This window comes from Miscanthus floridulus, chromosome 16 (genome assembly GCF_019320115.1).
Source record: "Miscanthus floridulus cultivar M001 chromosome 16, ASM1932011v1, whole genome shotgun sequence".
In the NCBI taxonomy this organism is placed as follows: Eukaryota; Viridiplantae; Streptophyta; class Magnoliopsida; order Poales; family Poaceae; genus Miscanthus; species Miscanthus floridulus.
In genome coordinates, this window is record NC_089595.1 from 95,902,650 (window position 1) to 96,046,828 (window position 144,179).

At 46.1% G+C, this 144,179-nt stretch overlaps 4 protein-coding genes, 1 non-coding gene and 6 pseudogenes across 12 annotated transcripts; 4 read left to right on the forward strand and 7 right to left on the reverse strand.

The window, feature by feature from the left end:
* Positions 1-4,508: 4,508 nt before the first annotated feature.
* On the reverse strand, positions 4,509-4,580 carry TRNAD-GUC (transfer RNA aspartic acid (anticodon GUC)). Its single transcript has one exon. It is a non-coding gene; the product is annotated as a tRNA-Asp (tRNA).
* Positions 4,581-5,768: 1,188 nt separating this feature from the next.
* Positions 5,769-9,341, reverse strand: LOC136511976 (tubulin beta-1 chain-like). Its single transcript, XM_066505979.1, has 3 exons — positions 8,814-9,341; positions 7,328-7,597; positions 5,769-6,782 (listed from the first exon to the last, which is right to left on the reverse strand). Exons 1-3 carry the CDS (start codon positions 9,205-9,207, stop codon positions 6,103-6,105), a joined length of 1,344 nt encoding a protein of 447 aa, XP_066362076.1. The 5' UTR covers positions 9,208-9,341; the 3' UTR covers positions 5,769-6,102.
* Positions 9,342-23,775: 14,434 nt separating this feature from the next.
* Positions 23,776-32,065, forward strand: LOC136511063 (putative germin-like protein 2-1). The gene is given in 5 exon segments (XM_066505291.1): positions 23,776-24,007; positions 27,531-27,538; positions 30,858-31,017; positions 31,020-31,284; positions 31,954-32,065. Coding segments are annotated over 5 exon segments (777 nt in total).
* Positions 32,066-51,679: 19,614 nt separating this feature from the next.
* Positions 51,680-55,387, forward strand: LOC136513546 (protein PYRICULARIA ORYZAE RESISTANCE 21-like). Of its 8 annotated transcripts, none has more exons than XM_066507522.1 (4): positions 51,680-53,297; positions 53,473-53,574; positions 53,687-54,758; positions 54,863-55,387. In XM_066507522.1, the coding sequence occupies exons 3-4, from the start codon at positions 54,587-54,589 to the stop codon at positions 55,264-55,266; spliced, it is 576 nt and encodes a 191-aa protein (XP_066363619.1). In that variant the 5' UTR covers positions 51,680-53,297; positions 53,473-53,574; positions 53,687-54,586; the 3' UTR covers positions 55,267-55,387. The 8 variants fall into 8 exon arrangements, with proteins under 8 accessions (XP_066363619.1, XP_066363621.1, XP_066363623.1 ...); XM_066507524.1 differs by having other exon boundaries at positions 53,690-54,758; XM_066507526.1 differs by having other exon boundaries at positions 51,680-54,506; positions 54,667-54,758.
* Positions 55,388-59,741: 4,354 nt separating this feature from the next.
* LOC136509938 (thiosulfate/3-mercaptopyruvate sulfurtransferase 1, mitochondrial-like) lies at positions 59,742-63,072 on the reverse strand (annotated as a pseudogene).
* A 479-nt stretch (positions 63,073-63,551) lies between these two features.
* LOC136509936 (biotin--protein ligase 2-like) lies at positions 63,552-67,038 on the reverse strand (annotated as a pseudogene).
* Positions 67,039-82,905: 15,867 nt separating this feature from the next.
* LOC136510002 (putative germin-like protein 2-3) lies at positions 82,906-83,617 on the reverse strand. The gene has a single exon (XM_066504577.1). It carries the CDS (start codon positions 83,615-83,617, stop codon positions 82,949-82,951), a length of 669 nt encoding a protein of 222 aa, XP_066360674.1. The 3' UTR covers positions 82,906-82,948.
* A 520-nt stretch (positions 83,618-84,137) lies between these two features.
* Positions 84,138-87,308, forward strand: LOC136511064 (putative germin-like protein 2-1; annotated as a pseudogene).
* A 21,577-nt stretch (positions 87,309-108,885) lies between these two features.
* On the forward strand, positions 108,886-111,309 carry LOC136511770 (pentatricopeptide repeat-containing protein At4g20770-like; annotated as a pseudogene).
* Positions 111,310-111,861: 552 nt separating this feature from the next.
* On the reverse strand, positions 111,862-114,597 carry LOC136509937 (thiosulfate/3-mercaptopyruvate sulfurtransferase 1, mitochondrial-like; annotated as a pseudogene).
* Positions 114,598-115,954: 1,357 nt separating this feature from the next.
* On the reverse strand, positions 115,955-118,903 carry LOC136509935 (biotin--protein ligase 2-like; annotated as a pseudogene).
* Positions 118,904-144,179: the final 25,276 nt, after the last annotated feature.

A 144,179-nucleotide genomic window follows, 5' to 3' on the forward strand; every position in this document is an offset into this window, starting at 1 on the left:
AACTAATAAAACAAGAAGACACTATAAACTTTATCTCCACAATTAAAACACCAACTATAGTCTCATCATAATCATTTGTGTTTAGCGCCTGAACCACCATCTTTGCGTCTGTCTCCACGATTAGCCGGCCAATACCCAAATCAACTACAGCTTGTATTCCTTGGAGGCAGGCAATGAGTTCAGCTTGGAATGCATTTAAGAGACACTCTATCTTCCCTCTTTTGACAGTATCACATCCCCATCACAGTCTCAGATCTAATAGCCCCAACTCCCTTCCAGTGAATTCGGCAAAAAAGATCCATCACAATTAAGCTTTAAAAAGCCCTGTGGGGGTTTCCTCCAATACTCCTTTTTTCGGTGCACACTGTTGCCTGTCAAACTGTTATCGGTCACAATTGCAGTGTTCTCTTCTGCATATGATCGGATACATCGAGCAAGGAAATCTGCTCCTCTTCTCTGACTTTTTTCTCTAATTATATTTCTCTCCTGCCAAATATACCACATGGTGATAATCATCATCAGCTTTTGTTCTTCCTTAGCCTTCAGAATTAGTTCGACTGTGTCCTTGACCAACACAGTAGTCGCCAACTCTAGCCTGAAACTCTCCTGGTTTAGATTCCTCTAGACCTCTTTGGCAATGTAGCACTAAAAAAATAAATGTCCACCATCTTCATATGCTGAATCACAAACTGTGCATCTTGTTTCAATTCTCATCCCACGCTGCACCAGATTTCTCCTCAAAGGGTGACTATTATGAGCCAAGCGCCAGAAAAAATGTTTTACCTTGCCTGGGATTTTCAGCTTCTAGATTGCTTTCCAAATAAAATCAGATGCATTACCACTGCCACCTTGTGCCCCCCCTCGGCTCCTTTCACACAACAGATGAGCTCTACAAACTTTGTAAGCATTCTTGACACTAAATCGCCCATGATTATCATATGGCCATGCAATTAAATTGTCCCTGCCTTCATGGACTGGAAGAGCCAAAATTACCTCGACGTCTTCTTCCCAAAAAATTCTCTTCACCAATTCCACATCCCAGTTCCAAGAGCTCGGATTTATCAGCTCCGAAACATAAGTTAGAAGACATGCCCCTCTAGGAGTAATTGGCCTTCTGAATACACCTCTCGGCAACCAAGGATCTTGCCAAATATGCAGGTTATTAGATATTACCATCACCGACACGCCAAATCATGCCCTTCTTTATTACCTCCAACCCTCGGAGAATCTACGCCAAGTGTAAGACATATTTGACTTTGGCATAGCATCTAACACCGAAGAATTTGCAAAGTATTTGGCTTTCAAAACTCGAGCACACAAAGAGTCTAGGTTTTTCAGCAGCCGCCAACTTTGCTTTGCAAGCATAGCAAGATTAAAGGCATGTATGTCTCGAAATCCCAAACCACCATCCTCCTTGGGTAACATAAGCTGATCCCCACTTAACCAATGAATCTTGTTCTTATCAACCTGCTGGTTCCACCAAAAGCAACAAATCATAGCACTTATCTGATCACGCAAAGATTTAGAGAGATCAAAACATCCCATAGCAAAGGTCAGTATCGCCTGGGCCACTGCCTTGACTAAAATCTCCTTGCCTGCCCATGAAAAAAATTCTCATTCCACCCTTGCATCCTTTTCCAAATCCTCTCTTTCAGGTATGCAAAAATACCCGTCTTGGAGTGTCCCACATGTACCAGCAACCCCAAATATCTCTCACTCATTGTTTCTTTTGTGACCTGCAAAATGTTAGACACCACTTGTTTCTGTTGAAGCTTTGTATTCTTACTGAAAAGCACTGCTGATTTCACCTTGTTTATCATTTGCCCTGAACATTGTTCATACAATTGTAGTATTGTCTACGGCTGCCTACTATCCCCTTTGGTCGCACGAATCAAAATGAGTCATCAGCGAACAAGAGGTGAGATATACTTGGCGCACTGTGACAGATTTTAACCCCCCCCCCCCCCCCCCCCCCCCCCCGCCAGAGAACCATCACACTCTCCCTCTTTCAATAGGGCGGAAAAAGCTTCAGCACACAATAAAATAGGTAGGGTGATAACGGGTCCCCTTGTCTCAAACCTCGTTGCGGGACAAAAACATCAGACAAATCTCCATTCACCTTTACGCTATACTTCACTGTCGACACACATTCCATGATAAGACCTATCCAAGAATCATGAAAACCCAACCTTTTCATCATTTTCTCCAGGAAACACCACTCTACTCGGTCATACGCTTTACTCATATAAGTTTTAGAGCTGCATACGTACCCCAATTCACCTTCTCTTTTATTTAGCGGATAATGAGTGACTTCATATGCGATAAGGATATTCGTCCTGTTCGCTTGGCTTATAAGCCGTACTTTTTCAGCCAACGAACAGTATTTTTCTCTCACAACAAATCAGCCAACAGTACTTTCAGCCATGGCTTATCGCCAAGCGAACAGGGCAATTATCTAAAATCAAACGCCCCGGCCCAAAAGCACTCTGATTTGGAGTAATAATTGCAGGCAACACCTCTCTCAATCTATTTGATAAAACTTTGTAAACTACCTTGTAGACGACGTTGTATAGACTGATCGGTCTCAAATCTGTGACCCGCTCCGGCTTCTCAGTCTTTGGGATCAAAGCTATGGTCGTCTCATTCCAACTTGCAGGGATCCGGCCACCTTTCAACACCTCCATGACCTCCCTAGTCAGCCAAACACCGACCACATCCCAAAAGGTTTTGTAGAAAACGGTCAGAAGACCATCTGGACCAGGCGGCTTCAAATCCCCGATGGCAAAAAGATGCTGCTTTATTTCCTCCTCGATAAACTCCGACATGAGTTGGGCATTCATGGCCGGTGTGACACGAGGCTGAACAGCACTGATTAGGCGCTGCAATTGCCCCTCGTCCGCCGACACCGAGGTACTGAAAAGCTGCAGAAAATAGTTAGAAATAAAATCTTTATTTTCACCTTCCTCCACCCAACTTCCATCCTCCCTCAACATTATCCCAATTCTATTTCTTCTCTTCCTAACAGAGCAAGTCGTTATGGAAATACTTCGTATTTCGATCACCAAAACGAAACCAATTAACATGTGCTCGCTGCTTTCAATATGTATCTATCTGCTCTTCTAACCTATCCACTTTAAAACTACAAACAGCTTCCCTCCCCACAGCTAGATCACTAATCGGCTCTCTTCTCAATCTCTCCAACTCCTTTGCTTTTCTCAATCTTTTTTCTAGATCTCCAAGAACATTTGTACTCCAATCTTCCAGACTCGTAGCAGGTCATGGTTTGGAAACCTAAGTGCCCAATATTTATTTTTGGCCGGTTAGCTAAGGTTTAGCCAGTTTAATGAACCGGCCTATTAGTTAAATAAAGGGAATCAACTGATTAGGTCATTAGGTTCCCATGCTCCATGTAAAATAGACTTTATGCCATTTTTATAAGGATGCCAGGTAAGCGAAAAAAAATATGAACCAAGCATGACAGTTGATTAGGTCATCAGGTTCCTTGTGGTCAAAATCATCCATCTAGGTTCAACTTATACGGATAATTGTAATTTTTATAAATTTATTTTAAGATTTAACGATATTAATTTTTAGTGACGGACAATGTCTATCGACAAATAACGAGTATGATGACTTCGTCGAAAACACATGTATCTACATCTTACTCCCTCCTTCCCAAACTAGAAGTCATTATGGGATACGTGCAAGTCAAACTTTCTTAACTTTGACTAGATTTATATAAAATGTGTGCAACATTTATATCTCAAAATAAGTTTATTATGAAGGCATATTCAACAATCTACCTAATGAAACTAATTATGTATTATACATATTAATAATTTTATATATAATTGATCAAAGTTAAAAGTATTTGTCTTCTCAAAAAACGAGAATGATATTTATTTTGAGACAGAAGGAGTATTATACAGCTCGAGGTCGAGGCCTCTGCTGCTTTTTCTAGTTTTCTTGTTCAGCTTTTCACTCTGAGCACGCATGTGCTGCCATGCCAGAGTGTTGGATGAGCTGAGTTGCATGTGACAGTCGTGGAGCTTCCAAATGAAAACATCTGATGGTTTCACAAATTGTAAATCTTCTCCCAGGCCGGAGCTAGTGTTCTGTACTTCTGTCTGTTTTGCGAGAACTGTTCTCCAATAATTTGGACTGGTGCCTCTTTCATTCAGTTTTTTTTCTTTTCTTTTGGGGTCTATGTATAGTTTGGATTGGATGCACATGGACTGAGTAAGCCGCTAGTACAAGAACTTCTGTTGTGTTTTGCAACCTGACTAAAGTGGGTACCTCTATAATAACAAGTAATTTATGTGCAATCGCGTACATCCTAATCACATACCCACATACGTACAAAACTAACACAATCACAGTTGCACATCCGTGGGTACTGACGATTTGAGTCCCAAAAAAGGGGGAGGGGGAAACAAGAGATAACATCTCGCCATTGGAGCACGATTAAAAGAAAAAGAAAAAAATATTTAAAAGAACAAAACTAAAGACGCCGTTGCCGGGGATCAAACCCGGGTCGTCTGCATGACAGGCGGAAATACTCACCACTATACTACAACGACTTTGATGCAAGGCGTTTCCGTGCCAATCTAAAGGCGGTTTAAATCGAGAGAGGTAATCAAAGGAGGAAGCCGAATCGTATTCGAACCCGGACGCTTTTACATCCCACGCCTACAAATACGAACAACGACACGATCGAGAACATGGCGACCGACATGGAGCGCGCGTGCGATGACGAGCTGGTAGATCGGTGCGACGGATGCGGCGGCGTCCTGGAAGCCTGGGACGACGAGTCCTTCGTCATATACGACTGCTTCCACGCGCTGCACGCCGGCTGCGCCCACGGGCGCGACGCCTGCCCGCGCTGCCACACGCCGCGGGTACACGACGACGACGACAACGATGACCAGCCGGAACAGATCGAAGCGGCCCCCGCCTCGACGCCGGACAACAAAGATGAGGACTCGGCGTTGGCGAGCGATGGCGTCGTGGGCATGGGCAACGACGACGACCGCCCCGGCGGCGGCGAGACGGGAGAGCCACGGCCGAGCCGATGCGGCGGCGGCGGCGAGAGCCCCGCCTCCATGTCGGTGTCGGGGTGCAACCACGCCTCGCGCCTCGGCTGCTGCGCCTGTTGCTCCCGCAGAGTTGCCGAGCTGGAGAGCCGTCTCCAGGAGAAGAGCGCTGCTCTGACCGAGACCACCAACGTCTTGGAGTTGGAGCTGGAGAGAGCCCAGAGTCGCCTCTGTAGACTCGAGGAGATGTACGACAAGTTGGAGGAGGAGTTCATCCGTCTGCGTGATGGAAAGAGGGCGAGAGAAATCGAGGACGCCCAAGAAAGGAAGAAGCCGCGGAACGGCGGAAGGAGCGCTTCAAGTTTCCCACAGGACCAGACTGACTGAACCTCGCCGCTTGTTCCATGCAGGAGTTTTCAGTTTTCACCGATGAAAAGTGCACCCCTGACATAGTTCAGGCAGCCCAATTCGTCTCGCTCGGCCTCTCGAGTATCTTCGCCGATCCTAGTAATCATGTCATAGTTCTCATAGAAACGGCACATAGAATCGAGTCATGTGTGATATGAATCGTCACGAGTCTTGAGTCATGTCAGAAAGCAGTTGAACCGTAATAATCAGTCAGTATCTTTCTGATGAGCTGATTATCAGAGGTGTGCATGAGTTGGAGCACCATGAGCATGCCATGACAAGCCAGAAGTTTGAGGTGTACATTTAGGTTTACTTAGGCTAGGTCAATTGAACTATGAACATTTTAAGACAGATTAAGAGAGAATACAAAAGATGCATATAGCCTTACCGATACCTATGAATGTTGTATATAGCTGCATTATCTAACAAATTCAACACAAGACAAGCTGAGCCAAGTAGCACAGCGAAAGATACCAAAACATAAAAAACATCTAATATCGGATTGACAATTCCATGATCTAGAAGTAATCAAGTCCACAGTTAAAACTAATCTCACAGTTTCGCAGCAGCATCACACCATCAACACAAATAACCTAAGGGCACCGCAAGCATCAGATTAAGAGCAACAGTAATAACACCACAACCCACATGGGCCGGTGGCTTAGGCGGCCACCTCTTCCTCCTCATCCTCGTACTCGTACTCCTCTTCGTCGTCCGCCGTGGCGTCCTGGTACTGCTGGTACTCAGCCACCAGGTCGTTCATGTTGCTTTCAGCCTCGGTGAACTCCATCTCGTCCATGCCCTCCCCGGTGTACCAGTGCAAGAAAGCCTTGCGCCGGAACATGGCCGTGAACTGCTCGCTCACACGCCTGAACATCTCCTGGATCGAGGTGGAGTTGCCGATGAATGTGGACGCCATCTTCAGGCCATTGGGAGGGATGTCACACACGCTCGACTTCACGTTGTTCGGGATCCACTCCACGAAGTAGGACGAGTTCTTGTTCTGCACATTCAGCATCTGCTCGTCCACCTCCTTGGTGCTCATCTTCCCACGGAACAAGGCTGATGCTGTCAGGTAGCGCCCGTGTCGTGGGTCAGCTGCGCACATCATGTTCTTGGCATCCCACATCTGCTGGGTCAGCTCGGGGACGGTGAGGGCACGGTACTGCTGGGACCCCCTTGATGTCAGTGGTGCAAAGCCAACCATGAAGAAATGGAGGCGAGGGAAGGGTATCAAGTTGACTGCAAGCTTCCGGAGGTCAGAGTTCAGCTGGCCTGGGAACCGCAGGCAGCAGGTAACACCACTCATGGTTGCAGAGATGAGATGGTTCAGGTCACCGACTGGAAAAACATAAAAAAGGCAAGATTCAGATTTATATCGAAATGGCAGAAACAAATGCAAGAAACAAGGCACAAGGCAGAGAATCATGAAATGGTCATCTCAGGGCATCATTGTATTCTGTAATGCAAAGCAAACTTAAGAACAGATAGTACAGTGTCAAAATGCTAGTGAGATGCATGTGCCCGACATACACATTAATTCAATCAAGTGCATGATTGCAATAAATATGCAGCAATGGCAGACAAGGACCAATGTGCCCTGTTCGCTTGGCTGATAAGACATGACTGAAAGTACTGTTGGCTGATTTGTTGTGAGAGAAAAATATTGTTCGTTGGCTGAAAAAGTACGGCTTATAAGCCAAGCGAACAGGGCGCATGTAATTCATTGCAGCATCACAAGACACATCCAAGAGATAGATTTGTGTCACAGGATTTCACACGAAGATGACTACAATCCACTCTTTGCACCAAGATATGAAATCAATGATCAATAAATACTAAAGCTGTGGGTGCAGTGACTGAGCAAAGTAGCAATACAAACTTACAAGTTGGTGTAGCAAGCTTCAGAGTGCGGAAGCAGATGTCGTAAAGAGCTTCATTGTCAAGGACCATACACTCATCAGCATTCTCAACAAGTTGATGAACTGAGAGTGTAGCATTGTAAGGTTCTACCACGGTATCAGACACCTTAGGTGATGGGAAAACTGAGAATGTCAGCATCATCCTATCTGGGTACTCTTCCCTGATTTTTGAGATGAGCAGGGTGCCCATCCCAGAGCCAGTACCTCCACCCAATGAATGGCAAACCTGAAATCCTGCAGAATAGAAGATAAAAATTATTTCACATACAATTTCACAAGTGAAGCATAATTCAAACGGACAAAAGCATTTTTTACACAAAATATCCAATAACCGAGATTCTAGTTGCTATGTAGATAATAAGATGACATCAAGATGGACAAACCTAGCAAAATGCAACACCCTAACAAGAACCACAAGCAAATATCCTCCAGTAACCACTAGCCAAGATAAGTTGTAAGCTACGTTACTAGCCTGACAGATGAATTTTCTCACAGCCATTTGCAACGATTTTCATACACAACAGAACACAAATAACATAGAAGTCCAGCACAGCCAAAGTAAAGAAAATTGGTTAATAACATCTCTAAAGTTAAATCATCAGTTATATAAGCTCATCTCTCACAAGTTAAATGACTCAATAAATACTTCACAGTTACTAGTAGTACGAAAGGGCCAAAGACCAAAACAGGCACTGGCCAAATTTGTGGCGAAGGACCATAACAATAAAGTCTAACCATGCCTTCCTCCCCCTAACGTTTATGTTTGGACACATGCATGGAGTATTAAATATAGACTAAAAAATAACTAATTACACAGATTGCGACTACTTTGCGAGACGAATTTTTTAAGCCTAATTAGTCCATGATTTGACAATGTGGTGCTACAGTAAACGTATGCTAATAACGGATTACTTAGGCTTAATAAATTCGTCTCGCGGATTACTAATGACTTGTGTAATTTGTTTTATTATTACTATCCGAACACTCCCAACACTCCCATGTGACACCCCACGTGACACCTGATGTGACACCTCTAAACTTTATCTCCTGGATTTAAACACCACCTGAAGGCGGCAATTGAACAAATTTGCTGCTACTACCAGAACCACTCGGGCAATTAAGGAGTCACTGGATCTCCGTACTTTGAACCGCATAAACAATGATTAGGGGAAACCGAACCAAGCATTTCATCCAACTAACCGCATAAATAGAATGCATACTCGAAAATGTCGAGGAAAACGCTCAGATCTACATAGGTTTCAATGCAAGCCAACAAATCGGCTAGATCTACGAGCCGCGAACCACAACATCGTAACATGTCATTCTAACTATAGAAACCTAACTATAGAAACTACACTAGATCCGCAGGCTGACGACCCCCAGACCGCGACCAAATTACCAGCATTTCTAACAGAAGGGTCAGATCTACGAGGACGACGACAGACAGTACCTTGGAGGCAGTCGCAGTTCTCGGCCTCCTTGCGGACGACGTCGAGCACGGAGTCGATGAGCTCGGCGCCCTCGGTGTAGTGGCCCTTGGCCCAGTTGTTGCCGGCGCCGGACTGGCCGAAGACGAAGTTGTCGGGGCGGAAGATCTGGCCGTAGGGCCCGGAGCGCACGGAGTCCATGGTGCCGGGCTCGAGGTCCATGAGCACGGCGCGCGGGACGTACCGGCCCCCGCTGGCCTCGTTGTAGTAGACGTTGATGCGCTCGAGCTGGAGGTCGGAGTCGCCGGCGTACTTGCCCGTGTGGTCGATGCCGTGCTCGTCGCAGATCACCTCCCAGAACTTGGCCCCGATCTGGTTCCCGCACTGCCCGCCCTGGATGTGCAGGATCTCCCTCATGGCGGCGGCGGAGGAGGAGAAAGACGCGGCGAGGCGAGGCGAGGCGAGGCTTGGGGAGCGGTGGGAGACGGAGGTACGGAGGCGAGGGTGGAGCAGGCTCCGCGCGCGGCTGGGGACGAACGGAGGGAGCGGGTGGGTGTTTGTGTTTTACTGGGAGGAGAAGGCGTGACTTGTGAGCGTGTGCGGGTGAGGATACCGGCTGGGGAATTTGAAATTGCTTGTAGGAGGGGGCATTTATGCGGGCGGTGAGAGCCGACTGCATTACCGGGTGCGGGGCTGTGGCTGGAGACTGGAGAGCGTGCGGGGGGCACCACCGCACTCGCGAATGTTCGTTAGTACTACCTCCGTAATTATAAATTTGATCAAATTTTTAGATAATAATATTCATATTTATAGATTTAAATTGATTTATTATAAAAATATATTTCGTAATTAATCTAATGATATTTATTTGTTATCATAAAAATATATACTTTTCATCTATAATTGGTCAAACTTAATGTATTAAAATGTGAGACACCGTGTTAGAATTGTATTTTTTTGGATGGAGGTAGTATGTTTTTCTTTTTAAAAAACTATATCACCCTCTTTTTTTAGTAATAAAGACCAAAGAGTGATCTTCGTTAACAGGATGTAAATCTCATTTTTCCAAGGAACTAATCAATCATAAATTGGACAATGTTTATACAAATACACAATTATGGCCTGTTCGCGTGCCCTTAAATCCGGCTTGATCCGCTTCTTTTTTTCATCCGGAACAGTATTTTTCTCTCACAAATTCCTCCAGAATTCCTCCAAGCAAACGGGGCCTATATATCCAAATAGATTTATTAAATATATTTTATGATTAAGCTATTGATACTTATGACGCATTATAAATATCAATAATTTTATATGTTTGGTCATTGATTATAACTTATTGAAAAGTGAAATCCACTTATTTTAGAGGGGGAGCGGATCATAATGTTTGGAAAAAAATATTATTGTAATACTATGCTTTTTTTACTAAATCACTAAAAGCCAAGGATCCATTTGTTCCAAATTTATAGTTATTTTAGTTTCGCCTTAAGTCAAACTTATCTAATGTTTTTATCAAATTTATAAAAAATATATTAACATTCAAATTATCAAATAAATGCACTATCAAGTATATTTCATGGTGTATCTAATAAAAAATATTTGATGTTGTAGATGTGTGCATTTTTCTATAAAAAAAGTAGTTAAAATTAGAGAAGTTTTCCTTAAAACACTGCGAAAACGACTTGTAATTTAGAATGTGGAGTAAGGATTTTGGGATTTTTAGATCATTGCCATAGGTACACTAAAGTGGGTTTTTTTAATGCAATATGATTTTGATCGGTGCAATTCTAAGTTGGACCTTTTGGCCTAAGTGGACTTTAAAGGGCATATATTATGTATTATCCATAGACATGCAGTATGCTGGTATTAGGATTTAAGAGGGCCATTGATATCTACTTCTCTAAGTTTTTGTTTGCTTGACATTTCAGACTAAATTTTTATTACAATAATTCTGAGAGCAACTCTAAGAATCTTTTTATATCCTTTCGTGTTGATAGGAATATATATTTTGGTGAAAAAAATCTCCTTCAATGGTGTCTTTAACTAGATGTTCAAATATCGTCATCCTATATTCCTCGTTTCTTGCTCGCTAAAGATAGAGAGCGAAACTGGCTCTTCAAAGTACAAACAAGATATAGAGAAATTATTAGAGAGTTGTGCGATGTAGATATTATTTTAATTAGAATCTAACTCTAAATAAAGATTTAGAGAGTGAATTTAAGAAAGACAGATGAAAATGCCCTGATAAGGTTTTTCCCCTAAGAAAGATTTTAGATACTTTAGTTTTTCATGACATTTTGTAGGAAAAATTGGATAGCCATAGTCGCTACAATAAAAGGTTAGTGGCAAGTAATAAAAATGGAAGGAATTAATTTTATTATTTTCAAAATCCTACAAGTAAGCGTCACTTAATCCGAGCAAGTTGATTCACCATGTTCACTTATGCTGAAATTTAGCTTATGTTGATGCTTATGCTGAAATGTTGTGAGAGTAAAACATTGTTTCATGGCTGAAAAATAGTGCTGAATAAGCTCAAGTCCCACGTATAGTTGGCCTTGCAAAGGATATAACAAAACTATTATGGGGTATGACCCCCGATACCCATAGGGTTGTACATGGGCCGAGCCGCTAGGGGAGGCCCAGCCCACAAGACTATGCAAGGCGGACCATGGCATAGGTCAGCGTGCCTCGTAGGGCTACGTGAAGATCCTTGACGATCAAGGATGATCTGATCGGATATGTTCAAGATGTTGTATTCCTTATAAACAGATATCTTGTAATCGATCAGGACTAGATTCAACCAACCTGTAACCCTACCCTCCGAGCTATACAAGGCGGGTAGGGACCCCCTCGTTTTTACCTCATATCAATATACAATCCACCAAAGACACAGGACATAGAGTATTACGTCAAGCAGACGGCCCGAACCTGCCTAATTGTTGTTCCACACGTTCTGTGTCACCGTCTGGCTCCTATCACGCGCACCTCCACCAATTCATCTACTATTGTGGGCATACCCCTCGGTAGACTGTCGACTGGATTTCATCGACAGTGGTGCACAAGGTAGGGGGTGTGCATGCTGATTCCATGGCGAGCCAGATGGTCCGCTTCTCGAGCTCCATGATCCTCCCCGAGCCAGGTCAGACATTCACGGTCGGATCTATGACCTAGGTCATCGACGCCAACAGCGTCGAGGAAATCATGGAAGCGGTGCAGAATCACCCTACGCCGATCGTGCCAACATCTGTGACAACATCTCCGATCTCGGTGTCTCATCGCTGGGTTAGAAGATCCATCGACAACGATGACCTGATCGCATCTATCGATCTGGTCACAAATCGCTTAGTGGAATGTCAGCTCCTCGTGGACTCGGTCTTAGATCGGTCTACTGCGAGCAATGAAGTCCCAGCGCCCCAAGATCGCTGAGCCAATACGATCGAGCGATCTGCTTGGCCATGACGTCTGGGGTGGCAAGATTCAGATCTGGTGATCACAGCTACTCCAGAAGGGCGTATGGTGCAATGTCGACCACTCCCAGCTACCGGTCTACGCTTGGCCGACTACGAGGCCCCGATGGAGAACATGCTGAGGCCCTATCCCTTTGGGCTGGTGGGCATGGGATCCACGTATCAAAATGCCATACACCCCCTCTTCATCAACCACATCAAGCGCGACCACATAGATGACCTCCACATGATCGATCTGCCTAAGGCAGGTCGACCCGCTCCCGTGGTCAACATGGTGTCAATTCGCCAGCTTCTAGACGACTCCCTCCACAGCATCCTAGAGGAGAGCCCTGATGAGTATTCCTAGGGCTCGACTGAAACCATCTTAACCTACCCTACTTTTCTGCCAGGATTTAGGGGCAGGATCTACCACATCAGCCACGATAGCATCACCAGAGACGGCGAAGCCACCGTTGATCACGATGCCTGCTTGGAAAGGAACACCGATCACCAGCGGCATCGAGATGAAGAACCTACCTATAGGGCTAACGAGGACCCTAATGCCCCACACCACGCGCGCCGCAACTTAGAGGATGAATTCAACATGGTGGGCAACCAACCGGTGCTGAAGACGCCAAGCACCAATCTCGTCATCGTTTTCAATGAGCTAGAGAAGCACCCATAGACTCTAGAAAATCGAGAAGATTTAGGCGCACGTCATGGCGGCTCAAGTTCAAGTCAACGAGATCCGCCATCCCGATCCATCTTACTTGACAGAGGAAGTCAACATCAGGGCTCCGAGCACCCTCGACACCAAGCCGACGGCCCCTACCTTTATCAAGGTCCCAGGGGCAACTACGAAGGATATGTCGATCAGGTCGGACGCCCACCTCGTCCACCGGGCAACCGAGGTATCAATCACCATGCCAACCAGGAGGTGAATCAACCCCTGACGCATGACGTTCGTGAACACATCAACGCCAATATCAACGCCCACGATCGCATAAAAAACAGCAGGGCCGTGTGCTATGAAGCGGAGATGGAACGCCGATGCCAGTTCGATGTTGAGCATGGAGCACCTAGCGTCGTTCGAGCACCTCCTGCCCTCGACGCCCTCGGACTTCGTCCCTTCATGGCAAGACTCTAAGTTGTATGTCCGGTGGCCCGTGGGCTTCAAGATTTTTGGGGTGGACACCTACACGGCAAGGCCAACCCCATGCAGTGGTTAACGCTCTATGAGATCACCGTAAGAGCCATAGGCAGAAGCGAAGATGTGATGGCAAATTATCTACCTATCATGCTCAACCAATCTGTGAACAGCTGGCCCCTCAACCTACGAGATGACTCCATCCGATCTTGGGATGACCTCAAGAAGGTCTTCACTGAGAAATACATGGCCACCTGTGAGCATCTAGGCACCAAGTACGACTAGAGAAGCTTCATCAGACCTCCGGGGAGTCACTACATGGCTTTATCAGGTGCTTCTCAGAGACTAGGAACTTCATCCCCAACATCAATGACAGCGAGGCTATCGCCGCATTCACCAAGGGGCTCTAACATGAGCAGCTCCACAGAAAGCTCTACCACAAGAGGCCTACGACCATCGGCGAGCTGATACAGATAGCAAACGGCTACGCCGATGCCAAGGAAACCAAGCGGGCTGCTCGCTCCGATCGCCCCCAACACCACCATGACGACCATCGCAAGGAAAGACGCAATGACGACCATGACCGCTGCCACGACGATCATGACCACCGCCACGACGAGCGCGACCACCGATGTGATGATGGCCAGGAGTGCTCTAGAGGCAGACAGAACCACCACCACAGGCCTGATACTTCAGTCAACGCCATCAACGCTCCTCGCGCTAAGCGCACCTACGACGCCGACTACGCCAAGCTCATGGACGGTCCATGTCCTATTCATAAAGGCACCAAGCATACCATGGGAGAGTGCAAGGGCCTGACCAGGGCTTTTCGAGCGAAAGATGCAAAGAGGCCACGGTGGAAGACGACAGAAACCGAAGATGGCTAGGGCAGAGTATGGGAGAAGAACATAGACCCTGTTTACCAGGACGCCACCAAGATCGTCACATCCATCTTCGGGGGGAGAGCTGCCTCCGAGGACAAACGGGGGCAGAAGCTCGTCGCCCGGCGTGTCATGTCGGTCGCTTCCTACAATGACCCCATCGCTGATCCTAAGTACCTCGACTGGTCGAACCACCCGATCACCATCTCTAGGGCCAACCAGTGGGTAGATATTCCATACCCTGGGCATTTCCCCTCGTCCTGGATCTGTAACAGAACCGACCAATTATACGAGATTAAGTAAGAAAATCATCCGCCAGAGCAGGCGATTTAGCAAACTTAAGCCCGTATAACCCGGTAGTCTGTGAAATCATGAAGGATTTCAAACCAACTTACATCCTAGCCAAGATCGTAATAAGTTTAGCGGTCACCATCACATATTACATAAAAGTTCACATCACAGATACATCAGAGTTTAAACATAGTTATTACAAAATGAGTTCAAATAGAAGTAGCGGAAGCCATTTGTTTAAAACCTCACACACTCACACGAAGTTCAAATACAGTGCCAGCTAATGATCATCTCCAACAAAAGCATCAGACGAGACGTAAGGAATGACCATGCCCATGGTCCTAAGCATCACCCATTGCAGGATAAAGACAGTTGATACAGTAGCCGTAATACATCTACCCATCTGCAACAAGTGGGAATAAAACCCTGAGTACGAGAAGGTACTCAGCTAGACTTACCCGACATAACCGAAAATAAGTGACACCAAGGATTATGAAGGGCTTTATAGTAGTGTAGCTAACTCATTTGCAAAGAAAGCATTTTTAGCATTTCAAGAACCTTTCCAAAAGCATTATTGTCAAGTTAATTATTATTAACCTGTCGACTAGATTTGCACCTATACTAAAGCAAACATGTGATTAAGCAGATAATGATAACTAATGATCATTAACAACTTCCATATTGTCATATTCATTATAACTATCCAAGTGTTCCATCAACATTACTACGATGAAGTAACTCAAGTCAAGTGCTCACTATCCAGGAGCGATGGCGATTCGAATCGATTCCTAACCAGCTGGTGATTTATTCCTTACACAAACCTCACTCACCCGCTAAAGTGAGGTATTGATCACCGAGTCAACTATCCAGGTATCTCGAGTTTGCCAGGAACCACATGTACCCGGGGGCCGACCGACTGCACTTTGGTCTTATCATCTCGCCCCCGTGTCCTACCACACCTGCTCTGGCACAGTGCGCTGCGGGCAATCTACTCGGCCTGAATAATCTCCCAGCTTCGCGGTCGGAAGGTACTTTATCCGGCCAGCTAAATATAAGGCTTGCGTTCAACATGACTCGAGGCCCAACAATGGTCGGTCCTTAATCGACACAGACGGAAAGCACTACAGTCCAAAACTCTGTAAGTCTCCGTCTGGTCTCAACTTCATTTAACACTTAGTTATACCATGACTACATAGTTATCCAAGCAGATCTAGGTAACCACCTATAGCTCGCAGGTGACAGGAAATCACCCGACTTCTACCGGTCTAAGCCAGCTAAGCATTGACTCGACTGCGGATACCAGGGTAACAAGGATATAGTATAACAAAGGTAGACAATGTATAATGCAGCAACGATTGCAAACAACTCCTGAACGTAATGCATCAATTAAAGTAAAGCATTTAATTAACATTTGCAAACCGGGGAGAAAATGCTTCGGGGCTTGCCTCTCTCGAAGGAGCTCGGGCGGTGATCGGGGCACTCCGGAAGTTCCTCAACGTCCTCCTCGTCGGCTTCGGGCACTTCCTGCGGCTGCACCTCGAGCTGCTCCTCGGGCTCCTCGGTTATGACAACTGGGTTCTTGGTTTGCGATCCTATATGATACAATATGCGTAAGTGCTTATGCAATCGGTGTATCGGATAAGATGAATACAATGGATATGCTTGAATGCAAGGTAGTCAACATCATCCAAGAACATATACTACAAGCATATGTCATCTACTGCATTCTCTTCTACTACTAATATGCTAAGTCAACACATCTTATTAAATGCTTCAAACATACACCAAAGCTTCACTAATTTCTTAATCACACATAAAGCAACACTTGATTAAACCTAATTAATAATAGGTTTGAATAGCAACATCTATTTTTATTGCTTAGAAAAATCTTAGAAAATTACCATAGCACAGTACTACCCTAAGTAGTCTACCATCAGATTTTCATGGTATTTGAATGAGTGGATTAGCCTACACAAAAATAACAAGCTATGGCATGATTATGAACATGAAAATACTTTGTACTGTGAAAAGTGTCAAATAACAGAGGAAATATTTTTCCTATGTTCTACACAGCAAATAATCACTGTACAAAAATTATCACATGCATGTTTTATACAAATTTTGCTCTCTAGCAAAAATAACAAAAATCAGCCATTAAAGGCACTTGAACTACACCTCATAATTTTTCTACAGTACATGCATTACACATATTTTTCCTAGGAAGTACATTACACAAGAAGAGTAACAAACTTGGAAATCATATTTTTCTTGTACATATAGGATTTACTAACCATTTTACAAGATATCAGCAATATCAAGAATTAATTAAAGCTCTACAGAAAAGTATCTCAAAAATGACATGCAATATTTTTATCATATAGATCTGGTGACAAGGAACCTAGCAAAATTTGTTTCAACAGATTTGGAGCAAATTTGAGTATACAAACATTTTCCAAATTATTTCTCTTTCCAAATAATAAAAGAAAACTGAAAACGAAATCTTCCTATTACTACTGGGCCGGCCCGTGGAAACCAACTGGCCCACGGCCACATTCGGCCTGCTCAGACCGAGCGAAGGGGAGGGCGGCGGCCTGGCTCGGGGCTTCGACCCAAGCCAGCCTGGCCCAGCTCGGCCGGGCAAAGGCCACGCCACTATGGCTGGGCCCTGCGGGTCAGCGACCGAGAGCAGGGGAGGTGCTCCGCCGGCCGGTGCTCACCGGCGGCGAGCCCCTCCAGTGGCGCGGGTGGTGCCAGCGTGCATGCCATGCTGAGCCGCACCGGCTGGGATGGTGGAGGTGGCCCGACGGCGTGACGAACCACCTGGCCGCGGCAGCGCGCTCACCGGAGAGGAAGGAGGTGGCCGAGCTTGGTCGTTACCTCGACGACGGCGGCCGCAAGCGAGCGCAAGCGAAGCAGGGAGGCTAGGCGGAGCTGCTGGCGGCGGGAATCAGGGAATGGAGGTGTGGGAGGGGTATGCCGCCGGCGGGGCAGCGGCGGCGTCGGTGGCGAGTTCATGGCACGCGCTGCTGCTGCTGGCGCTGCGTCTGAGAGAGCGGGAGGAGGAATGAGGAGGAGGCAGCGTGGTCGGGCAGAAGAAGGCGCGCGCGTGGAGGGCGAGGCAGGCCGTGGCTGCCGCGCGGCGGGCGTCGCCGGCGCATGGTCGCCACGCGGCGATCGCGCCCTGGCGCGGTCGGGACGCGACGCGCGGGAACGGCACGGCGTAGCGCTGGGGCAGGCCAGACGCGGAGCTGGGCTGGGCCGAACACGGGGCGCGCGAGCGGCGGGCGCTACGGCAGGCCGGACCGGCTTCGGCCGTGGGCCGAGAAGGGAGGCGACGGCCCGTGAAAGGAGAAAAGCATTTCTTCAATTTTTGATTTTCAAGGAAATTTCAAATAGCAGTTTTCAAATACCCTTTTGAGCAAAAAAATGACTTCTTTTGAAAATGGCCCAAAAATAAAAGTTGCTTAGAATTTAATCCTCTACAACTTTGCTTTTATGACCAAAGTCCAATTCTTGATAGATTTTGAATTATAAAATTAAAGTCAATTTTAACTTAAAACCCTAATTTTGGAGAATTATTTTTAAAGCAGAATTTGGCAATAATTTCAATACAACTTTGCTCCAAAAATTGCGCTAAATAATTCTAGATGATTTACAATCATAGCCAAAAATGTTTTACTAATCTAGCAAGCATAATTTGGGCAAAAACAACTCCAAACAAGTGTATGCAACATTCATGTTCCGCGAGCATGTTTCATATGTTTCGAAGCAGGGTTTCAGTTATTATTTACATGATTAGGCATGTATGATTGGGATGCTTGATGATGCATGATATGCATGATTCGCAGTGCCTAAATGCTGGCATAACACCGGGGTGTTACAGGATCCCATCATCCGGGGCATGCGATTCTAGAAGGTCCTCATCGACGGAGGGAGCGCCTCAACATCCTGTTCGTCAGATCCCTAGCCGAGCTAGGGCACAAGAAGGAAGACCTCACCCCCATGGACTCTCCGTTTTGGGGGATCGTCCCTGGGAAGACATCGCAACCCCTAGGACAGATCACCTTACCCGTGCAGTTCGGCACCCCCAATCACTTCCGCATTGACTACGTCAACTTTCTGGTCGCTGACTTCAACACAACGTACCACACCATCCTCGACCGACCAGCTCTCGCCAAGTTCATGGTCGTGCCGCACTACACGTACTTGGTGTTGAAGATGTCGACGGAGTAGGGGATCCTCTCCCTGCACGCCAACCTCGACATCATCTATGCATGCGAGAAGGAAAGCTTTGCGCTCGTCGAGGCTACTGACATCTCCATCCGCATCCAGGACTGCATCGCCACCTCACAGTAGGTACCACCGGAGGAGCTAGAGATCCCCACAATGGAGGCCGCCCGAGCATCAACCAAGTCCAAAGAGGTGAAGGAAGTGGTCCTCGTCCCCGGCGACCGGTCTAAGACCGCTCAGATTGGGGCCGACCTCAATCCTAAATAGAGAGACGCGCTCGTTAGCTTTCTAAGGGAGCAGGTCGACGTGTTCGCATGGAAATCTGCAGACATGCTCGGCGTACCTTGGGAGCTGATCAAGCACTCCTTAAACGTCTCGGTGACCGCCAAGTCGATCAAGCGAAAGCTTCAACGATTCGTGCAGGACAAAAAGGAGGCTATTAGGGTAGAAATAACACAGCTCTTAGCTACCAGTTTTATTAAAGAGATGTATCATCCGGAGTGGTTAGCCAACCCGATTCTTGTAAGGAAAAAGAATAAAGAATGGAGAATGTGCGTTGATTACACCGATCTCAATAAACACTGCCCTAAAGACCCCTTCAACTTACCTCGCTTTGATGAGGTCATAGATTCTATAGCCGGTTGCGAGCTCCTGTGCTTTTTAGATTGCTACTTTGGTTATCACCAGATCGCTCTAAAAGAAGAAGACCAGATCAAGGCGTCGTTCATCACTCCGTCCGGCGCCTACTGCTACACGACCATGTCCTTCGGGCTCAAAAACGCGGGTGCTACTTATCAAAGAGTCATCCAGCATTGCCTCAAGGACCAAATCAGGAAGAACATTGAGGCCTACGTTGATGATGTGGTGGTTAAGTCTAAGATTGTCGATACCCTCATCTCCGACCTCACCGAAACCTTCAAAGCCCTGAAGGTGTATCGATGGAAGCTGAATCCCACTAAGTGTATTTTCTACGTCCCATCAGGTATCCTATTAGGCAATATCGTTAGCCGCCGTGGCATCGAAGCCAATCCAGAAAGGTAACCAAGATGAAACCACTGACATGTGTCAAGGACGTCCAAAAGCTAACCAGGTGCATGGCAGCTTTGAGTCGTTTCATATCCCGTCTAGGCGAAATGGGACTCCCCTTCTTCAAGCTGCTCAAGGCTCAAGAAAAGCTCGTCTGGTCGGAGGACGCTGACAAGGCATTCGCTGAGCTCAAGCGGTTTCTCACCTCACCTCCGATCATGACCGCGCCCCAGGCCGGTGAAACCCTGTTAGTCTACATCGCGGCGACTAACCGGGTGGTCAGCATCAATCGTCGTCGAACGGGAAGAGGCCAGACACGCCTACAAAGTCTAGCGCCCAGTGTATTTCATCAGCGAAGTCCTAAACGAGTCTAAGACAATACAGGGCCTGTTTAGATCTCTGCCAATAGTTAATCCCTCCGTCTCTTTTTAACTGTTGCTCTCACCTTTCGAGAATTTAAATGTACTAAACTTTGACCTAATATATATAAGAAATATTAATACTTGTGGTATATAATTAGTATTATTAGATAGATTGTTAAACCTATTTTCATAATAAGTTTTTTTAAAGATAGAAATATTACTAATATTTTATACAAACCTAATTAATCCTAAAAAGTTTGATCAGCGCGAATACGATAGCGACATTTAAAAAAAGACAAGGAGAGTAGCTGTTAATTTTGAAGCTGAGAGGGTTCAAACAAGCAGCTATAAGTTGTACTACTAACTTTTATCCGGCATCAGAGCTTGACTGTTATACCGCACCGTAGGATCGCCACGCGTCAATTATATACGGAGCCCATCCCAAAGATTTCCGGGGAATTTTCGAGAATCAAGGCTCAAGGACCCTGTTCGGTTGATGATTTCTACGCTGACTGATAAGCCTGCTGATGCATTGTTCCATGGGTGATAAGGAGTTCAAGCGGGCGCAGAGCGACAAGTAATTGTTCCTGACAATATTGCTACGGACCTCCAGCCAAGCCAAGCTCACCGTGGAGAGACCGATCGAGCAGCAAATGGGCGCAGTAGTACATTGCAGCTGAGACCCGGCCCAGCAGCTCGATGCAAGATCGATCCTGTTTCCTGTCTAGTACAAGGCTATACCACCTACCAGTGCAAGACCGCCATCAGAGGCAGCAGATGGTTAGCGCTTACTACTAGTAGCTTTCAGCATCGGAGGCTCGGAGTCGGAGCTAGCGAGCCAGGCTGTCGCGTGAGCGTGGTGTTCGTTTTCCCAACAACCGTTGCGCCTGTGAATGATGCCTCGTCCTCTTCTTATCCGCTCCGAGATTACGATGGGTGATGGAGCCTGCGCCTGCCAAGAGAATAAACAAGATGGATGGGACAACTAATCTCGGCACCAGATCACGGTTGTTGCGGCCGGCCCCGGTCGTGTGACCGTGACACCGCAGCTGATATGCCTGACGAGCGGCGACGCTGCTGGCTATGACGAGCGGCGACAAGCTCCAAACCTCTCTGAACTAATCACGGTCGCAGGCATGGCATGCGCCGGCTAGTCGTAGTTAGCCTGCCTGCTCACCTGCCTGCCTAGTGAACTCGTCGGCGTACGAAGAAGAAGAGGCGACGGATGGGTTGGGCTGGTTGGTCCTCAGATCTGCGGCGCGTGCTCTGCTTTTGCTGGTGCTCGCCGCGCATGCCACCCCGCCCTGGCCCAGCCGGCCAGCCCTGCTGGAGTGGAGGACCGACCTCTCGCGTGCGTGCCGGCGTCCTCGTCATCCACATGTGAGCTGTCGTCCACTGATTCTCCTCGGATCTAACTAGAGCAGCTGTATGCATGAATGGATTAGATTCTTCAGGATTTGCTCTGGCGACCTCAATGATTGCCGGGTCCTGGTGATCAGTGACCGCGGTTGCGGTTTTTCAGGTCGATCCATCGGGTTTCAGCTCGTAATTAGAAAAGGGTCAAACTGCTGGATTGCAACGGCCCGTTCGTTTTGCTGAAATTTTGACTTATGCTGATTTATTGTGAGAGAAAAACAGTGTTCGTTCGTTGAAAAGTATTGCTAAAATAATATTGATGAACAGGACTAATATTGTCAAAAGTAGCGAATTGCAAGGGGTAAAAAAAATTATGCATATGTGACGCAGAGAATGTCCCGTTCAGCACGTGATGGACCAGCGAAACATGATCAAACGGTAACTAGCTTGTGCTGCACCGGGTCATCTTAGCCAGTGCATATGACCGTTTGTTTTCCATCTCACGTATAATGCTTTCGTTAGCTTCAACGTTAGTTTTTTACCTACACGCCTTTACCATCAAGGGCATGAAAAACAAGAGATTCCGAGTACTTCTCCTATGTTTAAGGAAAAAAATCAATATTATTTGTGGTATCAACTAAGTTTCAATAGACACATTATGATAGATGTTGATATCTCACTCTAAAAATTAGGTAAAACTTATAATTGTTATTCCCTAGGGCATCTTTGGTTAGAGGTAATTGAAATGATGGAATGGGAGTTTGGATGTAGGAGTTTAGAAATCTTTTGTTTGTTTATGTGACTTGGTTACTTTATGTGCTAATTTTTGAATTGAGAATATGTTGTCTAATAACTTATCATTTATGAGTTTGCATACTCTGAAAAAATGTTAATTGTGTTGGTGTCATAGCCACAAAATAGACTGCAATGCAAGATTTTATTATGTACTATAGTTGGTATTGTCCCTTTAGTAATTCAGTTTTTGACGAGAATATAATTCTTTGTACATGCACATATTACTCAACTATTTAAATTCACTTTGATCCGATTTTCCTTCATCTTAATTCGTACTATTTTTATTTCCAAAAAAATTCCCATTTGTATCTGCATTCGTGTATCATTCGCTCTGATATGAATTTCAATAAAAAGCACATTAGAATATGAGACACTCTCTCCGTCCAAAAAAAAAAAAGAGTGTCATTCTCATTTATCGAGAAGTCAAACATTAGCAACTTTGATCAAATATATATAAAAATATTAATATTAATGTGTGCAATTAGTATCATGATATGAATCGCTCAAAATATTTTCATTATAATAAACTTATTTGGAAATACAAATGTTGCCAATATTTACGATAAATTTAGTCAAACTTTTTTTTAAAAAATTGATCAGCAGAAATCTTATAGCGACATTCTTTTTTGGACGACAGAGGAGGAAGTAGACATTATACACGCCCATTTGTTCCGTTTTCATCGTCCCCGAGACCCTGACGAGTGAAGGCGGCTACGAACTGGACGGAACGATGCTAGCTGTCGGCCGGCCTGCACCACCTCGACCATAATCGAAAATCCATCTGGATCGTCGTACTTACGCCTGGTCGCTCAAGGCTTTGCGTCACACGTTATAATCTGTACTTTTCAGCTAACAAATATTATTTTTCTTTCACAATAAATTAATTAATAGTACTTTCAGTCATGAGCAAACGATCAGGGCTATGATTGGTCGGTGTGTCACATCAAAGATCCCGTCCGTTGGCGGAACTGTTATCCAATCGCTCTATAGCTGATTGGTTGGTGGCGCGCGGGACACGAGAGTCGCCTCACAGGAGTCAGGACAGACCCGCAGCGTGTTCAGCTCGGCTTGTCTCAGCTTATTCTCTCTCACAAAACACTATTGAATCAGCCAAAACTGGCCAAAAACAAACTAGTGCACTGTACTTTTGTCTACCGGTCGCATGCACTGCACCCCACGCAGTCAAACACGCGCTGTGCAGCACCATGCAGCGCCAAGTCGCCAACCTAGGACACCGGCTATATATTCATGTTCATCCATGCCGCTTCTCCTCATCCATCCAAGCTAAGCGCCGTTCTAGGTACTCAATAATCACAAGTACCTTTTACCTCAAGGAGCTCGCACGTCAATCGATTGTTACACGACCTGCATCCTTCTCTTCTTTCGCTCGTCTGACGACACACATTCTCAAGCCAACAAGTTCAGTTAATTTGTACTCCTAGGCAGCTGCAGCCATGCCAAGAAGGTCTTGCAAGCTCCTCCTCGCTCTCCTTGTCGTCACAGCAATGGCGGTGTCTCCTCTAGCTCTCGCGTACGACCCGAGCCCTCTCCAGGACTTCTACGTCGCCGACACCGCCTCCTCCGTGTTCGTGAACGGGCTGGTGTGCAAGGACCCAGCGCAGGTATCCGCGTCCGACTTCGCCTTCTCGGGCCTGCAGAACGCCGGCGACACCTCCAATGCGTTCGGCTACAACACTACCGGAGACGGCTTCTTTGCCGAGTGTCCCAGACTTTGCCGAGTGTTTTTTTATCGAGTACTCGGTAAAGAGGTTATTTGCCGAGTGCTAAAGAGAAAGCACTCGGCAAACAAATGGCACTCGGCAAAAAGGTGGTTTGCCGAGTGCCGAACACTCGGCAAAGACCAGGTTTGCCGAGTGTCAAACAATAACACTTGGCAAAGGGCCGCCGCCGTTAACGGCCGGCAGTCGCCGTTAATCCTTTGCCGAGTGTCTTCTCCTGGCACTCGACAAAGAGGCTCCTTTGCTGAGTGTCATTTTTTGACACTCGGCAAACCATATTTTTTTTCCACTTTTGACCTCCAAACTTTTTCTACAGTCCTTAAACAATACTTGGTACTCCATGTTCCAATGTGGCACATTTCTCGGACTTTTTCTATATTTCTTTAATTTATTTCATTTAATTGAATTTTCTTGGATAATTCAAATTTAACTGCTAGTCATTCGAATAATGAAAAAAAATGAATGGAAAAATGACATTCATGTTATTTAGTATAATGTGAGGCCGTATCCGGAAACAGACCACCAATTTTGAATATTTTGTTCACGAAACATGACCACGAACTTGCGGTTGAGTTGTTTTTAAATTCTATAAAAAGCAAATGAAGTCCAAAAATCATGAAACTTGTCAAGATGTCAAGATATCATATGTGGAGGCTGTGATAAAAAATTGAGGAGGTTTCGCACAAGTTGTCATGTACGATGCTTGCAAATCGAAGTCGGCCTCTTCACGAAATCGATTTGGAGAACAGCAGGGAGGTGCTGTCAAAATTCTGTCTCGGATAGGAGTAGAGCATAGAAACTAACCCCACATACACATCCTCACATGGGATTATGATCTATCCTCACCTATTAGATAGTAGGAACGTCGTGTAGATGCAATTGATGTTTGTATTACTCGTCGCTATATATGTTAGAGGATGGAGGACCGTGAGTGGATGTACACGGGCCGCGCAAGTCAGGGTCAGGTCACCAGTGAATGAATCGACAAGACCGATGCTTTCTTAGAACGGGCATTTGGCGTGGCTGTTAAAGGAGCGAGTAAAATTTGTTGTCCCTGTAGCAAATGTGCAAACAGGAAAAGACAAACGAAGAAGGTCATGGGGGAACATCTTTGGAAGATTGGATTTACGGCAGACTATACTCGGTGGAACATATGACGGAGAGTTCTTTCAAGAAGAGGGACTAGAAGGGAGGTTTGAGATAGACATAACCGAAATGATCGGAATAGAAGTAGACAATGAAACGGTTATTGAAGAGGACGCTGGAGATGAGGTGCAAAATGTGAAGGACTTACAAATGCTTGAGCGATTACATTTAGACAATGACAATGACAACATTGCTCATTCGGATAGTGTTGATTATTTCGACATGATTGATAGTGATGATGAGACTTATGATTCAGCTAATCCCGATCATGAAGATTATTTCTAATACATGTAATACTATGTTATTTTGTAATTACGTTTTGTTTATTTTACATCTATTTCTAAGTACTTCTTGTTTATCTGTGCTTATTGGTTTACTCTTTTTAATTGCATGTGATTGAACAAAGATGGTGGCGGTGGGATGAGGAAGCTAATGTCCTTGTACCGAAGGACAAGGACCGCTGCACCAGGGGAGAGTAGGAGGAGGAGCAGCCGCAGGAGGGAGTCGTCGCCTGTCGCCCTATCACGTGAGGAGGAGGAGGAGCAGGTGCCTTAGGAGGACGCCGAGGAGACGCAGGAGGACGCGCAGGAGGACGACGAGGAGGCGCAGGAGGACGCGCATGAGGACGACGAGGACGAGGAGACAGCGGGGGGTTTCGCTTCCTTTAGTTCGTCGAGCGTCTACTTGTGAGGTCCCGCGAGCCTCCCTCAGCAACCGATACCTCGTGAGAGACTCCTGTTGATTCGACCCGAGGGAGAAAAGTAAGTAACTTTAGATGTTATCACTACTTTATATGATATGTTGAAAATCAAAATAGAAACTAATAAGTTTTCTTAATCACTTGGGCAGGAACCGGACGATTGTGGCGAGTGGAGGTGGTCACACACGCCAAGTCAATGGCATCCTCGGTCTTCTGTGTAAGGAGCACTTCCCTGGCTTAGTTGAGTACGACGGAGTGACAGGGCCGGCCTACTTGTTTGACCACTATGCCGCCGCCCCCGATGCTGCAGATCGGGCCCGTAGGGTATTCAACAACAAGGCAGAGCGAGTGAAGCAAGAACTGTGGGTAAGTCTTCCTCGCACTACATTGCTCAATACATTCTTGAAATAATGAATGGATACATTGTGTTTGTATGCAGGATTTCTTTAGATGCCAGGACGGACATGAGGCCAGGGCGGATGTGGTGGCTACCAAATGCTGCAAAAAACTCGTCGTGGACATGCATTACGAGGCGCGTATCTAGGCCGTCGTAACTTACCACGGGACCGTCCTTGGAACGAAGGTCACCAAAAGGGACGCAAGATCCATGATGCTGACCCGGGACGAGTACCTGCAGGTAAATACAGAACATTAGTACTGATTCCTTTTGAGATTAAGTAGGCTTAATTTCATCTTCTGATATGTCATGTACTTGATGGCCTGTAGATGATTCCTTATTGGTGCGCCGCGCATCCTCAGTGCTGGGAACAGATGGTGGACAGGTGGTGCTCACGCGAGTGGGAGGAGACGCACAACTTGTGCCGGGAGCTGCGTTTGATGATGCCAGGTGTAGCACACCATCAAGGCAGCCGCAGCCTTAGCGGATACGTAGAAACATGGGTACGCAAATTCATTTATTTATTCTAACGCTCAATTCTGCATGATTTCTAATCATCTTGCATTTTTTCTCGCAGTCGGCGTCACATGGTGGCTAGCCTTGCTCCATCTTCAAGGCATTTGCTATGGCCCACAAGGTGAAGGGTCGAGATGGCGGACTAGAGGGGGGGTGAATAGTCTTTTCTAAAATTAATCGCGTCGGCTAACCGATACAAATGCGGAATTAAAACTATCGGTCTAGCCAAGACTATACCCCCACTATATATGTTCACTAGCACCTTGTAAAGATAACAATTATGCAACAAAGGTGCCGGGCTAGTTAGAGCTCTCCTAACCAATTCTAGAAGCAAGGTCACACAAACCTATGCCACTAGTACTTTAAGCTACAAGGGAGCTCCTACACATGCTAATAAGCAAAAGCACAAAGCTAACTAAGCTCACTAGCAATGCTCAATAACAAGGCAACCAATGCCTAATTAGAGAGCGCAAAGACTTAGCTACACAAACTAAGTAATGTGACTAACAAGGTTACACAAACCAAATTAGCCACGCAAGGGAGCTACTTCTATGCTACACAAGCATGAAGGTAATTAGCAAGCTACACAAGCTAACTAATTACAAAAGCAACAACACAAGCTTAATCTATATAAAAGTAAACGCAAGCTTGTGTAACGGAGATGCAAACCAACGGGAAGAACAAGGTTGACACGGTGATTTTTCTCCCGAGGTTCACGTGTTTGCCAACACGCTAGTCCCTGTTGTGTCGACCGCTCACTTGGTGGTTCGGCGGCTAATTGGCATCACCCGCCAAGCCCGCACGTCAGGTGCCGCAAGAACCTACCCCTTGAGTGAGGGTAGCTCAATGACACGCTTTACTAATGTTGCTCTTCGCGACTCCCGCGGGGCGAGCACAAGTACCCCTCACAAGCTCTTCTCCGGAGCTCCGCACAATCTTCTTGCGGGCTTCGACGGAGACCACCACCAAGCCGTCTAGGAGGTGGCAACCTCCAAGAGTAACAAGCACCACCGGCTTGCAACACGATCACCTAGTGCCACTCGATGCAACCTCACGATGCAATCGCACTAGAATCGCTCTCTCACACTATCGGATGAACACTATCATGTATGTGTGAGATGGAGGGCTCCTAAGCACTACTACACAAGCCACCAAGGCTCTAGTGTGCTCAGCTGCCGGCCCAAGGCCGGCCATGGCCTCTATTTATAACCCCATGGGCAAATAGAGCCGTTACCCCTTCACTGGGCAAAACTCGGGCCGACCGGACGCTCCGGTCCGATCGACCGGACGCTGGACCTCAGCGTCCGGTCACGCGATACTCGCCACGTGTCCCCTGCGTTCAACGGTCATCTTCCGATCCCAACGGTCATCTGCCGACCGGACGCAGCACTTCAACTGACCGGACGCTGGACCCTCAGCGTCCGGTCGTTTCCAGTAAGCTCCCGAGCATGACCGGACGCGTCCGGTCAACTCGACCGGACACAGCCCAGCGTCCGGTGCTTAACCCTAAGCACTGTGCCGACCGACAGCCTGACCGAACGCACCACCTCAGCGTCCGGTCATTTCGGACTCAGCGTCCGGTCACTGTTAAACAGTGAGACCGAATTCCTTTCTCCTCTATCTTCTTCACCCTTGGTCCAATGTGCTAACCACCAAGAGTTTGCATCCGGCATAATAGAAAATAGGCATTCCATTTTCTCGAAAGCGCCGAATCCCATCTCACCCCTGCAAACACCACCTCCTTTGTAAATATGCCAACACCATCAAGTGTACACCACCATGTGTATGTGTGTTAGCATTTTCACAATCATTTCCCAAAGGATGTTAGCCACTCAACTTGCCACGCCACTCGATCCTAGCGACAATGCAAAGTTAGATCACTCGAGTGGCACTAGATGACCGATATGCAAACAAGTTTGCCCCTCTTGATAGTACGGCCATCTATCCTAAACCCGGTCATAAACTTCTCTACACACCTATGACCGATGAAATGAAATGCCCTAGGTTATACCTTTGCCTTACGCATTCCATTCCATCTCCTCCAATGTCGATGCAACACATGCACCAACACGATCAATAATGATATGATCCACTTCATATCATCACGTGATCATATTGGTTCATCGATCTTGACTTTACTTGCTCTTCACCGTTGCCATCGTCCATCGGCGCCAAGTCTTGCTCAAGCTTCACCGCCACGCGGTACATCACTCCAAAGCCTTTGACTTGCCCTTCACGCTTGCAACCGGTCCATCAAGCCAAGTCTTGTCTTGATCTTCTCCACCTTGATCACATGACTCAATGTCATGTCTCATGTGCATTTAAGCTCCTTCATCATCACATGTGTGAGCTTTGCAACATCTCCAAGCCATTTTCACCTTCATGGCATATGTTGCTCACACATATGTACCTGTGGACTAATCACCTGTGTATCTCACATAAACACAATTAGTCCACCTAGGTTGTCACTCAATTACCAAAACCAACAAGGACCTTTCACAAGGGCAAGGCGACGTCCGACGTCGACTACAACCCGGAGGACGGGCCTGAGGCATACAGCAATGCGACCGTCCACAACCGCCTCAGTGAGTACACATCGATGACAAGGGAGGTCCATGGGTCAGAGTACGATCTGAGCACCGAGGACCTTGATGGAGAAGTCGTCATGAGGGTGGGAGGAGGCAAGAAGCATGGGCGGTATTGGATTGGCGACGACGCAATCGACTCGGCCGCTACTCCTAGTCTCTCCCAGATTTGAGCAAGCAGCACGAGCAAGAGCCCGGCCATACGACCTCGGCAGAACACTTCACATCACCGGGTAGAGGCACTTGAGGTTATTCCTGGTTTATTCGTCGTTCATTGGTTTTTTTCATACCTTTCCTTTGCATTATTATAACATTGGGGTGAATATATTGTAGGCCCAGTTGGAACAAGAGAGGAGGATACGGGAGCAGATGCAGGCGAAGATGGAGAGGGTGGAGGCCAAGCAGCGGAGGATGGCGGAGATTCTTCAGTACATGCAAAGTCTTGGAGCCGCTACGGGTGTAGCTCCGCCACCTTCGCTATTCGCTCCACCTCCTCACTATTCTACTCCTGTGAGTATAAATGTTTTAGTTTGTATGTTCATGCTTACGGTCAAACCTAGTGGAGTATGAAAGTTTTATTCATGTATGGTATATATTTATCTTGTCTCACACATGTAATCTCTTCTCCTTTGTGCAGAATCAATCAGCGGCATCGAACGATCCTCGTGCTTCAGCGAATCCTTCACCAAATCAGTGATGATACTTGTGGTTGTTAATGATACTTCTATTTGCAATTATGGTTGACGATGATGGAGCACTTGGATTGCTTGTGAACTTATTTGTGAGACATGTGACGTTTGTGATATATATGTGACGTTTGTGATATATATGTGGTGTTGGTGATATATATGTGATGTTGATGATATATATGTGATGTTGGTGATGTTTGTTATATATATTTTCTGTTTGTTTGGATAGGATGTAAAAAACAAATAAAAAATGTTGTTTTCAGTCACTTTGCTGAGTGCAATGGCCATGACACTCGGCAAAGTGACCATCTGGGAACTACCTGGGAACATGCTTTGCCAAGTGCAATGGTCATTGCACTCGGCAAACATCAAAGATTTGCCGAGTGCCACGGTCGAGGCACTCAGCAAAGGTCGCCACTTTGTCGAGTGTCCTGTCGGCGACACTCGGCAAAGTGGCCACCTTTGCCGAGTGTCTAAGTCAATGGCGCTCGGCAAATCGGGTACCTTTGCCGAGTGCTTGACCTTGACACTCGGCAAAGCTGCCGTCACGGCCACTTTTCTTTGCCGAGTGTCGGATTGGCACTCGGCAAAGCCTTTGCCGAGTGCCCGATAAAGTGCACTCGACAAAGAGGTCTTTATCGATAAACTGTTTACCGAGCGCCCTTTGCCGAGTGTAACACTCGGCAAAGGCTTTGCAGAGTGTATATCGGCCTTTGCCGAGTGCCTCAGGCACTCGGCAAAGAAGCCGCCTCCGGTAGTGCAAGGTGACGCTCGTGGACGTGCGCGTGCTGTCGGGGCTCAACTCGCTGGGCGTCTCCATGGCGCGCCTCGACATCGCCCCGGGCGGCCTCAACCCGCCGGACACGCACCCACGCGCCACCAAGGTGCTCACCGTCGTCCAGGGCTAGATGTACGTCGGCTTCCTCCAACCGACGGCACGCTCTTCGCTAGGGTCCTCTTGAAGGGCAACGTCTTCGTCTTCCCCAAGGGCCTCGTCCACTTCGAGTTCAACTGCGGCGCTAGCCCCGCCGTCGGCATTGCCGGGCTCAGCAGCCAGAACCCCGGGCTCATCCGCGCCGCTGACTCGCTCTTCGGCGCCACCCCCGCCATCACCGACAAGGTGCTCGCCAAGGCGTTCAGGATCGACGCCGCCACCGTGCAGAGGATTAAGGCGCAGTTCGCCACCAAGACGTAAAATTATTGACTGCTAGTAGTAAATGCCATGTTCGCTTGGCTGATAAGTCAAGTTTGAAAGTACGGTTGGCTGATTTATTGTTGTTTATCCTAGTCTACTCTGGCTGCATATTGCCGGGGTGTCAGTCATTTGTCATCAAATTCTGATTGTTTGATTTTTATTGTGTATTAATTCATCATGTCTTATTGGATAAATAATTCTATTTTTTCAAAAGTAGTGGAACAATGCAACTATAATTTATCATGTACATTTATCATGTCGTGGTACCCCAAATGACTATGAGCTGTTCATTGATTTTGATCGGACGGTCGCGATGAACTAGGAGGTAATAGATGAAATGTATATTTATTAAAATTTTATTTTATAATAAAATAGGACAAATAAGGAAAGTTTTAGGTATAGAAAATCTTTTTATATGATATGATTGATACATCCGTGTTCTGATAGATATGATAATTTTTTTTATTTTATAACTTTGGACTTGATATATTTTGATTTGCATTAAATTTGGAGAAATCCTATACGGCACTCAGTTGTTCTGCTGTCAGTCGACACGCATTTTCTATCCCTTGGATCTGACACCCGTCAGCCTTCTGTCCGATTTGTGTCTCTCTACTGTCCGCGCTTTGCCCAACGGCACGTATTTTTTCTGGCCGCAATTCCAGATGGGCTTGCCCGTGGCCCGCCGCCGTCGCTGCGAAGAAGCGCGGCCACCCATGGCCCACCGCCGTGGCGCCCACGGAGGCCGCCGCCGGGAACTGGAAACAAAGGTTGTAGGACTGGGACAGCCGCCCGCTCACCGCCAGGCCTTCCTCCGATGCGCTGCGCCTCGCCGGTGCCCAGCCCCAGCCGGCAGCCAAGGCGGCCGAGGAGCAACGCCAGGGGTAACCCGTGAGACCAGCCCACGCGCCGCCGGCCTCGACCGGCCCCCACGGCGATTTATATATATTTATCTGCTGTAATTCATAGAAAATAATTTGTAAATGTTTCTAAAAGATTTGGTATATATTTTCGTAACATCTGCAATTCATAGAAATGTAAATTATCTTATCCCTAAATTACATATCAATCTGTCCAATAAATTAGAGTGCATAAATCATTGTAAATATAGTAATAAGACATAATTGTAAATATAGTAATAATACAATGTAAATATAGCTAGAAGACACTGTAAATGCACGAAAAAAAATCAGGTGCCAGGAATTTCCAAAACACTCAGTTGTTGGGTAGCGTGTATATGCATTTTAGGTGAGAGCGGATACGTGACATGATTTTACCGTGTGTATGCAAAAATTTTAGCGCGACACATTAAAGTTTTATGTGCAATATGATTTACTTGTGCGTGCTTGTGTTAGCGTGTGTATGCATTTTAGGTGAGTGGATACGGGACATGCATGCATATTATTAGCCTGTGTATGCGTGTTAGGTGAGTGGATAGCGTGTTAGTGCATGTAACATAATTTCATTTGTAACATTAGAATTTGATAAAAAATATGTTTGTAACTTTAGCATTTGATAAAAGTTTCTATGTTATATATTAATTTAGTGACATTTTGTTTAAATGCTGCAAGCTCTAATACTGATAAAAACTATATTAATCTATTGATATTTCGCAGGAAACATCACACGTATTATATGTGTATATGAGTCGAATAGTTCAAATTTAAATTTACATTTGGATTTCAACTTGATTTTGAAGACAACAAATATCCACTTACTTTATCTATTATTTTATTAGAATAAATAATTGTGCATGTTCAAATTTAAAACACGCCTCCACGGAAGGAAGGGGCTAGCTAGAATGTACGTGGGGAATCGGCATGCATGTCTTCCTGGATTTCCCTCCCGTCATTAGTGAGATGTGGCGAGATTTTATTTTGTTTTCCTGGATTTTTTAATTTATTAAGTAATTTATAAAATGTGAAAAATCAATAGCTTAGATTGATTTGAAATATTACCTCCACAGAGGTAAAGTTTGTACCTTAGTATTGCCCTTAAAATAATTATATTCCCTTTATCCATTTCTTTAATGGCAGCACTATTTTGATTATGTGTTTAGTTGAAGCTCTGGTATCCTTTGTATTCAAGGCTTGGTTGGTTCACACTACTAAGGCACTATATACAATGGCTCTAAATATTTCTGATTGTCTGCTACAGTGCATGGAGGAGCTTGAGCCAACAACATAAAAAATAACATTGACTTTACCGGCTTCTAATTCATTTTAAAAGGAAAATGACTCCTTACAATGCATAGAGGAGCTAAAGCTAGAGTTGCCTGGCAACTCTACCTTCATGGGGGCCTAAACCTCATCACAACTTACTGCAACTCTAGTGTCGTAGTTTAGACAAACGGCGTTTGGTTGGTTACCGAAGATGCAGAGCTGCCAGTGCTCGCTAAGGCTCCATAGTTTTTTTTTTTGCCATAGTGCACCAAGAGTCTGGTGGATAAATGGTTCACCTAACCTGGGGCGTCGTAGCCCGGGCACGACATTGTGTCGCGACGTCCAAAACAAACCGAAGTCTTTATTCAACGTGTGTGCACCACAACGACGAATATCAGTGCTTGAGGACCCGTGTCCATGCATGATTGGAGGCAATAAAGAGGTCACCACTAGGATGTACGCATGCATCTTGTCTACCTCCACTTCGATTCGGGTTATAGGTGAGGGAGGGGTCAGATGGATGGTGAGCAAAACACTCGATTGTGAGGTTTTTGCCAGTTGGGGTGGTGGACGACAACAGCGACATCGGAACAACATGGGTTACAAGATTAGGGTTTGGTGGTGTGGGCTTTGAGAGATCCTCCAAGCTTGCATCCTTAGAACGTAGAATGAGGGGTCCGGCAACAGAGGTCGGCTGGACGGTAGGAGAGGGGGGGGGGGGGGTGGTCAAGCGAGGCATCGGGAAATCCTATACAACATTGGAGAAATACTCAGAACCTCTTGTTTTTAGGGCGAAAATGCTAAACACTTCTAATTAAGAAGTTTGGAGTTAACAAAAGATAGGTCATACGCATCTAGGATGGCTGAGATGACCCAGTGTAAACCAGCCTATGATGTGTGCGCATAAACCAACTAGTCCATCCAGAAGCAAATTGATAGCTATTGAGAAAATTCAGAGGCCTGTTACGTCGACTATTAAAGCTATAATAATATCCATAGTTCCTAGCAAAAATAAATAATCAGTTTTTGGTCAAGGATAACCAGGTGTTAAAGTGCTCATTATGATCGGATCGTACGCTGAACCAGTGATGATAAAGTATCATTACCACCCACTTTCGTAAACACTGATGAAGACCGATGACGAAGTGGGGGATTGAATTAGCAGTGTGATAAGATTTGTGCATTAGTGAATCTAACTTGCCGGATTGTAGCAATCCAACAATAGAACACTCCCACCAGTTTATTTCTAATTTTCTACCAACAAATAAACGCTTGTTGAAGGCGTTCAACAATTCGCTGGCCCCGATCGAACTGACGGGATCCTAACGAGTGTTGTGACGGACCGACCCAGTCCATATGATTACTGGGCAGGTTGATGCCTTTGATGGAGATGTGTGGGTCGCGCGTGCTGGATGGTGACGCACTGCGTGATGAAAAACGAGCGAGAGCGACGAGGCCTGGTCGCCTAGATGGATCCATGGGATTTGGATTATTGAAGGAGAGCAACGGTCGAGTTGGTGCAGTCCGACAACCCTCCCTTCAGCATCGCTTCATCCTATTTTTGTGGTAACTGCTACAAATATATCCGTGCGTTGTAACGGGCTTGAATTTATTGGATGTGCATACTGATTAGTTTATTGTGTGCATGCTTAACCTATAGACGGAGGATCGCCTGTAAGAGTCTCGCGGTGGCTAGGAGGAGAAAGGGTCTGGGGTGCCGCCATCGACGCCGATGAGGCACCCTTGCTCTTCCTAGATGCGGACGAGGCGCTCAACAATTTGGCACGAGAAATCTTTCCAGCGCACGCCCAAACTAAAACCCCGCGTGCACGGGATCCGCGACACCATGGAGTCGGTGAGGCAACCATACAATGGTGTACGTTGGAGCTGGCGACTCTGCCTTGGGCCACGGGCTCTTCTCGTTGTCTCGTGAGACGACGATGGCTCCGTTTCTATGCATTGGCAGGGTTCGTTTTGCAAATATGTTATCACGGAGACGGGTCAAGAGTCCCGTTGTACATGCCTAATAGCAACTCCAGCAGTGGCACCCAAATCAGGGCCCCCAAATCTGATTTAGGTGCTGCCTCCTACTTTTGTTGGCTTAGTTTTCTGCTTCTACTCCAACAGGAGCACCTATATTTGGCCCCTAATATTTATTCCCGTAGAGGATGACAAGTGGGACCCGCTCGTCATTATCTCTTTCTTCTCCCTCTGTACAGGGCCAAGAGATGGATTCAACTGGAGCAGGGGCTTGCGCCCATGCGGCGGAGGGCTGGGGCTGCTCGTGTGCGGCAGAGGGCCGGAGCCGCGCCCATGTGGCGGTCAGCAGAGGGCCGAGGGAAGCCACGGTCACTGCCAGAGCTCGCGTCCGCCACACCGAGGGAAGCCACCGTCGCTGTCGGAGCTCGCGTCCACCACGCCAAGGGAAGCCGCCATCGCTGCGGGAGCTCGCATCCGCCACGGCGAAGGAAGACGCCGTTGCTGCTAGAGGATTTGGGGGCTTGGCCTAGACCCAACGGGATGGGGTCTGGAGAAAGAATTTAGGTGCCCACGTAAATTTTGGGGCCCTAGTAAGGGCCCTGCTGGACCACGTTTTTTTGCCCTGAACTCCCATATTTAGCTATGGGGGCTTGAGTAGGGGCCCTGCTATAGTTGCTCTAAAAGAATGTAGGTGTCGTATGAAGGATTCTGATTGAATAGTACTAGCAAGTACAAAAAATGATGTTATAGTGGAACATATGGGGTCACTGGCTAGTGGCCGGCGAACAGCCCAAACGCCAGAGAGTGGATGAGCCGCTTGAGCCAAGAGGACGACACAGTCATAGGCGAGCTGAGAGGACACACTTTGCGCCAATGTAGGCGTTGCGACGCCGTGACGGATGAAGGGCGCGGATACGCAGAGACGGGACTGGCCAGGATCGCGTCGTCGTGCGCGTCGGGCGATTGGAGTGTTGTTTCACGGTGTATGGACGTGCATGTGCCTAGTGCAAAGTTTGGTGCAGTGTCCAGCGTGGACATGGCTTGCTTGGTGGACAACGTGTCGACATGCTGTTCCGTGATCTGGTTGGGTCTGCTGACTGCTCTGCTGGGTCTCGTAAGACCATATGCAACAATGGAAACCTAAATACAAGATCCATTTTATGTTTAGGTAGCGCTACAGGCAAAAATTTCAATACCCATTTTTATCATCTCCAACAACAATATCCAAAATAGAACTCTTTCTGTAAATGGGTCTTCAAAAGAGAGGATACTCAGATTTAAGTTGTGTCTCCCCTCGCACAAAAAATGGTACTCTATTGAAGACCGATACAGTACTGTCGAAGACCCATTTTGCGTTTGGATGCCCTTATGGGTAACTCGTTGGAGACCGTCTAAGTCGTAACCGAGATGGACTAGGATGGCATCAGCTAAATAGAATGACTACTGAGCATGTTTGTGTGTTGCAATGAGATAAAAAAACTATCAAAAGCTTATGAACAACAACGACAGAAATAATATGTACCTATTTATGTTTCACCTTTTCTATAAAATCTAAAATATATAATTTATCTTATGATAACCATGACATTTATAATATAAGTTAACGTTAGCAATAATATAATAACAGGAATGCTAAAGGACACACGTGTGTTTTAGCTTATCTTGGCACATAAATTTTCTATGCATTGGATTGGCATTGTGTGTGTCTCCTTGCCACCGCCGCTTCTGTCTCTGATTAGGAGGGCCCACTTTTTCGGTACTGTTGAAAAATCGGAAATCGCACCTCTTCCTTTCTGAGCCTTTCATTTCCCCTTCATCTTCCTTGCCCTGACCCCGACGCTCTGTCGCACGATGCGCCCAGTGCTGCGGTGATTTGCTCCGGCGAACTCGTGCTCCCCCGGTGATTTGCTCCCATCGGCATCGCGACAATTCGAGAGGCAACCTCACGTCTATAAATAAGGTGCCCGCGGTGCCCATCAATTCGCATCACCGTGTCCCGAGAGCGTGAATCATTCCGAGGGACGCAAAACCCTAGCCCATCCACCGATCCCTGTCATGGCGGCCACCACCAGCCAGGCGAGCCTCCTGCTGCAGAAGCAGCTCAGAGGTGCGGCCCGCCGGAGTTCCCGTTCATCGGTTTCCGCTCGATTTTTTTCCTCCTTGGGGATTGTTTGTCTGATTGACTTGGGGTTGGTTTGCTGTATGGTGATTGGCGCAGATCTCGTGAAGCACCCGGTGGATGGGTTCTCGGCTGGGCTGCTCGACAACAGCAACGTCTTCGAGTGGTAGGTCACCATCATCGGACCGCCTGACACCCTATAGTGAGTCAGATCCTCTCCATTTGAAGCGTGCTTTCATGCCTTGTCTGGATGAATTGCATGTTTGTTGTGTCGGTGCCATGCGGCAACCGAGCGGCGAGCACCCTCGCCCAGTCGCCCTCACGGCCTCTCTCTGTTCTGGTCCAAAAGAAAAGGCAAGGCATCAAACCATCAATATATTTATCTTGTACTTCAATCAATTTAAGCCTCACATCCGATTTCGATTCTTGCTGGTTATATGTTGAAATTGAGTAGCCTGCAGGTTTAGGGTTAGTGTGTTAATTGGGGTTTTCTCTTCTTTTATATATGTATACATTTATGATAGTATGGATCTGCAATTTTTATATCAAGCATCAAATCTTCTGGTATACTTCAAATCTTTTGACTTTGCATTTTATTTGCATCTCATGTTGACTACCTTAACTGTCACAAATACCTTGTCATTAGCATTGCAACGCAAGGATCAAGACATTGTAAATGCCATTGGGTGTGCGAAAGTAACTAGACTCCATTTGGGTGATCTTAGAAGAGATGGGTGTGAGAAATTATTAGATGAAGTGAATGAATTTTGTGACTTGCATGAAATTGATAGACTGGAAATGGAAGATACATATACTGATCCTCGACAACCTAGGAAAAAATCAGGAATTACAAACAAGCATCACTATGAAGTGGATTGCTTTAATGATGTTATTGATTGGCTAGTTCAAGAGCTTGATAGCCGCTTTAGTGAGACAAGCTCTCAATTGCTTGTTTGCTCGGCCGCTTTCAACCCAAGGGATTCATTTCAGGCTTTCAATGTGGAGGATTTGATGAGCTTAGCAAAACTATATCCTGATGATTTTAGTACTAATGATTTGAGAGTCCTTAGCCACTATCTTTGCCTTTACATTGCCGATGTGCAAGAAGATGCTAGATTCTCCAACATAAACACTATTGGTGAGCTCTCTCAAAAAAATGGTTGAGACAAGGAAACATCGTTGTTATCCATTGGTCTATCGACTCTTGAAGCTTGTACTAGTATTGCCTGTCGCTACTGCAACAGTTGAGAGATGCTTTTCGAGAATGAAGATTGTCAAAACAACTTTGTCTAATCGCATGGGTGATCAGCACTTGAGTCATAGACTTATTTGCTATCTAGAGAAAGAAGAAATGAAGAAAGTGACCAATGAGGCCGTGGTTCGACGTTTCATGACAATGGAAGGAAAAGGGCGTAAATATGATCTCTGATAGGTAATACAATGCATCTACTATTAATGGAAAATTCTACAGTTTATTTGCTAAATAATTGACCTATCTGTTTTCTTTCCTTTTAGGCTAGTGGGATCTTCATCATGGTCTCCTGGATGGCTGGATCACATATTTTGCTAAATGGGGCATGTTTTGTTCATGATTTTGGGATTCTATCAATGATGACTACACTAAAGTGATCAATGATGTCTTCTTTTTGTTAAATGGTGAGTGTTATGTTTGGACCAAAATCTCATCTCTATTGGTAGAAGACGAATTTGATATTAAAATATGGTAGTTGCACATTAGTTATGCTATTTTTTATTGAACATCATATCGGTTAGTGTACTTATGAATTAAGTGGTGCACCCCCCATCATTTTGCTCTAGCTTCGCCACTGGTTTGTGTGTTACTGTGGACCGAAAGCTGCGATTGAAAATCTTACTATACGGGATTGATTTCTGGTGGAGGCTGGTGTGAGGCGGAATTTTCTTTGCTTGTTGATTGTTGTAGCGGGTAGCGTACTCCTACTAGTACATCAACTTGGCGACATGTCCGGTGCCCAGTCCCATCGAGTTTGTTTGGTTTTCGGTGCGTGGCCTGCTCTGTTAATCTGCTAATAGTTCTATTTTCTTTAAATATGTTCATAGTTGTATCAGTACAGAATTGGGGTCTTTAATTGCTTATCAGGGCCTAGGGAATTGTTAATCGGAGTTCAGGGATAAACTGTGTATATTCTGAATTGGGGTTTGTATTGAAAGATGGGCTAAAATAGGCACCATAGGCATGCTGCTGGTTGTTTAGAATAGGTTCTGCATCATGTTAGGAAATGTGACTATGTATGTTTGGAGTTCGTAGCAGATAGTTGCGACAATTTATCATTTCTGTAATTTAATATTGAATGAATTGGTGCTACTTGACCCAAGTAGAGTCACCTTAATTTTGTCAACCTGTTTGGTGCATGAGCAGAATTTTAATAGCAGATAGTCTTTCTGCCTAGGTTTGAAATTTGATTGTTAGTAGAGATAAAATACATGAATCCTAATTCCTATGTGAATTCTTATACTACTAATCACTGAAATACATTATGAACTAGAATGGTCTGTAACAGAACCGACCAATTATATGAAATTAAGTAAGAAAATCATCCGCCAGAGGAGACGATTTAGTAAACTTAAGCCCGTATAACCCGGTAGTCCGTGAAATCACGAAGGATTTCAAATCAACTTACATCCCAGCCAAGATCGTAATAAGTTTAGCGGTCACCATCACATATTACATAAAAGCACTACAGTTCAAAACTCTGTAAGTCTCTGTCCGGTCTCAACTTCATTTAACACTTAGTTATACCATGACTACATAGTTATCCAAGCAGATCCAGGTAACCACCTATAGCTCGCAGGTGACAGGAAATCACCCGACTTCTACCGGTCTAAGCCAGCTAATCATTGACTCGACTGTAGATACCAGGGTAACAAGGATATAGTATAACAAAGGTAGACAAGGTATAATGCAGCAACGGTTGCAAACAACTCCTAAACGTAATGCATCAATTAAAGCAAAGCATTGAATTAATGATTGCAAACCGGGGAGAAAATGCTCTGGGGCTTGCCTCTCTCGAAGGAGCTCGGGCAGTGATCGGGGCACTCCGGAAGTTCCTCAACGTCCTCCTCGTCGGCTTCGGACACTTCCTGCGGCTGCACCTCGAGCTGCTCCTCGGGCTCCTCGGGTATGACGACTGGGTTCTCGGTTTGCGATCCTGTATGATGCAATGTGCGTAAGTGATTATGCCATCAATGCATCGGATGAGATGAATACAATGGGTATGCTTGAATGCAAGGTAGTCAACATCATCCAAGAACATATACTACAAGCACATGTCATCTACTGCATTCTCTTCTACTATTAACATGCTAAGTTAACACATCTTATTAAATGCTTCAAAGATACACCAAAGCTTTACTAATTTCTTAATCACACATAAAGCAACACTTGATTAAACCCTAATTAATAATAGGTTTGAATAGTAACATCTATTTTTATTGCTTAGAAAAATCTTAGAAAATTACCATAGCATAGTACTACCCTAAGTAGTCTACCATCAGATTTTCATGGTATTTGAATGAGTGGATTAGCCTACACAAAAATAACAAGCTATGGCATGATTATGAACATGAAAATACTTTGTACTGTGAAAAGTGTCATACAACAGAGTTAGTATTTTTCCTATAATCTTCATAGCATACAATCCCTATACAAAAATTATCACATGCATGTTTTATACAATCTTTGCTCTCTAGCAAAAATAACAAAAATCAGCCATTAAAGGCACTTGAACTACACCTCATAATTTTTCTACAGCACATGTATGACACATATTTTTCCTAGGAAGTACATTACATAAGAAGATTAACAAACTTGGAATCATATTTTTCTGAAGCCTATAGGTTTTTCTACACATTTTTCAAGTCATCAGCAATATCAAGGATTAAATAAAGCTCTACAGAAAAGTATCTCAAAAATAACATGCAATATTTTTATCATGTAGATCTGGTGACAAGAAACCTAGCAAAATTTGTCTCAACAAATTTGGAGCCAAAATGAGTACACAAGCATTTCCCAAAGCCTTTAAGTAGAAATCTGAAAAATCATTTTTGAAATCCTTTTAAACTTCAGCCGACACAATCGCTGGGTGCACCCGGTGCTGTACACCCAGAGAGGCTGTCATGCGGGACCCAGCGGGTCAACCGGCCCCACTGGCCAATCACCCGGAGGCAGGGGACGGCTTTGACCGGTCGGATCTCACCGGCGGTGAGGTCGCCGGCGGCGTGGTCGGCATCGTTGGACTCCACACAGCGATGCGCACCCGTTGGTACAACTTGCAAGGCCAGAGGACCACCGGAGCAAGGTGGCCGGTGGCCATGGCGCGCACCGGCGCTGCAGAGCGGCGGCACGGGCTCGTTATGGCGCAAGGGTGGCCGGAGCGGCGTCGTTGACTCGCAACCGAGCTCCGCCATTGCGAGGCGGGCACGGTGCGCGTGAAAAGAGGAAGAGAGGGAGGCGGAGCAGGGCTAGCCACAGCGGCGTGCGCTGCGGCCGAGCTCCGACGAGCGACAGCGCAGAGGAAAAACACGCGAATGGGCCTCACCTCCGGTCGAATCGCGTGGCGAGCTGGTCGGCAGCGTGGTGCGCGAGGTGGCGATGCTGCGGGCGAGGTGGAGGGTTCAACGACGAGCCGTGGTGGCCGGGCGAGCTGGTCGGCAAGGCGCGGTGCACGGTGGCGATGGCGATGGCGGGCACACGCGCTGCTGTCGCTGCTGCTGAGTGAGTGAGTGAGGGAGTGGAGAGCACAGCGCTGCTCGGCAGGTGTAGGCGCGCGCATGGAGGGCGAGGCAGACCGGCTACGATGCGCGGCGGGTGTCACCGGCGCATGGCCGCCACGCGGCGGTCGTGCCCTGGCGCTGGTCGGAACGGCGAGTGGGAACGGGCGCGGCGCAGCGCGGAGCAGGCCGGACGCGACGCTGGGCTGGGCTGAGCGCGGGGTGCGCGAGCGGCGGGCGCTGCTGCAAGTCGGGCCGGCTTCGGCCGTGGGCCGAGAAGCGAGGCGGCGGCCCGTGAAGGGAGAAAAGCAATTTTCAAATTATATTTTCAAGAAATTTTCAAATACCAGTTTTCAAATATCATTTTGAGCAAGAAAATGACATCTTTTGAAAATGTCCCAAAAAGGAAAATTGCTTAGAATTTAATCCTCTACAACTTTGATTTTACGACCAAAGTCCAATTTTAGCTAGATTTTGAATTATAAAATTAAAGTTAATTTTAACTCAAAACCCTAATTTTGAGAATTATTTTTAAAGCAAAATTTGGCAATAATTTAAATACAAACTTTGCTCCAAAAATTGTGCTAAATAATTCTAGATGATTTACAATGATAGCCAAACATGTTTTACTAACCTAGCAAGCATAATCCGGGCAAAAACAACTCTAAACAAGTGTATGCAACATTTACGTTTCACGAGCATGTTTTGTATGTTTCGAAGCAGGGTTTCAGTTATAATTTACATGATTAGGCATGTATGATTAGGATGCTTGATGATGCATGATATGCATGATTTACAGTGCCTAAATGCTGGCATAACACCGGGGTGTTACATGGTCAGTGCTAATAGTGCTTGCCTGATTTGAACACTTGTGTCGTGTCTACCATCTGCATCGCTGCTGCTTGGTTTGGGGTTATGTGGAGACTCAATCTGTTTTACAAGTTCCATTCCATCATCTGAATCTCGTGTTGTTGGGTGGGGTGTTCCTTTGGTAGATTTGGGACCTGGGAGGCATGGGGAAACGCCAAGCTGTTTCCCCAACTCTTCAACTGATGACTACCAACTCTAGTCACTTCTGTTGATCTATTTCAGTTCTTGGCTGCTAATTTTTGAGGAGCAAGGACCTGCATGCTCTATGGTTAATATTGCATCTCTAACCTGCTCTATAGTCGCTGAGCCAAATCTTGGTGTAGTTTGTTTATTTCTTACTTATGCTGTTCTAAATACAGATTAGTTGAAAATTATGGCATACGAACATGTGTTCTCGATTACTGACTGGATTGGAATTTGTAGTTTAGAGAATGAAATGTCAGCTCTACTAGCATGGACCCCTCACCCAGCTTCTGAGATTATTTCTAGCTTCAAAGTATTTATCCAAATTTCTCAATGTCACCAACCATTATTTCGATCTCTGTTCATGCTTTTTTTTCTTCTCATTTCATCAGATCTTGTTTTCTTAACTGAATGTAGAGAAAATAATGGTTGCTGTTTATGGCACCTTAGTATGAATGGTGTGATAAACAGACTAGTATGGATTAGTTTTGCTTGTTTGCTAAACCGAGTTTGAACACGTGTCTTGTAGTGCTCTGTTTTTTTCTTATCTAATAATGACACACACTTTATTCTAAATAATGGTTGCACTGCTGTGCTCCTTTCTAGCATAGGATCTCTTACTCGGAGAATTGTCTGATGTCCTATTAAATTGTGTTCCACTTGTGCTAGTTGTGTAGTCTTGACATGACAATGTTCATTGTCCCATTGGCTTACTTGTGATGACTATCCTGAAGTAGTGGGCATGTTTGTTTCTGGCCTAGTTTATATATGGTATATTTCAGACTCTTGCCTTGCTGCTGAGGTCAGTGATGTTCTAATGGCATGAACTAGTAGTAGCAGGCCTGTTTTGCCAACCTCAATATTTGATTCACTATCTTTAGTTTATATCTATCTGTGGGCTGCTCTTTTTATAAAGAGCTTCATCAGCCTAGTGTGAGATGTCTAAATGTTTGTTGGTTTCATCACTCTAGGCCTCATCAGTTCATCATTACGCTTATCCTGATCAACTTGGCAAGTGGAACCCTTGTAGTATATAGGTTCATCCTGAGCCTACACTATCAGTACATATATGCTAGTGTGATTGTGGGAGTTGACGAAGCTACTTTTATGTTTTGGCTAGACAACTTGGCAAGGAGAATATACAAGTCCTCTACCTACAAAACTGCATGACTATGTCTGTCTTATTTTGGGAATATCATGAAACAATGTTCCTAATCATCTGAAAGGAAATAAATCCTAGGCTTTAAGCTTTATTGGGTTGGATCGATTGACACTCTATAAGCAGGCTGTCAGTAGGTATCTTTGAGCAAGGCTATAGCAGTAGAAAAATTGGGGGCCAAGGTCATGCTCTGATCCTCATGATCTTCATGCTTACCGGATCAGATGTTTTTAAATGAATTCTGCAGAGTAGGTTATATCTGATTGGCCTATACACTAGTTTATTGTTCGAATTGGTTTTTAGGGTATACTATCATGTATGTCAGCCAAGTAACTGAGTTGCAATATAGACTAAACTAAAGTGAACATGAAATAAAAGAAAGCTAAAAGTGTCTATTTCCTAGAAACTAACTGAGGTTCTCAAAAATAAGAATGCAGCGCAGAACAACATAAGCGGAATCTAGAAATTTTCAGCCCTACCAGAACAAACCAAAACATCAAAAAATTGTTTTCTATGATTTGTGCCGATACATTTCAGATATTTTCACATTTGTTTTTTTCTAGAAGTGTAGGAACTTGGCCGTTAATTAATCTGTATTTGGTTCTTTATGTGATACAATTTGGGCACAACTCATGAAGTGTCTTCTGCGACGTAGTGTCTGGTTACATTAGTTAATAAGCTCAGCCCCAGACCTCTCCAATCTGTCATAATTAGCATGGTTTTTCTGAGACAACAGGAACTTTGTTCCCTGTATTTTTTACTTGTTTGGACAGCTAGAGCATCTCAGTTTGGCTGGTCGATGCTAGGAGTATAGTTGTGGCTGTTGGATCTAGGACAGAAGGAGAAATCTTGTCGTCGCCAAATTTGAAGGCATTCTCATTTGGTGACAAAGCCTGAGTCACCACATGCGGTTTTTGCCTCTCAATAGGTCATGTTTTTATAACCTCATCGTTCATCAATTCTTACATTTGATTTTGTTTAGAATTGTATTGTTGTGACATCATACTGTCTAGTGGTTAATAATTGTGTTCTTCCTGATATCTTGCAGATAAATTCAATAGGATTTCCTCCCAAACTGTTTAAGGACAACTATGGCTACTATTCAAGATATAGGACTCTCAGCGGCTATCAACATACTAGGTGTTGTAGTGTTCCTACTTGCATTTGCTTTCCTTCGGCTGCAGCCAATCAATGATAGGGTTTACTTCCCAAAACGGTACCTGAAAGGCTCAAGAGAGAGTTCAAGTCATGGGGGTACATTTGTCCAAAAATTTGTCAATTTGGACATGTGTTCATACTTGAAATTCTTAAGTTGGATGCCTGCTGCTCTCAAAATGCCTGAAGATGAGTTGATTAGCCATACAGGTCTAGATTCAGCTATGTATCTGAGGATTTACTTGGTCGAGTATGTGACTTGTATACCATGTACAAGCAGTCCGACATAAGTTTTTTGAGCAAAATAATTGTTTGACCTGCATGTAAATATTGCAGTGAAGTGGCAATGAATTTTTTTGTTATGTAGCCATGGAGGATGATGAATTTATACTGTAAACTGCATTAGAATTCTACTGAACTGTGATTTCATTCTATTCTTCTATGTACAAGCACCATTTTCTTGATTGCACATTTATTAGTAGTAAATTGCATAATTCAAATACTTCAATTATTGTGTGTAACATGTGCAATATCTAGTCTTTATAAATAACTTTATCACTATTTTGCTTTCCTTTTTACATTTGATTAAGCAGGAAAAACATATGTTCAGGAAGCTTTCCTCTCTGGTTGAATCTGTTATATGCCCCCATATTTTGCGTTCAATATCCCTTTCAGTGGGGTGCTCCAACTTTTGATGCGGGTGAAACTTTTGCAATGATGGCAGCATCATTTGTTGCTCTCGTGGAGGTTTAGCTCGCTGCGCTTAGAAAAAAACAAATATTCCAACACATTATTGCTATATGTGGGTTTGTATGGTGATATAATAATGATCTCACTAACTAGCTATTCCTTGTGTCTGTAGTGCACTGGGGCCTTCATTGCTGTCTCTAGGTATGCTAGTGCTACACCAATCCCACCCTCTGTTTTTAGCTATGGTATTGGCTGACAGGTACATGTTATTGTTTCATCTACCATATGTTTAGGCTCAAGCACTATTTTACTGGAAGCACAGTGACATCACCCTCAAAGGACTCCAAGAACCTTCTCTTTGGTGACAAGTCGGTTACCGTCTTTGGCATCAGGTACTCTCCTGTCCCCTCTCCTACTTATTTCGTACATGGATTGAGTTTATTTGTTCAGGCTTTAGCTTTGAGCTTGTGAGCTAATGTTTGAATTGCTTCAATTCTACAGGAACCCTAATTAGATCCTGTGGGGTGAGGCTGGTGCCAACTATGTCATGGAGTCCACTTGTGTCTTCACTGACAAGGACAAGGCTACTGCACATCTGAAGGTATTATTTTTCTTCACGGTCCTTTATTTGTTTCAGAATGTGTATGCTGTTTCACTTGTTTGGGTATCATGTTCTCCTAGATCCTAAATATATCCATTTGGTTGTAAAATGATAGCATGATGCTTGTCTTTAAGCCACCGAGAAGACTGTTGATGGACCCTCAGCCAAGGACTGGAGAGGTGGTAGGGCTGCCAGCTTTAACATCATTCCCACCAGCACTGGTGCTGCCAAGGTATATGATAAAACTCACGATGTCTCTTGTGATTTGTGTTAGCACACCTTTTCTTCTTTTAATTGTGATTTGTGCCTACCCACACCAAGTTTTTGTTCTTATCCTTTCATAGAAAAAATTGTCCTTTGTGATTTGTGCTAACACACCTTGTCCTTTGTTTCTTGTGATTTGTGTCAGCCCACACCAAAATTTTGTCCTTGTCCTTCCATTGAAAAAAATTGTCTCTTTTGATTTTTTGTGGTAACACATCTTTCAAGTTTGTTAATTGTGATTTGTGTCAACACACCTCATTTTTGTCTTTGTCATTTCATGGAAAAAAAATTGTCTCTTGTGATTTGTGCTAACACTTCATGAACTTTGTTAATTCTGATTTGTGTCAACATACATCTCATTTTTCCTCTGTTCAGTGCGTGGTTGTCTCTGAATGTCAGTGCTAGTGATGCGTTGATTTACCCATTTGTGTTTGACAGATTAAGTTTCAGTATATATGCTTATGCTGGACATTGCTACATTGTTGAATAGTAGTCCTGTCTCTATGAACTTGGAGCTTGCCATTTTTTAGGATATATGCTTAGTGCTGCTGTATATTTTTAGTATATTATCACCGCTGTACATTTTCAGTGTTGCATTATCAGTATATATCTTTTCTTAAGGATCGAAACCCCCTAACTTCACTTCTGTCTGCCATTTGTATTGTTCACTTGCTCCTAGCTACTGTGCCATTATAGATTTCTGAATTCTATTTCACCTAGTCTACAATAAGTGTAGGTAGCGTCTTGGGGCACAAAGTGCAGTTCACATAGAGTAACCAAAAGGATAATGCTGAGGTATGTACGTTTGGTTCTGATTTTCATGATCTTGATGATGTTTCTGTTGCTCCAAATCAGCTATGTAACTTCAGCCTTTGTTCAATCCCAGGAAGATGGCCATGTCAGATGCCTAGTACAAGGTGGTGTCGGTGCTGCACTCGATGGCCATGGTTTGTTCTAGCATAAGTTCAGTGTAGCCTCCCTACATTGAAATATAATTTAGTTCAAAAAACAACCTTTTCATCTTGACATTTTTGAATCTCAGCAATGATTTGATCACCTTTTTGTATCTGTAGGCATTTGAAGGGCCGACATCAGATCTAGTAAGTATTTCTACAACATAATTGGTGTTTCTACTGTGCTCATCTCTGTCATTGTAACTGATGTCTGATAGATTTATCAACATAGGATTTGTAAATGCATTCTATCCAGCCTGCATCTATTTGAACATATATACTTATTGACATATGTCTAGTTGCCCTGAGTAAATTATTATTTGAAGCAATACTTTAATCTAGTACCTGGTTAGTCGGGTACATCAATTGTAGTGTTTCTTGCCACTTCTTGATCCCATGTGCTGTTGTGAGATCAAAGTTTGGTTCTGAGTTTCCACTTGCATGTGTATATGATACCTGCAGTAGATGATGTACATCATTTAGAAATGTGAAATTTAGGAGGATTCACCTGTATTGGTAGTAAGTCCATGGAAAATAGATTTTTCCTAAACCAAAACCTAATTATTGACATTTATATTACCTGAAAGTTATGCCCATCCATAGTTTCAGTGATCTGTAATACTTTCTACTCTAGTCTCAATTTTGCCCTATGCTTTCCCTGCATTTAGTAATAAATGATGATATGTCATTAGGATAAAGTTGAAGCATTATAAAGAATTAGTATTTTAGATTATAGCCACTCGTAGGTACAAGTAGCAATACTTGCACGAGCCAGATCTTTAAATTCTATACATGTGCAGTATAATTGCATTAGTAGCAAGTACAAGTTGCACTATGTGAAATGTGCAATTTCCATATTTGACTTTTGTAATTTATTTACAATAGGAATATAGCAAATGCATAACAGTTATATTTATAATTTTAGTTGAGGATTGGTGAGTGGTGTTGCTGCAGAATTACTTTTAGAAATTGGCCCAAAAAATTTGATGTGTGTGTATAATTTCTGCTAGCTACATGTGTGTGTGATCTCATGCTCTCTGTTTTGCATTATGCTCTCTATGTTTCTAGCCTTTGAGACCACATCACAACCCCCAAGTGCTGGATCTGCTCCATATGCACAGCGATCAACCAGGGCCACGCCCTGCTGTTGGAGTAAGCAAAAGCAGCAGTCCATCTTTGCCATCCTGACTGTGTTTATAGCTCCCATGATTACAGATTTCATGGATCTAGGTTCTCCTAGTCTTTTATCTCAGCTGCTAATTTATTCATTGTTGCTTCATCAAATAAATTGGTTTACCAGAGAAATTGATTGAAAAGATTGGTGTACTAACCTTGGCTGATGAGGTATGAATCGGACTTGTAGTGCTTGACATATGTCTGATAGATTTGTCAACATAGAATTTGCAAATGCATTCTTTCCGCCCTGCATTTATTTGAACATATATACTTATTGACATATGTCTAGTTGCATCGATTAAATGATTACTTGAAGCAATATTTAATCTAGTACCTGGCTTTCTTGGGAGTAAGCAATGATTTTGCTCACCTTTTTGTATCTGTAGAAACGGTCAGTGGAACAATTTGTGCCTCCAAATACTTGATATGGAGCTGACTGCACTGTTTCATTGCTTCTGTACCATGTGAGTTCATTGATGTTGATAATCATCAACTCTGCTTGTTGTCATATACATATTATTCTGCTTCATAAAAAAAGAGCACCTGAGTACTTATTTTGCTTTTTATCAGATCTTAATTTTTCATTGCATCTATGAAATATGTTTTTATCTCAAGTAATTGATCAAACTGGACTGGTGCTTGTATCAAATGCATTAGGGAACCAAATGAATGCTGCAGCAAAATATAGAATTCAGTAGTTGACATATTTTCATTGTTTATGGCTGTATTTTAAATTAGGAGTTATTTTACCTCATACATGTCCTTGGTGTTGACATCATTGTTGCTGTATTCTTACACTTTCTTAGAATTCTGAATCTGATATTGTGGCTCTAATATTTGCTCATGTCTTGTACCTATTCCTTTGTTCTTGTTCTGTTAAAACATCTAAAATTGTGTAAGATGTAGTCTGTTGCTCATACAATCACTTATAAATAGTTAGAATCAAGGCTGTTGTAATCAGGGCTGTTAAAACACCGACTAGGGCTGTTGTAAGTAGTTAGAATCAGCTATAAATAGAAAGCATAGTTTGCCACATTCAGAGTTCACAACTGCTTCTTGCAGCTCATTGTAGTGTGTCTGGGCTGTTCTCACCCCCTTGGTTGCAACATCCAAAAATGTTTGTTTAATCAATATAATTGCATTAGCAGCAAATACCAATTGCACTATTTGAAATGTGCAATTTGTTTTTTGGTATTCTGTATTTTTGTTTCCTGAGTTCCTTAATTTGTGAATCTATAATTCTAATTCCTGAATTTGGTTGCAGCAAATACTAGCAGTCTTGGATTACATCTTCATGTGGAAGTCGGTGTGCTTACCTTGGTTGTTGAGGTTAGTGGTTTCCCTTCAATCTGTTGGTTGCTTGCCCCTTTCCTCTGCTCTCTTGCCCCCACGCAGAGGAGATCTTCATCTTTGATCTACTGGTTATTTTCTCCTTTCCCCTGCTCTGTGTGGGGGATCTGATCTGATCTGCATGCAGAGCAGTGCTCTGCTTGCCCCCACACAGAGATCTGATCTCCACACAGGGCAGAGGCTTCCCCTGTTTGCTCTGCTTGTTTTCCAAGTATATCGATTGCTATTTTTGGGCTTATGTGCTGGCACATCTTTAGTGGGTCTCTCTGTCTTCTTAGGTATTGGGCTCTGTGCTGACTTACTCTTTACTTAGACAGAAGACAACCATAAAAAAACTTAGACAGAAGACAATAGCAAAAGACAAAAACAACAGAGTCGTGGGCCTTATTTGTATGATGGAATCTGTGTTACATTCTCCTAAAACACACGTTTTTTCCCATGTTTCAATTCGTATGTTTCTTAGGCATCCAATAACTATGTGCTAGCTAGTCCAAAAACACATGGTTTTTTCTGTGTTAAAATCTGTGTATTTTACATGTAGCCGACAACTATGTGTTAGCTTATGCTAAAATACACGTGTGTAGAGTAGACAGACTCTATAATAATGTCTTATTAAACATGTGTCAAGTAAATGCAACTTTAATATATTTTTTCCTGGCATTTGAACAGCGTGGATGTTCTGGGCACTTCCAAAAATGTTCATGTGCCTCGGCTGTTCAAGTGCCCAGAAAAAAAGTATCACCAAAAAAGATAGTTGGAACACTTGGAAGGACAAAAATATGTTTTCAGAACGGAACCAGTTAAGTGCCTCAGCTCATGGTAGTGTCAGTCTGGGAAAAAATTCAAAAAATGCCATGTAAGGAAAATTTAAAATTTAAGTGCTAAATTGGACAGAGCAAGTTTTTTTTTTTATGTCAAATAAGAAATTTTCTCAAAACTGAAATAGAACCAATGAAAAAAAAACAGTGTGAAGAGAAGAATCGAAGCGTCCTCCCGGGCGGTCATCTTGGTGACCGAGATCCCGTGCCAAGTTCGCGCACTACGCCGCCGCCGTGGCACGCAAACAACGGCAGCTTGGGCTGCTGCCCGACCTCGGTCCTCGCCGCACACGCACATTGACAGCGCCTCTTCCTCGCGCAGCTCGACGCTTTCTACTTCCACGGCCTCTAGCAGGGCCTCCTTTGCTCGCGCACTGCCGTCGACGAGGCTTGCGGTGATGGCCCATAGGCCCCATACTCAGCTTCAACAACCGCAGAGGCTCAGCCTGAGCCACGCTCATCTCCCCCCGTCAGATGCAAGTGCCACCTCCAGTGGCGTGGCGTGGCTGTGACCGCTCTTGCGTGATGACGGCGTCCAGGGCTTGGCCACCGGCTTTGCAGCGCCACCCGCGCCACTGTGCTGCCGTCAGCGACAGTCCAGGTGAAACCACAGAAGGGGGTGTCAAGGTTGGCCATGCTCGGCCACCTACATCGGTGTCCACTGTCCCGGCAGCACCCACCACTTCAACACTTGACTAGATGTCGACGATAGAGCACATGAGGTGTTTGACAGAATGCCCCCATGAAGTAAACAACACATCTTTGTCTTCACGTATATGCCATGATTCCCATGAATCAATGCTTGTCGGGGTTGTTTTTTAAGATTTTTTTTTTCAGTACTGCTTGTAGGCAGTCCTCTTAGCTAGATACTAACTGTGAAGCATGTGCATGTGTCGTGAATGGTTAATCTGATGATGTCTCAAACACACTGATCTCACTGCAACTATGGGGTGGCTACCAATGTGTGCAATATGTCTTCGATACTCACTATTTATGCTTTAGAAACATCTTGTTCATTGTCCTGGATTAGCTTGGTCACAATTTCTCACGCGTGCAAAGAGGATACCATATTTCATCAGTTCTTAAAAAGATATTTGCCTTTTCTGTAAGTTCAGGCAGCCCCTTAAATATATTGACTTTAGCATTGCAACAATTACTATAGTAAAGGTAAAGAATTGAGTGCTGCCTACAAAACTTAGATTTTCAGCAAGGGTACAATCTTTCAGAAATGTCAGCTTCAACCTTAAATCTTCTGATCTTATATTTAGTCATTGGCATTCCTCAAAATATCACCACCATAAAAATTTCTTCTGTTTTTTCCAACTATGATTCTGTCAATTTCAATTTGAGAGTATAGTTTTCTGTGATCAAAGGTGTTCAAACTTGTCCTTAGAATATCATAATACAACATGCATTTTAACTGCTGTAATCTCCTTGATTTTTCCTTCTGTCATATTTCATCAAACAATAACATTCATGGAGCCCAAAGGTGTGCCGAAGGGGGCACCCTGTCATTCTGTTGTTGCCACACCTTTGGTAATTGCATTCGAGATGTTTCTTTGCATATGTCTAGAAAGCATACAAGCTAGGTCTGATTACATTGAGTAACCAAAACCTTGGCCAGTATTTCAATTTTGCTAACAGAGGCACGGGCATATCAGAAGCAATACTGTTGTCTGCGTTTTTTTTAAACAGATATCAATTGTAGCTTCAACTCTCCTTTTTATGATTGAGAAAGCCATTTGTAATGGCAACGGCAAGATGCTGCAGCCCAAGTCAGGTGAGTTTCCTTATTTCTACAATCGTTGCTTCTCTTTTGAACTTGTTACAATTTAGATTGGTTAAATGTTGTGATCATCTTAGAGAGCAAGTCTGATTGATTAATTTTTGCTAAGTTTGAAGCCATGATTTTTGCTATCAAAAATTGAAAACCAAGGGTAATCTTTTTGGTTCAGGTTTTAAGAAAGAATTAGCTACTTGACTGCTGGTTTATAGCAGGCATTAGTTGTGTCAACTGTCAAGACTCAAGATGCTAATGTTGGTTATGATAATTGCAGGTAGCATCATTTCTGGGCAAATAACCGTCATGATGAGCTCATCAACTCATCATTGTATTGATCTAACAGTTTGGTTCTCATCTCTTCGTGTGCATGTTTCTTCATTTTTCAGCAGGTGTACTCAGATTTAGCTTCTGAAAGGCTCTAAGTTTTCAGAGATCAAGAAGAGGAGCAACAACTAAAACCGTGAGATGGAAACTGAATCTGAATAGAAAAATTACTAAATCAGGGAGAGTTTGATGCTAGTCGACCAATGCTACATTTTAAAGCCACCCTGCCAAGTTGGTAAGGAGACCATATCTTGACTTCTAGCAATAACGCTAGTTTGAGCCACATATGCTCCATCCGCATTGATCTTTACCATGGCCGGACTCTGCAGCATTATGTACTCTAATGCCAATTTGAAGTGTGTACACTACTGCAATTCTGAAGTATGTACACTGCTGCTCCTTGATTACTTGATGTTCCGATATGTCAAAATTTAGAGCTCATAGATCTCCTAGCCACATCAAATGAGGAGTTGAAATTTAATCATTTTGTTGCCTCGATCGGCTCGCTGCTCTAACAAGTGAGGGGCAAAGCCGCGCCTGGTTTTCTAGTATAGATTAATTTAGGTAGTTATCTAGGCAATTTCCATATATGTGGGAGTAATTTGGGCATTTTACTTGCTATTTTAAGTTTATACTTAGCAAAGCCATAACATAATTCGGCCCAATTATCTGGCAACATGATTTGGCCCAAGGAAGTGCAGCCACATATTCCATAAATCCCAGCCCATGAACAGTGGCTATCTTTCCACAGATGACAGACCACAGGTGCTAGTGGAGTAGTGGAGGTATAAATACTGGTACAGTATTGCAATTCTACTCCTCCCCTCGCAGTACACTGTACACCATCACCATTCTCCAGAAAGAGCGCACATGGCAGAGAAGGTACGTGCTGCCTTCTCTATCTCTGATCTCTGCGTTTCTGGTTGTTGAACGTCTCCCTGCCTGTGTGTTTATCTACTGTGATGATCGTCCGTGTTTCCAATGATTTTGGTTTGTTTGGCTACTTGGCTAGCACCACTTGCATCAACAGAGTGATTTATAGTGTCATGCAGGTGTCCACGCTGGTCGTCACACTCAACCATGGCTGCTGCCGCTGCTTCACCAAGATCCGGAAGACTCTGTGCAAGCTGCAAGGTAATAACCACTTCCCTCCTGATTCAGTATCTACCTATACTGTCGTCCAGTCCTTAGAGCAGGAAGCTGTACGGTTTAATTCCCTCTTGCGTACGTGTTGGCAGAAACTGAGGACATCCGGACGATTTCCTACGACGAGGTGTCCGGGACGGTGGTGATCTCGGGCGCCTTCGACCCGCTGGTGCTCCCCTGCAAGCTCCGGCGCAAGGCGGGCTGGCTGATCAGGGACATCCAGCTCGTGGCAGCGGAACTGAGGCTCACACCACAGCGACCAGCCATGCTGCCAAATCCGTCCGGTGGGCTGGCGGCCCTTGCTCCGTCGTGCTGCTGCGGCATCTGCGGGTGCGGGGGCTACAGTGGCTACGGCCGCTGCTACTGCGGTTGCCAGGCGTGCGCGTTCGTCAACCACCCGCCAGCGGGCTACTACAGGGAGCTACCGTTGGGGCAGTACCCAAAGATCACCTGCGACTGCAAGGAGGCGTCGTCTCCTGCGTGCAAGATCATGTGATGTGTTTTCATGTGATGTGTTTGCTACCTGGTTTACCTTGACTCGTGTTTTAATTTGATCATGTGATGTGTTTGCTATCTGGTTTACCTTGACTCGTGTTTTGATCATGTGATGTGTTTGCTACCTGGTTTACCTGAGTTACATTGGTTCTGAACTGGAATGGAGCAATGTGGAAGGCTGGTTTAGTGACTTAGTCGTTAATGATAAATTCAAAGCAAATATATCTATGTGAAAACTAGAACATTGTTTCAGAATTGAATCTTGTTCATCAGCACGCATACTTTAAACCAATCACTATTATTCTGCGTCCTCGTTGAATGGCCGTATTATTCTGAATCCTGGTTGCCGTGTACCAATGGCAGAGTTCTCATTTGGAAGCCGATGATGTCCTCTTATTTCCAAAGATGAGAAATTCTATCTAAAGATGAGAATCTAAAATCAACTAGTGTACAAGATTACTGACCCATGGGCTTCTACACGCCAATTGTTTGTTTAGTAATTTTTGCAGTTGTACAAGAATTTGGTTCATGCCATTTATATCTTGTATTCTTCAGCTTCCGCGTCACTACGTTCCTATTTATCAACGGACTTCTCCAATTCAAAAGAGAGCAATTGTGGTGGAGTCTCTAATAGAAAAGAATATTGTTTCTGCTAGAGGAACTGTGGTGGAGTTCCTGCATATGTTCACTACGTTCATATATTTATCAACGGACTTCTTCGATTGGAAAGATAGCAATTGTGGTGGAGTTCCTGCATTCTCCAATTGAAAAGAATATTCTGCTAGAGCAATTGTGGTGGAGTTCCTGCATATGTGCTGCTATCCGGTTCAGTTGTTTCCTCTCATCTGGTTTTCTTAGGGTGCAACTAACCAACCAACCATCAATTGGCACATCATAAATCGTTGTTTTTACCAGACTCCTTGCTGTTTTTACCAACCATAAATCGTTGTTCAAGCTGGGTAAACACCGGTATATAAACACCGCCGCTCTTCCCGTATTCCCTTTCAAATTTCAGGGGACGGAATGCTGGCCATTGTGTTCTGCACGGGAGTCGGGAGGCGCTTGGGTTTTTTATGAGACGTCTGGTTCTCCCTCCCACATGCATACACGAGGTGGTGCTAAAAAGCGAAGGTAAATTACTTGCGGAGCACCAGATTCAGAAGCAACCAACGGTAATGGGCCATTCACCGCAACAACAATGGACCTCTCGCTAACTGAGCTGAGCTAGCCAGCACGCCACACGCCGATGCACGTTTTTGTGATGCACGTTGTTGTGATTTTTTTTTCCTTTGATAAGATTCCGTGTGAAGACGTGAATTTGTTTCGTAGAGTAAAAAATTCCATCAATCTATACTCCTGCATAGATTAAAAACTTAGAAAATATAACCTTTTACAATGTCATGAATCCAATTTTTGATTTATCAGCAGCCGCAGATTTTTTATCCTTGAATTAACGAAACTCTTATGCCTATTGTATCTTTATAAAATATTCTTTATATATTCTTTATACTTAGGCCCTCTTTGGCCGGAGTCTTGGCTTTTTAATGAAGCTCCGCCAAACACTATCTAATAAAACAGCTCTATAAAAGAAGCTAAAGAGAGGATTTGTTTTTTTACTCCACTAGATGGGTGAAGCCACCAAATCATGGCTTCTCCAGCTTCTTTGATGAGGCCCTTGTCAAAGAGGGCTCTAAATAAGAAACATTTACTAGAAAATATCTATGCAATTTGGTGAAGTCACATTACCGATGTCCCACTTTCCCTCCGCACTGCCCACCCGCAAACGCACCTCAGGCGCCTATTCTCCTTCACACGGTCCTTGGCGCAAGCATCCCTCCGCTTGTTCACTTGCTGCCCCAACGACGTACCCATGATCTCCTATGAACACAAATGTGCCATAAATGCACCTACAAATGACTAGGGCATCCACAATAGTTGCTATCAAAATCGACAGCGACGTGGAGGAATCCTATAATTTAACGCCAAACACTTTTACCTAGGCTATATAGCCAGCGAGTTGATTTTCTGCCATTCTCTCTCCTCCACATCGGTTCCCAAGCCTAGTCAGTAGCCAAATCATCGGCTCAAATCTGTCATCGTAGTTCATGTTTGACAAAATTTATAATGAATAATATTTATAATTTTGTCTCTAAATCGGTTTATTAAGAAAATATATTTTATAATTAATTTATTGTACTTATTTTGTATCATAAATGTTAGTATTTTTATATAATTTTAGTTAAACTAAACACATTTAACTCCTCAAAAATAAGAATTGTATTTTTTCTGAACATATAGAGAGTGCACAACTTTTTTTTATTTGGTTATCCAAATATAACCATCTTCTATTTCTGATTTCTCGGTAGCCAAAGATATTCAACGAGAAGGGTTCTCTAGAGTGCACACAAAATATATGAAAACGGTTGGAGAGCAAAAGATATAAAAACTGATTTTTATATAAATGACGCTCTAAATAATGGTTTAAAGAGTGAGATTTAAAAAGACTAATACACAGCCGTACGCAATCGAGGCAGTACCGTGAGAAACCGCAGAGCAGAGGACGATTTGGACCCCGTGAGCCTGTAGGCTGTGTAGCCCTTGGGCTTGAGATGGCCTGCTCAACAGCTCGTCGTGCATTGGACGGCTCCATCCTGCAAATGAAACTCGTATCGAATGCCATTTCCTGTTATTCCAAGGGGGGGCCTAAAGTGCACGGCGTTTTCATTTGCGCGGCCTGGCCACGAAAAATCCATGCAAGTACAAAGGAGACGTTGAAATGCAGGTGAAGAATTTCTCGCAAAAAAAAATCAAGTGAAGAATTACTGCTTCAATTGAACTTTGGCAACAGGGGGACGATACAGAAACAGGGACACTGCAACGACATAGCAAATCAACGGAGCGGAGCCGACGGGCCTAGGCGTCCACGGCGGCGGCGGCGGCGGCGATCGCCTCGAGACCTATGCCCACCGCGGCTACGACGACGCAGATGCAGGACCTAGCGTCCTCAGGAATGCTGTCACCCAGCGCCTCCACCGCGGTCTCAAGGAGGGCCATCACCTCCGAAGCCCGTTGTCCGGTGCGCGCGGTCGGGGCAGCCACGGAACCCAGCAAGGCCAGCTCTCTGCCGGGTGCGGTGGCAGAGACGATGGCCGAAGACGGAGGAGGAAGGCCGGCCTTGACGTCCTGTAGTCGCCCGAAACTAGCGACACGGGCCGCAGCTCTGGATAGCACGACGGCCATATTTGGATCAGACCCAGGTGCCTGGCGCGATCTCGGGCGCCTGGGGCCAGGACGACTGCCTGACCGGAAGCTTGCCGGCTGGGAGGCCGCAACCCAAACATCAGCTGCAGCAGCACTGTCCACCTCGTGCCTCGCCGTAGCAGCCTCCTTGCGGCCACGCAGGCGGTGCAGCAGGTTGATGACTTTGTCCTTGACGAATGCCGCGGCTGCCTTGAGCTTCTCGAAAGCCGACGAGGCGACCGTGCGCAGGTAGTCCATCACCGCCTCAGTCGCGTCGTAGACGGAGTCGAGGGCGTCGTTGACAACGTTAGACGCCGGCGCCCACGCCGCCCCGACCACCACGCTGACCCAGAACGCGGTGCTCACCGCGGCCCCATTATTACTACCACTTGCTCGATCGCTCCCAGCAAACATAGCCGGCCTCTTGCCCAGTTGCCCTGCCTGCTTCTGTGTGGTGTGTGGCTTGCGGTGCCTCTGCAAACGGGCGGCGCCTGCGAGATTTATAGCCACCTAGCCCGGCCTAGCGGTGGCGACGTCGAATGCATTGGGAATATGCAGCGTCGGATGGGAAAGCGTGCACAAACGAAGCTCGAGTTGACGCAAGGTACCAGGCGTCGGCGGCGTCCTTTTCGTTCAGCGCACAGCTCACGAGGAGGAGGCGCCCCCCGGACGGTACGATACGAGAGTTTCTGCTTCGAAAGTCGAGAGGGCTTGCAGCTGGAACCAGCCTTGCGACGCACCCATCCAATTGACTTATTGTATCAATTTTTCATTAAAAATTCATAAAACACAACTTCCTCACTAGATCATTAGACCTCAATTTACAAGAATTTGCCTGATTTAGATACAAAATAGTGAAATTCGTTGATCATGATACTAATCTGTATGGTAAATACAATGTTTACAATGGTAAATAAAATCAGTCTGTGTTGTTTTCAAGCATATGTTTCTTGAATATTAACGTTAGTAGTTAGTACATGTCAACCATAAGTTTGATGCTGACAGTGGGGTCACGACTCATAGGAATTGGCAACACTTTATGTCCTGCTTTACATGTCTCCTTTCATCTCTTTTTGTGACCGGACAACATAAAACATATTGCACATTTCTCGTCCATATAATATTCGCCTTTATTTAGTGCAAAGCTTGTTACAACATAATGTTATCTTGCTGACAGTCTAAACTGAATGGTCTAAGATGCTCAAACTGTATTAATCTTTTTAGAGCTTGTGAGTTTTAACAAGCAGGAGCGGTAACTTTTGGGTAATCGGAATCTGATTGTGCTTCCCATTCTATCCAAGATGCATCATAAACTGGAACATCATGCTTTCCAATCCTGTAGAGCCCCTGTAAAAAGAGATATTAATAGGGATTGCTTTGCTAGTGCCTGATAAATCCAAGATGAACAGGGAAGATTCCAGACCAGAGAAAGTATGCAGGCAGTCACGCCAGATCCGCAAGTGACAACAATGGGTTGGTCTAGGGAAATTCCTGAAGAAACACCAAATACACCGTACTGTTATTGCTTGGCAAACTTTTCAGAATTTCTATACATGATCCCTAAGAAATACTCAATTTCTAAAAGATCTGAAATGTTAAATTATCAGCATTCTTGCTCTACTTCTCATATTTGTACTTTAGAAAAAATCTTGCTTTCTTTCTTGCCAAGAACACAATAAAATTACTTGTTTCAGATTATTAAAATGAGTTGCAACGGAATGGAGACCTGCTTGCTGAAATTTTTGCCACAGCTCATCTACAGAGAGAAGGTTGAAGTCAAACATCATCATTTCTTAGCAATTGATGGTTATCTAACTATCATGTGATGTACTGAATCTTTGAATCATACCAACCTCAGGGAATGGAACACGGATGCTTCCTGGTATATGTCCACTTCTTACCTCTTTCCGTGGTTCTGGTGCTACACCATCAAATCTGTGAATTTGAATGTGGGTAATTTTCTTCAGAACAAGAAGAAACCACATGCAACTTAGGAAGAGGGGTCAATAACAAAAAAAATGACATCAGCTGCCAATGCATATAATGCATCTTTTTAACAATTAGTTTGAGAATTAGCGGATTCACAAATGGTGAAATATATTTTCATCTGTACATCTAACAGTTTAATGTAATTTCTTTAAATTCAGAGTGAGGGCGGAGTCTTGCTTGAACTGGAGCGTTGTGTTTACTAACCTAAGTTTGTACTTGCAAATCATATTCAATTAGCATCAGAACTTCTAGCTGCTACAGTTCATGTAACTAAAGATGTTACCTGCCCTTTGCTCTGGCATCTATTTGTTGGTAAGTCTTAGCAGTGACATTATGTGCAACCTGTTGCATGAATCAAACAACTCAATTTGCATGAGAATAACATTAATGTTTCACTTAGTGATAATCTGCATAGCTCCTTTTTGAGTTAATCATATTTACAGAATTCGGAGTTGATCCTATTACTCTAGAGTTGATCAAATTTATGGAGTTCCACCAAATTTTTGAGGCATCAATGTAAAATTAAAGAAAGCAAAAGGGTTCATATGACCAGCAGACTGATACATATTTCAGTCTAAGCATGCAAGGCTAATACTTTCAGGTAAAAAAAGTTACTAGCCTTTTTCAGTGTCCAGAATAGATTAGGCTGAAATTCAGTCTGAAATGTGATTGTATTTGTCTGCACAGACAAAAAAAATGTAATTATCTAATAAGCAAAAAAATGTTTAGTAATTATATAGACAACATCATTTTAGCTCACCTATTCACCGTTATAAACCCTTTCAACAGCCTTATTTGCAGCATTTGATTTCAGAACTGCATCATCAGGGCTGGCATTTTCCACATTGAACCCAGAAACTCGCCACTAAGGTAAACCACCGTCTATACTCTCTTTTTTTGGCCTCTTATCTTAAGTACAGCTGTAGAATCTGTTCGGATACAGACACACACCACCACGCACGCGCACACCTCACACACACACGATATACGAATAAACCTACAACTATACCTAGACAACGAACGCAGCTGAGAGATACTCGAAGATCATCGGACTCTGAGCGTGGCGGGCACGTCACTTGACCATTATGGCACATCTGCGCGAGAGGCAACTGAAATTATTTAGGGAACTACTGTTCCCGGTGAGACACCGGCGTCGAAGCCAGGCTTCGAACGTGGGCGGGCAGCGTGCTCACCTGCATGGCTTGCCAACCGAGCCAGAGCTCGTTCTCCCGTCTATACTCTCTTGTGTCCAAACACTCTAAACATCCTAAACATCTTGAAGGAAATCATGTTAGTTAAGTAAAACAATCAGATGACTCTTATAACAAAGAAAATAGTGTCCTTGATAAGGTCGTCATTAATTTTGATCATTTTTTATATCAACAGCACAACTGAATAGCAAGTTTCTACTGATTTCATCATTTTGATGAAGTGGATGTTGGAACAGACTTCTGCTTACCACCAAACACGAGGTGCACTGAAGAATCCCTTTCCATCATAAACAATAACTTTATCCTGATTTTTTATACCCAGCTTAGAAATTGCTGCTGCAAAAGCCTCTTCTGATGGCAACATGTGTGGTAACTGAAACAATATCATAGGGTAAACATATTATGCTTTAGAAAAAGAAAACAAGCTCTATATTACTACTATATTGCGAAACTAATTAAAAGAATCAGTCTCTAGTTGGTGGCAAAATCTTACTTTAAGTACATGAGATTTGCAAAGCTGTATGAACCACAACCACCTTAGGAAATCCTTGTTGTTTATCTACTTCAACTAAAATAATGGGAAAAAATGAGGATGCAAGGTATATCCAGAAACATTTCTCACATCAGTTGTCCGATCAACTATGCCATCTAAGTCGAAGAATAGCGCACCAGGGATGTGTGCCACCTGAAGATATAAGAACACTTCAGCTCCAACAATTGTGTCAAAAAGGAAAATGAGACATGTTACAGCTGATGTTGAAAACCTGATATTCTTCCCATAGATCCCTATTCTCTACTGGCATGTACCAGGAAGCATCCAAAACCTAAAACAAGTTGTTAACTATCACAAACCACATCTGTCTCTAACCCTCTAATTCTTTCTGGAAGTAAGATCAAATTGACAAACAATCATACTGCTATGTTCTCCACATACCACTGACGCAGGGGATAGAAGAAGTATCTCTGAACTTTTTGTTTATGAAGGAAGCATTATTTAAGTATCTCTGAACTGAATATGAACATGCAAACTAGATGACTTTTTTTACCTTGACATCAGGCATTCCTAGGTGCTTGTGCAGCCACTGAGCAGAAACAACCGGATCATCCTGCGCCATTACAGACCAGCGGGCAAGCCAAGAGACCTAGGTCGCCGGAGTGGACTAGCTAAAAAAACAAAGCTTGCTGGTGAGATTCTCAAGCTAAAGGATAGCCTCCGCTCCAAGAAGAAGAAAAGAGGGAGAATAAACCAAGCTGCCATATAGGCTAAGATTGGAGCTGACCTTATTGATTCGGATTCCTGCGGCCCTACGAGAGAGCGCCTACGGGAGAGGAAGGGGAGCAGCGAGAGAGGTGGACGGGCGACGGGCGGAGCAGACGAGCTGATTTGGACCAGTGAGGTAGCCACGCCAAGGAATTATTTAAATATAATTAATAATTATATATATATAGAAACATACTCCATCCGTCTCTAAATATCTGTCGTTTTCGCTTCCCGAGAAATAATTTTGACTAAATAATATATATATAAATATTAATATTTATTATACATAATTAATATCATTTTGATAGATATTTGAATCTAGTTTTTCTATAAATTTGTTTGAAGAAATGTTGCAAGTATTTTCTACTAATCCAGTCATTTTTTGGCACAAAAACCAATGACTACAGTTAATTGGGGAAGGGAGTATAAGTAATTGGTTTATTTGCCTCGGATTGATGCTGCGAGAGTGAACTGTGTGCTCAAGTTCTGTGTGCCCATGTTTGTGTGCTGATAAAGTGATAATTATGCAAACCGATCAGTAGCGTCATTAGTCCCGGTATACGGCCGCCTTGCCCACAGAACACATAGCAGTTATGCTTATGCAGACGACAGCACAAGCCAACAACAGCATGGAACTGCATACCATGTCCTTTCAGTTATATAAGTACCTGTGCAAATACAGCTTTCCAACTCAAACATGACAGCTACAAATCTTGTAGATTTCCAACTCAGAGTTCACCCAAAAAAAATCGCAGTTTTACAGCTATAGCGGAACCAAATATGTGCCCAAACGTTCCCTCAAAAAAAATATGTGCCCAAACACTCCCGAAGAAGCTATGCGCCTAGCAACAGAGCAGATACGCTTCATAATTTTCCTGCATTTTTCCTATAAATCATTCAAGTAAAGAGTCTTCAGTCATTGCGATTTCTTCACCTGAAATTTGAACTCATGCCCATGTTTCAGTCGCAGTTGATCATCTCCTTAATTGTTTCTGGAAGTCGTCGCAAATGGAAGTACAAGGCTGGGGCAGAAAAATACTGCATGTTTCAGATCTCAAAGCAGCAGTTAGAACTGTCATAAGAGCATTCCTTATATTTATTCCAAGAACAAGGTTTGGATACAGATGAAGGTGTTGATGCTTAAATCATGTTCTCATTCCATTCTTAAATGCCTTCATCCATTTGTACAGTTTGTTGAACCTATCCATGCATCCTATTGTATTGATTGATGATACCCTAAGCTTCCATCTTTCTCCTCACCAAACCAGTGAAGAAATCAAAGCTGCAAACAAATGGTACTATGTCAAATGCCATTCTTGACAAAGAATAGTTCGTGATAGAACAAACTATTACATGTTGAGAACATATATAGGATGAGAAGCATACAAAATATGGTACACATACCAAGTAATGATATATAGAACAAAAAAAATTTAATGGTTGAAAAAACAGAGTAATGGGCAATACCTGTAGCCATCTGGGTGTAACTCGTAGCTTTTGTTATCTTCGCCAATAAAGTATAAGTACCCAGTTGGTGTTAACCCCTGGAAACGATTAATACTATTATTAGGTAAGTGGAAATATCAATTCAACCATAACAGTTCTGTTTTGTGCTAACCTGGATGGTGATGACACTGCCTGACTTGCTTTCATGTGCATCTTGTACGACAACTCTCTGGCTACTACATAACAATGAAAAGTGCAAATCTCTTTCACATATAGTAGCACATACCAAGGATAGACCATATTATCTTGCAAGCACTCTCTTCAGATATTTACAATGAACACTTAAAATCCAAGTGGTAGTAAATTTAGTTCAGAGCAAAACTTCATAACAAGGTCCAGTGAACATGTATATATTGAGATAATAGTCCATACCTATGAAGCCATGAGTTATAGTATTGCTCCTCAAGAGCCTGAAATCCTGCATTGGAATTTGAGGATGTTAAGTACACAACTTTACCAACAACAACAAAGCCTTTTAGTCCCAAGCAAGTTGGGGCAGGCTAGAGTTGAAAAAATAATTACAGTCAAGTTTAAAACATGTTTTGTCAGCATCTAAATCAGTAATAGGAAAATAATCAATCTCTACAGCAAACACAAAATTATCATTGAATCCATTGTCAGGAAAGGAACCAACTCTGCATATACATCAACAGCCACGATTCTAATAAGGATGTGGTCATGTACAAAAATGGGGGGAAATGAAATCCAAAGTACCTTGGTTCAAGAAGATCTCGAATAGATTTTCGAATTTATTGAAGAAGTATGCCAGTATGTCTTCTTGTTTCAATACGGGTGACGTAGGATTTGCCTCTTGAAGTGCAGCATTCAAGCATGTGGTAGGCTTTGCATTGTCAACATTTAAACCAACACCTGATTAAGACCAAAGGAATCCCATCCTTGTCAAAGGAAAAAAAAGAGATTAAATGCTTAGAATCAGCAAAATTGGAAATGCATGTTTTACCGGTACAAATATTGTAGACTTTGGGCTCATAAGATGAGGTACATAGAATGCCACCAACTTTTAATCCTTTCAGATAGAGATCATTAGGCCACTTTATCCTCACATCAAGTTCCGGTAGTCCCTGAGTTTTATCACAAAGGCAGAATGAAATGGTAACTGAAGTAGTTAGCCTAATGAAAATAGGGGACTGACAATAAAATCAATAAGCAGCAAACATGGGTACACTGAATTATAACCTAACCTTGGCACGACATAGCTCCTTGATAGCTTCGGTAATAGAAAGGCAAACAATATATTGCATAAGGGGCAACTTCCGTGCATCCTGCATCTGTGATGTGAAAGAGAACATGAGACAGCCTGGTGGCGATTCCCACACATTCTTTGAACGGCCTGCATGATTCATGAACAAAGATTAAATTTGTTACCTCTCAATAGCACATAGTGCATACTAAAATTATGTGATTACAAAGATCAAAGAAAAAAAAATGAAATGCATGTATGATCTGGTTTAGTCAACTAGTTAAGAATGTGTTAAACCAATGAATTTCAATTGCCACAAAAAGGTAGAATCAATTAAAACTGTTATTTTGATAAAGAGGTGTCACACTACAGTCAGATTCCACTTGTGTTCACTAAGACTTTCAAGCAATTGATCTTAAAGATTACACGGCATTCAGCAGATATTTTCATCATCTTTATCAATGATATCATAATAAGTTGAAGGGACCATCAATCTCGCCTAAAAAAACTCGATAACTTCGTAATCCAAGTTGCAATTCATGAGGTCCAAAACACAGGCTCCTTTTGGAAGCAAGGGGGAGCAAAACCCATGGATGGAAAACCCCCAAAGAACTAAGATAATAACTAAAATGATATCCCCATGGATTTTCCACTCCGGCAAAAGTCCGGGATCCCGGAGGAATTGAAGTTTCCAAATTAGGCCGACGGAAAAAAGCAAGCCCCTAATGATACGCACCTCTCCCTTTGAACTTCACGTCGGCAACGCACACAACGCCCACCAGTAGCTTTGCAAAGTTCCTGCGAACACGAGCTGACGGCAAGTCAAACAGAGTAAAATAAGATCAAACGAAAACCCAATCCCCGGGCGCGAAACCAGACATCGCACTCACCAAACAGAGTAAAATAAGATCAAACGAAAACCCAATCCCCGGGCGCGAAACCAGACATCGCACTCACCACGCGATGAGATCCTGCGTGGAACCAATCCTGGGCGTCTAGAGCATCCAACTCCCGAACCGGCGTGCCCGGAGCGCGCTCATGTACGCGGCGGCGTCGAAGCCCACGCCCTCGTAGGAGAGCGCGACAGCGACCTCATCGACCGGCTCGCCCTCCCCTAGGGCGACGGAACCGGCCGCGAAGGCCAGCAGCTCCTGCTCCTGGGCTGACTTGCCGTACGCCACGAGCGTGGTGGCTGCTCCAACGGCCGCGGACATGGACAAGCCGGCGGGTGGGTTGTGGCGGGAAGCGGACAGGTAGCGGCGGAGCGCGACGATGGCGAGTACGGCCCCGACGGTGGCAGCGGCCGCGGCCGCGGCCATGGTGGTTGATGGCGGTGGGAGGCGCACAGGGAACGACATCGCTATCGCTGTTGGTTTGGTTGTTTGGTGTGCTTTGTTTCCTCCGTCACTTAGTTTTTTCAGTGTAAGTGGGCTGTGGAGCTCGACTCCGAGACATGCACAGGATTGATACTTGTGGGCTGGTAGAGTGGGCTCCAATGCTCCAGATATTGGGCTGGATCGGGTCCGTTAGTTCAAAGTCGTGGTGGAATGGAACACTTATGTGCAAGTACGTATATTCTTTTGTGACAGGGAAAGTACTTTTTTTAAATAACTAGTAAAAAGGGCCAGAACAGTATATACAATTTATTGTTCGCTTACCTATATAACCTTCAGCATGTAGATTTCTTCCACGACGACGTAAAGTGTTTCAATTCATCTATAAAAATCACACTATATACCTAGATAACCTGAAAACATCCGCTTCTCCTAGCTTTAACTTACTCTAATAGGCTTATGTGTGAGCAAAGGTCCGATTTAAGTATGTTTTAGAGAGTTTTACATGTAGAGCTATTTTTCTTTTCAAACAGGTTACTGTTCCTGCTAACTCCAATGATAGTTGTTCCGGTGGCGGAGCTCGTTGATTTTGACGCCTAGGGCCACTTCCAAAGCCTATATACCGCCAGCGCGAAGTCTTCCATTGGGTCTACTACAAACCTATCTTATAAATGTACAAGTTTATAATTAAATCCGTGATATAATTCATGAAAACATGAAAGTTGTTAAAAATAACTAAATAATGATGTTTGGTTCGCAAAAAGTTGGGTTTTTGACACTAATGGTATAATTGGCAGTGGAGCAGGGGGGATTTTAATATCTTGATCCTCCTCCTTGTACAACCATGTTGACTTAATCAATTACTCCTTGTGCTACATAGGAGGCCGGACCCGGATAGGCGAACAACAGAGAGCAGACAACGCGATGGAGATGCCGGGTCAACGGCTTGCTGCTCGGTGCTCGTCGACCACGACCAGACGTTTGGTCCAGGCGTGCGGCTGCACTGCTGCAGGCTACGCCGCTGTGGCTGGTCAGGCCCCCGGCGCCTCCGACCGCCGACCATAGGCTACGACAGGGACTACGGGCCGAGTCGCAGCGGCAGTCGGCAGGGGCAGGCCGCAGGCTTGCGGCGACCGACGGGCGGCGCACAGAGAGCAGGAGACAGAGTCGATTGCGAGGGACGGGATCAGAGGAGTCGGGTGTCTGTGTCGGGCCGGGAGGAGTGAAACTTTGGCCCAACGCCTTGGGCCAGGCTAGAAATTTACAGATAGTATAAGAGTTACTTTTGGGCCACGCCTAGCTTTAGGCCCAAATCCGCCCATGTCTTGTTCGTGGAGCTGAAGGGAAAAAACTGCTTCACTGAAATGGGGCCTGGATTGATGATGGAGCCCGGTCTGATCGCATGGAGTAAATCTGTTTGTTTGATGGATCATGACGAATGAGGCAGGCGAATGTGGGCCATGCTTGCTCCCATGCATTGCATGGATGGATGACGACGACGATGATTTGAGAGACGGGCGGATGGATCGGTCATTCGGTCCAAGCTAGCAGCAAGCACCACCACCTATAGCAGCATTAATGTTGATCTCATCTGCGACGATCGATCGGGACATGGAGTTGTGATGACGATACTGGTAGTGTTCCTCGCTAGTCGGCCCCCAGTCAGAGTGGTGGTCATTATATCAGCGGAGTTCATTTACAGCATCGTTCGTGACCGTGCGACTGTGCGAGCAAGTCAGTGACAGTGAGTGAGGGGAGGGGCGAGGCCCATCATCCCATGCATGCATGCGTGTAGTACTGTATGGCCTGACCGCCGACGGCTGGTGCTGTGGTCCGTCCATGAGGCCGCCGTTGGCTCATGCCATGGTATGTAGCCACCTTTTTGCCCATGCGTTTGACAATCGCAGCAATTGACTACTACATCAAACATTTAGGGTTTACCGAAACCCATGAATCTAGAAACCGACATATGAAGGCAGCTCCAAGCCTACAAACCGATATCAAAGATTAACCCCAAGATAACAACAAGGGTTTCTGAAATGCAAATTAAAATGAGCAGCTAGTGTCAGGTTTACAACTGAAATCATAGCCTCAGAATAATAGTTATTATTGGGTGTAGGCTTACCCACACAAAAACAAAAAAAGTGATTACGGCCAAACTTTCACCATATTCGTAACACACTAACAAGACGAGCGCTCCCCATCAAATTGGCTCGAGCTTGGCCACCCCTGAGAAGAAGTGTACGTGTCGTTCCACAATCTGCAAATTTACTGGTGCTCACATGTAGAGATGCCAAAACCCTAAATAGTTTCTGTTGACATCGAAATTTGGTTTGAGATAAGGAAGCCATAAGATCAGAAACTTATCAAGGGAAAGTCGAGATATTCAGCAAGATCGGCTAACTAAATTGACATCAACTGGATAAGATGACATCATCATTTCAAGCGAATGGGCCCCATCGGTAGGAACGATAGGATATGAAGCGAGAAGACGCATCGGACTTCATAGAAAGAAAAGATTGAGGTCCAAGGAATCATAATTTAGGGAGCTTTGTTTCTTTTCCAAGTTTTGTGGTTGGTCTTATTCGACCAGGACTTGTAGTCAAGCCTCGGGTATAAATATTGAATCCTAGCTATTTTAACAGATATCTCAGCGATCAATAAAAAACTAGTACTATCGGTGCAGAAAGTGACCAACAAGTAAATATTTATAGTTTTACTGTACGTTATGATTGGAGGTGGCCTAGCACTCAATGACATAGGATTTATACTGGTTCAGACAACGTGTCCTACGTCCAGTTTGAGTCGGTCGATGACTTTATTCCTAAGCCTAGGTGCTCGAAGTTTGCAGTGGGGTTACAAACGAGAAGAAGAAAGATGGGGGTACAAGAGGTCCGGTCGAGCTCCGGTCGGAAGGGCCGAGAGCGATAGGAGCTCCGCTATAAGCTAAGTGTTTAAGCGTATGCTTATGGTTCGAACCTGGCGATTCTATGGTTGTGTGCTAGTGAACTTGGTCAATCTAATGAATCTAGAATCACTTGAATGTTGGGAGAGAGCGCATCCCCTTTTATAGATAAAGAGGATGGCCTTACAAGTGAGAGGGAGAGAGTACGTATGCTTCTAAGCCTTGTTGCCCACGCCGACGGGTACATGATGATGGTAGGTGCCCACAACACTGTTGGATGTCGGATGCACGTGGGAGGTTCCGTCATTTTGTTCGGGTATGGCAGATGTAGGTACCTGCTATATTGTTGATGCCCAGAGGCATGTGAGGGGTTTCACCATGTTCACTCGGTACGGTAAATGCTGGCACCCACAACACTGTCGATGCCTAGAGGTATGTGAGGGGAGCCTTACTGTATGGAAGTTAATGGCGCCCACAATACTGTAGGGAAAATGTCAGCGCCTATAACACTGTTTGTGCTAGGGCGGTTGCAGAGTACTTATTTCTACTGGTGTATAGGGTATGGTCCCTGGTATCGTGGTTTGACTTGTGCGCCCTGCCTTGCTTTCTCCATTCGTTCCCTGGTCCTTTCCGAGCGGGCATCCCTGGTCAGTTGGTCCCAGTCGGCTCTGATTACGCTAGTCGGAGAAGAACAATGAGCAGGGTTTTTGCGTACCCTGGTCGGAGATGTGGGGTCAGAGTCGAAAGTGGTGCTTTGGCCAGGCCTTCCGGTCGGAGAGACCGTTTGGAGGCGGCTAGAGACCAAAGTGAGCACTCCGGTCGGAGAGGTGGGCCGGAGTCAGAAAATAGGCGCTCCTCCTCCTTGGCCAGACCTTTCGGTCGTGATTGGATCGCCCTTCTGGCCTACTGTTTAGTTTCTTGGGTCGGCCCATGAGTTCACGCTGTCTGCTTGGGCCGAGCCTTTTGCGGGGAAGCCGGTCCATGAGGGACCCCAGGTTTATGAGCCCGATCGTAGCCCCTGACCCCTGGGCGGTTCAGATAGAACCATCTTGGGGTTTTTCGTGTTGTCAGTAGGGGAGGTTTTTGTTTTGTCAGCGGGTGCACGCGAGCGCACCAGCGGGTGTAGCCCCCAAACCCCCGGGTGATTTGGACAGAATCGTCTGGAGGTGTTGGTTAGCGGGCATGCGTGTGTGTTTTTTAGTTTGAGACGGAATTGTCAACCAAGGTGCCGTTGCGTAGCCATGGCGTTTAGTTTTTTAGAGATCGGGTGAGATGGAGCTCGTGGATCCTGGCGTCGATGCGCGCCGTGGGATTGGGCGAGGCAGTTTAGTCAAGAGATCGAACGAGTTAGAGTCATGGATCCTGGCCTTGGTGCAGTCTGTGTAGCTGAGGTAGTTGGTTAGTTAGTTCAGGGATCAGTTGAGACGGAGCTCGCTGATCCTAGCATCGGTGCATGCCATGGGATTGGGCGAGTCGAAGTCGTGGATCCTGATGGGGTGAGTTTGGGTTCACAGACCTAGGCGTTTTTGGTGTGTAGTCGAAGCATAGCCGGATGGGGCGAGTTCGGGGTCGCAGACCTAGGTAGTTTTGGAATGCAGTCGAAGCATAGCCAGATGGGGCGAGTTTGGGGTCGCAGACCCAGGTAGTTTTGGAGTGCAGTCAAAGCGTAGCCCGATGGGGCGAGTTCGGATCGTAGACCTAGGCGTTTTGGTGTGCCATCGAAGTGTAGCCAGATGGGGCAAGTTCGGGGTCGCAGACCCAGGCGTTTTGTGTCTTGAGCCCTCGAGCCTCGTTGGGCTTTAGTAGGGGTCGTTTTGAGTTGTGTGCATTACCCCATCCCTGGTTCCTCACAACCGAAGGGGCTGAGTTTTGTTGCTTGTCCTGATCGCTCGGGCTCGAGTGATGCGCTCGGTGAGTTCGCTAACGGGTATGATCGAGTGGAATCCGGGTCCATCGTTTGTGACGGGGTCGGCATAGCCCTCTTGTGATATTCCACTGCTCCTTTACCTACAACCCGGCAGATGCCTGGGTCGTTCTAGAGACCGACCCAGGTGGCCTAACGGCCTCCCCTCGATGGAGATTTTGTGGGCTTGGCACAGGTTTAGGATCGAACAAGAAGGTTGAGATGACCCTGTCTGTCAGACTGGGCGAGGGCCGCATGAGGCTCATCTGTGTTTTTCTCCCCTAGCTCTATTTGACATGGGGCAGCCTTAGCCCTTCGCGGGCCAACCTTCGAACCCCGGTCGGTCGTCGCTCATGTCGAATGAGGCAACTACCGCTTCATGACGCAACACAGAGCGTTGATATGCATTTCGCTGCATGTGTGATGCTTTAGTTCCTGAGCCCCCGGGCGGTTCAGGGCCCGAATCGTTCAGGGGGGCACGGGCATATGGAATGAATGCGCGTATGGATGTATGAAATGATTTATAAAGAAATTAGCAGGGGTTGGTAGTGTTACCTTGATGACTTGAGTGACGGGGTTTGAAGAGCTCTAGTCAGAAATATCCGACTGAGACCCATGCTCGCCGTTCATGATGAAGTCGACATGGTCTACCTGGGGCATCCCTTCGCTCCCTACCTGTCTCTCGGCGTGTTTCCTAAGCCGTTTGATCGACTTAAGAATCCCGACAGTCTCTCCTAGCGGAGATCTCATTTTTGCATTTTTTCTAAGTCCCATCTGGGGATGCAGAGAGCTACCTATGTGCGGTGGTGCTTTGGTTCTTGTGCCTAGCCTGTGGTAGTGGCTGGCATGCGGTAGTGGTGGGCCATACCTAGGCCACGTCCCATCTGATCAGGAGCTGTTCCATCGGGCAGGGCACGTCTCATTGGTCAGGGCGCGTCTCATCTGCACTAAATGTGAAAGAGAGAGGGTTTTTCGCTCCGCCGTTTCATCTTTCCTGATCGGCGCGCCCTCCCCTAACTGTTGTACCCTTTTTCTTAAGTAGGAGAAGGGAGAAGGTTTTCGCCCTGTTCTTTCGCCGATTCCTCATCTACCGCCTCCTTTCCTTTTCCTTCTTGCCATGAGCGTTCTTGAGAGCCATGATGGTTTCTAGGAAAGAAAAGGGAGAGAACGAGGGAGAAGAGAAAAAAACTCACAAATCCTTTTACGATCTCAGAGCAAAATGTCGGACTAGAGGTTGTCCACTGTGAGGGAGTCGGTGTTGAAGGCCTTCGCCATGAAGGGGTTTCTACCACCAAAGGAGGTGGTGCACTGGAAGACTCCTAGGAGGGAGGAGTTCCCGCAACCTCGGCCTGACGAGGTGGTTTCCTTTCTCACCTTCCATGAGCGTGGGTTAGGATACCCCGCGCACTGTTTCCTATGTGGGCTCCTCAATGAGTGGGGTCTGGAGCTACAGCACAGTAATCCGATGGGGGTGTTGCACATCACCGGATTCATCACCGTCTGTGAGGCTTTCCTCGGGATGGAGCCGCACGCGGACTTCTTCCGATAGTTGTTCTCTGGGAGAGCTTTGATGGTGGGGAATCTGGTCGAGGTCGCACCGGTGGGAGGTTTCACCCTGCAGAGGAAACCAAGCGTGGGAGGCTCGTATCCTGCGTACATCCCCTGCGACTCCAATCGGGGGTGGCACGGGGAGTGGTTTTATATCAGGAATCTGGTGGAGGCGCCGTTCCCGGTGTTCACCGGTGGAAGGCCAGAGAAGCTGGATAGTTGGTTGTGGGGTTGTGCCTATCGGGAGAAGCATAAGGTGGGGTCATCGAGGAGGAGCTATGGAAGCTCGTGCGGTATGGCCTTGACGGGGTGCGGGTGTTCCACACCCTCTACCGCCGTCAGGTTGCACCGTTGGCGGAGAGGTCGTAGCCAATGTGGAAGTACAATGGCTCGATGAACCCAGACCATGCGTCACCGGAGGAGCTACCGGACAATGGGGTCTGGAGTCGCCTTGATTGGGTGCTACAGCTAAAGCCCAAAGAGATGGTCGATGGGAAGCCCACACCTTTCAACTCCGTGATCGTGTCCAGACTGGTATGCTCCCTTCTATTTGGTCCATGCTTCTTCCTTTGCTTTCCTATTTTTTGATTTCGAGCCACCCGTTCTGTAGGGGCTTAGAGTTTACAAGTCTCGACCGCACCTTCCTAAGGGACCAGGAGGTGTGGCCCGGCAGGTCGCCTAGAAGGAGGCGGCGGATGCCAGGAAGAAGAAGAGAACCAGGGAGGTTCGGTGGAAGCAAGAGAAGGAGCAGGAGATCGCCCGACGTGTGAAGGCTAGGGAACATAGGAGCGACGTCGAGTCGGAGCTCACGTCAGAGGATCCCACGAATGTGGATGACATGGTTTTCTCCGAGGTGGAGGAAAGTCAGGAGGTCGTTGTGACCTCGGCAGAGCGTCGCGACCCTGTGGCGATGTCCGCTAGTGATGAGCAGGAGGCGGAGAGGCACGCGGTGGTTCCCATGCCAAGGAAGCGCGTGGCGAGTGCGGACACCATCAACGAATGGGAGGCGAAGCGGACGCGGTCACCGCGCCCCTCGGTGGCATCGCCGGTCTTGTCCTCGCCTGCCGCGGATGCGGCCGAGCAAGCTGGGGCGGTCCGAGGAGCGGACTGGTACCCATGCGTCACCGGGACTAGCGCTAGCACATGACTTGTAGCCGGAGGATGCCCCACCTGCTGCTTCGGTCAGGGAGTCCTGAGCCGAGGGTCGCGGCGATGCGCAGGCCTGGCAGGAGCCAGTTGGGATGACTCCGCCCTCGGCTGAAGTAAGGGGGCGCGTGTAGCAGCCTGGGAGCGGTCCTTGCCCTACAGGCCCGTTGATGTCGAGTCTTGCCTTTAGGGTCATGCCATTTACCACATGGTATGTTTTTCTTTATTTCTTTTCGATCTTTTGCTGTTGAGCCTTTTCAAAGTGTGACTTACCTGCACTTTTTTGTAAGTGGTCGGTCGATGATGGGGTTGAGCATCACCCCAACTCCAGTGTAGGAGACTTGGAGGCCCACCCTATAGCATGTCACAGCGAGTGGCGGGGGAATAGGGTGGCGGCGGTGAACCCTTCCCTTCTAGGGGTGGTGCCCCCCGGGTCAGTTGCTGGTACGGTGGCATCGGTGGCATCGGCATTGGCACCGATCCCGGTGCTAACGGTGGAGGTCACGTCGGAGGTAACTCTCGAGGCCCCTCCTCCACTAGCTACGACAGAAGAGGAGAGGGAGACCGAGCTCCCTGCCTCATCGGGTGGATGGCTACATGGCTCACCCTCATGGTCAGAGCCGAAAGTGCCGGGGGGAGACGTGGCTAGGACGGAGTCAGAACGCCCGGCAGCGGCCCGTGTAACCGAGGTGGTGGATATCACGTCCGATCATGAGGCTGATGACATAGTGGAGCTAACGGTGTCGTTGCGGGAGCTAGCGGTGGTTCAGTCAGAGGCTAGGCCCTCCGACGGGGTGCCAGAGGGTGACCTGGAGTGGCCCTGCCTTGAGGACCCGGCAAGGGTGTGGTTTGTTCTTCGGGATTCCTAGGAGTGTCAGCTCTGGGACATCCTTGGGGGAAAGAACTTGCCATGGTGTCCGAACTCACCAACCTGTCCGCGAAGCTCGAGGATGCCCAGGAGCGGGTTAAGTTAGTCTAGAAGTTAGTTGAGGTCGACCTGCAGCTCGCCGCAGACGTGAGTTTCCCGTATTTGTCCTTGACCTCTAAATCTCTTATTGGTTGCCTCAGCATGCTTGTTTTTCATAGGGTCTGAAGGAGATGTCATCCCACAAGTCCCGCTTCCTCCAGATGGAGCATGCTCGGGTGGCTAGGTTGCGGACATCCCTGGTGGACACCGAGGCAGCGCTCTAGAAATCCCTAGAGACCCTTGAGTCAGAGCAGAGTAGCTTGGTGTCGGAGCGGAATGCCCTAGAGTTGGCGTGGAAGGCCTAGGAGTCGGAGCGGAAGGCCTAGTCGGAAGCAGACCGGGAAGTGCTCGTGCTTCAGGGCCGGGTGATAGGGATGGAGGAGGTGAGCACCCGGCTGCGCGAGCAGGTGGCCCCATAGGTGGAGGAATTCTCCACCCTTGAGAACTTTCATGTCGGTACATACCTTTTCTATTTTTCGTCGTGTTGGTTTCTTCCTTCAATCTGTTTCTGAGCTTGTCGCCCTTCTTTCAGAACTGGGCGGAAAGGTGAAGTTGTTGGAGCGGGACCTAGAGACAATCAAGGTGACTTTCAGTCAGAATGCAGAGGAGCTGGCTAAGTCCCATGAAGAGCGATGTGCTCTCATGGGGGAACTTGACCAGATCCACAACGTTGCCCAACTTGTCATCTTGGAGGTCTTTGGGTCGGTGCCAAGCACTAGCGTGCCCGTCGTCTAGCTGGCGGAGGTCCCAGATGCGGTCCGGGACCTTATCACAAGTGGGCTGTTCTATGGAGTGTCAGGGGTGTTGACCTCGGTGGCGATGTACCACCCAAACCAGGACTTCGCCACTATCTACAGCGGGTATGCTGACAGCTTGAGCACAGAGGACATCCAAACGCTCGAGGAGAACTTGCTACCGCATGTAAGGTTAGTGGCAGAGAAAGTCTTTGTGCAGTGGGTGATGGACATCTGTCGTGAAGACATGGCCAGAAGCGTGCGTCGGGAGGACGTTGCCCAGCCTGTGGATGGCACGGAGCCTGGGTCGGAGGTGGACATCGCCTCGGCTTCGACCGAGCCGAATGTCATCCCGCCGGGGAGTGTGCAGCCCGAGCCTTTGCCGGTCGCACCGACCACAGATGCCGCTGAGCCACCCCAATAGTTTGTGAAGTATAAGAAGTTTAGTAGATGTAAAAAGATTAAGTTTGTGGGGGAGCCCCCGTGTAAATGTTTTTGTGTACTTAATGACAATCGGTTTTGTTTTTTGTGGAGTCACTCCATTCGGGGAAGCTTGTCCCTTTCGTTCCTTAGTTTTCCCTTAGCATATTTTTATTTTTTATTCTTTCTTTCTCATACTTGCCCATTCGTCCCATAGGCTACAACCTTGGGAGCCAGGAGCATGGCCCACGAAGCTTAGCTGCTCGTAACCGTAGAAAAAGGCGGGGTGCGATTGGTCGGAATGTTTTAAAGCAAAGCTACGTAAGGCAAATTAAAGGAATGAACTACCCTTTTGTTTGGGTAAGAAGGAGATTCACCATGTGATAGTAAATAAAAAAGAGAGGTAGTAGTGCACCCTCATGGAGCCCCAAGTGACCTGGGGCGAAAAGTGTTCGAGTCGGGGTGCTCTTATAGGAGCAAATGCTAAGTAAACAATGGTAAGATTAAAAATTAGGGAAAGAAAAATGACATAGTTGTTCCAAGCATTTGGTGAGAATGTCATTGCCGTCGTCCTTCAGTCGGTAGGCGTCTGGTCGGATCACTTCAACCTTCAGTCGTCCAGATCCTTGCCCGCTACGCCCCCTTTCTCGGTCGCTGCTTCTTCGCCTTTTTCTTCCTTTGGCCGTCGGCCTGTCGTAGAAGGCGCTTGAGGAGCTCATAGTCCTTGTAGAGGTGTTTGACAGGGTAGTCGTGGTTGGTGCATGGGCTCTCCATGAGCTCGTGGAAGTGGCCTAGAGGGTCCTGCTGGGGCTGCTTGCCCGTGTGATCAGCCGTGGTGACAAACATGGAGTTGGCCGGTCGACGATGATCTTTTCTGTTCTTTTTCCCCTTCTACGTGGAGGGGCCCTCATCCTGATCCTAGCGCTTGGCCTTGCCTTTGCCTCAGCCTCTGTTGGAGCACAGCGGGAGCGGCACTCACTGGAGGCTTTGGACAAAGTTCTGTGGTCCCGGGCCATCAGGGCTGAGACTCCGGTCGCCGCTGCGTGCGTCTTGGTTTGGCCTGAGCCACGCGTATGCAGGCGGTCGGTGCAGAGCATTCGTCAAGTCAAGATGAGGCGCGGGTGTGACCTCTTGTGCCGCACTCGGCAGTTGTAGCAGTGAGCGGGTGGAGCGACTCATCTGCTGTGTCCCCATTCCCCTGGTGGGGAGAAAGGCCGTGAGTCGGTGTCGCGGTATAGAGCTCTTCGCCTGTTGAATGGCGGCGGTCTCCACTAGTGCCTAGAGGTTTCGGTGGATCACCTATTTCTGAGGGTCGTTCGGCTCAAGGAGGCCACGCACAAGCATTGCTGCGGCGGTGATGTTCTGATTGGCCGGAGCGAACTGTGGGGAATTGGTCCCCCTATCCATGGTGTTGCGCTAGACCTAATGGGAGCGACCCCGGGGGTCGCTCGCCGGTCTATGCGCATGGGTTGTAGCGTGGTGCGCCGAGCGCGCTGGTGTAGCCACTGTTGTCGTGGTTCCTTGCCGTGCTCCTGTGCGAGCTCTGGGGTCTCCACATGAGGATCCGGAGGGGTGTGAGTCTGCAAGGACTACATTGCCGTTGGTGGCTGTCCCGGAGCGTCCGCCATAGTGCACTCTCAGGATGGACGGTGTCTAGGCGCCATGTCGCTGATGCTAGAGCCGTCACTCTCAACATCGTCATCCATGAGGTCGAGGAAATAGGTGGGAGCATAGCTCGCCATCCCCATGAATTCAGACATGAGAGGGGGCGACACCGGCATCCTTCGGAGCCCTCAGGCGTACGCGTCCATGGGAGACGCGAGGCCATAGGGAAACCGGTCATATGGCGGTCGCGGCGGGGACAACAGGGTCCCTCTGGGTAATCGGCGGAAGATAGAGAATAGCAAGTAAATAACAGCATGTATATTACTCACAGCGGGGTTTGAGAAGAGAGTTTGCTCGGAATGAAGCGCGGATGTCGTGTCGTTGAAGTCGTGCGTCCTAGAGTTGATGGAGGGCGCCCCTCCAATGGGTGCCAGAACAAGTGCCTCCTCACGGAGGTGTAGTACGCCAAGCCGGTCGGCGACGAAGTCCAGGCTTCCGAGGAGGAAGGCCCGAGCTGGCTCGAAGATGGGTGGAACCCACATCCCAACAGGTGGGAGCGCGGGAAACTCCAGTGAGACAAAGCGAATCGTATCGCTAGAGCCCGCCATGGCGAAGGTGGTAGAAAAGTGGGCCATCCGATGACCAAAAAGTGTTAAATGTACAGCATCATCCCCACGGACAACGCCAACTGTCGGTGCAGAAAGTGACCAACAAGTAAATATTTGTAGTTTTGTTGTACGTTATGATCGAAGGTGGCCTAGCACTCAATGACACAGGGTTTATACTGGTTCAGGCAATGTGCCCAATGTCTAGTTTGAGTCGGTCGGTGACTTTATTTCGGAGCCTAGGTGCTCAAAGTTTGCAGTGGGGTTACAAACAAGAAGGAGAAAGATAGGAGATACAAGAGGTCCGCCTGGGCTCTGGTCGGAAGGGCCGAGAGCGACAGGAGCTCCGCTATGAGCTAAGTGTTCAAGTGTGTGCTTGTGGTTCGAACCTAGCGATTCTGTGGTTGTGTGCTAGTGAACTTGGTCGATCTAATGAATCTGGAATCACTTGAATGTTGGGAGAGAGCGCATCCCCTTTTGTAGATAAAGGGGATGGCCTTACAAGTGAGAGGGAGAGAGTACGTATGCTTTGAAGCCTTGTTGCCCACGCTGGTGGGGTATAAGATGATGGTAGGCGCCCATAATACTGTTGGATGTCGGATGCACATGGGAGGTTCCATCATTTTGTTTGGGTATGGCAGATATCGGTACCTGCTATACTGTTGATGCTAGAGGCATGTGAGGGGTTTCACCATGTTCACTAAGTACGGTAAAAGTCGGCGCCCATAACACTGTCGATGCCTAGAGGCATGTGGGGGGAGTCTTACCATATAGGAGTTAATGGCGCCCACAATACTATAGGGAAAATGTCGGTGCCTATAGCACTGTTTGTGCCAGGGCGGTTGCAGAGTACTATTTTTGCTGGTGTACAGGGTATCGTTCGTTCCCTGGTCCTTTCGGAGCGGGCGTCCCCAGTCGGTTGGTCCCAATCGGCTCTGATTGCGCTAGTCGGAGAAGAACAGTGAGCAGGGTTTTTGCGTACCCCGGTCGGAGACGTGGGGTCAAAGTCAAAAGTGGTGCTTTGGCCAGGCCTTCCTGTCGGAGAGGCTGTCCGGAGGCGGCTGGAGACCGAAGTGAGCGCTCCGGTCAGAGAGGTGAGCCAGAGTCAGGAAACGGGCGCTGCTCCTCCTCGGCCAGACCTTCCAGTCGGTGTTTGGATCACCCTTCTGGCCTGCTGTTTAGTTTCTTGGGCTGGCCTATGAGTTGCGTGCTGTCTGCTTAGGCTGAGCCTTTTGTAGAGAAGCCAGTCCGTGAGGGACCCCGGGTTTATGAACCTGACAAGTACCTTTACTTTTCGGCTTACGCCACCCCCCTAAGAGTAGGAGTAGAGTAGATTTCGGTGAGTTCTTTGGCAAGCAGGGCTGTCATCGGTAAAGTCCGACCTTCAGTTTGTCTATGAGTATTCGTCACAACTTATATTTTGTTTGTAAGGCTACATCGGTTAGGTCTGACCTCTTACAAGCTTGGTATAAGTTAGTTACCGTTAGTTAATTGTAAGGTTACATTAGTCTGGCTCGTATCTCTTACAATTACTGATACAAGTTACCCTCAATTCTTATCAAAACATGAGGTTGGCATACTCCTGCTTCAAAAGCTGGGCTGTCGCCTTCTTTGCGTGGTCGGAACCGACGCGCATCGCCGCAATAGCCTCCTATGCCTCCTTAGCAAAGCTTTTTGCCCCCAACGGCTCCCTATACTCCGCCGGTACAGCAGCGAGGATATCCTCCAATGCTGACATGTCATCTTCTTTATTTTCGGTGCCCTTGTCAACAGCATTCCAGAGCCGTCAGGCTCTGAGCTTGATCTTCATGGTCACCGACCACTCATCATAGTTGGTGCGACTCAGCATCGGCCAACTGGTGCCGCTGACCTTCCGCACCATGCGAACAACGACCTCCTGTCGTGGTTGGGCAGCCACAGCAGTGCCACTGCTGTCGTCCATCTCCGACCCGTTCGTAATCGCCAGTGGTTAGTCCCACGACGATGCTTGAGCCTGGCTCCGATACCACTTGTTGGCCCGTCGATCTCTGGTACGGAAATATCCGACCACTCACTAGTGTTGCCGAGCACACACTAGCGATGCCGACCATAAACTATCGTTGCCGACCACACACTATGGCTAGAGGTAGAGGAAGGGAGGGATAACAGATCACACACACAGCGGAGACACCAGCGTTGGTCGGAGCTCTGTATAGGAGATGGTAAATCTGAACTCTCTTTACTAAGTTGCAGTGGCAAACTATTTATACAACTCTATCCATCTAGTCCTAGTACAACTGTCATGCTGCTACAGTGATTAGATGTGACAGCAGGGCTAACTTTGGCGCCTGCCTCTGCTGTTGCTATAGTACGGCAGGTGAGCCGTTCGGTGCCTGCCCTTGCAGCTGCTACAGTGCAGCTGCTAGGTGCCCTTCGGCACAAGGGATGCATCAGATTATCTAACACTGTATGCATGAATGGATCAGATTCTTCAGGATTTGCTCTGGCGACCTCAATGATTGCCGGGTCCTGGTGACCAGTGACCGTGGTTGCAGTTTTTCAGGTCGATCCATTGGGTAATTAGAAAAGGGTCAAACTACTGGATTGTAACGGCCCGTTCGGTTTGCTGAAATTTGGTTTATGCTGATTTGTTGTGAAAGAAAAACAATGTTCGTTCGTATTGCTGAAATAGTGTATAACATGACTAATATTGTCAAAAGTAGCTAATTGCAAGGGGTAAAACAATTATGCATATGTGACGCAGAGAATGTCCCGTTCAGCACGTGATGGACCAGCGAAACATGATCAAACGGTAACTAGCTTGTGCTGCACCGGGTCATCTTAGCCAGTGCATATGACCGTTTGTTTTCCATCTCACGTATAATGCTTTTGTTAGCTTCAACGTTAGTTTTTTACCTACACGCCTTTACCATCAAGGTCATGAAAAACAAGAGATTCCGAGTACTTCTCCTATGTTTAAGGAAAAAATCAATATTATTTGTGGTATCAACTAAGTTTCAATAGACACATTATGATAGATGTTGATATCTAACTCTAAAAATTAGGTAAAACTTATAATTGTTATTCCCTAGGGCATCTTTGGTTAGAGGTAATTGAAATGATGGAATGAGAGTTTGGATGTAGGAGTTTAGAAATCTTTTGTTTGTTTTCTGGGAGTTGGAGTTTCTGTGGGAAGGGGAATAGGAGTTTATAGGGCCAACTCCTAGCAATCAATAACTAGGTGAAAATTATGTTGTAATGAAATTTAAATATATCACCACCGTACGTCATGACTTGTCGTATAATTTCTTGCTCAGAATCCCCACATCAAACAGGGACATGAATTTCTCTTCAACTCCTCTCTTATTTTTCACCACGAATCAAACAGGGGATTAAAACTAAAAGTCAAATTCACACCTCAACCCACTCCATCAACTAGCACCACTAATTTTCATGCCCCTTCCCACATTTCAGAATGAAGGGGAGTAGATTGAAAAAAGATTATACTCCTAGTAAAGTACTACACGAAAATGTTCCTTGGCTACACGGTTAACAAGCGAACGAGTTGGGCTGGCATCACCTTCGATTTCCTTCAACAGCTAAAGCCCACTTGTTCACGATGTAACTTCTTGTTTAGGCCCATCCCCAATACTCTCTGGATGCCCGTACTGTGCTACATGCCGACCACTGCCCAGTTTGAATTTAAGAGCTTTGACTTTTTAATATTTTTTATCGTATCACGGATGTTGAAAAAAAAGGACTGGAAGGAGATCTGGCAAGAATCGGAGACAATCAGGGTACATTTTTTTTTCGCGACCGTGCCGTGGCACGTTTTACAATTAGGGTACATCAATACACGAGACTAGAGCTTCGAATGAACACAAAATCACAATAGTGCTGCCGTTAAAACAAATTGATAAAACGAGACATAATTTTATTTTAAGAAGATGTACAGCACATATAAATTATAATTGCATTCTTCCAAAGAAGATGACTACTTTCAGAAAAAAAGTAATTATTTATCGACGAAGGACATGAATAAATACAGACAAGAAAAAAAACAAATCAGAATTTGATGGCAAACGACTGACACGGAGACCGGCCAATTTTAGCACTAGCGGTCAATAATTTACTTCTTGGTGGCGAACTGCGCCTTGATCCTCTGCACGGTGGCGGCATCGATCCTGAACGCCTTGGCGAGGACCTTGTCGGTGACGGCGGGGGTGGCGCCGAAGAGCGAGTCCGCGACGCGGATGAGCCCGGGGTTCTGGCTGCTGAGCCCAGCGATACCCACGGCGGGGCTAGCGCCGCAGTTGAACTCGAAGTGGACGAGGCCCTTGGGGAAGACGAAGACGTCGCCCCTGGACATCACCTTGGCGAAGAGCGTGCCGTCGGTGGCGAGGAAGCCGACGTACATCTGGCCCTGGACGACGGTGAGCACCTCGGTGGCGCGCGGGTGCGTGTGCGGCGGGTTGAGGCCGCCCGGGGCGATGTCGAGGCGCGCCATGGAGATGCCGAGCGAGTTGAGCCCCGGCAGCGCGCGCACGTCCACCAGTGTCACCTTGGAGCCGAACGCGTTAGAGGTGTCGCCGGCGTTCTGGAGGCCCGAGAAGGCGAAGTCGGCCGCGGATACCTGCGCTGCGTCCTTGCACACCAGCCCGTTCACGAACACGGAGGAGGCGGTGTCGGCGACGCAGAAGTCCTGGAGAGGGCTCGGGTCGTACGCGAGAGCCAGAGGAGACGCCGCCATTCCTGCGATAAGGAGAGCAAGGAGGAGTTTGCTAGACCTGCCTGCCATGGTTGCTGCCTACACAAACTGCTGTGTCTTGGCTTGAAATGCGTCCTCAGAACGAAGCAGCTCGAGTATGTAAAAATCGACGTGCGAGCTTCTTGAGGCAGGCAGGTGTGAGTACCTAGATCGATTGGCAAGCTTAGCTTGGATGGGTGAAGAGAAGGGCCATGGTGAACAAGAATATATATAGCCGGTACCCAGGTTGCTGCTGCACAGCACAGCGTGCGTTTGACTGCGTTTGAACGCGATTGGACGCGCGAAATAATCAAAGCTGCGCGCAGTTCATGCAATGCAATGCAACTGAGTCCGTGCTGTGAGACGACTTGTGTTCTCTACAACTCTATCATGGATAACGAGAAGGCGTTTAACAATTGGCTCCTCGCCCCCGAACTGACGGGATCCCTGATGTGACAGACCGACGATCCGGTCCATATGAGTTACCGGGGCAGATTAGTTTTTTGATGGGGTCGTGCGTGCTGGATAGCAATGTGCGAGTCTGCGACACACGTAGTCACGTACCGCATGCATGGCGCAAAGCGAGTGGCCTCCATCGATTCGATGGGTTTTGATTGTTATTCAGAATTTGAGATGGACGGCCGAGCTGGTGCAGGCCGGCAGATCGACAGCATCGTTCCGTCCTATTCTTGAGCTCACTCTACCCACCATGAATGAAACAACTATATTCAGACGATATAGGTGCGCTAACATCATGTAATTATTCAAGTTGATGTAGAAACTTAGTAACTAGTTGGTCAGTACCAACGCTAGTTGGATCTTGGCACCGACCACGACCTCGGTGCTAGACGTGTTTCCTTGGCGTCGACGGCCACGAGATCGAGAAGACGCGGTTTAGACCCCTCTCAGATCCCTGTCTCCAATAGGTGACCACACCCAAACCCAAAATTGGTAGCAGGAGATCAAAAATCAACCTCCAACAGAATACATATACGGGAGATCCATTTTGGGTTGTCTGAGAGGCACAACCCAAATATGAGTATCATCTCTCCTGGAAACCCGTTTGCAGAAAGGATTCTCTTTTAGGTCCTGTTGTTGGAGAGGATGTCGAATGAGTATTGAACCCTTTGACTGTAGCGTTATCCAAACGTTGAATGAGTCTTGTATTTTGGGTGTTGTTGTTGGAGATAGTATTAGGAGGGTTTTTTAGACATCAGGGGACATCGGCTGATCCACGCTGGCAGGTCGTCCATCAAAGGCCAAGAGCAACTTAGAGAGGTGCCGACTGGTTCGGATATGGATTATGCATAAATTTTAATCGTATAAATCTGATATTTCAAATAGGATATCCGATAGTTTCTCTCTCTAGATTAAATCAAAAGAAATCATGATAAATCAAAACTTATCAGTTGAGAAATAAATCTTATTTTGGGTCTTAAAAAAAGAAATCTTGTTTTGTGACTTGGTTACTTTATGTGCTAAATTTTGAACTGAGAATATGTTGTCTAATAACTTATCATTTATGAGTTTGCATACTCTGAAAAAAATGTTAACTGTGTCGGTGTCATAGCCACAAAATAGACTGCAATGCAAAATTTTATTATGTACTATAGTTGGTATTGTCCCTTTAGTAATTCAGTTTTTGACGGGAATATAATTCTTTGTACATGCACATATTACTCAACTATTTAAATCCACTCTGATCCGATTCTCCTTCATCTTACTTCGTACCATTTTTATTTCCAAAAAAAATCCCATTGGTATCTGCATTCATGTATCATTCTCTCTGATATGAATTTCAATAAAAACACATTAGAATATGAGACACTCTCTCCGTCCAAAAAAAAAAAGAGTGTCATTCTCATTTATCGAGAACTCAAACATTTGCAACTTTGATCAAATATATATAAAAAAATATTAATATTATTGTGTGCAATTAGTATCATGATATGAATCGCTCAAAATATTTTCATCATAATAAACTTATTTGGAAATACAAATGTTGCCAATATTTGCAATAAATTTAGTCAAACTTTTTTTTAAAAAATTGATCAGCAGAAATCTTATACCGACATTCTTTTTTGGACGACAGAGGAGGAAGTAGACATTATACACGCCCATTTGTTCCGTTTTCATCGTCCCTGAGACCCTGACGAGTGAAGGCGGCTGCGAACTGGCCGGGCGGAACGATGCTAGCTGTCGGCCGGCCTGCACCACCTCGACCATAATCGAAAATCCATCTGGATCTACGTACGTACGCCTGGTCGCTCAAGGCTTTGCGTCACGCGCTACTCGTTGTCGCGCATTGCTATCCTATCCCAGTGCGCACAACCCCGTCAACAACGACCCGGCCGGCGCGCTGATAATCATATTCATACGGACTATGATTGGTCGGTGTGTCACATCAAAGATCCTGTCCGTTGGCGGAACTGTTATCCAATCGCTCTATGGCCATGTTTAGTTCCACCAAAATCCAAACTTTGACACTATACAAAAAGAAGATTCCCCGTCACATTAAACTTGCGGTACATGCATGGAGTACTAAATGTTGACGAAATCAAAAACTAATTGCACAGTTTAGTTGTACTTTGCGAGACGAACGTTTTGAGCCTAATTAGTCAATGTTTAGACAATTATTACCAAATACAAATGAAATGCTACAATGAGCTACATGGCGCAACAATAAATTTGACGGCGTTGAATTGGGCGAACTAAACATGGCCTGATTGGTTGGTGGCGCACGGGACACGAGAGTCGCCTCACAGGAGTCAGGACAGACCCGGTCGCATGCACTGCACCCCACGCAGTCAAACACGCGCTGTGCAGCACCATGCAGCGCCAAGTCGCCAACCTGGGACACCGTTCATCCATGCCGCTTCTCCTCATCCATCCAAGCTAAGCGCCGTTCTAGGTACTCAATAATCACAAGTACCTTTTACCTCAAGGAGCTCGCACGTCGATCGATTGTTACACGACCTGCATCCTTCTCTTCTTTCGCTCGTCTGACGACACACATTCTCAAGCCAACAAGTTCAGTTAATTTGTACTCCTAGGCAGCTGCAGCCATGGCGAGAAGGTCTTGCAAGCTCCTCCTCGATCGCTCTCCTTGTCGTCGCAGCAATGGCGGCGTCTCCTATAGCTCTCGCGTACGACCCGAGCCCTCTCCAGGACTTCTGCGTCGCCGACACCGCCTCTTCCGTGTTCGTGAACGGGCTGGTGTGCAAGGACCCAGCGCAGGTATCTGCGTCCGACTTCGCCTTCTCGGGCCTGCAGAACGCCGGCGACACCTCCAAAGCGTTCGGCTCCAAGGTGACGCTCGTGGACGTGCGCGCGCTGCCGGGGCTCAACTCGCTGGGGCGTCTCCATGGCGCGCCTCGACATCGCCCCGGGCGGCCTCAACCCGCCGCACACGCACCCGCGCGCCACCGAGGTGCTCACCGTCGTCCAGGGCCAGATGTACGTCAGCTTCCTCGCCACCGACGGCACGCTCTTTGCCAGGTTCCTGTCGAAGGGCAACGTCTTCGTCTTCCCCAAGGGCCTCGTCCACTTCGAGTTCAACTGCGGCGCCAGGCCCGCCGTCGGCATCGCCAGGCTCAGCAGCCAGAACCCCGGGCTCATCCGCGCCCCTGACTCGCTCTTTGGCGCCACCCCCGCCATCACCGACGAGGTGCTCGCCAAGGCGTTCAGGATCGACGCCACCACCGTGCAGAGGATTAAGACGCAGTTCGCCACCATGAAGTAAATTTATTGGCTGCTAGTAGTAAATGTCTGAAAGTATGCTTGACTGATTTATTGTTGTTTATCCTACTCTCGCTGCATATTGCCGGGGTGTCAGTCATTTGTCATCAAATTCTGATTGTTTGATTTTTATTGTGTATTAATTCATCATGTCTAATTGGATAAATAATTCTATTTTTTTCAAAAGTAGAGGAACAATGCAACTATAATTTATCCTGTACATCTTATTGAGCTTTGTTGCGGTACTCCAAATGACTATGAGCCGTTCATTGATTTCGATCGGACGGTCGCGATGGACTATTACCTCCTAGGAGCTAATTGATGAAATGTATATTTATTAATTTTTTATTTTATAATAAAATAGGACAAATAAGGAAAGTTTTAGGTATAGAAAATCTTTTTATAAGATATGATTGATACATCCGTGATCTGATAGATATGGTAAATCTTTTTTATTTTATAACTTTGGACTTGATATATTTTGATTTGCATTAAATTTTGAGAAACAGAAATACTATACAACACATATGTGTTTTACATAAAAAAAACACATGTATTTTCTCTCTCTCCCTCTCTCTTTTCAAGAGTCTCCAAAGCGCACGCGCGTTGTGGTGGCGCCGGAGTTGCGGTCGAGGTTGAGCGTCGCCACTTACTGGCCAGACGCGTTGTAGTTGGTGCAGATGGTGCCGTCCGTGTTGAATTTCTCGTAGAGCCATGAGTCCACCGACGGGACGGCCGCCATCATGAGAGCGAGCGACGACGCGATTTGTCCTCCCGGCCCTGCTCCGATCAGACCTGGACACGATTTGTCCTCTTGTCCTTATATAGAAAAAAATTATTTCTTGTGATATGTGGATACGTGGATTTGTGATCTTGTGATTTGTGATTGTCTGGAGGTAGAAGAAGGCTGGAGGTAGAAGAAAGATAGAGGTTGTTGGATCTTAATTTTATGGTGTAAAAAAATTTATGTGTTAAAACTATATAAAACACATGGTTGCTTAGTAGACAGACTCTGTCACAAATCCTATACGGCACTCGGTTGTTCTGCCGTCGGTCGACACGTGATTTTCTATCCCTTGGATCTGACACGCGTCAGCCTTCTGTCCGATTTCGGTGTCTACTGTCCGCGCTTTGCCCACCGTATGCGTTTTTCTAGCCGCAATTCCAGATGCGCTTCGCCTCCCCACGCTGCCGCCGCCGCGAAGAAGCGCGGCCACCCGTGGCCCGCCGTCGTCGCTGCGAAGAAGCGCGGCCACCCATGGCCCACCGCCGTGGCGCCCGCGGAGGCCGCCGCCGGGAACTGGAAACAAAGGTTGTAGGACTGGGACAACCGCCCGCTCACCGCCAGGCCTTCCTCCGATGCGCTGCGCCTCGCCGGTGCCCAACCCAGCCCCAGCCGGCAGCCAAGGCGGCCGAGGAGCAACGCCAGGGGTAACTCGTGAGACGAGCCCGCGCGCCGCCGGCCTCGACCGGCCCCCACGGCGATTTGATATATATTTCTCTGGAAAATAATTTGTAAATGTTTCTAAAAGATTTGGTATATTTTTTTTTTGTAAGATCTGCAATTCATAGAAATATAAATTATTTTATCCCTAAATTGCATCAATCTGTCTAATAAATTACAGTGCAGGAATCATTGTAAATATAGTAATAAAATAATATAAACATAGCTAGAAGACATTGTAAATGCATGAAAAAATTAGGTGCCAGAAACTTCCAAAACACTCACATTGTTGGGTAGCGTGTATATGCATTTTAGGTGAGTGTGGATACGTGACATGATTTTACCGTGTATGCAAAAAATTTTAGCACGACACATTAAAGTTTTATGTGCAATATGATTTGCATGTGCGTGCTTGTGTTAGCGTGTGTATGCATTTTAGGTGAGTGGATGCGGGACATATGCATGCATATTATTAGCCTGTGTATGCGTGTTAGGTGAGTGGATAGCGTGTTAGTGCATGTAATGTAATTTCATTTGTAACTTTAGAATTTGATAAAAAAAATATGTTTGTAACTTTAGCATTTGATAAAAGTTTCTATGTTACATATTAATTTAGTGACATTTTGTTTAATTGCTGCAAGCTCTAATACTGATAAAAACTATATTAATCTATTGATATTTTGCTGGAAACATCACACGTATTATATGTGTATATGAGTCGAATAGTTTAAATTTAAATTTAAATTTGGATTTCAACTTGATTTTGAAGACAACAAATATCCACTTACTTTATCTATTATTTTATTAGAAATAATTGTGCATGTTCAAATTTAAAACACGTCTCCACGGAAGGAAGGGGCTAGCTAGCATGTACGTGGGGAATCGGCATGCATGGCTTCCTGGATTTTTTAATTTATTAAGTCATTTATAAAATGTGAAAAATCAATAGCTTAGATTGATTTGAAATATTACCTACACAGAGGTAAAGTTTGTACCTTAGTATTGCCCTTAAAATAATTATATTCCCTTTATCCATTTCTTTAACGGCAGCACTATTTTGATTATGTGTTTAGTCGAAGCTCCGGTATCCTATGTATTCAAGGCTTGGTTGGTTCACTACTAAGGAACTACTAAGGTACAGTGCATGGAGGAGCTTGAGCCAATAAAATAAAAATAACATTGACTTTACCGGCTTCTAATTCATTTTAAAAGGAAAAAGGAAAACGACTCCTTCTCACAGTGCGTAGAGGAGCTAAAGCTAGAGTTGCCTGTCAACTCTACCTTCATGGGGGTCTAAACCTCGTCACAACTTACTGCAACTCTGGCGTCGTAGTTTAGACAAACGGCGTTTGGTTGGTTATCGAAGATGCAGAGCTGTCCGTGCTCGCTGAGGCTCCACGTTTTTTTTTGCCATAGTGCACCAAGAGTCTGGTGGATAAATGGTTCACCTAACTGTCGATGTTTCACCACCAATAGCCTGCCACGGGGGTACCCGGGGCAGTTTGTTCGGGCTTCAGCGTATGCAGAACTCGACGGTAAACGCAAGAGACAGTCGATTTATCCTGGTTCGGGCCCTCGACTGTGATCGAGTAATAGCCCTACGTCCAGTCGGCGTTAGCCTTTGCGTTGAATTGATTGTAAAGTGTTGTGTTGCGTTGTGTTATCCGTTGTCTCTCTAGGAACTCCGCCCTCCTTTATATAGTCAGGAGGCCAGGGTCCTAGTCGGTTTACAATGAGGTTCCTAGTAGGATTACAGAATACTACTACTACTAAGTTTACAGAAAAAGAAATCCTAGTTAGACTATATCTTCTCCCTTCTTTGTGGGGTATCCCGTGGGTCCCGTATCGACAAGCCCCCGAGCACTTCATGGTTGAGCTCTGGAAGCCTCATCTTGTTCCTTCAGGTCTTGCCGAGCAAGAACAAGCGTTGTCCGAGTGCTTTCCTGAGTGAAACCGTGTAGCGCTTCTTAGGATCTTCGAGTGGTGTGTGCTTTTTTGAAGAAAAAATACATCCGTCTGGGTGTAGCCCCCGAGCCTCTTGCTATTTGGAACAAGGAGCTGGAGGGTCTTGTCTTGAAATTGTTCTGATTCCTCATCGAGGTGCTCCCAAGCATATACCCGGGTTTTTTTTATCAAAAGGAACTCGGATATTGCTCGGTTCGGGTTCTTTTTGACGTGAGTCCTTGAAGTGGTTTGTCTTGAAAAAATCTTCTTGGTGACGTGCGCTTTTTTCAAGAAAAAAAGTGCACTCACTGAGTGTAGCCCCCGAGCCTCTTGCTATTTGGAACAAGGAGCTGGAGGGTCTTGAATCTTATGTTGTTTGAAAACTGCTGTCTTAAAGAAGTCTTCTTGGTGACGTGCACTTTTTTCAAAGAAAAAAGGGCACTCACTGAGTGTAGCCCCCGAGCCTCTTGCTATTTGGAACAAAAAGTTAGAGGGTCTTGAATCTTATGTTGGTCAAAAGAGCTAAAAAACCTCTCCTGTTGCAGCCCCTGAGCGTATATTCGGGTTCTTTTACTCAAAAGAACTCGGGTGCAGGTCTTGGCATATTCTCTGGTAGTCTGCTGTTGCCAGATGTGGTTGTATGGTAGTGGTTGAGTGTAAATGCTGTTTGCTCACGAGTTGTACAGTGTTGGTATATCCTTTCGAATATGCTCGTCCTTGAGTACTGTTCCTTCACGCCTGAGTCCTCTTTCATTGAATTCTGTCTTTTCACCGTGTCCTTTGTTAGGTTTGTTCCATTGGTGCTCCTGGTCCATGTGCACCGCTTCTTTAGTCTATAAATACCCTCCTGGTGTGCTGTTTTGATTCATCAAGCATTTTGTTGCGTGGTCTGAAATCTCCGTAGTCATGAATATGACAGTTTCTGAAGTAGAGCAGCCCCCGGGCGTATCTTGTAGTTCTTGTATATCTTGTCGTAGCTGGAGGGAGTCTTGTGATAGAGATTAAAGGTAGACTAATCTCGCAGCGGCATTGTACCAGGAGGTACGTGGCAGTAGTTGGAGGAAGTCTTGTGATGCGGGATACTTTCCTTCATCCAGCAATTTTGGGTAGATCCCCCTTGCCTGCCCTACGACTGTCCAGTGCAGATCAACGCCTGATCTGGTGTCACATCAGACTTGGTTAGATAGATGCCTGCTGGGCTTCCCTGTTCCATGTTGTCCCGCCGTGCTGCTGACTTCCATCTCGGATGTTCTGTGTCCATACTTTGAAGAAAACAGTGTAGCCGAGTGCGGTTTGTTCTACCGAGTAGCAATTTAGAACACGTAGTCGTTCCAGAGCCTAGTTGTGTCCGGGTTCCTTTTTGCTACCTTGCTCGTCGTAGTACCGAGTTCGTTGGGTCTTGTAAGATGTGAAATCTTGTAATTTTTGAAGCTATTTATAATGGAAAGAATCTTGTCTTCTAGGTTGTCATTCTTTTTTCTGTTGATGTCCTGGTTGTCTATGAGATACCCGAGTTCTTTCTATAAGAACCGAGTTCTTGTGTTCCTTGTGAGGCAGCCCTTCATTGCTTCATTGTTAATGAGTTATTTTTGTAGCAATATGTTAACTCTGCCTTGGTGCTGGATGGATAAGTCTAAAATCTGCCCGTTGAACTGTACCTTTGTGTAGAAGTGTGCCGTCCGTCATTTCAGCTTTGTCAGTTGTGTTGGGAAATGAACCGTTGCGTTCTCATACCGTGTTTAAATGGGCCTAGTGGGCCGCATTTTTGTCGCTGTAAAAATCTATTTAAAGGCCTTCTTTCTTCTTTTTCTTTGTTGTCCTGCTTTTGCCTTGAAACCCTAGTCCTTACTCCGCCGTCGCCATTGTCGCCGTCATCTGAGCGCCGCTGCCTGACCGTCATCTTTTCTTAGTGCCTTATTGTTTTAGCTAATATATGGGTAGGAAGAAATCAGCGAGCAAGTCCTAGACAACCTTTGTAGACGAGGAGGCATCCCTTTCTATGATTGAGAATCAAGAATTCATGGCCATGAGGGCTGCTCAGAAGGTCTGGCTGGCTCTGACTATGACTGAGGATCAGTTGCGCGAGCTTGTCAGTGATTGCCTGATCCAGGACAAGGAGATTGCTGAGTGGAGAGCTCCCGGCCAGCATCGGGTCCCAGTTCTAGGCTCTGGTGAGATTGTTCTTTTTGTTTCCTTTATCCGTGCTGGACTCTGCCTTCCTGCCTCTGCTTTTCTTCATCGCTTTCTCAATTATTTTGGGATTAGCTTGAACCATCTTACTCCCAATGTTGTCCTTCATCTTTCTATTTTTGTTCATCTTTGTGAAACTTTTCTTGGAATTCCTCCTTCTCTTTCTCTCTTTCGTTACTTCTTCCATCTGAAGCCCCAACCCTGCAGCGATGACACCCATGTTCTTGGTGGCTACGGGATTTAGTTTTGTCAGGGTCGTAAGAGTAGGTTCTTTGATTATGACTTGGTTGATTCTATGAGGGATTGGCGTGCCGACTGGTTTTATGCCGCTAATATGATTCCTCCTCTTGCTGTTCATTCTGGTTCTGGTCCCATGGTTAATGACCGATGGGAAAAGAATCCCCTAACGGTGGATGAGCTCTAGGCGATCAAGCCGTTTCTTGAGAGGATATGTGCTCTGAAACAGCAGGGCTTGACCGGCTTCGGTATCATTTCTAGTTTTCTTCGCCGTCGTGTTCAACCTTTGAAGGAGCGAGAGAACTACAGTTTTGAATACTCTAGAGTAGAGGACCCTTCTCGTATGGTCCCTGCCATTGAGTTGACTGGTGAGGAGGTGCTCGAGCGCCTTCAGAAGATGTTGAAGGGAGTAAGCGTCGTCCCGCATACTGTCCCTGAGTATTATGCTAACAACCCGCCTCCTGTTGTGAGTTATTTTTTCTTATGCTGGTACTTTTCGTATTTCCTTTGCTGTCTCCACTTTTCGCATAATCTTTCTCGTCTGGTTGTTTTACCCTTTTATAGGAATTGGGGCATAACTTCGTTGACCCGATCCCCCTCGATGACTACCTGCCATTGTGGAGCTTGGGGAGAATCTTGCTGGGGCATCTTTAACCAGTAAGTTTCAAACCAGCATGATGTTTCCTGGTGTTTCTTCCGCAGTTCTTGATACCTATGTAGAGTATGTTCCTCGTCCAGTTCCCCGAGCTCCTTGCAGTGTCGGAAAAAGGGGGCGAGCGGATTGTTCTTCTTCTGGTTTGTTCGCCACCAAGAAGTCTCGTCAATCGAGTACTCGTCTAGGTACTCAAGTTATAGGTAGCGTGCTCCTAGGTGAGCATATTAATATGCTTTTTCTTTTTGTTGTTTGCTTTTGCCTCTAACCGAGTACTTTTCTTCTTTTTCAGATGGCGCTGTGGTTGCCATGTTTGAGAGTGAGGAAGAGGAGGATGATGATGCGGCCCTTGTTATGCGTCGGTGAGTTGTTTTCTTGTTTTTCTGCTGTTAAACACTTCTTTTTGTTCTGACTTTGACCTTGTTCTCTTATAGTAAGCGGTCATCGACCTCGAGTTCTTCTGGAGTTCCGGTACCGACCACGCCCCTCCAGTTGCAAGGTGGTGGTGATATTTTTGCTGCTATAGTTCCCCCTCTAAGGTCTTCTATTGGTCTTGGGTGTTTTATGAAGAAGAAGATAGCTAAGTGAGTGAATCTTGGTTAAGTTTCTTTGCGTTTGTTTTCCTTTTCTCTGATTCGTATTCTTATCATCGATTTTCCTTATCATCTTGCAGGCCTTCGCCTCCCCTTAACCCTCAGTCGACTTCTTGTCAGTCCTCTGGTGCGCCCCTGCGTTCTAAGTCTCGAGACTCAGAATGTGCGGTCGGCGAGGTGGCTGTGAGGGTGACAGGGTTCTTTGGTGATCCCGCAGCTACTGATTTGCTGGCTCTGGAGGTGACCGTGGCTGTGGTGGTGGAGCCATCTGAGGAGGTAGCCAGGGCTTCCTAGGGTACGGCCCTGATCTTGTCTTCTTTGCCTCAGCCGGCTTCTCCCTCTACTCCTCTTCCTACTGGCGTTCAACGTTTGGATGATGATGTGGTGCAACAATTCGATGCCACTCATCGGTTGTCAGAGCTGACCGCTGCCTGGGGAACCTTCATGACTTCTTTTGGGGAAAAACTCTAGGTAGGTTTTTTCTAAAGTTCTTTCTTTAGATGTTCGTCTTTCTTTCTGTTCTTATGTCTTGTTTTTCTCTCTCTTTTGCTCAGTCTTTTTCTCGGGATCATACCGGCTTCTTTTTCTCGTCTGAAACCAAGAAAAAGTTGTCTTCTGAGGTTAGTGCCCTAAAAATAGAGCTTGACCTCTGTTGGGCTGAGGTTGAGACCGAGCATCAAACACACCAAAGGGAGGAAAAGGCTCTCCGTGCCCGGGTGGTTGAGGCGGAAAAGCAGAGGGATGCAGCTATGGAGGCCATGAAGAATGAGTGCAATGGTATTGCGGGTTCTTTTTGTTTCCTCTTGTATTCAAATTTTCCTTTCTACTGACTTGTTTTTGGTGCGTGGTTTAGCTCTCCGAGTTGAAAAGCAGAAGCTCTCGGAGGGTATTGAGGAAATGAAGACACTTGCTCGCAATAGTCACAATAGGGCTGAAGAGGTAATTACTCATGCTGAAGAAGAACTCACGCTTGCCAAGTTGATTAGGCGTGGAGCTGACATGGATCTTGTGCTGGTCCAAAAACAGTTGAAGTCTTGACTGGTAAGTTGGTGACGGCTACTAAGAACTGGAATGCTTTGTGGAAATCATTTTGGTCAGTAGCCGATCTTCTCCGGACTCCATCGGATGATGGTCAATCTTGGGCTCAGTTTATTCCCCAAGTTCCGACCCGTTTCCAGGAGTTCATGAAGAGGTGCGCCCAACTATATACCAGAAATGTTCTTGCCTAGGTCCGGGTTCTTGCTCTGGAAATGCCTCTGTCCAAGATTGCAGAGGAAGCTGAGAGTCAAGAATATATTGATGCTGTTGAAAAGATGGAGCCTGAGGTCAAAGATTTGGCTAGGAGGATTGCAGATAATCTTAATATTGATATTTCTTCTCCTGATGATGATGATTGATGTATTTTGACCTTAGTACTCTAGCCTCTATAATAGGATATTATACTTCTTTTTGAATGAAGATCCTTTATTTTTCGTTGATGTCTTCTTTGCCTGGATGTCTTTGATTTTGTCAAGTGCTTGTCATGCTTTTGTTTGTGCTGTGTAAACAACTCGGTATTTGTAGATTGTTGTCTTGACAAACTTTCTTGATTTGTCGAGTGCTTGTCTGGCTTTCATCTGCGCCGTGTAAACAACTCAGTTTTTGTAGATCGTTGTCTTGACAAACTTTTTGTTCTTGTTAGTACTGAAAAGACTTAGGACCAACGATCTCAAGCATCTTCAGCTTCTTCTTTTTAGCTTTTTGCTTAACTCGAGATGTGGCCAGCATCTGGCTCTTTACCTGGTTGTAGAACATCTTAGGATTAGTTTGGGTGTTAGCTTATTAGCTACCCTCATCGGCGGGCTCAAGCATCTTTTTAGCTCTTTTGCTCTCAGCTGGTATGCTCAGGCGTAATTTCAGTCATTTTACTTTTTGGATCGGGTGTTAGCTTATTAGCTACCCTCATCGGCGGGCTCAAGCATCTTTTCAGCTCTTTTGCTCTCAACCGGTATGCTCAGGCGTAATTTCAGCCATTTTGCATTTTGGATTGGGTGTTAGCTTATTAGCTACCCTAGTGAAAACAACTCGGGAAAATTCGTAATAAGACATCTGTTGTCGAGGAATACCATCTTTATTGATCATGCTTAGTGAAAACAACTGGGGGAAAGCTATAATAAGACATATGTTGTCGATGAACGCTATCCTTATTGATCTTGAACGTTGATCTCTTGTGGCTTATATATATGTTCTTCCTTGTGTTGTTTTCATGCGTAGAATCTTCTTAGTTGGCTGACGTGCCATGTATTGTTGACTTCTTTTCCATCTTCAGTTATCAACTTGTACGTGCCTGGTCCGGTGACCTTTGTGACAATAAAAGGACCTTCCCATGGACTGAGTAGTTTATGGCGTCCGTCAGTTTTTTGTATTCTTCTTAGTACTAGATTTCTGATTTGGAGTGATCGAGGTTGGGTATTATTGTTGTAGTGGCGTCTTAAACCTTGGAGGTATCTGGCTGATTGAAGGGTAGCATTTACTCTGACTTCTTCCATACTGTCGAGTTCTAATCTCCGGGTGTGTTCTGCTTCTCCTTCATCATATTATTCTATCCTTGGTGACGTCTAGATTAAGTCGGCAGGTAGTACTACTTCTGATCCATAAACTAGGAAGAAAGGTGAGTATCCGGTGGCTCTGCTTATTTGAGTCCATAGCCCCCATACTACTTTGGGTAATTCTTCAATCCATTTGGATCCATAGTCCACTAGTTCTTCGTACAACCTTAGTTTTAATCCGCCTAGTATGAGTCCATTAGCCCTTTCTACCTATCCGTTGGCTTCTGGATGTGCGACTGATGCGTAATCTATGCCGAAACCACAATCCTGTGCCCAACTTTGGAATTCTATAGCTATAAAGGGAGAACCCAAATCTGTGATGATTCGATTAGGCATGCCGAAGCGGTGCATAATGTCTTGGATGAACTCGACTGCTTTGGCTGCGCTATATTTTGCGAGTGGTTTGTATTCAATCCACTTAGTGAACTTGTCAATTGCTACAAAGATGTACTTGAAACCGCCCTTTGCTTTCTTGAGAGGTCCTACTTGGTCCAGCCCCCAGCAGGAGAAGGGCCAAGCGGGAGGGATGCAGACCAGATTGTGAGCTGGTACATGAGCTTGTCTTGTGAACATTTGACAACCTTTGCATTTTCTGACAAGTTCTTCTGCGTCTTTCAAAGCGGTTGGCCAGTAGAATCCGGTTCGGAATGCTTTGCCGACTAGGGTTCTTGAAGCGGCATGATTTCCCCAGCAACCTGAGTGTATTTCTTCTAAGATCTCTTTGCCTTTTTTGAACGAGACACATTTTAGAAGTACTCCTGATGATGTGGCTCTTCTGTACAGCTTGTCCCCTACTAGGACGTAGTTCTTGCTTCTGCAAATAACTCGGTAGCCTCCGCTTTATCTGCTGGCAACTTATTCTCTTTGATGTAATCGATAAAAACCTGGGTCCATGAGGTGGTGATTACCAAAATCTGGGTGCCTTTAGCTGGGAGTTCAGGGGTTATCTCACTGGGTTATTTGATAGAGGGAGCTGATAACTCTTCTATGAATACACCGGGTGGTACCTTCGCCCTGTCAGACCCGAGCTTGGCGAGGACGTCTGCCGCAATATTAGAGTCACACAGGACATGTAGAATTTCCAATCCTTGAAAATATTTTCCGGGTTTTCGTATTTCAGCACAGTAGGCACCCATGTTTTCTTTGGTGCAGTCACAATCTTTATTGACTTGGTTGACGACTACTGCCGAATCGCAATATACGAGTAATCGCTTGATTCCAAGGTTAATTGCCACTTGGAGTCCGTAGATGAGGGCTTCGTATTCTGCTTCATTGTTTGTAGCTTGCCATAATATCTGAAGGACATACTTGAGTTGCTTTCCGTCTGGAGAGATGAAGAGAACGCCTACACTGGCTCCGCCTAGCTTGAGTGATCCATCAAAATACATCTTCCAATGGTCAAGGATGGTATTTGACATAGGTTGTTGAATTTCTATCCACTCGACAACAAAATCGGTAAGGGCTTGAGATTTGATTGCCTTCCATGGGGTGAAATCGATATTGAGAGCACCAAGTTCAACTGCCCACTTAGATATGCACCCTGTTGCGTCTCTATTGTGTAAGATGTCTCCGAGTGGGAAATCTGTCACCACGGTAATCTTGTGGCTTTCAAAATAGTGACAAAGCTTGCGTGAAGTGATCAGGAGGGCGTAGAGTAGTTTTTGCACATGCGGGTACCGGATTTTTTATTCTGACAGTACTTCGCTGATGTAGTATACATGGCATTATACTTTATATATGCGCCCTTCTTCTTCTCTTTCTATGACTATTGCTGTGCTGATCACAGTAGAAGTTGCCGTAATGTACAACATCATGTCTTCGTTTTTCTTTGGAGGTGTGAGAACGGGCGAGGAGGTGAGGTATGCTTTAAGTCTTTTGAAAGCTTCGTCAGCTTCCTCTGTCCACTCGAACTTGTCTGTCTTCTTTAGTAGTTTAAAGAAAGGTAACCCTTTTTTGCCGAGTCTTGATATGAAATGATTGAGGGCCACCATGTAGCTTGTTAGTTTCTGTACATCCTTTACGCTTCGAGGAGGGCCCATTTCTGTTATGGCTCGAATTTGCTTGGCGTTGGCTTCGATTCCACGATGACTGACCAAGAATCCGAGTAGTTGTCCTAAAGGAACTCCGAATACACACTTGTTTAGGTTCAATTTCCACCTCCACCTTTTTAGGTTTTCGAAGGTTTGCTTTAAGTCTTCAATCAGTGTGTCTGAATTCTTTGTTTTTACTATGACGTCATCCATGTATGCTTCTACATTTTCGCCGATCTAATCACCAAGGCACGTTTGGATAGCTCTTTGGTACGTGGCCCAGCGTTCTTGAGTCCAAACGCCATGGTCTTGTAGCAATAGGCACCAAACGGAGTGATGAAAGATGTATTGCTCTGGTCTTATTCCTTTAATGTGATCTGGTGATATCCTGAATAGCAATCAAGAAAGGATAATAGGGTAGATCCTGCTGTTGAATCAACTATTTGATCAATGTGTGGTAGCCCGAACAGATCTTTCGGCCAGTGTTTATTGAGATCTGTGTAGTCGACGCACATGCGCCACTCATCCGTATTCTTTTTTTGTACTAGAACTGGATTTGCTAGCCAATCTGGATGAAGAATTTCTCTAATGAATCCGCCCGCCATTAACTTTGTGATTTCTTTTTTAATTGCTGCCTTCTTGTCGGGCAAGAATCGTTGTAGCCATTGCTTCATAGGCTTGGAGCCTTTATTGATATCAATTTCGTGCTCAGCCAACTCTCTTGGGACACCTGGCATGTCGGCTGGTTTCCAAGCGAAGATATCTTTGTTGTCCCAAAGAAAGCTGGTGAGCACGAGTTCCTATTTTGCCGAGAGGTGGGCGCTGATGGTTACAGTCTTGGAGGGATCCCCGATGTCCAGGTCGATTTGCTTGATGTCGGCTTCTTTTGGTGGTGCGAGGATGCTGGGTTTTTTAGCCGGTATCTCTAGTTCTTCTGGGCTCATTTCTGTGGCAATAGTGGCTATTTCTTTTCTGCCATTAGCGGTTTGTGCTTTTGCTGCAATTTGAATTGCTTGAACATCGCAGTCAAAAGCGCGCTTCAAATCACTTAAAAGGGAAAGGACTCCGTTGGGCCCTGGCATCTTAAGCAATAGGTATGGGTAATGTGGTATTGCCATGAATTTTGCTAGTGCTGGGCGCCCGAGGATTGCGTGATATGATGAATCGAAGTCTGCAACTTCAAACTTAATGATTTCTGTTTGGTAGTTTGAGGGAGTTCCAAAAGTAACCGGTAGAGTGATTTGTCCAAGTGGCATGGTTGCCTTGCCGGGTACTATCCCATAAAAGGGGGCTCGTTGGTGTAATCATCCCGGCGAGTTGTAGTCCCATTTTCCTTAGCGTTTCTAAAAAATGATGTTGAGTCCGGCTCCCCCATCGATTAATACTTTTGTGACAGTCATACCGGCGATAGTTGGATCTAGAACCAGTGGGTAATGGCCTACATTTCCTACGCTAGTCCATTGGTCTTCTCTTGAAAACTGGATTTGATACTGTGACTAATTGAGATATCTTGGAGTAGCTGGCTCTGCTGCCATGATAGTTCATAGAGCTAGCTTTTCTTGATGTCTGCTTTTGGAATCTAAGGCCCCAGCGAAGATCACTGCTACTATCCCCCTGGATTTTTGGAATCCCTTCTCTTCGCGGTTGTCTTCATCTTTTTCTGATTGTCTTCTTTAGTGTTTACCTTATTATCTTTTCTTGTGTACCGCTCGTAGAAGGTGTAGCAATTTCCGGTGGTGTGATTTCCTTTAGGATGCAAGATGCAATGCATGTTTTCAATGTTGCCATACTCTCTAGGTTTGGAAAACTTCCTTGATTTATCAGCCACCGCTACGGTGTTGTCTGGTCCACGTTTTCTTTCCTGATGTCTGATATTTCGATGATTTCGCTTGTCCGGGTTGTCTTGGTTGTTTCTATCCGGGAACCTTTCTCGTGTCTTCTCCTCTGCAGTAATCATCTTTTCTACCGTGTGTCTAAATTCTTCATTGTTTCTCGGGTTTTCTTTGTAGAAGTACTAAAATTGCCACCTAGCCATAATTCCATGAGAGAAAGCTTCGATTACTCCTTGTTCGGTGATGTCATGTACTTGAGCACATAGTTCGCCAAATCGTCGATAGTAATTTCTGAGAGTTTTGCCTCCTTTCTGCTTGAGTCCTTTTAATTCTGCGTGGGTGATGGGGTGCGTAATGATACCCACGAAATTTCCATAGAAAACTCTTTGCAACTCCTCCCAATTTCTAATTGACCCTGGATTTAATTTGTCGAACTATTGGAGGGGCATGGTTTCTAGTGCCATGGGAAAAAAATAAGGTCTTGATATCATCGTTTCCTCTGGCTAATTCAATCGACTGCGAGTAAATCCTGAGCCACTGCCTTGGTTCGGTCTTGCCATCATATTTAGAGTGGTTGGATGGCTTGAACTTGTGAGGTAGCCGTATTGAAGCAAGTCTGTTCGCAAAACAGGGGAATCTATCGTGCGTTCTGGCTTCTGTGTATTCTGATTCAGCTCCTCCTTCTAGCCAACTATCATCTTGGTGAGAGTAGTTCTGCGGGGCTGTCTGAATTGGTACTTTGCTTTTGGTCATTCTTGGTTGTTCGACTCGGTAGTTTTGACTATGGTCCCTTCTACTTTCTCTGTTGTGACTTTCACTTAGTCCGGGTCTCTCAAAAGTAGACTTCCTTTGATTTTGATCTTCCTGTCTATGAGACGTTGACCTGGCAGGTAGTCTTGAGCGGGTCTCTCCGTCGTGTACCCTTAGGGCTGTTGACCGGAGAAGGTCCCGGAGTTCTTCCAGTGCTTCTCGAATCCTATTATAGGGTGTATTCACCGCGCGTCTTTCTTCGACTTCTTGTTCTGATTTTCTTCTATTGTACTCGGCCAGATCTGACTCATATTTGATCCAAGCTTCCTTGCGCTGCCTAGCACGGTGTTGGCGTCCTTGTTTCAATTTGTTTCTTCTTTCTCTGGCTTGCTTCTGATTCTCGGTCTCACCATCGTGCCCCTGGATAAAGGGTGATATGTTGGACTCAGATTCATCCGATGACTTGATGTCGGGTGCTTCTGGGGGGACCAATGGTGATCGAGGATGGCAAACCATGAATACTTCTCGTGCATGAATTGTTCTGTTATCGGCGTTGGTTTCCATACTGTCGGAGTCACTGACAACTTTAGTAGAGGCTTCAAGGTCGCAGATCGAGTCTCCTTGGTAGGGTAGAATTGTTGTCATCATCGTGCCGACTAGTTGGGTACCGCTGTCCTCAGGAACAGAACCTGGCCAGTGGACGATGCAGTCTTGAGATGTTATAGTTAGTATGAGACCTTCCTGAGCTCCTTTTAGTGGTATTCTAAGCACCGGATTGAGGGATCCTTCTGGCCGTGCCTGATAAAATTTTGCCATGTTGTGGAGTTCGAACGGAAAAGGACCCGACTTCTTGAAAGGACTCTGAGTGTACTCCAAGTTGTATTCTTGATAGGCCGAGGCCGCGTTCTAGAGCCCCGCCGAAAAAGAACTTGGTTTCTCAAAAGAACTCGGCAAAGACTCTATCTCAGATGCGGAAACTGAGTTTGGGTTGAATGCGCAAAGCTACGAAATCTGAGTTGGATCGAACATCACGAGCTGCGCGAATCTTCCAGCGAGTTGATCTGTCGTAGTCGCTGAAATAGAAAAGTCATCATGGTGATCCGAATCTTCAAGGAGACGGCTTCGGAGCTTGCCATCATCATCTGCCTTGTAGATCCATGAACCGAAGATGAAGGTTGATCCCATCGAGAAGATCATGTTGTCGAGGTCCGTCGAGCTCTCGGATGCAAATTCGCCGAAAGCCCCTACCCGGCGCGCCAGCTGTCGATATTTCACCACCGATAGCCTGCCACGGGGGTACCCAGTGTAGTTTGTTCGGGCTTCAGCGTATGCAGAACTCGACGGTAAACGCAAGAGACAGTCGATTTATCCTGGTTTGGGCCCTCGACCGTGATCGAGTAATAGCCCTACGTCCAGTCGGCGTTAGCCTTTGCGTTGGATTGATTGTAAAGTATTGTGTTGCGTTGTGTTATCCGTTGTCTCTCCAGGAACTCTACCCTCCTTTATATAGTCAGGAGGCCAGAGTCCTAGTCGGTTTACAATGGGGTTCCTAGTAGGATTACAGAATAATACTACTACTAAGTTTATAGGAAAAGAAATCCTAGTTAGACTAGATCTTCTCCCTTCTTTGTGGGGTATCCCGTGGGTCCCATATCGACACTAACCTGGGACATCATAGCCCGGGCACGACATTGTGTCGCGACGTCCAAAACAAACCGAAGTCTTTTATTCAGCGTGTGTGCACCACAACAACGGATATTAGCGCTTGAGGACCCGTGTCCATGCACGATTGGAGGCAATAAAGAGGTCACCACTAGGATATACGCATGCATCTTGTCTACCTCCACTTCGATTCGGGTTAGGTGAGGGAGGGGTCGGATGGATGGTGAGCAAAACGCTCGATTGCGAGGTTTTTGCCAGTTGGGGCGGTGGACGACAACAACGACATCGGGACAACAGGGGTTACAAGATTAGGGTTTGGTGGTGTGGGCTTTGAGAGATCCTCCAAGCTTGCATCCTTAGAACTTAGAAGGAGGGGTCCAGCAACAGAGGTCAGCTGGACGGTAGGAGGGGGGGGGGGGGGGGTTCAAGCGAGGCATCGGGGAAATCCTATACAACATTGGAGAAATACTCAGAACCTCTTGTTTTTCAGGGCGAAAATGCTAAACACTTCTAGTTAAGAACACTGGAGTTAACAAAAGATAGGTCATATGCATCTAGGATGGCTGAGATGACCCAGTGTAAACCAGCCTATGATGTGTGCGCATAAACCAACTAGTCCATCCAGAAGCAAATTGATAGCTATTGAGAAAATTCAGAGGCGTGTTACGTCAGACTATAAAAGCTATAATAATATCCATAGTTCCTAGCAAAAATAAATAATCAGTTTTTGGTCAAGGATAACCAGGTGTTAAAGTGCTCATTATGATCGGATCGTACGCTGAACCAATGATGATAAAGTATCATTACCACCCCACTTTCATAAACACTGATGAAAACCGATAAACAAGGGGGGCTTTGAATTAGCAGTGTGATAAGATTTGTGCATTAGTGAATCTAACTTGCCGGAATGTAGCAATCCAACAATAGAACACTCCCACCAGTTTATTTCTAATTTTCTACCAACAAATTAACACTCGTTGAAGGCGTTCAACAATTCGCTGGCCCCGATTGAACTGACAGGATCCTAATGAGTGCTGTGACGGACCGACCCAGTCCATATGATTACCGGGCAGGTTGATGCCTTTGCTGGAGACGTGTGGGTCGCGCGTGCTGGATGGTGACGTACCGCGTGATGAAAAACGAGCTAGAGCGACGAGGCCTGGTCGCCTGGATGGATCCATGGGATTTGGATTATTGAAGGAGAGCAACGGTCGAGTTAGTGCAGTCCGGCAGCCCTCCCTTCACCATCGCTTCATCCTGTTTTTTGTGGTAACCGCTACAAATATATCCGTGCGTTGTAACGGACTTGAATTTATTGGATGTGCATGCTGATTAGTTTATTGTGTGCATGCTTAACCTATAGATGGAGGATCGGCTATAAGAGTCTCGCGGAGGCTAGACGGAGAAAGGGTATGGGGTGCCACCATCGACGCCGGTGAGGCACCCTTGCTCTTCCTAGATGCGGACTCCCCACCCGCAAATATCTATGCAATTTGGTGAAGTCACATTACCATGTCCCACTTTTCCTCCGCACTGCCCACCCGCAAACGCACCTCAGGCACCTATTCTCCTTCACACGGTCCTTGGCGCAAGCATCCCTCCGCTTGTTCACTTGCTGCCCCAACGACGTACCCATGATCTCCTATGAACACAAATGTGCCGTAAATGCATCTACAAATGACTAGGGCATCCACAATAGTTGCTATCAAAATCGACGGGGATGTGGAGGAATCCTATAATTTAACGCCAAACACTTTTACCTAGGATATATAGCCAGCGAGTTGATTTTCTACCATTCTCTCTCCTCCACATCGGTTCCCAAGCCTAGTCAGTAGTCAAATCATCGGCTCAAATCTATCAAAGTAGTTCATGTTTGACTAAATTTATAACGAATAATATTTATAATTTTGTCTCTAAATCGGTTTATTAAGAAAATATATTTTATAATTAATTTAATGGTACTTATTTTGTATCGTAAATGTTAGTATTTTTATATAATTTTAGTTAAACTAAACACATTTAACTCCTCAAAAATAAGAATTGTATTTTTTTCTGAACATATAGAGAATGCACAACTTTTTTTTATTTGGTTGTCTAAATATAACCATCTTCTATTTCTGATTTCTTGGTAGCCAAAGATATACAACGAGAAGGATTCTCTAGAGTGCACACAAAATATATGAAAACGGTTGGAGAGCAAAAGATATAGAAAACTATTTTTATACAAATGACGTTCTAAATAATGGTTTAATGAGTGAGATTTAAAAAGACTAATGCACAGCCGTACGCAATCGAGGCAGTACCGTGAGAAACCGCAGAGCAGAGGACGATTTGGACCCGTGAGCTTGTAGGCTGTGTAGCCCTTGGGCTTGAGACGGCCACACAGCTCAACAGCTCGTCGTGCATTGGACGGCTCCATCCTGCAAATGAAACTCGTATCGAATGCCATTTCCTGTTATTCCAAGGGGGGGCCTAAAGTGCACCGCGTTTTCATTTGCGCGGCCTGGCCACGAAAAATCCATGCAAGTACAAATGAGATGTTGAAATGCAGGTGAAGAATTTCTCACAAAAAAAAATCAGGTGAAGAATTACTGCTTCAATTGAACTTTGGCAACAGGGGGACGATACAGAAACGGGGACACTGCAACAACATAGCAAATCAACGGAGCGGAGCCGACGGGCCTAGGCGTCCACGGCGGCGGCGGCGATCGCCTCGAGACCTATGCCCACCGCGGCTACGACGACGCAGATGCAGGACCTAGCGTCCTCAGGAATGCTGTCACCCGGCGCCTCCACCGCGGTCTCAAGGAGGGCCATCATCTCCGAAGCCCGTCGTCCGGCGCGCGCGGCCGGGGCAGCCATGGAACCCGGCAAGGCCAGCTCTCTGCCAGGTGAGGTGGCAGAGACGATGGCCGAAGACGGAGGAGGAAGGCCGGCCTTGACGTCCTGTAGTCGCCCGAAACCGGCGACACGGGCCGTAGCCCTAGACAGCACGACGGCCATATTTGGATCAGACCTAGGTGCCTGGCGTGATCTTGGGGGCCTGGGGCCAGGACGGTTGCCTGGCCGGAAGCTTGCCTGCTGGGAGGCCGCAACCCAAACATCAGCGGCAGCAGCACTGTCCACCTCGCGCCTCGCCGCAGCGGCCTCCTTGCGGCCACGCAGGGGTGCACCAGGTTGATGACTTTGTTCTTGACGAATTCCGTGGCTGCCTTGAGCTTCTCGAAAGCCCACGAGGCGACCGTGCACAGGTAGTCTGTCACCGGCTCAGCCTCGTCGTAGACGGAGTCGAGGGCGTCGTTGACAACGTCAGGCGCCGCCGCCCCCGCCGCCCCCGCCGCCAAGCCCGCCCAGAACGCGGTGCTCACCGTGGCCCCCATTATTGCTACCTCTTGCTCGATCGCTCCCAGCACACACAGCCGGCCTCTTGCCCAGTTGCCCTGCCTGCTTCTGTGTTGGTGTGTGGCTTGCGGTGCCTCTGCAAACGGGCGGCGCCTGCGAGATTTATAGCCACCCGGCCCGGCCTAGTGGTGGCGACATCGAATGCATTGGGAATATGCAGCGTCGGATGGGAAAGCGTGCGCAAACGAAGCTCGAGTTGACGCAAGGTACGGTCGGTGGGCGCATGGTACCAGGCGTCGGCGGCGTCCTTTTCGTTCAGCGCACAACTCACGAGGAGGCGGCGCCCGCCGGACGGTACGATACGAGAGTTTCTGCTTCGAAAGTCGAGAGGGCTAGAGGCTGGAACCAGCCTTGCGACGCACCCATTCAATTGATGCCATGTCACCGGCCAGTCTCTTTCATAGCTTTATTACCGATATAAAGTTTCATTCCAAAGTTTTATAAACATTTAATTTCATTGACTCATAGATAGTTGGTAATCGTGTAAGAGGGTTTTATCTAGATGAAACTCATTTCTTCTCTCTTCTTAAATACATTGCCACATCATAAAAAATATCTATCTAGCAACCTATTTAATGCAAATGAAACTCACATAAAACTCCCACTGAGACTGGCCTTAAGCGATTTTTTACTCCTTGTGCCCCTGCACACGGCTCAAAATCTTATAAATTTATAAGTAATATAAAATGTATTATATAAATTTAATATGTACTACTAACCAAAATTTTATTATCTTTGCTCTCTCTCTATATATTTATTCAATATACAAATGCTCTTATTTATACACTCTATAATCTTTATCTAATTTTGATAAATTACTCCCTCCATCTAGGAATGATCTTCATATTTCACGCTTGGGAAAGTCAAACAAAATAGATTTGGCGCTCATCTAGGTGATTGTGGTGCTTTGGCGCCACACGAGGTTTCTTGACTTGCATTAGGCTTGTTTAGATGCACATGTATTCACCTCAAGCTGCATGTGTTACAATGAATTTGGGGGTGAAAATTAAGTTAAGTTCCACCCAAATCTACTTCACCACACATAGATTGAGATGTATACACGTGCATCCAACACAAGACCTTAGATGGAGCACTTATAGTCGGGCAGTTGGTAGCGGCCATGATGGAGTCACGGTCTCAGTCTCACGGACGAGGTGAGGGGGACAAGTGACATGCAAACCTTGAATGTCACGGTGGGGGGTGGGGATGGGGGGTCCTTAGAGGGGAGTAGTTTTAATAGAGTCTGCTTACCCATCGCTCGGGTGTTAGGGCAGTCCCAATGGTGCATTGATGATAGTTTCTATCCTCATTAAATGACTTGCCACGTAGGCAAAACGCTGATGTGGCAACGTAATTAATGAAGAAAGAGAGCAAAAATCATAGAAATGATTTCTTCATGAAGAAACCAGGTCTACTCTTGACCCAATGCACTAAGAAACCATAAAATCGTCATTGGAGAGAAACCACTAGTTTCTAGGGAGGTCGTGTCGCACTTCCATTGGAGGAAAAGATAGAGTTGGGAGAGAGAAAGAGAAAATAGTTATTACTCATAGAAACCATGGGTTGGAAAACAGTACTTTTTTGGTGCGGTATCCTATATTATAGAAACTACTAGTTTCTTTCGTTGGGACTGCCCTTAGAACACTCAATTTTTTCTTCACCCACCGCGCCAGCCGCGGCCTCCTTCTTCTACCCCCCCTCCTACCGCCGTCATGGCCATATGCGACCCTCGCCCCGACATGGACTGGCCACCTCATCCGCCGTCGGAACCCTAACGCCACCCTCCTCACCATCCCCACCGCCTAGCCGGCCTGCCTACCTCGAGCCTCTTCTAAGCCCGCCAGAATTAGAGAAGAAGAGAGGGAGAGGGCGGAGATCGATGGAGAAGAGAAAATTCTAGTGTTGGATTGCTCCAAAATACTCGAGTGTTTTGTAGCATTATCATTTTAATACTGTATTAATGTACTTTTCCTTATGAACAGTTCCTTTTAGTGTTTGTTGCTCAAAATGATGCATTTGTTTGAATAATTATTTTATGATAATAACTCAATTTAAGTTAATACTGGCCTCTTAAAATGTCTGATGGTTCCATGATGATTTTTTATTCCAGACGCCTTTTGGCCATATAAAAAATCAATTTTGTATATTTTAACAAAGGTGGTTTACATAATTATATGTTGTTAGAATTGATTATTCTGTTCACGTTGCATCGTACATACTGTATATAAACAGACCACTCCTCTGGTTTCTCGCTGTGATGGCCAACCTAGCGGCCCAGCTCGCTGCCGTGCTCCGGGTCTGCATCAAGCGTAGCGGCGGCCCCAAGCCCAGCCGAGCCCACGCCAAGGCCTTGCACGCGCGCGTCCTCGCCGCCGGCCTCGCCGCCGACACCTTCCTCCTCAACCGCCTCGTCGAGCTCTACTCCCTCTCGGGCCTGCCATGTCACGCGCTCCGTGCCTTCCGCGCGCTGCCCCGCCCCAACGTCTACTCCTACAACGCCGCCATCTCGGCTGCCTGTCGCGTGGGGGACCTCGCCGCCGCCAGGGACCTGCTCGGCCAAATGCTCGACCGGAACGCCATCTCCTGGAACACCGTCATCGCCGTCGTCGCGCGGTCGGGCTCCCCGGCGGAAGCGCTGGAGATGTACCAGGGGATGCTGCAGGAGGGCCTCGCCCCGACGAACTTCACGCTCGCCAGCGTGCTCAGCGCGTGCGGTGCTGTGGCCACGCTCGGTGACAGGAGGCGCTGCCATGTGCTCGCCGTCAAGGTCGGGCTTGACGGGAACCAGTTCATCGAGAACGGGCTTCTCGGCATGTACACAAAGTGCGGGAGCGTCGCCGACGCGGTCAGGCTGTTCGACGGGATGGCTAGCCCGAACGAGGTTTCGTTCACGGCGATGATGGGCGGGCTAGCGCAGAGCAGGGCCGTCGACGATGCCCTCAGGCTGTTCGCGCGGATGAGCAAGAGCGGGATTCGTGTTGATCCGGTAGCTGTCTCCAGTGTTCTGGGCGCGTGTGCGCATGCCTACGCTGGTGACTATAATGTTGCTCGTGCAATCCGGCTTGCACAGTCCATTCATGCATTGGTTGTCAGAAAAGGTTTTGGATCGGACCAACATTTGGGGAACTCGTTGATTGATATGTATGCAAAGGGTATGAAGATGGACAAGGCCATGGAAGTCTTTGAGTCGATGTCCAGTGTCAGTATTGTTTCTTGGAACATTCTTATAACTGGATATGGTCAACTAGGTTGCTACGAGAGGGCCTTGGAAGTACTGGACTTTATGCAAGAGTCAGGTTTTGAGCCCAATGAGGTAACTTACAGTAACATGCTTGCTTCTTGTATTAAGGCAAGGGATGTTCCATCTGCTCGTGCAATGTTTGACAAGATATCAAAGCCAACTGTGACTACGTGGAACACCCTTTTATCCGGCTACAGCCAGGAGGAACTGCATCAAGACACAATCGAGTTGTTTAGGGGAATGCAACATCAAAATGTGCAACCTGACCGGACAACTTTGGCTGTGATCCTCAGTTCATGCTCTAGATTAGGAATTTTGGAACTGGGCAAGCAAGTGCATTCTGCTTTAGTAAGACTATTGCTTCATAATGACATGTTTGTTGCGAGTGGTTTGATTGATATGTATTCAAAATGTGGTCAGGTTGGTGTCTCACAGATCATTTTCAACGTGATGACCGAGAGAGACGTGGTATGTTGGAATTCCATGATCTCAGGTTTGGCTATCCATTCTTTGAATGAAGAGGCCTTCAATTTCTTCAAGCAGATGCGAGAAAATGGAATGTTCCCCACAGAATCCTCTTATGCTAGTATGATCAATTCATGTGCTAGATTGTCATCCATACCTCAAGGTAGGCAGATACATGCTCAGGTTCTGAAGGATGGTTATGATCAGAATGTCTATGTTGGCAGTTCCCTGATCAACATGTACGCTAAGTGTGGCAACATGGATGATGCACGCCTTTTCTTCAACTGCATGATTATGAAGAACATAGTGGCATGGAATGAGATGATCCATGGATATGCTCAGAATGGTTTTGGAGAGAAAGCTGTGGAATTGTTTGAGTACATGCTAACCACAAAACAGAAGCCTGACAGTGTGACTTTCATTGCTGTCCTGACAGGATGCAGTCACTCTGGGCTCGTTGATGAAGCGATTACATTCTTTAATTCCATGGAGAGCAACTATGGGATTACACCATTAGTTGAGCATTATACATGCCTCATAGATGCACTGGGGCGAGCTAGCCGTTTTGCTGAAGTTGAGGCTGTGATAGATAAAATGCCATACAAGGATGATCCTATACTGTGGTAAGTTCTTCTAGCTGCATGTGTTGTACATCACAATGCTGAGTTGGGGGAATTTGCTGCCAAGCATCTGTTCCACCTTGATCCAAAGAATCCATCACCTTATGTGCTTCTATCAAACATATATGCTACCTTGGGTCGACATGGTGATGCCTCAGCCGTTAGGGCACTTATGAGTAGTCGTGGTGTTGTGAAAGGCCGTGGATACAGCTGGGTGAATCACAAGGATGGTGCTCGTGCCTTTATGGTAGCTGATGATCTTGGATCGAATGTTGGAGAACCCACAATGTTCAGTGATAACGAGGACACTTCTGGGATGACACAAGTGCACCTACGCGAAACCTGTGCTGGATGATTTGGAATCTGGTGCTGCTGCTGCCATATTCACAGAAATCTTAAGCTAATATTAGCTGAATCCAGCAGGCTCACTCTAGTGCAATTTACTTGGGAGCCTCAGGTTTCACTCTTGTTTAGATACATTAGACCTCAATTTACAAGAATTTGCCTGATTTAGATACAAAATAGTGAAATACGTTGATCATGATACTAATCTGTATGGTAAATACAATGTTTACAATGGTGAATAAAATCAGTCGGTGTTGTTTTCAAGCATATGTTCCTTGAATATTAACGTTAGTAGTTAGTATATGTCAACCATAAGTTTGATGCTGACAGTGGGGTCACGACTCACAGGAATTGGCAACACTTTATGTCCTGCTTTACATGTCCCCTTTCATCTCTTTTTGTGACAGGACAACATAAAACATATTGCACATTTCTCGTCCATATAATATTCGCCTTTATTTAGTGCAAAAGCTTGTTACAACATAATGTCATCTTGCTGACAATCTAAACTGAATGGTCCAAGATGCTCAAAGTGTATTAGTCTTTTCAGAGCTTGTGAGTTTTAACAAGCAGGAGCGGTGACTTTTGGGTAATCAGAGTCTGATTGTGCTTCCCATTCTGCCCAAGATCCATCATAAACTGGAACATCATGCTTTCCAATCCTGTAGAGCCCCTGTAAAAAGAGATATTATTAGGGATTGCTTTGCTAGTGCCTGGTAAATCCAAGATGAATAGGGAAGATTCCAGACCAGAGCAAGTGTGCAGGCAGTCACACCAGATCCGCAAGTGACAACAATGGGTTGGTCTAGGGAAATTCCTGAAGAAACACCAAATACACCATACTGTTATTGCTTGGCAAACTTTTCAGAATTTCTGTACATGATCCCTAAGAAATACTCAATTTCTAAAAGATCTGAAATGTTAAATTATCGGTATTCTTGCTCTACTTCTCATATTTGAAATTTGGAAAAATTGTTTCAGATTATTAAAATGAGTTGCAACGGAATGGAGACCTGCTTGCTGAAACTTTTGCCGCAGCTCATCTGCAGAGAGAAGGTTTGGTGCAGCATCAAACATCTGGGATGAAGTCAAACATCATCATTTCTTAGCAATTGATGGTTATCCAACTATCATATGATGTACTGAATCTTTGAATCATACCAACCTCAGGGAATGGAACACAGATGCTTCCTGGTCTATGTCCACTTCTTACCCTTTTCCGTGGTTCTGGTGCTACACCATTAAATCTGCGAATTTGAATGTGGGTAATTTTCTTCAGAACAAGAAGAAACCACAGGCAACTTAGGAAGAGGGGTCAATAACAAACAAATGCCATCAGCTGCCAATGCATATAATGCATCTTTTTAACAATTAGTTTGAGAATTAGCAGATTCACAAATGGTGAAATATATTTTCATCTATACATCTAACAGTTTAATGTAATTCATTTGAATTCAGAGTGAGGGCGGAGTCTTGCTTGAACTGGAGCGTTGTGTTTACTAACCTAAGTTTGTACTTGCAAATCATATTCAGTTAGCATCAGAATTTCTAGTTGCTATAGTTTGTGTAACTAAATATGTTACCTGCCCTTTGCTCTGGCATCTATTTGTTAGTAAGTCTTAGCAGTGACATTATGTGCAACCTGTTGCATGAATCAAACAGCTCAATTTGCATGGGAATAACATTAATGTTTCACTTAGTGATGATCTTCATAGCTCCTTTTTGAGTTAATTATATTTACAGAATTCGGAGTTGATCCTATTACTCCAGAGTTGATCAAATTTATGGAGTTCCACCAAATTTTTGAGGCATCAATGTAAAATTAAAGAAAGCAAAAGAGTTCATATGACCAGCAGACTGATACATATTTCAATCTAAGCATGCAAGGCTAATACTTTCAGGTAAAAAAAGTTACTAGCCTTTTCTAGTGTCCAGAATAGATTAGGCTAAAATTCAGTCTGAAATGTGATTGTATTTGTCTGCACGGACAAAAAAAAATGTAATTATCCAATAAGCAAAAAAATATTTAGTAATTATATGGACAGCATCATTTTAGCTCACCTGTTCACCATTATAAACCCTTTCGACAACCTTATTTGCAGCATTTGATTTTAGAACTGCATCATCAGGGCGCATTTTACACATTGAACCTAGAAGCTCGCCACTGAGGTAAACCACCGTCTAATACCCAGACTTTCTTATGTCCAAACACTCTAAACATCCTAAACATCTTGAAGGAAATCATGTTAGTTAAGTAAAACAATCAGATCACTCTTATATCAAAGAAAATAGTATCCTTGACAAGGTCGTCATTAATTTTGATCACTTTTTATATTATCAGCACAACTGAATAGCAAGTTTCTACTGGTTTCATCATTTTGATGAAGTGGATACTAGAACAGACTTCTGCTTACCACCAAACACAAGGTGCACTGAAGAATCCCTTTCCATCATAAACAATAACTTTATTCTGGTTTTTTATACCCAGCTCAGAAATTGTTGCTGCAAAAGCCTCTTCTGATGGCAACATGTGTGGTAACTGAAACAATATCATAGGGTAAACATATTATGCTTTAGGAAAAGAAAACAAGCTCTATATTACTACTATATTGCGAAACTAATTGAAAGAATCAGTCTCCAGTTGGTGGCAAAATCTAACTTTAAGTACATGAGATTTGCAAAGCTGTATGAACCACAACCACCTTAGGAAATCCTTGTTGTTTATCTACTTCAACTAAAATAATGGGGAAAAATGAGGATGTAAGGTATATCCAGAAATATTTCTCACATCAGTTGTCCGATCAACTATGCCATCTAAGTCGAAGAATAGCACACCAGGGATGTGTGCCACCTGAAGATATAAGAACACTTTTGCTCCAACAATTGTGTCAAAAAGGAAAATGAGACACGTTACAGCTGATGCTGAAAACCTGATATTCTTCCCATGGATCCCTGTTCTCTACTGGCATGTACCAGGAAGCATCCAAAACCTAAAACAAGTTGTTAACTATCACAAACCACATCTGTCTCTAACTCTCTAATTCTTTCTGGAAGTAAGATCAAATTGACAAACAATCATACTGTTATGTTCTCCACATACCACTGACGCACAGGATAGAAGAAGTATCTTTGAACTTTTTGTTTATGAAGGAAGCATTATTTAAGTATCTCTGAACTGAATGTGAACATGCAAACTAGATGACTTTTTTTTACCTTGACATCAGGCATTCCTAGGTGCTCGTGCTCCTAGGTGCTCGTGCAGTCACTGAGCAGAAACAACCGGATCATCCTACGCCATTACAAACCAGTGGGCAAGCCAAGAGACCTAGGTCGCCGGAGTGGATTAGCTAAAAAACGAAGCATGCAGGTGAGATTCCCAAGCTAAAGGATAGCCTCCGCTCCAAGAAGAAGAAAAGAGGGAGAATAAACCAAGCTGCCATATAGGCTAAGATTGGAGCTGACCTTATTGATTCGGATTCCTGCGGCCCTGCGGGAGAGCGCCTACGGGAGAGGAAGGGGAGCAGCGAGAGAGGCGGACGGGGATGGGTGGAGCAGACGAACTAATTTGGACTAGTTAGGTAGCCACGCCAAGGAATTATTTAAATATAATTAATAATTATATATATATAAATATACTCCAACCCTCTCTAAATATATGTCGTTCTCGCATCTCGAGAAACAACTTTAACTAAATAATATATATATAAATATTAATATTTATAATACATAATTAATATCATTTTGATAGATATTTGAATCTAGTTTCTCAATAAATTTATTTGAAGAAATGTTGAACGTATGTTCTTCTAATCCAGTCAATTTTTGGCACGAAAACCAATGACTATAGTTAATTGGGGACGAGGGAGTATAAGTAAATGGTTTATTTGCCTCGGATTGATGCTGCGAGAGTGAACTGTGTGCTCAAGTTCTGTGTGCCCATGTTTGTGTGCTGATAAAGTGATAATTATGCAAACCGATCAATGGCGTCATTAGTCCCGGTATACGGCCGCCTTGCCCACAGAACACATAGCAGTTATGCTTATGCAGACGACAGCACAAGCCAACAACAACATGGAACTGCATATCATGTCCTTTCAGTTATATAAGTACCTGTGCAAATACAGCTTTCTAACTCATACATGACAGCTACAAATCTTGTAGATTTCCAACTCAGAGTTCACCAAAAAAAAATCACAGTTTTACAGCTATAGCAGAACCAAATATGTGCCCAAACGTTCCCACAAAAAAATATGTGCCCAAACACTCCCGAAGAAGCTATGCGCCTAGCAACAGAGCAGATACGCTTCATAATTTTCCTGCATTCTTCCTATGAATCATTCAAGTAAAGAGTCTTCAGTCATTGCAATTTCTTCACCTGAAATTTGAACTCATGCCCATGTTTCAGTCGCAGTTGATCATCTCCTTAATTGTTTTTGGAAGCCGTCGCAAATGGAAGTACAAGGCTGGGGCACTTGTTCATGTTTCAGATCTCAAAGCAGCAGTTAGAACTGTTATAAGAGCATTCCTTATATTTATTCCAACAACAAGGTTTGGATACAGATGAAGGTGCTGATGCTTAAATCATGTTCTCATTCCATGCTTAAAAGCCTTCATCCATTTGTACAGTTTGTTGAACCTATCCATGCATCCTATTGTATTGATTGATGATACCCTAAGCTTCCATCTTTCTCCTCACGATACCAGTGAAGAAATCAAAGCTGCAAACAAATGGTACTATGTCAAATGCCATTCTTGACAAAGAATAGTTCTTGATAGAACATACTATTACATGTTGAGAACATATATAGGATGAGAAGCATACAGAATATGGTACACATACGAAGTAATGATATATAGAACAAAAAAAAATTAATGGATGAAGGCAATACCTGTTGCCATCTGGGTGTAACTCATAGCTTTTGTTATCTTCGCCAATAGCGTATAAGTACCCAGTTGGTGTTAACCCCTAGAAACGATTAATACCATTATTAGGTAAGTGAAAATATCAATTCAACCATAACAGTTCTGTTTTGTGCTAACCTAGATGGTGACGACACTGCCTGACTTGCTTTCATGTGCATCTTGTACGACAACTCTCTGGACACTACATAACAATGAAAAGTGCAAATCTCTTTCACATATGGTAGCACATACCAAGGATAGACCATATTATCTTGCAAGCACTCTCTTCAAATATTTACGATGAACACTTAAAATCCAAGTGGTAGTAAATTTAGTTCAGAGCAAAACTTCATAATAAGGTCCAATGAACATGTATATATTGAGATAATAGTCCATACCTATGAAGCCATGAGTTATAGTATTGCTCCTCAAGAGCCTGAAATCCTGCATTGGAATTTGAGGATGTTAAGTACACAACTTTACCAACAACAACAAAGCCTTTTAGTCCCAAGCAAGTTGGGGCAGGCTAGAGTTGAAAAAATAATTACAGTCAAGTTTAAAACATGTTTTGTCAGCATCTAAATCAGTAATAGGAAAATAATCAATCTCTACAGCAAACACAAAATTATCATTGAATCCATTGTCAGGAAAGGAACCAACTCTGCATATACATCAACAGCCACGATTCTAATAAGGATGTGGTCATGTACTGCAAAAATGGGGGGAAATGAAATCCAAAGGACCTTGGTTCAAGAAGATCTCGAATAGATTTTCAAATTTATTGAAGAAGTATGCCAGTATGTCTTCTCGTTTCAATATGGGTGACGTAGGATTTGCCTCTTGAAGTGCAGCATTCAAGCATGTGGCAGGCTTCGCATTGTCAACATTTAAACCAACACCTGATTAAGACCAAAGGAATCCCATCCTTGTCAAAGGAAAAAAAAGAGATTAAATGCTTAGAATCAGCAAAATTGGAAAATGCATGTTTTACCGGTACAAATATTGTAGACTTTGGGTTCATAAGATGAGGTACATAGAATGCCACCAACTTTTAATCCTTTCAGATAGAGATCATTAGGCCACTTTATCCTCACATCAAGTTCTGGTAGTCCCTGAGTTTTATCACAAAGGCAGATTGAAATGGTAACTGAGGTAGTTAGCCTAATGAAAATAGGGGACTGACAATACAATCAATAAGCAGCAAACATGGGTACACTGAATTATAACCTAACCTTGGCACGGCATAGTTCCTTGATAGCTTCGGTAATAGAAAGGCAAACAACATATTGCATAAGGGGCAACTTCCGTGCATCCTGCATCTGTGATGTGAAAGAGAACATGAGACAGTCTGGTGGCGATTCCCACACATTCTTTGAACGGCCTGCATGATTCATGAACAAAGATTAAATTTGTTACCTCTCAATAGCACATAGTGCGTACTAAAATTATGTGATTACAAAGATCAAAGAAAAAAATGAAATGCATGTATGATCTGGTTTAGTCAACTAGTTAAGAATGTGTTAAACCAATGAATTTTAATTGCCACAAAAAGGTAGAATCAATTAAAACAGTTATTTTGATAAAGAGGTGTCACCCTACAGCCAGATTCCACTTGTGTTCACTAAGACTGCATTTTCAAGCAATTGATCTTAAAGATTACACAGCATTCAGCAGATAGTTTCATCATCTTATCAATGATATCATAATAAGTTGAAGAGACCATCAATCTCGCCTAAAAAAACTCGATAACTTCGTAATCCAAGTTGCAATTCATGAGGTCCAAAACACAGGCTCCTTTAGGAAGCAAGGGGGAGCAAAACCCATGGATGGAAAACCCCCCAAAGAATTAAGATAATAACTAAAATGATATCCCCATGGATTTTCCACTCCGGCAAAAGTTCGGGATCCCGGAAGAATTGAAGTTTCCAAATTAGGCCTACGGAAAAAAGCAAGCCCCTAATGATACGCACCTCTCCCTTTGAACTGCACGTCGGCAACGCACACAGCGCCCACCGGTAGCTTTGCAAAGTTCCTACGAACACGAGCTGACGGCAAGTCAAACAGAGTAAAATAAGATCAAACGAAAACCCAATCCCCAGGCGCGAAGCCAGACATCGCACTCACCACGCGATGAGATCCTACGTGGAACCAATTCTGGGCGTCCAGAGCATCCACCTCCCGAACCGGCGCGCCCGGAGCGCGCTCATATACGCGGCGGCGTCGAAGCCCGCGCCCTCGTAGGCGAGCGTGACAGCGACCTCACCGACAGGCTCGCCCTCCCCTAGGGCGACGGAACCGGCCGCGGAGGCCAGCAGCTCCTGCTCCTGGCTGACTTGTCGTACGCCACGAGCGTGGTGGCTGTTCCGGCGGCCGCGGACATGGACAAGCCGGCTGGTGGGTGGTGGCGGGAAGCGGACAGGTAGCGGCGGAGCACGACGGCGGCGAGTACGGCCCCGACGGTGGCAGCGGCCGCGGCCACGGCTGCGGTGGTTGATGGTGGCGGGAGGCGCACGGGGAACGGCATTGTTGTCGCTGTTGGTTTGGTAGTTTGGTGTGCTTTGTTTCCTCCGTCACTTAGTTTTTTTTTTTCAGTGTAAGTGGGCTGTGGAGCCCGACTCCGAGACATGCACAGGATTGATACTTGTGGGCTGGGAGAGTGGGCTCCAATGCTGAAGATATTGGGCTGGATCGGGTCCGTTAGTTCAAAGTCGTGATGGAGTGGAGCACTTAAGAGCAAGTACGTATATTTCTTTTTGACAAGGAAAGTACGTTTTTTAAATAACTAGCAAAAAGGGCCGGAACAGTATATACAATTTATCGTTCGCTTACCTATATAACCTTCAGCATGTAGATTCCTTCCACGACGATGACGTAAAGTGTTTCAATTCATCTATAAAAATCACACTATATACCTAGATAACTCGAAAACATCTGCTTCTCCTAGCTTTAACTTACTCTAATAGGCTTATGTGTGAGCAAAGGTCCGATTTAAGTATGTTTTAGAGAGTTTTACATGTAGAGCTATTTTTTTGAAATGGGTTACTGTTCCTGCTAACTCCAATGATAGTTGTTCCGGTGGCGGAGCTCGTCGATTTTGATGCCTAGGGCCACTTCCAAAGCCTATATACCGCCTACGCGAAGGCTTCCATCGGGTCTACTGCAAAACTATCTTATAAATGTATAAGTTTATACTTAAATCCACGATATAATTCATGAAAACATGAAAGTTGTTAAAAAATAACTAATGATGTTTGGTTCGCAGAAAGTTGGGTTTTTGGCACTAATGGTATAATTGGCATTGGAGCATGGGGGAGGATTTTAATATCTTGATCCTCCTCCTTGTACAACCCTGTTGACTTAATCAATTACTCATTCATGGAGTTTATAGATAGAGAAGAACATGGGAATGGATTCGAGGATGAGGGAACTGCAAGTTACTAGAGCTCAAAAGCCTAAGACAGGCAGACAAGCCACAGTGCCATATAGGAGGCCGGACCCGGACAGGCGAACAACAGAGAGCAGACAGCGCGACGGAGATGCCGGGTCAACGGCTTGCTGCTCGGTGCTCGTCGGCCATGACCAGACGTTCGGTGCGGGCGTGCGGCTGCACTGCTACAGGCTACGCCGCTGCGGCTGGTCAGGACCCCAGCGCCTCTGACCGCCGACCGCGGGCTGCGACAGGGACCAGGGGCCGAGTCACCGCGGTAGTCAGCAGGGGCAGGCCGCAAGCTTGCGGCAGGGGAGAGTCGCCATCGATGACCGGCGGGCGGCGCACAGAGAGCTGGAGACGGAGTCGATTCTCGATTGTGATGGGCGGAGAGCAGGAGACGGAGTCGATTGCGAGGGACGGGATCAGAGGAGTCGGGTGTCTGTGTCGGGTCGGGAGGAGTGAAACTTTGGCCCAACGCCTTGGGCCAAGCTAGAAATTTACATATAGTATAAGAGTTACTTTTGGGCCACACCTAGCTCTAGGCCCAAATCCGCCCATGTCTTGTTCGTGGAGCTGAAGGGGAAAACTGCTTCACTAAAATGGGGCCTGGATTGATGATGGAGCCCGGTCTGATCGCATGGAGTAAATCCATTTGTTTGACGGATCATGACGGATGAGGCAGGCGAATGTGGGCCATGCTTGCTCACATGCATTGCATGGATGGACGACGACAACGATGATTTGAGAGACGGACAGATGGATCGGTCATTCAGTCCAAGCTAGCAGCAAGCACCACCACATGCAGCAGCATTAATGTTGATCTCATCTGCGATGATCGATCAGGACATGCAGTTGTGACGACGATACTGGTAGTGTTCCTCGCTAGTCGGCCCTCAGTTAGAGTGGTGGTCATCAGATCAGCAGAGTTCATTTACAGCGTTGTCCGTGGCCGTGCGACTGTGCGAGCGAGTCAGTGACAGTGAGTGAGGGTAGGCGTGAGGCCCATCATCCCATGCATGCATGCGTAGTACTGTATGGCCTGACCACCGACGACTGGTGCTGTGGTTCGTCCACGAGGCCACCGCTGGCTCATGCCATGGTATGTAGCCGCCTTTTTGCCCATGCGTTTGACGATCGCAGCAGTTGACTACTACATCAAACATTTAGGGTTTACCGAAACCCATGAATCTAGAAACCGACATATGAAGGCAGCTCCAAGCCTACAAACCAAGATCGAAGATTAACCCCAAGATAACAGCAAGGGTTTCTAAAATGCAAATTAAAACGAGCAGCTATTGTTAGGTTTACAACTGAAATCACAGCCTTAGAATAACAGATATTAGTGGGTGAAACTAAAATCACAGCCTCAGAAGAAGTTGAACGGATAGCTATATACAATTATTATTGGGTGTAGGCCTACCCACACACAAAAAACAGCAATTACGGCCAAACTTTCACCATATTCGTAACACACTAACAAGACAAGCGCTCCCCATCAAATTGGCTCGAGCTCGACCACCCCTGAGAAGAAGTGTACATGCCGTTCCACAATCTGCAAATTTACCGGTGCTCACATGTAGAGATGCCAAAACCCTAAATAATTTCTGTTGACAACAAAATTTGGTTCGAGATAAGGAAGCCATAAGATCATAAACTTATCAAGGGAAAGTCGAGATATTCAGCAAGATCGGCTAACTAAATTGCCATCAACTTGACATCATCATTTCAAGCGAATGGGCCCCATCGGTAGGAACGACAGGATATGAAGCGAGAAGACGCGTCGGACTTCATAGAAAGAAAAGATTGAGGTCCAAGTTATCATAATTTAGGGAGCTTTGTTTCTTTTCCAAGTTTTGTGGTCGGTCTTATTCGACTAGGACTTGTAGTCAAGCCTCGGGTATAAATATTGAATCCTGACTATTTTAACAGATATCTCAGCGATCAATCAAAAACCAGTACCTTTACTTTTTGGCTTACGCCACCCCCCTAAGAGTAGGAGTAGAGTAGATTTCAGCGAGTTCTTCGGCAAGCAGGGTTGCCATCGGTAAAGTCTGACCTTCGGTTTGTCTGTGAGTATCCATCACAACTTATATTTTGTTTGTAAGGCTGCATCGGTTAGGTCTGACCTCTTACAAGCTTGGTATAAGTTAGTCATCGCCAGTTAATAGTAAGGTTACATTAGTCCGGCTCGTATCTCTTATTATTACCGATACAAGTTACCCTCGATTCTTATCAAAATTTGTACGGTTGCATCAGTCCGGCTCATATCTCATACAAATTTTGATACGGATTAGTTATCGGCTAAATCTATTAAGATCGGTAGGGTTTCCTTGTTGTTTTTAATAGATTTGCTAGTTATCGATATTGTTATGATTAGTTTCTTACTATTTGTAACAAAATCACCCTTTGCCCAATAAAGATTGAAATGGATCGACTTTATGTCTCTTCAAATCATCGTCTTATTGCTTTTTCCCATTTACGTCTTGTCGGTGCGAAAAGTGACCGATAAGTAAATATTTATAGTTTTGTCATGCGTTGTGATCGGATGTGACCTAGCACTCAATGACATAGGATTTATACTGGTTCAGGCAACATGCCCTATGCCAGTTTTGGTCGGTCGGTGACTTTATTTCTGAGCCCAGATGCTCAAAGTTTGCTGTGGGATTACAAACGAGTAGGAATAAGAAGGGGGTTGTTAAAGACACGGTCGGACTCTAAACCAAAGGGTCAAGAGTGACGGGGACTCTAATGTGAACTAAGTATTGGAGCGTATGCTCTGTGTAGCTTTAGAGTTCTAGAGCTATTGAGGTCCGAATAATCAGCCAGAGATAGCGTCCTCTAGAGAGGAGAGAGAGCATCCCCTTTTATAGTTGAAGGGGATGGCCTTACAAGTCAGAGAGAGAGAGAATGGATACGTGTGCCACCTAGTCTTGTTGCCCATGCTATTGGGTATGAGACGGTCGTCGGTGCCCACAATAATGTTTATGTCAGACGCATGTGGCAGGTTTTACCGTGTTCGCCTGGTGTGGCAAATGTCGGCGCCTATAATACTGTAAGGCAAATGTCGACGCCCACAACACTGTTTGGGTTCTGACACGCCTGGAAGGTTGCATAGTACCCATCTGGCATGACCTGGTGGTACTATCCTGTAGGTGTGTAGGGTATGGCAGGGTACGGTCCTCGGTATTATGGTTGACTTGAGCGCCTTACCCTATCTGCTCCGCCTAATCCTTGGGTCCTTACCGAGTGGGCGTCCCCGGTCGATCGTTCCTAGTCGGCTTCGACCGTGTCGGTCGGGGATGAATCACGAGCGGAGGCCCGGTGTATCCCCGGTCGGAAAAGGATGTCGGAGTCAGACTGTGTCCCCACCTTAGCCAGGCCTTCCGATCGGGGATCGGGTCATTTCCCTTGCCTATCATTATGTATCTGGGCCGGCCTAGAAGGTGCGTGTTGTCGCGACACCGTCTGCTGGGCCGAGAGTTTTGTAGGGGAGTGGGTCCATTGAGGACCCTGGGTTTATGAACCCAACAAGAGCCCCTGAGCCCTTTTGGGACTTCTGTGAAGTCATGAAGGGGTTGTTTATACTCGTTTTATGAGAGCACTAGGTGGGTGTAAGATTTGTGGGTCACCGTCGAACAAGACAGACTGCCAACCCAAGCATCGGGCGCGGTCGAGCGCCAACCCAAACGTCGAGCGCGATCGAGCACTGAAAGCATCTAGGCCCCTTGTTGGGTTTCGGTGATTAATGACAATACAAGATTACTATGACTAACGTGTGTTTTGCAGAGGCAATTAAGTTAGGTCATGGTAATGGAGATCAATTGGGCATTCAAAGTGGTCATGCCCCTTCGATGGAAATCGTTTCGGTTTTCAAAGGACGGACGACAAGGTTAAGGATGACTAGTTCTAAGTGTCGATTGGAGTTGGAGAGACACTTAGAGTAGTTTAGGACTTTGTTTTTCCTTTAGCCATACTATTAAGGGGGGTATGGACGAGTAGCTTGACCTAGATGAGTCTAGTGAGTTAGGTGTGGTGCACACTTGTCAAAACTAGCACTAGGTAGCTCCTACATATGCCTAAGATCCTATGAAGCAAACTTCATTCACATATGATCAAGAGTTGGAAGTGAGTGGAGGGTCAAATGCTGACCGGACGCTGACTCCGGTGCGACCGGACGCTGGCCGTAGGGTCCGGTCAGTTCATTTGACCAAGGAGATTGCGTCTGGCGTGACCAGACGCTGAGTGGTCAAGTGACCGGACACTGAGGTCCAGCGTCCGGTCGACTCCAGTAAGGTTCTAGAAGAGAATATCAATGACCGGACCCTGGGGGTTCAGCGTCCGGTCGAGTATAGTAAGGTTCCAGTGAGGGTTTAATGCGACCGGACGCATCCGGTCAGTGATGATCGGATGCTGCCAGCGTCCGGTCAACACTTAAACATTGGTGTGCGGGTTGAACTGATCGGAGCGTCCGGTCAACATGATCGGAGTGTCCGGTCACCCCGCAGAGGCACATAACGGTTCATTTTTCAGGCTGTCTTATAAATAGAAGCTCCACTCATGTGTGGAGTTACTTTTGCTCATTCCAACAGCTAAGAAACACGTTTGTGAGTGCCAAGAAGAGCAAGGTCCTAGTGAGGTGATTGTGATTTGAGAATCCAAGAGAGTAGCCTCATTAGTGAATCAAGAGTAGCAAAGTGTGCATCCACCATTCTCATTAGGCTTCGCGTGGTCAAGTGAGAGGTCGTGCTTGTTACTCTTGGTGATCGCCATCACCTAGATGGCTTGGTGGTGATTGTGAGCTTGGTGATCACCCGACGGAGCTTGTGGGTGACCCAACTCGAGTTGTGAGCGGTTGTGGGTGATTCACCACGACGGAGTGTCGAAGAATCAACCCGTAAAGAGCACTTGATCCTTGCACGGATCAAGGGGGAGCTACACCCTTGCACGGGTGCTCCAACGAGGACTAGTGGGGAGTGGCAACTCTCCGATACCTCGGCAAAACATCACCGCGTTCCTCTCTCTCTATTTACTTTGAGCAATTCAATACTTGTTTTTACATTCATAGAATTGCCATGCTAGAGTAAGTTTGGAACAAAGGTTGCAAGTCCTTTGTGCATTAGATTAATAGAAACACTTTTCTAGGCACAAGGGGTTAATTGGGCTAACCGTAGGATTTAATTATTGCAAGAAAATTTAGAATTAGCCCAATTCACCCCCCTCTTGGGCATCTTGATCCTTTCAATTGGTATCGGAGCCTCGTGCTCATGTTTTTAAGCTTAATCGCTTAGAGCAAGATGTCTCACGGGGATGGACATCCTCCTATCTTTGAGGGAGATGACTTTCCATATTGGAAAATTCGCATGGAGGCGTACTTAGAAGCTCTAGACGTTGGTATACTTAGAGCCGCCTCACAAGGCTTCCCAAAACCTCAGGATGCTACTAACTTACAAGGCGATGAGGTTAATTATGAAAAGTGGAATGCAAAGGCTCAGAACACCATCTTTAGAGGCCTTTGTAAAGATGTGTTCAACCGCGTAAGGAACCACAAAGACGCCCATGCACTATGGTCGGACATTTGTGCGCTCCATGAGGGAACCAAGAGTGAGCGTGAGGAACGCTATCATCTTGTAATTGAAAAGCTAAATTCATTTGAGATGCTTCCCAAAGAATGTGCTAATGAGATGTATTCACGTTTAAATGTTCTTGTAGAGGAAGTCAATGGGCTTGGACTTACTCAAATGTCACCATCCGACATTGTGAGAAAGATCTTGAGTGTCCTCCCCATTGACAAATATGGGCATATTGTGACCGTGCTACATCAAGGTGATCTTTCCGCTGCTACACCAACACAAATCTTGGGAAAGATCAATGCTCATGAGATGTACATGCACATCACGCCACAAGATGGCTCATCCTCTACCAAGAAGAAAGAGAAGGACTTAGCATTCAAAGCTAGCCAAGATAAGGGCAAAGCAAGACTTGAGTATGAGAGCTCAAGTGATGAAGAAGATGAAGATGAAAATCTTGCTCTCATGGTGAAGAAAGCCGCCAAGATGCTAAAGAAGCTAAACAAGAGTGGCATCAAGTTTGATGGCAAGAAGAAGAAGTTCTTCACAAGCTCTAGAAGGAAGCCAATCTCCGAAATGGATTGCTTCAATTGTGGTGAACTTGGTCATCTAGCACATCAATGCACCAAGCCCAAGAAAGACAAGTTCAAGAACAAGAACAAGGGCAAGAAAGATGACTCAAGTAACGAAGATGAAGATGAGAAGAAGAAGAACAAGCCATACAAGAAGAGAGATGGCAAAAAAAGGGACTTCCACAAGAAGAAGAGTGGAAAGGCCTACATCATCGGTGATTGGCTCACGGACATTGATTCATCTAGTGGATCATCCGATGATGATAGTGAAAATAAGAAGGTAGCCGCTATTGCTATTGATCTTTCATCTTCACCACCACCATCGCCATCATCCTCTACACACCTATGCCTTATGGCCAAGGGTGAACGCAAGGTAACTAATAATGATGATAGTAGTGATGATGAGCAAGCTAGTGATGATGATAGCGATAGCAATGATGATGATTCACCTTCATATGATGATCTTGTCAAAATACTAAGACAATACACTAAGATCATTAGAAAGAGTAGAGCTAAAAATGAAAAGCTTGATGCTAAAAATGATTCACTCTTAGCTAAATGCGATACATTGGAAAAGGCTAATGTTGAGCTTAAAGAAATAAATGATGCTATATCATCCAAACTCAAGGAGCTCAAATCTTCTAAGAAAGAGCTTAAAGATAAACATGATAAACTTGAGTGGGTGCACAATGAGCTCATCACTAGCCACAACAAGCTAAAAGATGAATATACAACTCTAAAGATCAATTATGATACTCTTGTTATTGCTCAAGAATTTTTACCAAATGAGCCACATGATGCTACTAACCATGTTGTTAAGATTGATATAGCTACATCATGTGATGATTTAATTGATGAGAGCATTGAGCAAGGATCTAGTAGCAAAGGCAAGAAAGTGGTTGAGTGCAATGACTATGATGAATATGTCAAGCTCAAGAATGAAAATGAAAAGCTCATGAAAGATCTTGAAGAGATGAAAAGCCACAACACCATTGTGCTAGAAACTCTTGATCATGATGAAGAGTTGATCCTTGAGAATGATAAGCTCAAAGAAGAGAACAAGAAGCTCAAGGAAGAGAACAAGAAGCTCAAGATGGAGAAAGAGCATCTTAAGATGGGATTGAGCAAGTTTGCAAGAGGCAAGCATCTCCAAAGTGAGCTACTCATGAACACTGTCATGAAGATGGATAGAAGTGGCATTGGATATGTGGCAAGTGTAGAGAAGAAGAAGGCTCAAGTTCAACAACAACAATCAAAGCCAAAGCCAAAGCTAAAGAGATGTTTTGAGTGTGGACAAGAAGGCCACTTTGCTCATGAGTGCCAAACTCCACCGCCACAACCCTTGCCCAAGCATGCTAGACCCTTTGCCTTCAATACTCACTACATGCTTAGAAAGGATTCTAGTGGAAAGATGAAAGTCATGTTCTTATGACCCCTAACAAGAATAGACCTAAGAAGATTTGGGTGGCTAAGTCACTTGTTGAGAAGGTGAAGGGCCCTCAACAAGTTTGGGTTCCTAAATCTTGAATCTCTTGTGTGTAGGTGAACTACAAGACCGGTGGAAGTCATTGGGTTATTGATAGTGGTTGCACTCAACATATGACCGGTGATCCTCGTATGTTCACCTCACTAGATGAAGAGGTAGATGGATAAGAGAGAATAACATTTGGAGATAACTCAAAGGGCAAGGTTAAAGGATTGGGCAAAGTGGCAATATCAAATGATCATTCCATCTCCAACGTGCTTTATGTTGCTTCATTGAGCTTCAACTTGCTATCCGTTGGACAATTGTGTGATCTTGGCTTCCAATGCTTGTTCACCGAGAAGGAGGTTGTTGTATCCAACGTAGATTATAATCAAGTGATATTCAATGGATTTAGATACAACAACTTATATCTAGTGGACTTCACCTCCGAAGATGCAAATTTGAAGACTTGCCTATTCACCAAAACAACACTTGGGTGGCTATGGCATAGAAGACTTGCTCATGTTGGGATGAGCTCACTCAAGAAGCTTATGAAGAATGATTTGGTGAGAGGGTTGAAGGATGTGAAGTTTGAAAAGGACAAGCTTTGTAGTGCATGTCAAGCCGGCAAGCAAGTTGCAAATACTCATCCAACCAAAGCTTTCATGTCAACCACACGAGTGCTAGAACTCCTTCACATGGATTTATTTGGACCAACAACATATAAGAGTTTGGGAGGAAACCTTTATTGTCTTGTGATTGTTGATGACTATTCAAGGTATACATGGGTATTCTTCCTTCATGACAAATCCGAAGTTGCATCTTGCTTCAAGAAGTTGCCAAGAGAGCTCAAAATGAATTTGAAGTGAAGCTCAAAAAGATTAGAAGTGACAATAGGAAAGAATTTGACAACACAAACATTGAAGCCTATTGTGATGAAGTTGGAATCAAACATGAAGTCTTCGCAACTTATACTCCTCAACAAAATGGTGTAGTTGAGAGGAAGAACTAGACATTGATCACTCTTGCAAGAACAATGCTTGATGAGTACAACACCCCCGAAGCTCTATGGGCGAAAGCAATCAACACCGTATGCTATGCATCCAACCACCTATTCCTTCAAAAGTTCCTTGGTAAGACACCTTATGAGTTGCTCAATGGGAAGAAGCCGGACGTCTCCTTCTTTAGGGTGTTTAGTTGCAAATGCTACATCTACAAAAAGAGGCAACACCTAGGGAAGTTCCAAAGACATTGTGATATTGGCTTTCTTGTTGGTTACTCATCAAAGTCCAAAGCATATAGAGTATTTAATCATGCCACTGGCTTGGTTGAAGAAACATATGATGTGGAATTTGATGAATCTAACGGCTCCCAAGGAGCACATGAGAATCTTGATGATGTAGGTGATGAACCATTGAGGGAGGCTATGAAGAATATTCCGGTGGGAGACATCAAGCCAAAAGATGATGAAGATGATGTACAAGTCATTGATCAACCTTCTTCATCAAGTGTGCCACAAGATGGTGAAAAAGATGAGAGAGTAGAAAATGAAGATACTCATGTCTCACATGAGCAAATGGTGGTACAAGCACAAGATGTTGATGCTCCACAACCTCCACCTCAAGTGGTCAATAGAAGAAATACACCTCTCCTACAAGATCATCCACAAGATCTCATCATAGGGAGTCCATCAAAGGGTGTAATGACTTAATCTCAAAAAACTTGCTTCATTTATTGCTCATCACTCTTTTGTCTCTTGCTATGAGCCTACCAAGGTAGAAGAAGCTCTTAAAGATCTGGATTGGATCAATGCCATGCATGAAGAGTGGAACAACTTCACTCGCAATGAAGTTTGGACTCTTGAAGAGCGACCAAAATGTGCAAGAGTCATAGGAACAAAGTGGGTGTTCCACAACAAGCAAGATGATCAAGGTGTTGTTGTGAGGAACAAGGCAAGACTAGTTGCAAAGGGGTTCTCCCAAGTTAAAGGTTTGGATTTTGGAGAGACCTTTGCACCGGTTGCAAGATTAAAAGCCATCCGTATCCTACTTGCATATGCATCACATCATGAAATGAAACTATATCAAATGGATGCAAAAAGTGCTTTTTAAATGGCTTTATTAATGAACTAGTCTATGTTGATCAACCTCCCGGGTTTGAAGACCCTAGATATCCTAATCATGTTTATAGGCTGTCCAAGGCACTATATGGGCTTAAGCAAGCCCCAAGAGCTTGGTATGAGCGCCTTCGGGACTTCCTCATTGAGAAGGGCTTCACCATTGGGAAGGTCGACACCACACTATTCACCAAGAAGCTTGATGGGCATATCTTCATTTGTCAAGTATATGTTGATGATATCATCTTTGGATCATCAAATGAAGACTCATGCAAAGAATTTGGTGAATTGATGTCAAAGGAGTTCGAGATGTCAATGATTGGTGAGCTTATATTCTTTCTTGGTTTTCAAAGTCAAGCAAGTGAAAGAAGGCATCTTCATCTCTCAAGAGAAATACACAAAAGATCTTCTCAAGAGATTCAAGATGGATGAATGTAAGCCAATCAAGACACCAATGCCTAACAATGGACATCTTGACCTAGATGAGGGAGGTAACCCGGTTGATCAAACTCTCTACCGTTCCATGATTGGTAGCTTATTATATTTAACCGCATCTAGGCCCGACATCATGTTTAGTGTGTGTATGTGTGCTAGATTTTAAGCTAATCCTAAGGAAACACATTTAATTGCCGTAAAAAGAATCCTTAGGTATCTTAAGCACACACCAAGCATTGGCCTATGGTATCCCAAAGGAGCTATATTTAAACTAGTTGGATATTCCGATTCGGATTATGCCGGTTGCAAAGTTGATAGCAAAAGCACATCCGGAGGGTGCCATTTGCTTGGTAGATCACTTGTGTCTTGGTCCTCCAAGAAACAAAATAGTGTGGCTTTGTCTACCACCGAAGCGGAATACATTGCCGCGGGTGCTTGTTGTGCACAAATATTATACATGAAACAAGCTTTGCTAGACTATGATGTAGTTCTAGAAAAGATACCTCTTTTGTGCGACAATGAAAGTGCGGTAAAACTTGCAAATAATCCGGTTCAACACTCTCGCACCAAGCACATAGATATCCGCCATCACTTTCTAAGAGATCATGTTGCTAAAAATGATATATCACTAGAAGGTGTAAGAACTGAAGATCAATTAGCGGATATCTTCACTAAACCACTAGATGAGGCTACATTTTGTAGATTGCGGAATGAGCTCAATGTGCTTGATTTTAGCAACTTCACTAAAAATTGAGCTTGTGTTGTCCCTTGCATTGCATTGTAATATACAACATGTTTAACGCTTTATAATGCATATAGGGCTTGTCTAACATGGTTAACATAACCGCCGAAAAGCATGTGAAGAAGCTTAACCTTGGATCAAACTTGACAAGCAACTAGATTTACTTACAAGTATTGCATATGCATGAATGTTGTTTTGTCGTTTTGTTCCATTTGCCCTCTTAATGCCTATTTTCTTAAAAAGAATTATAGCCTAAGGCAAAATAATTTGAAAATATGAGGGTTTGAGAGAGGTCACTCACATCAGTCCCAATTGGTGTTTATTTGGATCTTAATTGAGTTGGGACTTGATTGGGAATAGGCAGCGCGGAGGAACATTGAAGATTTGCTAGAAAAGAGTGACCGGACGCTGCACCGGACTCTGTAGTCTAGCATCCGGTCAATTCACGGGAGGTGAACTCGCTGCGAAGGAGTGACCGGACTCTGTCTTTCAGCATCCGGTCAGAAGACGTCTCAGCGTCCGGTTGTGTGAAGAAGACGAAGGCTAAGTTGACCGGACTCTAGATGCGTCCGGTCGGTGTCCATCGGACGCGTCCGGTCGCGATTCCAGAGGAATTGGACCTCTCTGGAATCGACCAGACGCTGGGTAGTAGCGTCCGGTCGCTACCACCGGAGCATCCGGTCAGTAGATTTCGTGCGGCTTTAGAACTCTTTCTTTGATTCCTTTTTCTGATCCGCTAGGGGCCACTATATATTGTCGCGTGCTCTTGACCTAACCTATCCATCGTCATCACCGTTGAAGGGTCGAGATGGTGGACTAGAGGGGGGTGAATAGTCTTTTCTAAAATTAATCGCGTCGGCTAACCGAAACAAGTGCGGAATTATAACTATCGGTCTAGCCAAGACTACACCCCTCTATCTATGTTCTCTAGCACCTTCCAAAGATACTAATCAAGCAACAAAGGTGCCGGGCTAGCTAGAGCTCACCTAACCAATTCTAGGAGCAAAGTTACACAAACCTATGCCACTAGTACTTTAAGCAACAAGGGAGCTCCTACACATGCTAGTAAGCAAAAGCACAAAGCTAACTAAGCTCACTAGCAATGCTCAATAACAAGGCAACCAATGCCTAATTAGAGAGCGCAAAAACTTAGCTACACAAACTAAGCAATGTGACTAACAAGGTTACTAAAACCAAATTAGCCACGCAAGGGAGCTACTTCTATGCTACACAAGCAAGAAGGTAATTAGCAAGCTACACAAGCTATCTAATTACAAGAGCAACTACACAAGCTTAATATGTATAAAAGTAATTGCAAGCTTGTGTAATGGGGATGCAAACCAACGGGAAGAATAAGGTTGACACGATGATTTTTCTCCCGAGGTTCACGTGTTTGCCAATACGCTAGTCCCCGTTGTGTCGACCGCTCACTTGGTGGTTCGGCGGCTAATTAGCATCACCCGGTAAGCCCACACATCGGGCGCCGCAAGAACCTACCCCTTGAGTGAGGGTAGCTCAATGACACGCTTTACTAGAGTTGCTCTTCACGGCTCCCACGGGGCGAGCACAATGCCCCTCACAAGCACTTCTCCGGAGCACCGCACAAGATTCTTGCGGGCTTCAACGGAGACCACCACCAAGCCATCTAGGAGGTGGCAACCTCCAAGAGTAATAAGCACCACCGGCTTGCAACTCGATCACCTAGTGCCACTTGATGCAACCTCACGATGCAATCGCACTAGAATCGCTCACTCACACAATCGAATGATCACTATCAAGTATATGTGTGATGGAGGGCTCCCAAGCACTCACAAGCATGGACACTAAGTCCCCTTAGGTGCTCCACACTTGCCATGGCCGAAGGCCACTTCTATTTATAGCCCCAAGGGCTAAACTAGCCATTACCCCTTCACTGGGCAAAAAGTCGGGCCAACCGGACGCTCCGGTCGTGTTGATTGGACGCTGGACCTCAGCGTCCGGTCGCCCACAGACGACCACGTGTCCCGATTCCAACGGTCACTTGACTGGACCAGACGCAGCAGCTTCAACTGACCGGATGCTGGACCTCAGCATCCGGTCGTTTCCAGTAAGGTACCGACCTCGACCGGACGTGTCCGGTCACACTTGATCGGACGTAGCCCAGCGTCCGGTCACACTCCAGCTTCTGCGTCACCGTACGTCAGCCTGACCGGACGCACCCTGCCAGCGTCCGGTGCTTTCAGACCCAGCATCTGGTCAGTTGACCGACGCCAGCGTCTTCGCGATCAACACGTTTTCACTTCTAACTTCTTCACCCTTGCTCCAATGTGCCAACCACAAGAATTTGCATCCGGCGCAATAGAAAATAGGCATTCCATTGTCCCAAAAGCGTCGAAACCCATCTGAACCCTGCAAACACCACCTCCTTTATAAATGTGCCAACACCACCATGTGTATGTGTGTTAGCTTTTCACAATCATTTCCCAAAGGATGTTAGCCACTCAACTTGCCACGCCACTCGCTCCTAGCGACGATGCAAAGTTAGATCACTCGAGTGGCACTAAATGACTGATATGCAAACAAGTTTGCCCCTCTTGATAGTACAGCCATCTATCCTAAACCCAGTCATATACTTCTCTACACACCTATGACCGGTGAAATGAAATGCCCTAGGTTATACCTTTGCCTTGCGCATTCCATTCCATCTCCTCCAATGTTGATGCAACACATGCACCAACACGATCAACAATGATATGATCCACTTCATATCATCACATGATCATATTGGTTTATCGATCTTGACTTTACTTGCTCTTCACCGTTGCTATCGTCCATCGGCGCCAAGTCTTGCTCAAGCTTCACCGCCACGCGGTCCATCACTCCAAAGCCTTTGACTTGCCCTTCACGCATGCAATCGGTCCATCAAGCCAAGTCTTGTCTTGATCTTCTCCACCTTGATCACATGACTCAATGTCATGTCTCATGTGCATTTAAGCTCCTTTATCATCACATGTGTGAGCTTTGCAACATCTCCAAGCCATTTTCACCTCCATGGCATATGTTGCTCACACACATGTACCTGTGGACTAATCACCTGTGTATCTCACATAAACACAATTAGTCCACCTAGGTTGTCACTCAATTACCAAAACCAAACAAGGACCTTTCAACCGTACACCTGTGCCCCAAGCCGAACGCCATCGTGCACGCCCCTACCCTAGCCGCCAGCCCGCGCGCACGCCGCTGCCAGCCCATGCGCACGCCACCGCCAGCCCGCGCGCACGCCGCCGCCTGCTCCCGCGCCGCCCGCGCCTCCCAGTGCCATGCCATGCCCTAGCCTCCACAAGCCTCACCAGCGCCGCCCTCCACCAAGCCAAGCTCCACCACAGCCGGACTTGCGCCGCCACGCCCTTGCTGCACTCCACCAGCGCTGGTAAGGCCTTACTCTAACGTTGTCGTGCCCTAACCCGCACTGCTATTACAAGCATTGACTTCAAATTGCAACCAGGGCCATCGATTCATCGCGAACCCTAACCCTAGCGGTCCCGGTGATCCCCCTCGTGATGCTTCTCTCCTTTTCTTTGGATCGTTAGTTCGTCAGTGAGTCGGTGCCGTTGAGGTGTTAGTTGCAGTTGACAGTTAACTTGGAGCCAAGCTCGCGAGTACGGATCGAGGCCAAGCCTCGAAAGTGCCAGTGGACAGTTGATCTTGTCAGTGGTAGTGGTTCTAGTTAGATCAGATGGCTCGCACCAATAATGTTGGTGGTGGTCTAGGAGATGAGGATCGAAGGCCCCTGCCTCGCCAGCCTACAGGACCTAAAGGCAAGGCGACGAAGAAGACTGCATCAAAGAAGCGCAAGTACCCTGATGCAGAGATAGCGAGAGTAGCTGCAGTCGCTGAGGCCGCAAAGCGTGCCGAGAGAGGAGGTGCCCACAGTGGTGTGCAGGGTAGACTTGAGCGCATTGAGCGTCTTCATGGTAGTCTAGCTGGGACTATCATGATGGCTGGACGACGTCTTCCCATTATGGATCCTCAGCCACAGGGGGAGTCACGGCAGGAGCCACAGTAGCAGCCCTCACCAGCAGAGCCAATAGAGCAGACTTAGGAGGGCTAGCAGACTGAGGAGGCCAAGGAGACCGAGCAGGCACCCTAGCCGCAGCTATGCCGCTCTGGTCGTACCCATGTTCCAGCCTCACCGAGGCCAGCTGCTCAGCGTAGGGGATCATGTCCACCGCCTAGACCATAGGGTCCACCTCCAGTGACCCACCTTGACTTGAGGGCCGCCATGGCCAAGCAGGTTCAGCAGCTTTGGTTTGTAGAGTTTCATGTATGGTTTCCTCCGAGGAGGGATGAGAGAGCATCTGATGGATTCTACACACCGCTCCAGGAAGACTTCTATAATGCATACCTGAACAGTGGGGCAGTTTTTAGATCTCAGCGGGTTTGCAGCATTGAGGCTATAGTCGTAGTTGCTGGAGAGCATATTCGCCCCTACCTTGCATATCTGCCAGGGCTGACAGATTTGATTGGACGGACTGGAGTATATGTTCCATCTTGGGTTCATCAGTTTTATGCTTCTCTCTATATTGACCCGCACCATAGATATATTCACTTTGCATTCAGAGGCAGAGACTATCGACTGACGAGTTAGAGGGTCAGGGAGATACTGAGGCTACAGGAACAGCCCGTCAGGTTACATGAGGTCTGTTATGGACAGACAGAGCCTCCCAGGCGTCCTCATGGTGGTTTGGTGCCCCCTACAGATCTTGTGTGCCATTGCTTTAAGGGGCCATTTGGTGAGGGGTCGAGGAGGAACCCCAGTGACCTTACTCCTACAACTAGAGTTCTAGAGGCTATCATAAGAAGGACACTACTTCCTAGGATGGGATACAAAGAGGCCTTGACTCGCCTCTAGCTTTGGCTCCTCAACGCCCTGATGTAGCAGACGGTATTTGATATTTGGGACCTCCTATCAGAGATGGAGGATACTATAGCTGAGGGCTTCAAGGGTCATAGGCAGCTTCCATATGCACATTGGATCACATTCCTTATACTCAAGGCTGTGCAAGTTAGGTCACCAGAGATGGTTGCAGAGTACAGAGGTGCCACCACCGAGTTTCCTGCCTATAACATGGCACAGAGGATCAGGCATAGCACACCATAGGCACCCAGTCAGCCTCGCCATTGTCCAGATATACCAGAGTCTATAGCTCAGCATGACAAGATCATTAGAGGCATAGCAGCTACTGAGGAGGAGCAACTTGAGGCTCAGGAGGAGAGGAGCGAGTCTAGTGATAGTTCGGATGACGACTACCTACCTATTCCTCATATGCCTCCATGCAGACATGATGCAGAGGCCGGCAGTTCTAGGTCAGCTCCACCTACCCTGCAGACGGACCCCGCTTTGATTGCTATCCTTGAGCGGATGCAGCAGGATCAGGCTAGATAGGCTCAGGAGACCGCTGCCAACTTTGCAATGTTTCAGGCTCATCAGGACAAGTTCCAGCAACAATAGCAGGTCCTCCAACAGTAGCAGTAGCAGGTGCATTAGCAGTAGTTACTCATGCAGCAGCAGCTATTGGGATTCATGCAGCATGTAGTGATAGCCATTGGGGCCCCACAGCCACAGCTTTCGCCCCAGATTGGCTAGCCTACTACCACTATGACGACTCCAGCAGTACAACCCAGTGGGCTTCAGAGTCAAGGATAGCCTCCAGCTCTGTTTGCTTCACCGACAGCACAGGTGTCCCAGTGGTTATCTTCACCAGTGGTTGCCCTGCGTTTCACACCACTTCAGACGGGCTTCACACCGGATTAGTCATCCTCACTATTTGTGCCTGACATGTCAGTCTCTAGGAGTCTTGGAGCATCTTTTAGCGAGTTGATAGGGATGCCTACACCGCCACATATGCATGCCCTAGGTCCTTCTACAGCAGCTCCTGTCGCCGTGACTACTCAGAGGCTCTCGTCTTCTGTTGCATCTTCAGATCCTACGATAGACATACCAGCAGCATCACAGGCTGTACCTGCCCTAGCTCAGACCCAGACCGCTTTAGCGACGCTTCCAGCCATAGAGGGTCAGTCAGTACAGAGCTCCAGGTCAGATGATGATGGCGCCCAGTTTCAGCTTGCTCCTCGTACCTCAGCGCCCGGCTCGTCCACTGCAGCCCCGCCGACCGACCCTTAGGTTTTGGTGTTTGATGCTAAAGGGGGAGAGGGTTCGAGTATGTAGACTTAGGGGAAGCGACTTTTAGGGGGAGCCTAGTTAGCTATTAGTCTATTATATACATTTGGAGTTTTATTTGTGTGATACACTATTACTATTATGCATTCGTGTATTCACCTTCATGCATACTATTATATCTATGTGATAGTGATATCTACATAATTGTGATATATGACATGTGTGCTCTCTACTTTGAATTATTTATATGTCATATCACTTGTGTTATGCTCATTTGCTTTTGCTTCCGCGCTTTACTCCGATGCAAATGAGCTTTATTACTTGTACTCATGCTTATTTCATATCCTTTGAGTACATCGTGTTGGCTTGGGTCATATAAGCTTGCCTAACTATTTTGTTCTTATTGACAAAAGCTTATATGCACCAAGCATGTCAAAAAAAACCTCACCCTTTCACATACTCATGGTGGTATTGTCATCAATCGCCAAAAAGGGGGAGATTGAAAGCATCTAGGCCCCTTGTTGGGTTTCAGTGATTAATGACAATACAAGATTACTATGACTAACGTGTGTTTTGTAGAGGCAATTAAGTTAGGTCATGGTAATGGAGATCAATTGGGCAATCAAAGTGGTCATGCCCCTTCGATGGAAATCGTTTCGATTTTCAAAGGACGGACGACAAGGTTAAGGATGACTAGTTCTAAGTGTCGATTGGAGTTGGAGAGACACTTAGAGTAGTTTAGGACTTTGTTTTCCCTTTGGCCATACTATTAAGGGGGGTATGGACGAGTAGCTTAACCTAGATGAATCTAGTGAGTTAGGTGTGGTGCACACTTGTCAAACTAGCACTAGGTAGCTCCTACATATGTATAAGATCCTATGGAGCAAACTTCATTCACATATGATCGAGAGTTGGAAGTGAATGGAGGGTCAAATGCTGACCGGACGCTGGCCACAGGGTCCGGTCAGTTCATTTGACCAAGGAGATTGCGTCTGGCGCGACCGGACGCTGAGTGGTCAAGTGACCAGACGCTGAGGTCCAGCGTCCGGTCGACTCCAGTAAGGTTCCAGAAGAGAATATCTACGACCGGATGCGTCCGGTCAGTACTGACCGGACTCTGGGGGTTCAGCGTCCGGTCGAGTACAGTAAGGTTCCAGTGAGGGTTTAATGCGACCGGACGCGTCCGGTCAGTGATGATCGAACGCTGCCAGCGTCCGGTCAACACTTAAACACTGGTGTGCGGGTTGAACTGACTAGAGCATCCGGTCACCCCGTAGAGGCACATAATGGTTTGTTTTTCAGGCTGCCTTATAAATAGAAGCTCCACTCATGTGTGGAGTTACTTTTGCTCATTCCAACAGCTGAGAAACACGTTTGTGAGTGCCAAGAAGAACAAGGTCCTAGTGAGGTGATTGTGATTTGAGAATCCAAGAGAGTAGCCTCATTAGTGAATCAAGAGTAGCAAAGTGTGCATCCACCGTTCTCATTAGGCTTCGCGTGGTCAAGTGAGAGTTCGTGCTTGTTACTCTTGGTGATCGCCATCACCTAGACGGCTTGGTGGTGATCACCCGGCAGAGCTTGTGGGTGACCCAACTCGAGTTGTGAGCAGTTGTGGGTGATTCACCGCGATGGGGTGTCGAAGAATCAACCCATAAAGAGCACTTGATCCTTGTGCGGATCGAGGGGGAGCTACACCCTTGCACAGGTGCTCCAACGAGGACTAGTGGGGAGTGGCGACTCTCTGATACCTCGGCAAAACATCACCGCGTTCCTCTCTCTCTATTTACTTTGAGCATTTACTTTGAGCATTTACTTTGAGCAATTCAATACTTGTTTTTACATTCATAGAATTGCCATGCTAGAGTAAGTTTGGAACATAGGTTGCAAGTCCTTTGTGCATTAGATTAATAGAAACACTTTTCTAGGCACAAGGGGTTAATTGGGCTAACTGTAGGATTTAATTATTGCAAGAAAATTTAGAATTAGCCCAATTCACCCCCCCTCTTGGGCATCTTGATCCGTTCAAGCACCAACCCAAACCGTCGGGCGTGGCCGAGGGGTCGGGTGAGACGGAGTCGCCAACCCAAGTGTCGAGGCATAGCGGAGCGCGAACAAGGAGTCGGGCGAGGCAGAGCGCCAACCCGAAGCATCGGGCATCGACGCTAGCGTCGGGCATGGCCGAGGGGTTGGGCGAGATAGAGTCACCAACCCAAGTGTCGGGAGCAGCCGAGGGGTTAGGCGAGATGGAGTCGCCAACCCAAGTGTCAGGCTCCAACCGAGGGATCAGGCTAGACGGAGTCGCCAATTCACCAACCCAAGCATCAGGAGTGACCAAGGGGTCAGGCGAGACAGAGTCATCAAGTCACCAACCCAAGCGTTGGGAGCGATCAAGGGGTTGGGCGAGATGGAGTCGCCAACCCAAGTGTTAGGAGCAGCCGAGGGGTCAGGCGAGACGGAGTCGCCAACCCAAGCGTCGGGCGTGGTCGAGGGGTCGGTCTTGTTTCGTGCATTAACCCATCCACGGTTTCCGCAACCAGAGGGGTTGAGCTAACATCGCTTGCCTCGATGGCTCAAGTGATGCGCTCGGTGAGCTTAATAATAGGTACATTTGAGTGGAATCTGGGTCTTTCGTTCGTAATAGGGTTGGTATAGCCCTCATGTGGCAATCCACTACTCCTTAACCCACCTCCTGGCAGATGCCCGAGCGGTTCTAGAGATCGACTTAGGTGGCCCGCTGGCCTCCCCCCCGATGGAGATTCTATGGGTATGGCTCAAGGTTACGATCGAACAAGAAGGTCCAGATGACCCTGTCCGCTTCAGAGCGGATCGGGCAAGAGTCACTAGGGCTCATCTACGCTTTTCTCCCTTGGCTCTGTTTGACATGAGGTGGCCTCGAGCCCTTCGCGGGCTAGCCTTCAAACCCCGGTCGATCGTCGCTCATATCGAAAGAGGCGACTACCGCTTTGTGACGCAACGCAAAGCGTTGTGATGCAACAATTGCATATGCAATGCTTGGATGTATGGGATGAATGTATGGATGAATGTATGAATGTATGCTTGAAAATGGATGAATGAATGATCATGCAACAAAAAACAAAAAGGGATTTTGGTAAAGTTACCTCGATGGCTGGAGTGACAGGTTCGGGGAGCTCTTTATCAGATATGTCTGAATGGAACCCAGGTCCATTGTTCGTGATGGAGTTGGTATAACCTGCATGAGGCATCCCGCTGCTCCTTACCTATCTCTCGACAGTCGATCGAGCCGTCTGATCAACTTGGGTGACCTGTTGGTCTCTCCTCGATGGAGATTTTGTTGGTGAGCCCTTCCAAATCCCTCCCGAGAAGGCAGAGGATCATTTACGTGTAGTTGCACCTTATTTCCCATGCTCGGGTTGCGGTAGTGGTGGGCCCTGCTCAGGCCATGTCCCACTAACCGGGTGATGTTTCATCGGGCAGGGCGCATCCCATCAGTCTGGGCCACGTCCCGCTGCACGCTTTTTCGCAATAAATAGGGGGGGAAAGGAGAGTTTTTTCCTCCCATTCTTTCGCCTTCCTTCAACCACCGCCATTCCTCCCTCACCCCTTTTGCCAAATCTGTTCATGCGCCACAATAGTTTCTAGGAGAGAGGAGAGTAGAGTGAGGGAGAAGACTCAAAGATTCATTCGTGAATCCAAGGCGCGTTGTCAAATTGGAGGCCTTCCAACATGGATGAGGAGGTGCTGGCCGCCTTCGCCGAGAAGGGGCTGCTCCAGTCGAAGGAGGTGGTGCGTTGGAGGGCTCCTACACTAGGAGAAATTGTTCCACAACCCTAGGCCGTTGAGGTTCTCCTTCCTCGCCTTCCACAAGCATGGGCTTGGGTACCCTGCGCACTTGTTCCTATGTAGGCTCCTCAATGAGTGGGGCCTGGAGCTACAACACCTCAATGCAACTGGGGTGATGCACATCGCTGGCTTCATCACCATTTGTGAGGCCTTCCTTAGGATGAAGCCACACATGGACCTCCTCTGGTGGATCTTCAGCGGGCAAGCCCTGTCCGAGGGGAAGCCGCCCAGAATCACACTAGTTAGGGGATTCGCCTTGTAGAAGAAACTGAAGCTAAAGAAACCGAAGTCGTCGGTCCCCTACCCTGCATACTGGCCCTATGACTCCAACCGGGGGTGGCATGGTGAGTGGTTCTACATCAGGAACCCGACAGAAGCTCCATTCTCGACGTTCACTGGAAGAGGGCTGGAGAGGAGGGAAAGCTGGTCGTGGGGCCTCACCGGTCGGCAGAACAAGCTGGAGGTTGTCGAGATGGTGCTTCAAAGGCTTGTGTAGTTTGGCCTCAATAGGTTGCGGGTCTTCCACACCTTCTTCTGCCATCGGGTCACCCCATTGGCAGAGAGAAGGTGGCTGATGTGGGAGTACTCTGGCCTGATGGATCCTAACCGCACGTCGCCGGAGGAGTTGCCAAAGGATGAAGTCTAGAGTCGACTTGATTGGGTGCTGCAACTAAGGGATAAAGACTTCCTCGAAGGGATGCTAGGACCTCTTCATGCCATGAAGCTGTCCAATCTGGTATGTACCCTTTTCCTGTGACCTTATCCTCCTTGTTTTGATGTTTTGATTGATTTTGAGTTGTCCATTTCGAAGGGACTCTCAGGCTATAAATCCTGACCGTATCTTCTGAGAGGGCCAGAGGGCACGGCTTGGCAAGCTGCCCAGAGGGAGGTGGCACTTGCTAAGAAGAAAAAGAAAGTTGAGAAGGTCCAGAGGAGGTTCAAAAAGGAGAAGGAAATCAGCCGGCAGGTCTAGGGGGGGTGAGAGCCAGAGCGACATGGAGGCAGTGCTCGAGTTGGAGGAGCCCATGGAGATAGGTGGCAACACGAGTGCCTCCAAGGACGAAGGAGACAGGGGAGCTATCAGGACCTCAGTGGAGCACCATGAGCCTGCGGCCGCATCCATCGGTAGCAGGCGTGAAACAGGGACGTGCGACGACGTTCCTAAGTCAAGGAAGCGCGTTGCGAGCAAAAACACCGCTGTCGAATGAGAGGCGAAGCAAGCGCGGTCGCTGCACCCTTTGGAGGCGTCGTTGGCTTCACGCCCCCCTGCTCCGAGTGTGGTGGAGCACACTAGTCGGTTAGGGGGACATGATCATTCCGCTGCATCTTCGGGATCGGCACGTGTGCGCGACCCCCAATGAGGAGACGCCCCGCCAGTTGCTCCGGTGGGTTCGCCACGAGCTGGCGGTCGTGGCCATTCACGGGCTAATCAGGGATTGGCCAGGTTGGCTCCTCCCTCGGTCGATACGAGGGGGCATGGGTTGTGACCTGCGAGCGGTCCTCGTCCGATCGGCTTGCCGTTAGCTGGTCGGGGCTTCAAGGTTCTGCCACTTTCATCTAGGTAAGCATTCATGCTCGCTCCTATTCTCATTGTAGAGTTTTGGAGTGTGACTAACCCGCACTTGTTTGACAACAGCCAGGGGCTAGCGGGACTAGGAGTCTCCCCACCTCCCATGCGAGAAGAGTGGAGACCCAGCCTGCAACGAGTCATGATGAGTGGCGAAGGAAGCAGGCTAGTGGTGGCGCGACCTTCCTTACTGGGGGTTGGATCTTCCCGACCAGTTGTGAGCACTGCGGTGGTGGTGATGGCGGCGATCCCCATGGTGATGGTGGAGGTTGGGTCAGAGGTAACCCTCGCGATCCCTCCCCCAACAGTTGTGGAGGAGGAGAGGAGGGAAACTAGGCTCCCTGCCTCACCCGGCGGAGGAGCGCACGGTTCACCCTCCTGGTCAGAGCTAGAGGGGTCAGGAGGAGATGCGCCTAGGCCAAAGGTAGAACATCAACCTACAAGGCATGGAGTCTAGGTGGTGGAGATCCCCTTCTCTGGTGAGGAAAAACACCAGGGTGGAGCCGCTGGCCATCCCACCGTCCCAAGAGTCGGTGATGATCCAATCGTCGCATGATACAGGGATGGCTGGATCTTCCAGCGGGTCGGGGGTGACCCGTGAGCTGGTGTGGCCTTGCCCTAGTGAGCTAGGAAAGGCCCAGTTTGTCCTTTGTGATGAGGAGGAGGCAAAGCTCTGGCATCTGCTCGGGGAGAGAGGACTATCGATGGAGTCTGATCTCGCCATTACCAAGGCAAGGCTCAAGGAGGCCTTGGAGAGGGTTGAGCTCTTCCATCAGGTGGTGACAGTCGATCTGCCACGCGTTGTAGAGGTAGGTTCTCTGCATTTTTGGTGTTATCCTTGACTCCTTGGCCTTTCAATGGTTGTCTTAGCATGCCTGCTTCTTGTCTCACAGGATCTAGAGATGATGTCGATTTCTAAGTCCTAATTTCTTTGAGAGGAGCACGGTTGGATGGAGCATGAAGTGATGGTGTCATAGCGGGTTGACGAGCTCAGGCACCAGCTGGAGTCTGCCCACCGTGAGTCCCAAGACCGGGTGGTTGAGGCGATGGGAGCACGAACGGTAGAGCTACGTGTGGTCGAGCAGGCAACTTCTACCAAGTAGGAACTCGATGCGGCGAAGGTCCACTTGGTGCAGACCGAGGTGGAGCTTCAAAAGTCCTTGGAGGCTCTGGAGGTGGAGCGGAAGGCCTGGTCGAACACCAAACAAGAAGTAGTTGTGCTCTAGGAGCAGATGCTCGGGATAGAGGAGTCGAACGCTCGATTGCTCAAGATGGTGACCTGGTAAGAGGAAGGGCTCTCCATTCTCAAAAGCGCCCATCTTGGTATGTATCTGTTCTACCTTCGGTTGATGTCTTGATTTTTTCTTTCCTTTGCTTCTGAATTTTCGTCTTTTTCTAGAACTGGGTGGAAAGATCGGCTCTCTGGAGCAAGAGCTAGAGACGGCCAAAGCAGCAGCCGGTTGAGGTGTGGAGGCGCCAGCCTAGTCCCTTGAGGAGTGACACACTCTCAAGGGAGAGCTCGACCAGATTTGCAATGTCGCACAGGTGGTCATCTCCGAAGTGTTCGGGTTAGGACCGAGCACCAGTACGCCTGTCGTCTAGCTGGCGAAGGTCCCGAATGAAGTTTGGGAGCACATCTCCGATGGCATGTTCTACGAGACATCGGGAGTGCTGACCTCGGTGGCGACCGATCACCCCAATCTGGACATCGTGGCCATCTATAGAGGGTACGCCAATGGGTGGAGCGCAGATGAAATCCATGCACTGGGGGAGAGTTTGGTGCCATATGCACAGATGGTTGCCGAGCAAGTCTTCACATAGTGGGTGATGGAGGCTCGTCGTTCGAGCATGGCTAAAGACGTGCGCTGAGAAGATGTTGTCCAGCCTATGGAAGGAGTGGAGACTGGGTCGGAAGCGAGAGTCATCCCTCCTCTGACCGAGTCGAACGTCGTCCCAACCGGAAGTGAGCTGCCTTCATCCTCGTCGACTGTCCCATCGGTCGATGCCGCTGGGGGGCCATAGTAGAGTTTAGAGTAGAAATAGTCAGTACATGTAAAAGACAAGTTCGTGGGGGAGCCCCCGTGTGAACAGTTTTACAT

What these genes read in the sequence shown, in the direction of transcription:
- LOC136511976 (XM_066505979.1), bottom strand. Translation starts at nt 9,207, where the DNA reads ATGAGGGAGATCCTGCACATCCAGGGCGGGCAGTGCGGGAACCAGATC. An exon ending in GAACTGCGACTGCCTCCAAG is followed by an intron (nt 7,598 to 8,813) that starts GTACTGTCTGTC and finishes TCTATTCTGCAG; the next exon opens with GATTTCAGGTTTGCCATTCA. An exon ending in GAAGCTTGCTACACCAACTT is followed by an intron (nt 6,783 to 7,327) that starts GTAAGTTTGTAT and finishes ATGTTTTTCCAG; the next exon opens with TCGGTGACCTGAACCATCTC.
- LOC136513546 (XM_066507521.1), top strand. Translation starts at nt 54,587, where the DNA reads ATGATCGTCCGTGTTTCCAATGATTTTGGTTTGTTTGGCTACTTGGCT. An exon ending in GACTCTGTGCAAGCTGCAAG is followed by an intron (nt 54,759 to 54,862) that starts GTAATAACCACT and finishes ACGTGTTGGCAG; the next exon opens with AAACTGAGGACATCCGGACG.
- LOC136510002 (XM_066504577.1), bottom strand. Translation starts at nt 83,617, where the DNA reads ATGGCAGGCAGGTCTAGCAAACTCCTCCTTGCTCTCCTTATCGCAGGA.